This window comes from Streptopelia decaocto (assembly GCF_964273445.1).
Source record: "Streptopelia decaocto genome assembly, chromosome: 6".
NCBI lineage: Eukaryota > Metazoa > Chordata > Aves > Columbiformes > Columbidae > Streptopelia > Streptopelia decaocto.
In genome coordinates this window covers 2282233-2426411 of record NC_138660.1, presented here as the reverse complement: position 1 = coordinate 2426411, position 144179 = coordinate 2282233, and the positions used below count along the sequence as shown (strand labels likewise).

The 144179-nt window shown below is 40.5% G+C and overlaps 4 protein-coding genes across 9 annotated transcripts; 3 read left to right on the top strand and 1 right to left on the bottom strand.

The window, feature by feature from the left end:
• Positions 1-11406: 11406 nt before the first annotated feature.
• Positions 11407-34317, top strand: KPNA4 (karyopherin subunit alpha 4). Its single transcript, XM_082055517.1, has 17 exons — positions 11407-11761; positions 20164-20208; positions 21047-21136; positions 21227-21256; positions 21339-21391; positions 23214-23309; positions 23428-23513; positions 24984-25070; positions 25420-25589; positions 25680-25724; positions 27016-27147; positions 27371-27499; positions 28720-28824; positions 30060-30131; positions 30825-30987; positions 32126-32220; positions 33293-34317. Exons 1-17 carry the CDS (start codon positions 11693-11695, stop codon positions 33389-33391), a joined length of 1566 nt encoding a protein of 521 aa, XP_081911643.1. The 5' UTR covers positions 11407-11692; the 3' UTR covers positions 33392-34317.
• Positions 34318-41275: 6958 nt separating this feature from the next.
• On the top strand, positions 41276-49579 carry TRIM59 (tripartite motif containing 59). The gene is made up of 2 exons (XM_082055519.1): positions 41276-41426; positions 46788-49579. The coding sequence occupies exon 2, from the start codon at positions 46791-46793 to the stop codon at positions 48015-48017; it is 1227 nt and encodes a 408-aa protein (XP_081911645.1). The 5' UTR covers positions 41276-41426; positions 46788-46790; the 3' UTR covers positions 48018-49579.
• Positions 49580-50064: 485 nt separating this feature from the next.
• Positions 50065-84164, bottom strand: SMC4 (structural maintenance of chromosomes 4). 4 transcript variants are annotated; one of them, XM_082055513.1, is made up of 24 exons: positions 84033-84164; positions 81761-81959; positions 80435-80613; positions 79635-79826; positions 77727-77903; positions 66286-66450; positions 65175-65302; positions 63638-63778; positions 63257-63407; positions 62272-62436; positions 61331-61564; positions 60559-60744; positions 59008-59169; positions 58267-58492; positions 58094-58173; positions 56393-56545; positions 56120-56246; positions 54874-55063; positions 54230-54374; positions 53272-53445; positions 52325-52507; positions 51947-52179; positions 51081-51264; positions 50065-50346 (listed from the first exon to the last, which is right to left on the bottom strand). In XM_082055513.1, exons 2-24 carry the CDS (start codon positions 81918-81920, stop codon positions 50149-50151), a joined length of 3933 nt encoding a protein of 1310 aa, XP_081911639.1. In that variant the 5' UTR covers positions 81921-81959; positions 84033-84164; the 3' UTR covers positions 50065-50148. The 4 variants fall into 4 exon arrangements, with proteins under 4 accessions (XP_081911639.1, XP_081911641.1, XP_081911640.1 ...); XM_082055515.1 differs by having other exon boundaries at positions 80435-80610; XM_082055514.1 differs by having other exon boundaries at positions 81761-81954; positions 84033-84141.
• A 200-nt stretch (positions 84165-84364) lies between these two features.
• IFT80 (intraflagellar transport 80) lies at positions 84365-131978 on the top strand. 3 transcript variants are annotated; one of them, XM_082055321.1, is made up of 21 exons: positions 84370-84809; positions 87486-87565; positions 88311-88529; positions 96983-97093; positions 99304-99372; positions 104506-104615; positions 105164-105253; positions 105910-106047; positions 113107-113286; positions 115545-115663; positions 116274-116348; positions 118120-118283; positions 121447-121511; positions 121801-121936; positions 123420-123567; positions 124290-124461; positions 125464-125553; positions 125651-125823; positions 126937-127060; positions 129825-129985; positions 131054-131978. In XM_082055321.1, exons 2-20 carry the CDS (start codon positions 87526-87528, stop codon positions 129936-129938), a joined length of 2337 nt encoding a protein of 778 aa, XP_081911447.1. In that variant the 5' UTR covers positions 84370-84809; positions 87486-87525; the 3' UTR covers positions 129939-129985; positions 131054-131978. The 3 variants fall into 3 exon arrangements, with proteins under 3 accessions (XP_081911448.1, XP_081911447.1, XP_081911446.1); XM_082055320.1 differs by lacking the exon at positions 131054-131978 and having other exon boundaries at positions 84377-84809; positions 129825-131052; XM_082055322.1 differs by lacking the exons at positions 113107-113286; positions 131054-131978 and having other exon boundaries at positions 84365-84809; positions 129825-131052.
• The last annotated feature ends 12201 nt before the right edge of the window (positions 131979-144179 follow it).

Sequence of the window (144179 nt, the reverse complement as noted above, 5' to 3'; positions counted from 1 at the left end):
GTGGAACTGCTGCTTCTTTGAAGTGCGTCAAAGAAATGCATTTGCTTTAGTACTGCATTTATCTGATTTTTTAAATGCTAGTTTGAGTCACTTAAAAAATAAACATTCCAATTCAACTTGAACCTCTATGCAATTAAATATTTTCTAAAAAAAATCAGAAGATTTCTCTAAAGATAAATTATTTTGAAAAAATTGACAGATTACTCTGATGAATACATCCTTCTTATTATTCTGTTAATTTGTACTTCAGTCTTTGGTTTTTGAAAAAAAGACAAAATATTTCTAGATGACCCATAGTTAAATGAGTACCTGTGGCTCCTCTGCTAAAATTGTTTAGCTACTAAATCCAGTCAGTATCGCGCACTGAAGGAGTCCCTCACTGTGAAGAAGGTACCACAGCGGTACAGCCTCTGACCTTAACTTTTTCTTCTTTTTTTTGGATCATTTCATCCTTTCACAGCATTTCCAACCCACTGGGTTGACTGTACTATCAGAGAGGAAAAGGGGCTGACACAACTGCCTCTGAACAGGGAGACCTTCCATATGCAATTATTTACATCAGGACCTCACTCTCCGTGCTTTTTCTCCTGCTTTGGAGGTCTTGGTATTACCAACCTCACTACGTGTAATTAAAACCCCATTAAATATGTTAGCAATGTAATTCAAATATACAACAAGTTGTATTAAGTTTTTCTACTTACTTCACAGGGTTCTGGTTTATTTACAGCACGTAAATGCTGAGAGGATTAAAAACTGTGTTTGTATCTCCTGGGAATCACTCTGCAATTTGCTCTTTAGAGGGAATAGAGATTTTCATATCATGGGTAGCTTAAGATGAATAATGAGCCACAGTTAACAAAACAACAAGCCTGACATTTACTCAAAACATCTTTTGAAGTTAATGAGAACTGAACATAACTTTGGAGAAAGCTGGGAATAATGTTGGACTGTTAAGCCAGTGGTGCATGGTACCATTTCATGTTAGTGACTTCAAGATCAATTCTGTAATGACACCACTGTGACCCATGACCCCCTCTGACAGCAGCCAAACTTACCTCCCCAGTGCAAGAATCCTCGTGCTGTCACGCTCAAGCCCCAGACGGCTGTTATGGTGGGTTCTCAAGGGTGGGTTATCATTGCCACCAGCGTGGGAAACACCCATTCTTTCCTTCTTTTTCCTGCCTCTTGCTTGCAGCCGTTGGTTTATACTAGGGGAAAAAAACAGGCAGACAACAGTCATTTCAACATTTGATAAGCATAACCCAATAATATAGGTGTCCAAAGCTTAACAACCTGTTAGTGTGCAACAAATGCCCCTGATTAAAGTGTGCTCTGGTCAGCACTGAGAGCACCATAAGCTGGAACGATCCATAGTTGGTTGAGAGGATCCTAACAAAAACCACCTCGATCCTATGGGAAAGGTTCTATGGAGGAACACACACTGCACTGGAAAGGAGGCCAGGGGAGGTAAACTGGGGTAACTTGTCTTGCTTCTCCTCTCGGTTGGCCATGAGGAGAGTTTTCCCTTTCCCTTCTCCCTCTTTTTCTGTCCTTTCACTTTTATTTTTACGAAAAAGCAATTTTTACCATTCAACTGAAATGTACACTATCAGCTATAGCTCAAGAGTATATCTATAGGTAGGTAAGTCTGTCTCAACACCTTCTGTGCAACAGATGGGAGTGCAAGCCACCTTTACACCTGTTTTCTACTTCCTAAGTTGCAGGGGAGTGTTACTCGTAGTCTACTCAAATGTATTATACTGCAAAAAACAGCCTGTCAATCCTTACAGCATCAAGGATCACCAGGCTGCCATTCTCCTACATTCTCCTCCTTCAGGAACACTACAAAATTCCATCATATCTATCTCACAGGCTCAGACTACCACAATGGAGAAAGGACAAAAATTACCCCATAGATTATTAGATTATAATTATGCATTCCTAAACTGGAATTGCCATTAGCCTTAAAATGTGTTGCTTTTCACATTAGGTTGGTAGTGATTTATAACAGCCCTGAATACCAGTTCAGAACCAAAAGGAGATTGTAACATAACAAGAAGTAATTGACATTAAAAGAAAGGGTTGATGTGGGTGATCTGACAGAGGCATAGAGTTCCTGATCCTACAATGATACTATATATTTCAGGAAAATTATGTGGCCATTATCCTTCCCCAAAAAAGAAAAGCTGAAACAGAAATATTATCCTTTATCAGACATCAGAAAATCAAGGAGAGCTCAGTCAGAAATCCTTATGAGAATGGGCCTCGTTAGCGCTGCTGCTCAGAAGTGCTCATTTTCTTCATTACAGTGTAACAAAGAGATATGCATACTTAGGGTATTTTCACATCTCTACTCAATATCAATCCTTCAGCCTTTCTAAATTTCTTATTCAGTCATGTATTCCAGTTTCCCTGCAAAATTAGCCTGAAACACAGCATTCACAATAGCAATCTGCATCTGGACATTTACATTTTTGTTGCATAAAAGATGCATCTTGGATTTGATGCCATTTTAGATGCTAAATTCTGCTCACTGGCAGTGTTAACAGCCAGAAATAAGGCAGCTTAAATTTTAGATGCTCCTGTAAATATCTCTGGCTTTGTGATCCTATTAGTGTTTCTATGTACAAAGTGAAACACGTATTACCTAACACCTCATACTAGTATTTAATTATCTAAGCATATTGTATATATTAATCGTTAAAATACAGTTCTGAGGATCTTCCTTTCATTTGAAAGCCTGAGGAACTAAGGATATGAGGGCAAGTGACTTTTCCTTCTGCAGACAGTCAATTGGAACAGAATCCAGAATATTGGAGTTCCCGGGCCTGTCACAAGACGTTAAGTTTTCCTTTCCTTTTAGAAACATTGTGGAACTTACCCAAAACAAACAGCTGTGAAAGACAAGTTTTCTGTCACTGTCTTACCATCAGTGGTGCTACCAGAGGATGACTTTGTCCTAGGGGCTTCTTAGGAAGATTTTTTTTTTTAGCATGGAAACAATATATTCCTGAATCTCGCGGGGAACACCGAAATGGGTCATTTTACTACGCATTTCCTCACTTTTTTATCTCAAAAGAAATTTTCTTCCCTTGCCTTTAGTAGGAAATTGTTCTGTTTGGAAGGTAGAGCAGCTAGGACAAAGGCAGGAAAGCGCAGCTCCACAATCTGCTGATTCATGATGGATTCATATCCTTGAGCTGTTTGCAGCTGATGGATTTTGTGCTCAACTCCAGCTCCAGTATCAAGAAATGGTTTTGGCAATGGTCTTTTCATTATATATAAATTTGTCTGCAAAAGGCCTGATCTAGTACATTAGAAACTGAACGTATGCAGGCTCAACTGCAGAAAATGTCACCAATGTAAATTAAAAGCAATCCCATAATCAAAGGTTGTATTAAATAAAAAGCCATATTAAATCAGAATAACTGAGATCAGAAATAGGCTCATGTACTATTTCAGAGAGAGCTTTAAAACTGATCATAAATTTTAACAGCACTGCCTCCTGCTTAGTGTTTGCAGTCATGTGGGAGCCCTCCGTTTATTTTCTAATCACAGGAGCAGATGTTCAGCTGATGTGAATCAGCAAACGGCCGCTGAAGCCAGAGGAACTACCTTTAATTTGCACCATCTGGGGATCTGTTTTGCAGTCTCTACTTTTGAAGAAACAGAATACCGTGCATTATCTTATAATTAATCATACAGTAGCGTCCAAAAAACGAAAAAGAAAAATATCTAGAGCTCTTTAAGTAGAAAAAAAAGTGCTTGTTATGTGGTGTTTCAAATTCCAACAGGGCTTGTGGGAGGAGATCCTCAAGGCATCTCTAATACTCAGGCCGTACGTAAGCACAGTCTGGTGAGGGACAGTGTGAAACAAGTGAGAGCACTAAAACTAAATTGGCCTAGTGACATCAACAGGCCTTTGGCTTCATTAACATCTGATCCAGGCTGGCCCTGAAACCAAGATCAAGAACATCTCTCAGTAATTTTAGTGTCTTGTACAACATGATTACAGTGCTATAAATGGAAAGGCATTGAATCCTACTGTTTTGGACACTTAGAGATATTTTAGGCTGATTTTCAATTCTGTGCAGGTCGTTACTCTGTGAAACTCTGTTGCTATAAAGTACCACTCCAACTACAATGTATTTTTTTTCTGAATACAAAAAAGCTAAAATACAGTGTAACCAGGGGTTCTGAATGGACACAATAAAATAAAGGAGACACATGCACTGGAACTCTACAGCATTTGAACGCAACAGCAGTGTCTCACTGCACAAGAGAACGACCCGAGTGAGACTGAAGGCAGCCAAAACATAACTGACCTGTTCAAGTGTTTGTGGTCCAAATAATTTTTCCTACTGTCAGCCAAAAGATTTGAGCAAACTTCCATCAAAAAGCAACTTTAAATCAGTAGGTTAGGGTAACAATTTGAAAAACAAGTTAAAAAATAAGCTGAAATTATTGCATATAATTTTTTTTTTTCCAAGTTGGAAGGGAAGCGGGGTAGAAGGCTGGATGTAATTTATGAGTTAATAATTTATCCAAGAAGACAGCAGTATTAATATGTCTTTCTGGCTCAAAAGGGATGACATGCATCCACGCCAGATGTATCATCAATGAATAGTCCATCATACGGCTGTTTTTACCTGCCTCTTGACACAGAAACGGTCAAGGAAATGCCAGCAAGAGCACAATTTGTTGTAGATGCTGCACATCCTCACTGTACAGGCTCTCACTACAAAATGGCATACAACTGGAGCAAAGCATATTTGAGCAACTAATTAAGAATTGGCTAACAAAGCAATTGCTCAGGAAGGAATTTTAACTTTGTGGGAACATTCTCTGAGAGCAAAAAAATTACTGTTTGGCTCAAGAAGTTCAAACAGGTAACATAAGAATACAATTGAAGAGAATATAGAGGCTCGGGCAAAATCAATGCTGTACTAAAAGGTGACATCCTAGAGGCAGTAGCTGCTTAATGACGCATCTAAAAATTATTCTAACACCCTGACATAAGACTAAATGCAGAAATAGTGTTCAGATTTAACCTCAAAAAAATGTGCTGTCTTCTGCAAAAGTATGTCTTTGAGTTGTCTCCCCTGAAAGCAGCCTGTGGTTGTAGTTACTTCAGCAGGGGAATTCTGAAAGGCAAGTGTGGCATCAGGACCCACTACCATGCGGTGTGGGGTTTGCTGAGCTCCTGCGAAGGGTTCTGTGCTGACTTTCCTCTGTTATTGTTGTGCCTACACCTGCCCGCTCACTGAGAAGAAAACCTCGATCAGCACGTTGAGCTCTTCCTAGAAAAGGCTTTTCATGCTACGGAGCTACAGCAGAGAACTTGGGGGAAAAGTGAAAACAAGTGCAAAAGAACTTGAGTTACTTAATGGAGCCCAAGAAAACCACGGTGCTTTACTTGGATTGGTCCTGTTCAATCTTTTGTAGGTTACCTTTTGTAATAACGTCCCTTTTAAATCAAAGTCCCTGTTATGTGAAGCTCCGTTTTGTATATTTACTATTTGTGTGTGATGATTTTTTATGTCTTTTTCACCTGACACAATATTCACAGCTGACCCCAGTTTAAGTTTAGGTATTATTTGATACGGCTGTTCCAATGTCCAGCAAGTGCAGCTGGATTCCAGACTTGGAGACGTTCTGTGTAAAATGAAAACAAATAGCTGTGTTTGCATACCAGATGAAAGATTATCATAAAATATCCTACCAGCAGTCTACTTTTTTGTTAATACTAGCTATTTCATTTTGAGTCTGAAAAAGCAGATAAACCCCAGGATTAATGAGAATTTTTCTATGCGCAACACAAATCTTCTCAGCTTTACATAATATTCTGTTTCTTATAATAGGGAGATAGGTTTACTGGCTAGGAAAAGCCATTTGCAGTAACTCATTTTACCTAAATGTATGTTCAGGACAAAATATATTAGCAAAATATTTCAGATCAGTCTTCATTATTATTTGAAAGAGGTTTTCAAGATAACTTGACAATTACACATTTTCTAATTGCATAATCAAGCACAAAGTTCACAAATTATGAACATGTTACCTGTTTGTATATAACTATTTGTAACACAAAACTATCAAGCTGCGTGTGTGTATATGGGAGGAAAAACAGAGGCTAAAATCATTTCAAATTTACATATTCTGCGTTTGTTCTTTTTTTCTTTTGTAGAGATCTAAATGGTCCTTGAAATAAGAATGGCCTCTCTATGATGTAGCTGCTTGGCAAGCCACAATTTTTATATGCCTAAGCACAGTGCCCATGCAGCATATCCTCTGTGTCCGAAATTTTGAAAAATTACAAAATTGGCTTCTTACACCAACTGGAAACTTATATTGTGGAGAGAAATTCCTCCTTGCCAACTGTATCTCCTTTCTAGTACCTACACATGGCCAGACAGCTCAAATCCTACATGAATTATAACTACCTCAAGCTACTCTAACTTTAGGTTCAGGAGCAAATATAATTTAGAGCCACTCCTTAATGAGAGGTTAAGACATCTCTGAGTATCTTTCCTGTTACTGCTTGAAGGATCGGAAGGTGAGCAGAACCTAATTCACATCTTTCTATTTGCATCACTATTATTTTCCAATCTGATAAATATGCAAAACTATGAAAAGATACAGAGATTTGTACTGCAATAGCATGTGAAGTTTGAACATTATCATACCAAGAGAATTTGCATTATATGCATAATTTATTACGTTGTAGGCACCTACAATTAGACAAAACATCCTTCTAGGAGAAACTACTTTAGAATAAAAAATATCTGGTTGTTTTGTTGTTGTTGTTGTTTTTTGTGTTTTTGTTTTTTTTTTTTAAGACAGCCCAGTGGCACAAAATCATGAATTCAGAAGGGAACTGGTCTGTGCTTCAAAATTGGTCTTCCGAGCGTCGGCAGGTAAAATCAAACCAGTACAAAAATAACATGGTAATTGTTCCTCTGAGAGCTAAACAGATTAGACTATGGTTAAACAAAATGCACTTGATTAATCCCTGATTATGTCTTGTCTGAAGTCACACTCTAAATTATTCTTCAGATGCTACCAGATGAGAAAGACAGATCAAAGACCACTGAAGGATAGTCTTCCTCTGAAAATACATAATTAAATAAGAGTGAAGCATGTTCTTGTATTTCATATGAAGCTACAGAGTAAGAAAACGGTGCCTGCCAGAACGGTATATTAAAAATCTGATGATGCGGCAATGTGATTTTAAGTAAAGTCTGGATTTGAAGGAAGATTCTCCACGGAACACAACCGTGGTGATTTTCAGTTATTTTCAAATGGTTACTCATAAAATGACATCACTAATGCTCAGGCCCTTGTCTCTGTCAATCGTTTTCCAAGAACACGGAGGGAAGGTCAATGGAGAAATGATTTCATTGAAAGGTCATTGTTACTTGTTAGGGCATTGAGTCAGTTCTGGTCGCTGAAGAATGTGCTGGCTTTCCGATTCCATCCTTCCCAAACCGCACGCTACATAGTCAGTACTACAGGGGCCACAGGGGGAGGTGACAGAGGTGGGATGAGCACATATATGTTTAGGTTAGCAAAGATATGGAAAAAGTAGCTATGAAAAGTGCAGTGATGAAACAAAATGTTGTTTGTTTTTGGTTTTTTATTTCCTTTCATAAACTTCTGGGTTGAGACACCATATAGTTTTTTACCTTTGTAGCCTGACTAGTTATAATCTCAAGATACAGTGAGGAATGTAACACGCTAGTACCAATGTACTAGAGTCCAATTTCATTATTAAAAACAATGTTCTGCTGAGGCAGAGCTTCAGTTGTGCTTTAACCAGACTGACTCACAATGAAACTTTTTTTGGGGCCACAAAATTCTAAAACTCACTCTGAAAAAATGTTTCTCAGGGACACTAAAATTGTTTTTCAAAGGAAGTGATACTACAACTAACCAGCAAATTATTGATAGAGCTATAAAATACCTTTTAATTTTGAGACCAATGACTTTATGTCATTATGGAATAGTAACTTTTCAATACTTTTATTTGTATTTGTACATAAGATTGCAAAGCAATTTTACTCATTAAAATTCTCATCTTTCCTCGAATTGGTACGCAACGTCCTCAGAAGGAGCGGGACTTTAAATGTACAACTAGGTGAGCCAGTCAGAATAACAGATTCATAGTGCCACATCCTGAATTTCCGCACCTCATGTAACAGTTATTTAGTTAAACCTTTGTTATTTTTAGGTATCTCTTTCTGGATTTCATACCCTCATTATGTAAAAAGCTGTGGTTCAGCAAAAAGTGTCAGAGCGTGGTTGGCAGTGTAATGCGATTTCCATCGTATCAACTATGTGATTACAATAGGTACGTTCAGCTAGGGCAATTTCAAAGATGACAGAGAACAAAAAATATGAAGGATTTTGCATTTCCCTGTGAATCAGACAACAGAATCTTTAATCAGAAAAGAAAGCAGCTTTAAAATATGCCGGAAAATTAAACCAAAGTAGGGAGTTTCACTTCAGTTAACTCAAACCATTCAGCTGTAAATACAGGGTTATAAAATAAACTCAATGTAACAAAAGCCATAGTAAATATAAGAGATTTCCAATTTGGTAATGCAAAATATTTTACCTGGTGATTATTTCCTTAAACAGCAAGTGCAGAAGCTAAAAGCAACAAGAATCTACCTGTCAATTATATTCAATTGATAAAAAATTGAACACACTGATAGAATTTCTTGTTTCCCAGACTTCACACACTTCCACTTTTTATATATTTTTTTTCTTGTTTCCCTACCAAAGACTTCCTTCTGAAATGACAGCATCAATTTTACATACATACAACGGTAGGATATTGGCATGGCTGTACGTTTATAATACCTGGTCTTCTTAAGGCAGCTGTGTTGTGAGACCAACCAAAAAGAATAAGAGCACTGGTGAGAGAGATGCTTTTTTTCCCTTTTTCTCTAAGTATCTTCTAAAATATTGTCAAATATTTTAGAAATACTGCCTTTTTTGTATATCCAGACTGCAATGTGAAGGGGTTTCTGTACCTACAGTAGCTCTGAACAAAACAGTTTACATATTGGTGCACCAGTAGCTATCCCTACATGGAATACCATCAGGACTAATTAACCCTGACTAATTTACCCTGTCCATATTGCTGTGACTTTGCTACTACACTTACGCAACAGATGTAGCTGTCGTGACTCGGATTTCTGCCACTTTTAGCTGTGGCGAGAAATCCTTCTATCTAGAATGGACTCTTGTCCTCTGAGAAACCTCCTGGAGATAAAACACATGGTAGCCCATAGTCTGAAAGATCATAATTTTCACAAAGAACTAAATTAAATTCTTCTTTCTGCTATTCATAAATCTCTGAGTGATTTAGTTTACACACTTGATAGACTGCACCTCCCATCATGACTTTTGACTTTTCTCAATAAATATAATGCAAAATTGTAACGCTGTTCATGAGACCCAAGCTCTGTCAACGCACAGGACTTAACAGAGAGGAATCTCTGCAACCCCTGACTTAATTTTCCAATAATTAAGAGTCAGTACAAACTACACACAGGATCAGGACAGTGTGCATTCCATTGAGTGCTTCTAGTTATGAGCAGCGGTCCTATTTTCTGGATTGAGCTACAAAAGTAGGAAAAAAATGTACCACCCCCTCTGCTCTACAAGTATATCTATCCGTTTCTTTCAATACTCTTTACCACATTTCAATAAAAATGAACCAGGTTAGCTTAAACACTTTGGGTAGCAGCTTTTTTTTCTCATATTCGAGAAGACTGGAAGGCACAGGTACTACTCTGAGCATATTTTCCCCACAAGTTGTGTCCCAAATGTCCCAGACGCTACCAAGGGAGCTTTGAGAAGAAAAAACACTGGATATTGTGTAAGCAAACTACTTTTTTTCCTGGAAAATTGATGATCTCTCTACCTTTCCAGAAGCTTTCTGTAATCTAATCACTAGAAAAGCTCTAGAAGTGGCAGGTTTGTCTGTCCGAAGAGTCACTGTCAAAAGGCAATAGTTCATTAGATGTGAGTTCCCAATAAACAATCTTTTGAAGTTAGGATTTACCTGAATTAAGACAGGCACATATTCCGATAGACACAGTGTTCGGTGTAAACAAAATGTCTCAGTCTACGTTCAAACAAAGCACATCTATGGAATCTCCATGGCATCACTCCCTTTACTGATGTGTTCAATGCCAATTCAGGAATGACTTTCTGCAGCTCACCACATTTTGTGTAACACACAGGTAATGTTGCTTGTAACAAGGAACTCAGTAGGAAGCTTTGAGTCCCAGAAGGGAGTTTATAATGTAGGTATTACTGATGACTGTCCTTAAATGTGAAAAGCTGGTGAAAGCTATAATTAGTTTGGAAACAGCATCCACCTACATCACCGGAGTTACAACAGTTATTACTGGACAAAATTCACTGCCACGAAACCTGACTGTCACTATCAAACTGGTAAGACATAAGCCTGTAAAAAAATTCTGAGATAGTGGAGTTTGAAAGATGACAGCAACCTATTTTGGACCCAAATAAGCCCCACTACAAAACTAGAAAGATCCATTAAATGTGATGTTACTGAAAGAGAATTTTGCTCCCCATGCTGATCATCCCTATCAGAAATATTCCCACTTAATCTTGTGGACTTGCTGTGCAGCATAAATGAGCCTATTGCCCAACACGGCGGAATCCTGCAGACACATCTGCGCACAATGTTAATTCTTGAGCTTACCATGTCCTTAAAAAGGCTGCCAAATACCTGCTGCTGTATCCCGTGCCCTACTTCCTTCTCTTTCCAAAACCAGCTGTGTTTAGGGCTGAAGTCTGGTAAGGAAAAGTGGTTTGGATTAAAATCTGGACTGTGCCAAATGTGACAGCTGGGTGGCTGACTGACCCGTTTCACTCAGTCTTTACTAAGGACTTTTCTTGAAAAAAACTTCACAGGTATGACACTGCTGGTGCCGGGATGTGGCTCTTCCCCTCTCCCCTCAGGTGGCCGGGCCGCAATTGGAACAGTTTTGTTTAAAAAAGAAAAAAAAAAGCATTTATTTTAAACTGGCATTAAAGTGGCGCGGGGAGAGGCGATGTCCTCTGAGGGGAGCGAATGCGAAGTCGAACGCGGTGAAGCATAACCCGTTGTCGACTTTCGGCTGAGGGGCCATCGGAGGGCGGGAACGGCCCGGCCGCTCCACCCCCGGCCCGGAACGAACCGCCACCCAAAATGGCGGCGGCGGCTGAGGGGAACGGCCCGAAACACCTCGAAGGGCCCGGCCCGCGCGCGTCACGTCCCCCGCGCAGCTCCCTCCCTCTACCCCCTCTCTCCTATTGGCCGCCGAGCTCGGGCTCCGCAGCCAATCGGCGGGCGCGGCCGGCCGGCCCAGAGCGAGGCTGCCCCTGTTTCCCCTCCCCTCCCCCGCTCGCGCCGCTCCTCGCTCCCGGCACGTTCGGCCGCCGGCAGCCGGGGGCAGCGGCAGCGCCGCCCCGAGCAGGCCGGGAACGCGGCGGCAGCGCCTCAGCTTCTCGGCGACTCGGGCCGCGGCCCAGCGGGCGTTGAAGCGTGAGCGGGCTCGGCGGCCGCAGCGGCGCCGGGAAGGGGGGGACCCCGGCGGGCTCGGGCAGGGGCACGGGAGGAGGCGGAGGAGCCGCGCTCCCTCCCACCTTCCCCCCCGCTCCTCCCGCCATGGCCGACAACGAGAAACTGGACAACCAGCGGCTGAAGAACTTCAAGAACAAAGGCCGCGACCTGGAGGTAACCGCGGCGGCGCCGCGCGGGAGGGGCCGGCCGGCCATGGCGGCGGGAGGGCGCCGCGGCCGCCGTGTGGCGTCGTTCCTAATCCGCCGGCGAGGGGCCCGCGGCGGGGCCGCGGCCTGCGCCGCCCGGGCCCGCTGAGAGGCGGGAGCGCCGCTCCCCGCCGCCCGGCGAGGGAAGGGAGGGAGGGAGGAAGGCGAGGGAGAAGGGGAAGGGAAGGCCGCGCTGTGGGGCCGGGCGCGGCCGGGCCGTTGGGCGCCGCGCGGAGGCGGGAGCGGCGCGGCTGAGGGGGCAACGGCCGCCCCGCCGGCCCGCCCGGCCCCGCAGCGCCGCCCCGGGGGCTCCCGCCGGCCCCGGGTGACAGGAGCGCCCGGGGGCGGCTCCTCCGCGGGCACCGGCCCCGCGGTTCGCGTAGTTCGGTCCGGCCGCCGGCTCGGTGGAGGTGTTGCCTCGGTGTTGGGCCGGCTGCGGCAGCAGTCGTGTTACCCTGTGGCTCCAGCTTAATTTTTTGAGGGTATTGAATAATCGCTGTTTGCGCTGGGTGGCCCCTAAAAGCTTGACTCAGGGATTAGGCCCCAGTTGGGTGTTCTGCTGTGTGTCTCCTAAAGATGCTCAAGTATATAAATGTATTAATTATTGCCTACACTTTTATAGTAAAGACTATTATTAAAACAAAGCATTTTCTTTTTTTTTTTTTAACAGGGCCAATGTTACTATTTTACTCTTCAGTTAGCTGAATGTAGAAACAGTGGTGGCTTGTAGCACAGAGCCTCTAAACTTTCTGGTGGCCGGATTGCTGCATACGTTATTTGAGTAGAGGTGCTTCCTCAACACAGCAGAAGAGATAATTAACTTAGGGTTTCCTTAGAAAATATTCAAATTGAAAAAGAGGTATCAGTCCTCATGCATAAACACTTGGCCAGGAGTGCTGGCTGGGGAAACCTGCGCATTGCAACATTGTCAGTGTAGGGTTCTGATCAAGACATGGCTTTGGCTTCTCATTCCTGTTTTTTCACTAACCTCAGTATGTGCCCCTATGATTACCATAATATTCTGCTTTTTGGGGTGTTTTTTGTGTGAAGGCAACTGTGCAGTATTTCCTTTTCAAAAGTAGAAGATGCATTTATGTTGCTGTCACTCATTAAAACATCTGAGTTTCCCTTTTGGGTAAATCAGAAGTCAGTAATGCCTCCATTTTTAACTTGTCCAAGTATATTGATAAAACAGTTTATTATTTGGTTATGTACAAATTTTGGTGATGCCAGAAATGTTGGAAGTGGGAATAATTACTGCAGTGATTGTTTTCTAATAGGGTTGTTAGCTTTGTTAGTAACTACTTGCCTTAAATGTTAGTTTGGTTTTGTATAAACTGTTATAATTGTATAGGCAACTGTACAAGAAGGGCATCTTTAGGAAGGTGCACAGTAAAGCCTATGCTGTTCTAGTAAGAATGAAATTAATGGGAAAATACAGATTGGAACTCATCTGCGTTTTCTCTCCTTTGGTGCCCACCTACTGAGTTGGAAGGTAAGTCAGCTAAAGTAGGGAACGTTCAACGTGAACACATGGGAGTAAAAAGAACACGTGTTTCTCAGGAAGCAGGTGATCTCTTCAGTACTTTTTGAGTTTGCTGATGCACTCTCATGGCCTTCCACATAGTGAAAAAAAACACCGCTAGCCCCTGTTAAATTTTAGATACTGACATCTATCCAACAAATCCTGGACCATATGCTTGGTACCTAAAATAACTACTGTGGATGGCTATTTTTCATACAATAGCTCAGGCTTATGCCTATCATTCTTGCTGATTAACTGCTTACACATCACATTTTTCATGAGTATAAGAGGTGTTGGTAATGTCACTTATAGCCAAGTATCCTGTGGTAGCAACAATTGCTAATGAGTATTCAGTAAATTTATCACACCTGTGTTTGGGTGCCGCTTTTTAGCAGAAAGATGTCTGTTTACTGCATGTAGGAAGTCAGCATTTGATCTTTATCTCCTTCACTCCTCCCTCTTTTTATCTCTGCTGAAATTGTGCATTTAGCCATCAGTTTATTTTCCAAAACTTTTTTTCTTTTCCATGACAGTTTACACTTATTCACTGACAGCAGACAAATAATTATTTAGTTTTGGTGAGTCCCAAATTAATAGATATCTCTAGAAGCTATGCAGGTTTGCTATGTAGCAAATTACAAACTTTTTAAAAAATGCTATCTATATGATTCCGTGTTGTTCACATCAGTCCATTGACAGTTACATTGCTAGCGGTTGCTGTCACATTGTACTTACATTCCGGGTCTCACACCTTCACAGAAGATTATTGTATATGTTAGAAAAGACAGGGAATTTCCTGCATTTTGTGCCAAGTGTATGTTTAGCTTTTTGGATGCTTAATGAGTTAAAGTTAGACTTTGATTTTTCCAGTCCTTATCGGTGTGCTTCTGAAAATACAAATTCTGGCCTTGAAAAAGGGAAGAAAAAGCAAAACAAACCACCTGTTTTATATAAGATGTTTAGCAAAATTCCTTCATATGCTCAAATATTGGGTAAACATGCATGCAAGGACATGTTGTGTTGTAAATGATTGCTGCCATGTGTTTCCAGATGACAGATTGGTGGTGACTCTGGGAATAGCGGGATTCATTGTGACTAGAAATATAAAATATTTCCCTGTCTTTTTTTCTTATTTATAGTGCTGCTCAAAGAAATACTGAGTGTAATAAACTTTTTAATACTGGAAGAGTTTGTGGCATGAGAGCAATAATTTGTAGCTAATACTAAGGCAGTATCTCTATGTAGTGTTTATGATTTCTAGTCTAGTATGTTCAATGTTCTGTTAAGGTCTTCCAAGATTTAAGAATTGTGAAGAACTGTGGGGGGAAAAAACAGTATAGTATTGTTAGAGCACTGCAGAAGTGGTCACAGGTTTGTTTTATTTTTAACATCCAAAACCTTACTTAAACAAGTGCTTATCTGGACTTGAAAGCTAGTCAAGGTAACTTTCATCTTGTCTCTTCAATGAGGAACAGGTTTTACTTGGGCTTTTTTTTTTTCATGAATAAGAAAGGATGAGCTGTTTTTTTTTTTTTTTTTTTTTCAATTTGTGAGTATGACTGTGATGATACCCAATTTTATTTCCAACATTTTTATGGTAGTAGCATAGACCTTGGAATCAAATACTAGATACAAATACTATGCAAAACCCAGGGTGAGTACATATTGTTCGTTGTCTCTGCAATAGACATAGTTTAATGAGCAGTTCTTGAGTTAATTGCTGTTTAGTCCTGCTGCATGTTAGGGGTCTTGAGTATAGCCATGCTTCTGGGAAGGTTTGAAAAGAAGATTTGGGGGTTGGAGCGGCTTTTTTTTCTTTGCTTCATTTTGTTTTACTAGGCGATTCAGCATCTCATTTTCTGTTGGTGATTGTTGCCTGCTGCAGCATTTGAATTTGACTGACATTTATGTTTGCTGAAATGAAATAAAAAATATTTCATGCATATGATTTCTCTGGAAATACTGGAAGAAATTGATGAATTTCTACTGGCCTTTTCTTCCTTGACTTGCCTGTGCGGTTGGGTGAGAAATTAACACTTGCTTTCATAGTGCCAGCACAGAAGTGTCAAATAGATATTTGTGCTCTGCATTTAAGACACATGATGTGAAATTATGATAATATTGTAATGCAGGGTACTTCAAAACTAATTTTGGAGCAGCCATTGAATCTAGATGTTTTAAGATCAGCAATGTCAAGATTTCCAGAGTTGCCAGGAGCATTCACTAGACTTGTAATACTGACAATATATTTGAGAACACCAAGGAAGCTTCAGGGGATTGAAGGAAGGGTAATATTATGAGATATACTGGCTATCTCAGGTAGGTAGAAGCTTTTAAACCTTTTCTGTATCCCTCACAGAGTAGTTTGCTTGTGGTTGAAATATGGAGGAACTCAAGGAGAACAGGAATTTTACTCACTGAGTTAGTTAAAAATAGGTTCCTTTAAGCTGACTTGTAGTTCTGTGGTGAAGCTCATCCATTTTGTCATTTAAAAATCATACTGAAGATATTTGTTTGCATAAGGCATTTTATTTGGCATGCACAGCTTCTCTAGGAAAAACTAGAATGACAGCATGTACTATGTCATATTGATTTTTATTTATTTGTAATCGAGAGTCCCATTACAATTCTGAAGGGGGAACAGTTGCTGAGATGTGTTTTCTGGTGGTATCTTGTGGAGATTGTGTTGGCTTTACAATCCCATGGCACTTTTATCAGCGATCTTGAGAGCAGACTTCATTGCTCCAGTCTGCAAATGAGCCAGAATTAGTATAAGAAGGAAATAATGGCTAGAGGTGGGCCTGAATAACTTGATTAAAGTGTATGTCAAGAGTATGGATCTTTACCAAATCCAAATATGAAATTACATGTGTCCGAGGGGTTTTTTCCTTGTGTTGTAGTTAGTGCCTTTTATACCTGTGAAGAGTAAGAGAAGGTTTGTTAGTCATCGCTGTGGTTGCTGCACTGGATGTTCTGGGTTACAGACCAGTCTCCTCCAACTGGGCTCTGCAGACTGGGTGCTCTCCCAGTAGCTTGTGGAGTGAGTAAGCAGTTTGTGCACAGGGCCACAGTAAGAAGTGTTTAAAAAGGCAAAAAAAAAAGTGCCATACAGTTCACAAAAGGTTTTGGAGGTAAAGAGTCTGTTTCTTCTTGCATGCACTCCCTCACACCCCATTTTTTTTGTTTGTATTTTGAATCACTAGCATAGTGACTTTTCTAGGAAGGAAGGAAGGATGGGCAAGCAGCTCTGCTTTAAAGTAACCATTGCCTTTGCAGTTCCACAACAGAAACAATGTGCCTTCAGAAACAGTTCACTGGAATGAGAGGAATTGGTAAAGTTCTACCATTATTTGCGAGCTATCAGACCTTCCTGTTGTAGATGCTTAAACAGAGCTACTTGAGTGAAATATTTTATAATAGAAAACAACAACAAAACAAATTAAAAAACCCCACTACCCTGCAAAACAGCAAAGATGGGCTGTGTGCATGATGGGGTCTGAGTTTGAGAAGCAGTGATTGAGAGGTGGAGGGGAGCTCAGGATACATGAGCTGAGCACAAGCTCCAGTTGTATGCTCATGTACTTAGAAAGGGCTCATAGATCTGAGCTGCTCCTGAATGTGGAGAGTAGAGCATTTCTTCTGTAGCTGATGGTGTGAAAAACACTAGATTTTCTCAGGATCCTGCTGGCATCAGCTAACACAAGATTTTAATGATAAGCTGAAGGGCTCAGGAATGACTAATGGTCAGAAAATAACCCATACGGTAAAACTTAAGCTAAATATAAGGGTGGAGGGTAGCAATCGTAGACTGACAGAAATAGATCAGATAATTTGATTTTTTCAATGTAGCAAACGAACAGGTTCCAATGACAGAGCCACATGAATTCATACTGATATGTGTTTTGAAATTGGAACACTTTGCAAGGACCATTCTGAATTCTGTTTCTAGAAACTTTTAAGTTGAGATTGGTTACCTACTCAGTTGTGTTAGTGCAAGCCGAGAACTGATTCAGAGAAGTCTAACAATCAAGTCAAATCTACAGAACAGAAGGGAGAATCTAGTTTTACCATTCCATCTGCCAAGGAGCCGTTATACCCGGTTTTCTGCCCTTCAGCCTGTTTTCCAAAAGAAAACACAAGTTAATCTTGAGTCTGCTTGTCATTTTAGTTTCTCCAAACTATCTGTTCCATTTCTAGGCCAGAGTAATGGTGCTGTGAAATTCTGTGACAGAGCTAACTTCAGTTCTTTCTTGTTGTGCTTTTTCTCTTCCTAGGAGGAAGAGCAGTGGCAGGTTGGCCAAGAATAAATATTTTGTCGACCAGCTACTGTTTACACAGAAAATTGTTTTAGTGGAGCCCTATTTTTGTAAATTGTTCTGAAGAGTGACTTCATTCGTTGATTGTATTTCATGTGGAGGCTTTTGAGAGTCCAAGGTTTGCGGGTCCTCTTCAGAAACAGGCAGAAATTGAAACCAAGTGCCTGTTAGCTTGTGTCTGGAGAGAGAATCTTCTTGTTCCAGCAGAGTGTTGGTGGAGTTTTAGGATTTTTTTGAGCCTGATCAACTGCATATATGATTTTTCAAGTCAAGAAACTTTGAAATGACACGTCTGAGGCTTTTGTTTGGGTCCCGCTCATCTCTCCCCGTATTTCTGTCACGCACACAAATGTGATTGTCCAGAAGGTGTGTTATCACATGAGTTGGAATACATCTCCTTTTGGGATCACTAGTAACTGTAACTATTGCTTTTAAATATCCTTTACAGCTTAATGTCCTCTTGTAGTTGGTGTTCCAGAAATTCGGTTTTCTACTCCTTGAAAATATACGTTGAGTCGTGCTTTTGGTTGGCAACAGCTTTTCTGGGACCAGTAATGTCATCATTGAAGTCTGGCAAGAAGAATCTTTCTTGCGCTAGAGCTTTTCTATGGGTATGCTTATTTTCTTAGGTTACGGTAACACTTGTGGATTGGTAAGGTGTTAATTGACGGTGTTGTGAGATCATCAGGGACTTGGTAAAATTCTGCAATCTTACTATCAGATATTTTCCTCATTTTATTTTCTTCCTGAATATGCCAGGTTAGACTTTGGAGCAACTACACTGAATGCTACATTACAGGCTGAGGGCAAGAGTCTGTAGTAGATCTGTCGGTTGTAAAGCTGCAGCATCGTTCCAAAGCCCTTAAATAGTGAATGGATCAGCTTCTCCAGGAAGGCAACAGCACTTTGAGCACAGAGTAATGACTGTTGAGTGCTTCTTGCCTTCAACTCTGTTCTTCAGTTACCACTCATCATTCAGGTGGGATGTGTATCCTCCTGGGTGAATCCTAGGCTGAGCTTTCCTAGGCTGAAGGCACGTGGAGCCAGCGTGCGTTGTTAGCATCCTGCCATGGAGGCAGGGGACTCTGCTCCCCAGCATTGCTGCGATGCACATTTTGGAAAGCTGAAGCACGAAGTACCAGGTGATGATGCCAGTAGTCTGTAATTGGGTGTTTAACAAATGCATCTGTAGGACAATAGCTGCTGGAGAAACTTTTCTGCTTGTTGTCAGTATAGAAACTTTGACTTGAATCTACTACAGAATACTGCAAGTGTATTTGTAAGACAGGTATTAATTCAGATAATACCTATTGGGCCAGAAAAGTGTTAATTAAAATTTATTACTAGTTAAGTATGTATTTTTTTTCTCTTTAGAGATTACACCTTTGAGATTCTCACTCTCATTTCAAATATTTCTCAGAATTCTTCAAAAGCTTATCTTGCTATGGAGAGTAGGTCTATAGCACTGAAATAAACTTTATCTCCATACTGTTGACCTCATGTAGCAGACATGACTTCTTACAGGTTTAAAACCAAAAAAGCCATGTATTAGACTCGGCTGTTAATTCTAATTTTGATTGACCAATTGAATTATCGTTCTTTAAAGATGCACATATTTCCTGGAAACTTACTTTGGTGCTTTTTAGTGTGGGACAGTTTGTACTTGCTTATTATGGCTCTTATCTAGTTGTTCCAGGTACTGCAGCTGCGTTAAATCATTAAATATACTTGCGTATTTGACGTTTTGTACAGTGGGAAGCTATAGTTGTGTGGGTGTGTTGGGTTTTTCCCTCCTGCCTGTTTTTCCCTTGATGAACTGCAGTTTTGGTCCTCAAGCGATGAAAAGTTCTACCTCCAAAGGAACCATCCCTTTTCCACTTGCCTCTTTTCCTGCCTGTTTCCATCTTAACTCCTTCCTTTGAGAACGTAAAGTCTTGTTCAGAGCTGGAAATTTGATTCTGATGAAGTCCACGTTCTTTTCTATAATAATTCTGAAAGTCAAGCTTTTAATCCTTATCTTCAGAGCTGCTGCTTATTGCTGTTCAGCAGCTCTCTCAACCGTTCCTTTCCTTGTGTGTTAACATGGTTCCTTATGCGCTGGAATTTCAAGTGTTCTCTGAGCTTGCGAATGGTTAAGTCACAATAAAAATGCAGTTGTTCTTAACTTTGTGCTCCTTCACTGTAAAGTTCAAAATATAGATTATTTTTTTGCTCTTGCCCTTTCTTAAAAGGCACTTGTTTATTCCCTGGTTCCATATACCCGTTTTTCTTTAACATGGATCATGGAATGGTTGGGGTTGAAAGGGACTTTTAAAGACCTAGGAGACTGTGTTTTACTGAAATAATACAGGTAGAAATAATATACTTATCTGTTTCCTGTTGGATTTCTACTTTTAAAATGAAAATTAAATCCTGTGTGCACAGGTACTGTTTGAAGTGCATGAACTTGAAAATAGTTGTGCAAGAACTTTTAAAAATTACTTGGTCTAGATCCAGATTATAATTCACTTCGATCTTGTCTCTTTTCAGACTATGAGAAGACAAAGAAATGAAGTTGTTGTGGAGTTGAGAAAGGTGAGCATGATTGTTATCAAATGGGATTCGGCTGGATTGATATTTCAGTAGAATTTAAGAGTTTTTGTTAAAGGCTTAGAAAAAAAGAAGATACTGTTGTGTGTTCTTTCTGTAGTCCACCAAGAACACTCTTCATAAGCTATTTACTAATTCTGTGAAGGTACTTTGGTTTAGAAAGAAGTTTTAAAGTTACTGTACCTGGTACAAGAAGTTCCATAGGTTTTGTCCTGAAAAACAGAATTTTGTTTGTAATCTATTGAAGGGGATAATTCTTGTTTCTGTAGCTAAGTTTTTAATTTTAAAAGCTTGGAAAAAATTGGTATTTTCTTTTGAAAATCATATGTTCCTGTTAATCTGTAGACAGAAAGCTGTTTCCTTTACCAAACCATTATTCAACACACGAGTACGAGTGGAAGAGCGTATGTGTGAACATAACACTATTTAGAATTGTTGGAAAAATAGCTCTTGAGAAAAGTAATCAAAACCTGAATGATTTTACTTCAGGGATGAGCAGGAAACCAGCCTCTGGAAATGGCCTTGTCTTGTTATAAATAATGAGAAATAGGTCGTAGTGTCAGTGTTGATGGATGTGTGCACAGGAAGCTTCCAGCAGAAGTAGTTACTGCTGTGGATAAAGTTGGCTGGAGGATTTTTCTAGGAAGAAGTGATTTCCAAAATGTGTGACCCTTTCCAACTTTTAGAATGTTGGAAATGTTAACAGTATCAGTGAAAGCATGTCTTTGATGTTTGTTTAAAACAGGAGTTTCTATTCCCTACTTAACACCCCCCACACCACCTAAATCAAAGTTTTAAAGGTTCTAAATTATTTTTCTTTAAGAACAAAAGAGATGAGCATCTTCTAAAGAGGAGAAATGTTCCTCATGAAGACATCTGTGAAGATTCTGATATAGATGGTGACTTTAGAGTGGTAAGAATGACATTAACTCTCAAGCATGTCAACTTTTTACATACTTAAAAGGCATTTAGCATTTCTAACTGCGTTTGTCTCTGTTTCTAGCAAAACACTTCCTTGGAGGCAATAGTACAGGTAAAAATAAAATCAATTGTTTGAACATTCTTCATGTCATGGTGACAAATATGTGAAACATCTAAATTCTCTTTTATTTTAGAATGCTTCAAGTGACAACCAGGGTATACAGTTAAGTGCTGTGCAGGCTGCAAGGTAAGAACACACTTTTCTCAAATACACTGCTTATATACTTATTTTATTGTGCTCTTAAGTTCAGAAAATGTGTTCTAGCTTAACTAGAAGTACGATGTCATTTACTGATTTTAAAAAAGATTGATAAATAGAAGTTTACCAAAAAATCAAAATACCTGTGTCCTTGAAGTAGTCAGGATTTTCAGTATGTATAAATAAATCCTAAGATTTATTTTAGTGCGATACGTTATGCTTCTCACAAGTAGAGTAAAAGGATAATTAGCAGGACTATAAAGTCTTTACCTTTAAATACAGAAAGAACTGCCATAATCCTTTTTCTAGTTTTGTCAGGGATTAGGCCACTAAGACCACTTTTGACTTTGAGAGGAATTTTGTGTAGTTGTATGTACTTGAGAAGTCATCCTAATGTAGTCTTATGAACTTTGCTTGCATAAATGTAGTATTTAACTGCTGTTTCATGAGCTGTTGGGTGTTGTTGTAGCAGAAAGCTGCAACTTTGTATTTGTTTTCCCTCTGTGGTGGAGGCTTTTGATTCAAGTGCAGTGGAAGAATTCCAGATGAAAGAGAAATCAGGGGAACTGCAAGTCACTTTAACTTTTGGGAGTTAATGTATTTAAAACTGATGGCAGAAAGAGTTTCTGTGCCCATTTTCATTGGGCATCTTGCCTTCATTAAAAAATTTCATCAACTCAGGGTAGCAGCATGTAGGACACACTTTACTATAGCTGATTTAAACCAGATTGGACTAAAATACGCCAGATGAAGCTTGATTTAGAATGAAATAGGCATCTCCATGTGGATTTCTTACCATTGTAACTATTTTTAAAAACTGAAAATTAATTTGGAATTAAAGCAGTGCGGTTTACGCTGTTGGAAAAGTATTAAAGTATATTTTAGAGATGAAAGCAACTGCTCTTCAGTCTTGATTGAATCTGTACCATCCTTTGGTCTGAAGCTGGAAGGAAAAATCTTGCCCAAGTCTTATTTTCAAAATATACAACTAGAATATGAGCAACAGAAAACTGATTGGAAGTGCTTAAGAAAGAGCAAGCCCAAAGCAAACAAAACAACCTCAAATCCCCCAAAACCTGAAGTTTTATTTGATTCTTGTAGTACAGTTCTCTGCCTGTTGAGCAGATGGTTTGTGAATAGGCTGCACTATGTTTGTTCTGTCACTGGACAAAAACCAGTATTAAGATAGTGGTTGTCCACTTTGGTTCCTTATTTTTTTATAAGCTTGTAGATGTAAATTGCTTTCACTTCTAAAAGCAATCGCCTTTACTTGGCAGTTGAAGATGCACATCTGATTTTTACAAGAGTCTTCAGATAATCTGTGTTCACATCCTCCCCATTGCTTAGTTTCCTGAAGTATCTTGTTTTGCAGCTCCAGCTTTTCATGTGTTGTGAATAGGCTGATATATGAAGAGATGACTCTCTATAATCTCTCTTCTCACTGCTAGTAAAGTTTGGTGCGGCAGCCCAAGTTGTCCCCTCCAAGAAGCTTCTTTTGTTTTTAATTCCTTCACTGAAGAAAAGTGAAGCTAAAGGGATTAATAATTCAAACAAATCTGTACCTTTTAGTTCATTGCACTAGTACTTTGTGAATCATTGCTCTCTGACATTATATCTTTAGTAAAGAAGAAACAAATTTCTGCTTTTCCTGTCAAAGCAGCTGAGATCTGTTTATCACCTGTGTTGGGTGGAGGAGGAAGAAGCTGCAGGAGGGTGGAACTGAATAACTCCAGTGATCTTTATTTTACTGACTGGTAATAAATGTGGAAAGTAGACTTCTCATCCTGTCTTTTCTCCTTTTCCTAAACAGAAAGCTGCTCTCCAGTGATCGCAATCCACCAATTGACGATCTAATAAAATCAGGAATATTACCTATTTTAGTGCACTGTCTTGAAAGAGATGACAAGTGAGTATTTCTAAAACTCCAAATGTTTAATTGTTACAAGAATTCTCAGTGCTTAGCTAATATGCCTATAGTGTCTGATTTGAAAACTCATGTTACAATCTTCCTTTTTTCTTTGCAGTCCTTCTTTACAGTTTGAAGCTGCGTGGGCTTTGACAAACATTGCCTCTGGAACCTCTGAACAAACACAGGCTGTAGTTCAATCCAGTAAGTCCAACAGTATTTGATCATTGATAATGCACTTGCTTTTGCTTCCACAAAAATAAGATCATGTGAATGAGACTGTAAAGAGCATCCACACTCCTGCTCCTCTGTCTCAAGCATGTTCACCAATCCACATGTTAGGGTTGGTCCTTTCCTGCAATAGCCAGGATGGTTGAAATCAAGTGGTCAGTCACAGGCCCGTCGCTGAATGAGCTGCCCAGGAAGTCTCCTGCCAGGTGTTCTACCTCTTCTCTGGCAAGCAGCACCAGTTGAAGTGCCCACCTGCTTTTGTTCTTCATTTTATCAGATTTTAAGTTCAGTTTCCTAACAGTGAGTAATCTCTCCTGGAAACTCACACAATTTTAGCAGAGTTGATATCTGCTGGTTTCCAGTTTTCAAACTGGAAAAAACAAAAACAACAAAAACAAAAAAACAAAAACAACAAAAAAAGACAAGAAAAAACTTGAAGCAAAACCAATTAAAAAAAATTTTAAAACCCACAAAACAAACAAACTAAAAAAAAAAACCTCCCATGGAAGGATTTCCTGTCTCTTTGTGAAGAGGGAGGAAAAGATGTGGACCAAGTCCAGAGAGTGCCTGACATCCAACTCTTCCAAAATCCAGTTGAAGAAAAAAACGCTGTCCTTCATATTTTGAGGAATCTGAAGCACGGAAAGGAATTCTTATCAGACTTGGAATCTCGGTTGCCAAGCAACTCTGAAACGCATCCTTAGTTGTAGTACTTCTGTTGGTAAAGCAGATGTCAGTAGGAGTGTCTGCAGGCTTTTTGAATCGGGTGAATAAAACAGCAGAGATTCTTGAGACATATTGAAGAATCAAACACATAGTAAACCAATTCTTTTGGCTAAAATTCAATAGGAAAAATCCACAGAAGTTATGTTACATGAGATACCAGTAGCTGCAATGGTTGGAATCAGTGTTGTAGTGCATGCTGCTTCTACCACTAAACATGCTGGGCTTCCAACAATGAAAAGACAGAATTATGCTTAATCTTTAGTGTCTTCCCCCACCATAGCTGTCGCATATTGACTTCTTTTAGAACTGCTTGGAATGAGCCAGCACTGGGCCCTTGTGGCCAGGAAGCCAATGGTACCTGGGGTGGGTTAGAAGGGGGTGGTCAGTAGGTCAGAGAGGTTCTCCTGCCCCTCTGCTCTGCCCTGGGGAGACCACACCTGGAATATTGTGTCCAGTTGTGGCCCCTCAGTTCCAGCAGGACAGGGAACTGCTGGAGAGAGTCCAGCGCAGGGCAACAAAGATGCTGAAGGGAGTGGAGCATCTCCCGTGTGAGGAAAGGCTGAGGGAGCTGGGGCTCTGGAGCTTGGAGATGAGGAGACTGAGGGGTGAAAATACCTCATGCAGTGCTGAAATTTTATTTAAGAGCTAATTATGTGAACTGTTTTGCATTTTCAAAGATGTATTTCTTAACAATTGCTTTGGGGTTTTGTCTTTCAGATGCTGTGCCACTTTTTCTGAGACTGCTGCATTCACCTCATCAAAACGTTTGTGAGCAAGCTGTGTGGGCTTTAGGAAATATCATAGGTGCGTGCCACTAAAAAGTTCCTTTTGGTATTGAACAAGTAAATGACGCAGGATTTTGTGTGTTAGAACTTGGACATGTTCAACTATGAGGCAAAAGGCAGCTGTTAGATGAACAATTACCTGTTTGTAACTTGTTCCTGTTTTCTCTGTTTTGTGTCGAAGCTGTGCACCCATCTTTATGATAAATGCATCTATGTAGATATCTCTCTCTCTAAATATATATATGCATGTTTCCAAGGCTCATGTTCTTTATATGCATTTTAAATAACTGAGGTTTTAAGTGTGCAGCAACCAGACTTTTTATGAATGCCATGGGATGACCGTTGTATTTTTTTGCTGTCTCCAACAGGTGATGGACCCCAGTGTAGAGATTACGTTATTAGTCTTGGAGTAGTGAAACCACTGCTGTCCTTCATCAGCCCATCTATTCCCATAACTTTCTTAAGAAACGTTACTTGGGTCATGGTCAACTTGTGCCGTCACAAAGATCCTCCTCCGCCAATGGAAACCATTCAGGAGGTGACTGAGTTACTCACTGATCAGTGTAACTGAACTTGAGTATCTGTCTGCCTTAAAAATTAACTGTCAGATGCCTCTTTTCCTCCTTAGATCCTTCCAGCGCTCTGTGTTTTAATTCACCACACAGATGTAAATGTAAGTAACACCAATTAAAGCCAGTTTTGTGTTTGGATATAGCTTTTAAGCTGAAATATAGAGCTTGTCATGATAAACTTTTTTCTTGAAAACAAACGAACAAAAAAATGGAACAAAACCCCAAATCAAACAAAAAACCACGAAGATCCATCTCTGTTTTCTTTCAGTATCAGTTATGATTTTTGCCTGTTGTTTTTCCTTTCTTTGCAAGTGCTTATTTGCCTGTACTTGCCCTACGCTTAAAATGCAGTTTCTGTTGTAGTTCTGTGAACATTCCTTTACAGATAAATACAGGATTTTTTTGATTAGCACTTAAGTTTGAAGCTGTAATAAAAATCAGTGTAAGTGAAGGGAAAAATTAGTGTCTGTGTATATGTAGAATGTTGGCATTAGAGTAACTTCTGAGGTGTTAAATCCGAACATTAGGTTATTTTAATAGTGAAGGAAATGAGACTTAACTGAAATTATGAAATAGGTTGGCTTTTTGCCTAAACATAAGTCAGAATTGTTTAATTCTCTGATTCTTAGTAAAGTTGTATCTCAGTTGCTTAAGTTAATGGCAACAGTGCTTTGCCTAGATATGTTTAAATGTATTAACTAAAGCTTGCATACTAATTGCACTATTTAATTTCTTGTATACAAGTAGCTGAAATTAAGCTTATTTGAATGTCTTGAAATGGCTGTATTTGTGGATCAGTTCAAGACTGTCAGCTGAAACAATGCTGACTCAATGTTTTTCGTAAGCTGTCATTTGAAACGTTCAGATTTAGTGCTATTTAAATTGGCTTTTCGGTGCATGGATGCACACATGTGCACACACACACAGGAAATTCAGCCTACGTGCTGCTGCACCAGATGTTGGAAAAAAATTCAGAGCTTTTCTTAAATTTTGTGGGAGAATGTCACGAAAAAAATAACTTGATGCCATGTAATAAACAGGTGGAAAGTGCCAAATGCCCCTAGTTTAATATTTGCTAGGGTATTATCTTCCTGCTGGGGGGGTGAGTCTTTCATATCTCACATAGTCCACCATTACTTCATGAAAAGAATACATGTAATTGAATTGCTTTTATTATACTTTTCAGAATTTAAGCTGTAGTTAGCAGTTTAGCTGTTGTTCTTCTCTGTGGAGTGGAATGTGTGAAGTTTGTAAAACAAAGTGGGGTTTTGCTGTATTGCATCAATCCTGGCTTCGCAATGAGAATTGGTTTACATTTTAATTTATGTTGGTTTTTTGGTGAGACTTGTGATATTTCTGTCCTATTTACAAATAAATGTTTTTTCCTGTTAGATATTGGTAGATACAGTCTGGGCGCTCTCATATCTAACGGATGCTGGCAATGAACAGATCCAGATGGTGATAGACTCTGGAATAGTCCCTCATTTGGTTCCTCTTCTCAGTCATCAAGAAGTTAAAGTTCAAGTAAGTTTGGATAATTTTAGGAAAGTGTTGCTCAAAATTTAATATTAGAGAAAGTAACTGGTTTCTTTTAATATTCATGTTGAAGTTAAAGCATACTTTTTCCTGTGTGGTACAGCACTTGAGTAAAACCTTTTGCTCTTTTTAACTTACTGTTTGAAAGTATGTGAGCAACTAGAAAAATTTTGATTAAATAGAGCTCTTTAAAGCAAGTGTTTTGTTGCAGACTGCTGCGCTGAGAGCTGTAGGAAACATTGTCACTGGTACTGATGAACAGACACAGGTAGTTCTGAATTGTGAAGCTCTTTCACATTTTCCAGCACTTCTGACACATCCCAAAGAAAAAATTAATAAGGTAAGTGACTGCAGAGACTGCAGCCAGCTGATAACTACTTAATATTTGGCTTAGCTGTTTGGGATCCCATGTAATGTAGTGTGATAGAGATTTGAGTAGCTGAATACTTATACCAGTTTATAGCAACAGCAGGCAGAGTGCTGAAACTTTTCTTGAAGCAAATGTGTAGACAAAGCTCTAAGAAGCAGCAAACTTGAACTTGACAAGAACGTTATTTTCTGATTCTAACTGAATTTTTATGAAGCTAAAGCTTTATCTTATAATTTTGGCTGTTGGCTTTGTTAGAGTTCTTAATATGTCAAATATCACTTTAATTAAACTGACTCTCTTGGAAGTGATGAAATAGAGATAATTGGATGTCTCTCTGAATAGAGTGTGTGTGATAAATGGAATTTAAGTCTTAACTGGGGGTGGGGCATAAGGGGGGGGTGTGTGTGTGCGCATGTATAGAAAAGGCTTGAATCGGGGGCACTGATAATGAGGTGCTGATTCCGGAGTGCATCTGAGGCATGTTGCTGAGTTCTGAGGTGCCACTTTACAACATTGCCAATGATTAAAGCCCAAAGCAAGCCCACCGAGACAAGCCCGGGCATCCTAAAATCTCGAGAGGGTCACTCGTGTAAGTGATCCTTTGATCTGATCTGAGAGACTCAGTTTATTGCTGGAAGGAGGGATAAAATGTCATAAAGGGTCACGTAATTTTACGGTATTCTTAAAAAGCAAACATTTAACTAATAGGTGTTGCATTTTCTTGATGACTTATGCTGAGAAATACTATGAAGTGCGTGAAGAACATGTCTTCTACTGCTCTTATGTCTGGAAAACAGGATGCTATAATGCACACTGGGGCTTATCCGACCATCACCTGAAAACTGCTACAGCGTTCACTCTCAGTAGTAGAATCAATTACAAGTGCTCACTGGTGACTTCTTTTGTCTCCAAATCATTTTTACTTTTAATCTGTGGATTTGGAGTATTTGGTTGTAACTTGGTAGTAATGAAAGAGTCTTGTGGAGTCTCCTAAGTGAGACTGTCCACTTTGTCTCGTCTACTAGAAATTCAGCTATGTACAGTCAAATTGATATGATACCTGACTGTATTGAAGATTGGCTAGGGTGTGAATTGCAGATTGTGTGTATAAAGTCTTGCTGGAGTGGAAATAAGTCACAATATAGAAGACCATGTGAATTACTAATTTTTCGCATCCTTTTATTTTGCAGGAGGCAGTGTGGTTCCTATCTAACATCACTGCAGGAAACCAGCAACAAGTTCAGGCAGTAATAGATGCAAACCTTGTTCCAATGATAATACATCTTCTAGATAAGGTGAGAGAACAAGAAGGATGTAAGAGTTTCTTTCCTTAATTGGAGAAAGCAACATTGAATTCCTTGCATTTTGTTTTATGTCATACTTTAAATGTGGGAGGTGGGGGTAAACTATACACTTGAGTATTTTTCTTGTGTTGCAAGATAAAATATGACTGATTTTCTTTTGTGCTGTGAGATAAATGCCAGATTTATTGGGGAAACAAAGCAGATCAGGGAATCTTGAATCTTTCCAAATCTCATTTCAATTAGTTTTCTCACTTGGTGAACGATGGGGATAGAATCCTTTCATCCATGGCATGAAGAGGTCTGGATGGGAACAGCACTGTCTTAGTTGTCAGCATTTTGCCAAAGCTTAAGGACTTCATCCTTTTTTCCCCGACATTATCTGGAAACATATGTAAGTGCTGGACAGTGGCATGTATTGACCTGTTCACGCTACCGCACTTACCTAGTCTGGGAGTATTCCAAGTAGTGATCCCTGACACTAGATATCTGTATTCCCTTCAGTTGTTGAGCATTAGTGTCTTTTCAAATACTAGTTTCCAAACCACATTGTGCTCCCAGGGATTTGGCTTGTGACAAAGAAGGGTAGCTAAGAGCATCTTTTTAAACGAGCACAACATTTCTATCTTTCAAACATTTCCTACTTTTTGCTTTATTCATTACTTGATTTTTCTTTCCTCAAGTGTGGAAGGAAGTCAGGAATACCAACCTCACGGTGTCTTTGGCCATTACAAAGATACTATATCTTGCATCAATGTAGGGGCTGGAGTTGAGACTGAATACTTGTCTTTTCCCCTAAGTAACATATAGCTGTCCACAAATAGTTCTGTTGACTGCCAATTTATTGATCAGCGAGAAAGCAGTTGGAGACCTTTCTCTTTGAGTTTAGTAAGGAGACTCAAATTGAGTAACTTCAGAGACAGGCACAGTTGTACTGTATATAGTGGTTTATCAAAATTGACACTTACTGCTTATCTCTCACTGTAGTATATGACAGCTTTTGATAAGGAATGCAAGAGAGTGGAGTACTACAGTTTTTATTTACTTTGATGGAAACGAATTTCCCTTCTTTTAAAAACATGGTTACAGCAAAGGGGTGGTAGTCACTTTCCCTGCTTACTGAAAACTGATGTGATACCATGCAGAATGGACTAAAATAAATACAGGCTTTTACTAGAATACTACATAAGAATGGGAATGATTATTTCTATTTATGGTTTTATTTCTAGGGGGACTTTGGTACTCAGAAGGAAGCTGCTTGGGCAATAAGCAACTTAACAATCAGCGGAAGAAAAGACCAGGTGAGTCAAACCTTAAGAAAAAAAGTCCATTATCTTGGGTGCATTTGAGCGGGTGCCTCAGCTGATGGGTTTAGACTTCTGTGCCAGGATGACGGATGCTTGGGTTCCTCCCCTGTTCAGTAACTCTTCCCTTTCCCAGAAGGGATTTAAGAGTGAACTTCAGTTGTCGTTTCTGGAGTGACCCGAGATGGAGCATCAATGGGATTTGGATGGAAGCTCCTCTGTTAGGATGGCGTAGGAGCTGGGAATGACTGCATTCCGGGCTCTGATGAGATTCCTGGTCATTCAACATCTTCCCCCCACTATAGATAAGAGTGTGATATAATTACAAGAATAGTAGCCATTGAGTAGAATTATATAGCTTCTTGTAGACTCAGAATATTAGATTTGTGGCAGGGTTTGGATGCTGGAGTCATTCTTCAAAGATGAGGTTGAAACTCCTTGCCTATTCCTGAAAAATTCACAGTATTTCCTACTTGTCTGTTCTAGACTTGAAATATATTTGTAACATAATACATAAATGTTACCTTTTAAAGCTCTGAAACAAGAATTTCTGAAAGTGGCTGCCACAGAATACTACTGGGTGACTTTGAGTAGTTTGACATGATTGGACTTGTTTGCCTGTGTGCTCGTGGTGCGTTGTTTGCTTCTGTCACACTACTGATTGCACTCTTTGCTTTTTTCCCCCCTTAGGTGGCATACTTAATTCAACAAAATGTAATTCCTCCCTTTTGCAATTTGCTGACAGTAAAAGATGCGCAAGTTGTGCAAGTGGTTCTGGATGGACTAAGTAATATATTAAAAATGGCTGAAGATGAAGCAGAAACCATAGCCAATCTTATAGAAGAGTGTGGAGGTACGATGGTTAATATTTTGGTGCTGTCATTTCAGAAATGAATGGTTTGGCTTCCTGTGAGGGGGGTATGCGTTGGCTTTATTGTGTGTTGGCACAAATGTTTTAAACAAACGTTTTTTTTGAAAGTGACCTTTTCATGCCTATCAGGTCAATATATTTTGCTTTTCCTAACTAAGTTAACAATCAAATAAAATGTGGATGAGCTGGATGATGGCAATAAAGTTTATTAGGTGCCAATTTTGTAGCAGTCTGGTGTACTTGACAAATCAGGTTCCGTTAATGTAGGGATGATATACTTACCTTTGTCATGCACAAGTCATGTCCAGATGAATGTGGAACTAAAGAACTTTACAACGGTTGCACAATTATGATAGCTTTAACTTCCTAATGGCTTTCAGACTTTCTATATATTGGTTGCTATTTGAGTTGACCGAAAATCTTCAAGGATGAAAGAGCAGTGATATTAAATTTCAGGTACAGGTAAAGAACTGTGGGATTTCAGTAACATGGAGTTGAATGGTCTTCAAAATACAAAATCTTGAGGGAGGGAGAAAGCTTAATTGATCGGTAATTGATAGGTGACGGCTGGTGGGGGAGAAAAGAGGTGTTTGTGCCTAAAGTTCTGCTTGTCAGAGCTTCCAAAATACTTATATGTAGCTCTACGCATGTCAGCAAACACTGTACTGGAGCTAGTGGTTATATAATGAAGCTACAACTGATGGCACATGTGCCACCGCCAGTATGTGCATTTGGAATGGCACACCAGGTGCTGAAAAGATGTTTTTGTGAAAAGGGAGTATGTCCTGGTGCTGGGCCCTCACCATATTTCCACAGATTAGCTTAACCACTCATAGCAAGAAGATGAGGAAAGAACTGTCGTTGCTGGAATGGACCTTTTGTACTTTTTTGGGTTTTTTGGTAGTGCTGTTTGTTCCCTGATCGCTAATTTATTTCCTCAAATCTCTAAGCTCCTGTGCTTTAAGTTCGTCAAATGAGTTTGACAGCATTTTATTCATAGTCATTCTAGTCCTAGATTTGCTTTTAATTACTTTGTATGATGAGCAGTTAAGGAGAGGGAGGTTGTTTTGCCTGAACTTAGTATTTTAACTCTATTACACTTCTTGTGTCTTTATTTTAGGCCTGGAGAAAATTGAACAGCTACAAAATCATGAAAATGAAGACATCTACAAACTGGCTTATGAGATCATTGACCAGTTCTTCTCCTCAGATGATGTAAGTGTGTAATAGCTCTGCAATCTGCTTTTGTAATTATTTATACTTACAATATGGTTTGAAATGAAGGCATAAACTCTAAAGCCTGCTCTGTGACATTCGTTTGGTTTTGCAGTGAAGAATGAGCCCTTATTTGAACCTGTTGTGTATTTTGCCATTCTTCATGCTGAAGTATCTAAAGATCTGACTCATAATTTAAGCCTCATCTCTAGGGATTACAGTACTAGACTTCAAATAGTTCCCTTATCTGTCAGCTGCTAAGCTTGACATTACATTTGATAAACTCCCATTTGACTTGAGTACCAAATCTGAGATTCTGCTTCTTAGGAAACAAACTATTTTGAATATTTTAGTAATTTCATTTTAGCAATGTAATATAAATCAAAGGAAATTTTGAGATTTGTATGCACTTTAAACTATGGAAGTTATTTGCTTATAAAGGAAATGCAGTTGCAGTCAGTTGTGAAGTGAGAGGGTTTTCTGCTTGGTTGAAGAACTTTGGGGAGCCAGATGACTGCAAAAATGGTAGAGCTCAGTTGCATTCGTGCCCTACCAGCTGCATGGAAGTTTATCTTCTGCTAGAGTTTCACCTTTATAGGAACAATGAGACGCAAGTCTTAGCAGATCACATTTTGCATATATAGCAGGACTTGGAATTTAATCTGGTGTCCATTTGGTAACCTGTATACTACCTATATAAATGGAAACTGCAGTTTCAGCTCAATCCTTACTTGATTTAGTGGTATTGCTGTTCTCTTAAGAGCTTTGATAGTTCATAAAGTGCCAATAAGGATGCTGCATGACCAACAGAATACTTTCCAGGAGTGAAAACTGCATGAACAAAAGGGACTATTGGGTGCTATGTAGCCCGCTTACTAAATGCAAGCTCAAACATTTTGGCCTGAATTATTTTGTTGTTGTAGTGCTTTGACTAAATTGGGGGAGGAGAATTGCAAGGCTTGATGAGAAGAAGTTGATTAGGGGGATAGATGCTTTTTAGGGTTGTCCGGCTCCGTTTTAGTGAGGCTTTTGTCTTTGTGTTCCTACTGACAACGTCCCTGTTCCGTTACAGATTGACGAAGATCCTAGCCTTGTTCCAGAAGCGATCCAAGGCGGAACATTTGGTTTCAATTCATCTGCCAATGTACCAGCAGAAGGGTTCCAGTTTTAGAGTGGTATTTTGGAAGTTAGGTACAATGCAGCACTGAATAAAAAAAAAAAGGTTTGATCCATCAATCTTGGCTCATGGGATCCGCTGCTGCATTAAATCGGGAAAGAAAATGTGAAGATTTCATTTGGAATCACAGAAAAGCCCAAATGAAGTCAAGATGGCGAGTGGGTGCGAGTGAGAATGAGTGGCAAAATGTAATGAAAAACTTCACACTGAATGCTTATTTAGATTGTTCAGAGAAAAAAACAAAGGGCTACAGGTCAAAGATCTTCGGTGCCTGAGAAGGAACAATGACTTACTAGAGCAATTGGGGGGAAATGCAGTACTATCATCATCAAGCCTCGTAAGCATAAGAGAATAGGATGCCCATATAAGTCCAAGGAGAATGAGCCCAGGCCTTGCTATGAAGCACCGTGTGAATGGACAACGTTGAGTGAGTGTCTGGACGCGATGCTGTGGAGCCAGGCTCGTGTTTCAAACGCCGGGGCTCTTCAGTCCCGAAGCAGGCTCCTCGGCCTGGAGTGGCGTGTGTACGAGAGTATGGTTGTGATGCTGTATGTGAACGCATGCAAGCTTGATTCGCCTTCAGGGGGCTGATAATAAACCTAGTAAATCATCTAAATGAGTTCATAAGTGTTAACTTACACTGGACACAAAAACAAAGACCGGTTTAGCAGCAGACTCTGGTTTACTCCTGCAGCCTGTGTTACTTTTTTTGGGTTTTTATTTTCTTTTTATTTTTTTTTTCCCCTCTTATTTTTCTTTTATTTTCTTTCCTGTATGGCTTATTAGTTGTTTGTAAAGTCAGAATTTCAGGAAGGCTTCCCTGTGCATTTGCACCAGATGAATGTTCGATGTTATGAAAAGCTTTCCATATCATCAAAACTAATTTGTAGATTTTTGCATGAAAAAAAACCCATACATTTCCCTTCAGATAGACTGTGTTGCAGTACACAAGTTGCCATAATAGTAGAAAGCAGTAAAATGTGGTAATAAAATCTCATCCTTTTCATTTTCAAAGATAACATGAAGACCTTTTGCATGTGGTAATCTACAGCATAGTTCATTTTTAGATTTTGTTGAGTCCTGTAACCAAATGTTTCTGTTGTGGTAGGATACCGTGCTGTGTTTCAATGTTACTTGTTTTCAAACTTTGTTTTCTATGAAAATGATATGGAAACTTCTAAAAATGAAATTTGGTGCATATGTACTGCCGAATAAAGACCGAAAAAGAGGTGTGAATAGATGTACAAATCAAGTCATGGTTTGAACACCTTTAATATGCCTAATCCAATTGTTTTAGACTCTTTTTATCTTAGATGTAGGCAGCCATGAACAATCTATTTTGAGCCACTTTAGAGAGAAAACTTTGTATTTTTAAAACTTGCACAAAAAGGATGCAAGTGTTTTTATAATTGGAGTAATGCCTCAGTTTTGAGGTTCTGCACACTAAATTCAAGGCAACGTTACAGATTTGTACAAACCGAACTCTTTATAAGGTGGCTCATTGTAGGAAATGCTGTGCCTTCCCCTTTGAGCACAAGTGTTGCATGAACAACAGTTTGCTATAATAAAACATACCAGATTAGCCACCATTAGCATCTATATCTACCTTGTGTTTAAAAAAATCAACTGGTAATTCTGAAACACTGTAGAATGGATAAAGATTATTTTGTGATCATAACTCTTTGTTGGACTAGAGTATTTTTGCAGCATTCCTTGTCATCAGAAACATGGTTAAAGTTTAAAACTAGAAGCAGCGGAAACTAGCTTGTGAAATTTATCCAGTAGAGTGCAGGCTAGGCTGTCTTGGGGAAATAAACGTTAAAACTTGCAACAGTTGCATTTGCTGTGTCTTTATATATACACTCCCCTCTCCATCCAAAGGTGCAGAAGGTCATTTGAAGTAAGTTACATTGACATGTCTCGATATTTTTGGTTTTAACCTGCCAAATGACAGTGTCTTGTGTGATATGTTCTGTAGGCTTGAGGTAAGTAACTATTTTGCTATGAATCTTACAAAATAATTTACCTAATTACATAGTATATATTCACTAAATAAATAAGGGCTGTTTCCATGTGAAATGTGGGGAACCCTCAGAGGAAGTAAAATACTTAAACTGGTGTTTTTAGGCAAGTTGCAATGCCGCAAGTAAAATTACACTTATTACTAACTTTACACTAAAATATCTTTGTGAACGTTGCACTGTAGAAAATGGGTTTATTGTTACAATCCTTTCTTGTTAGGTCTGAGAACAGATGTTTGTAGCAACTCTTATGTGTGAAAAACCAAAACAAACAAAACAACAAGGTCTGAATTTACTGTTAGTAAATGCCTCTTTCTAGCACTTCCTCTGATGTGAGATATATATATATATATATATATATGTATATAAATACAGAGAATTCCCTTGAGCCGTTCTGTGCCAGCTGCAGCCTGTACTTTCTTACACAGCTGTGGTGGTTGGTTTTTATTTCTCTAAGTGGAAAATTCACCCGCTTCACGGTGGATCTTGTCACTATCGCATTAGTTTAGCGAGATTGGGGAAGGTTAAACGTGTTGGCTTCCACTGGGCGGCAGCATTCGGAATTCTGCAGGAGCAAAACCAAAGCCGGTTTGTCCAATGCCTTTTTTCCCATAAGCTGCACTTTGAGGTAATGTGATTACATGGTTGGGGAAAGGGGAGTTGTTTGGGAGGCTTGGGATATGAACAAGAAATAACTTAAAGAATTACTTCAGGAATACGGATCGGATTGTTACGACTTCAAAAAGTAAGAAGTCAGAGTTACTTCCAGGTACAATTTTCACCTCTGAGTACTGAGAGGTGGAATTAGGTCGTCAACAGAAGCAACTCAGATGTTTCCCTTTTAAGCTGTGACCTCGAGTTTACTTCTCAAGCTGTTGGTGGCAGAACCCTGCTCTGATGTTTGGATTGTAATTGTGCAGATGGTCACTCTGGTCACTTCTTCAATTCCAATAAAAATAACCAAAGATGCAGAAGGGAGTTTGTATGTTAATCTACTTTTTCGCTATTTTTGAAGTAGAGAATTAACTTTTCAGCTGAGCTTAAGGTAGCAGAGAGATCTAGAAAAATACCTTTAAAATATTAAAAGGACAAAAGTTAACCCAGTAGTATAAACTACTCCAGGTAGGATTTTTATTCCAAGGAGCAGCTGCCCTGTATTTTAGGATGTCAGGGTTGGATGGGCTGACTTAGGAGTAGTTCTGTGGAGGGAAGAACAGTATTTGGAAACAAAAGGGAGAGCTTGGGAGAAGTTGAACCTGTTTCTTTCTCTCCCATTACTGGAAGTGGATTTGTGAGGCCTCTCAGCACAGGAGTGACGGTTGCTGGACGTGTGGAGCCTCGACCAGAGACGTACCTTGGTCTGTCTTCATGGAACCGTGTCTTCTGCTGGATCACGAGCATTCCAGTAAGTTGTTTACTTTGTTTTGGTAGCGGGACAGGCTAGTCTGCCTCAAAAATCGTTATTTCTGGATGGTGTGCTAAGATACCAATCAACTTAAAAGGGTTTCAGGTAAAACAAAGTGCTGGCTGAGACAATTCAGCCTTGAGCAAGAGAACCTGAGAAAGCAAAGAAATCTCTATATATTTAACAACTCCTATCATACGGTATGTTGCATAAATTACCAAATTACTTTTGAATGCCTTCATCTTGTAGACTCTTTGCCACTTGGAGCTATAAACGTTGCCTCAGCTCTGCATGGCACCGAATTCCTGGCAGGAGCGCTGGTCACAAGACTGGAAACAATTACCCAAGTCCTGCATCTGGATCAAATAGACTTTATGAAAGGAAACTTAGTAGCAGAAAATGTGTAAAGTTTACAAACTCTTCCTAGCAGTAAGTTTTGGCTACTGCCAAAGTAAACCTCAGAAGGCATGCAAAATTAATTGAAAGAGTTAATACTGCTTCCATACCTACAGAAAAATGACTGGAAACGTAATTTCCATGAAGAAATTCCCATGTTTTGCTTGTAAATCCCTTGAAGTGAGGGTGATGTGTTTATTCTGCTGTTTTAGTGTGCTCCAAAACAACACTGAAAGCTACTATTATAATACTAGAAAACAGCAAACGCGGGAAGCTTTGAACACCAGCTGTTGGTAAATGCGTCACACAAGTTTTCTAATTTGATGGGAAGTAGTCAGACTTCATATCGGCAATACCAGATCATGGTATGAAGCAGGTATGTCATTCCTAAAAGGGTAGTTTTTCAGGTTAAATATCACTTCATCTTGAATTCTTAGTTATGTACATAAAAATGATCTGGGTATAAACCAACATACGTTCTTACTCTGAACATTAGCTATTTATATTGTAAATTATTGTCCAAAGCTCCTGCGTTTGGTCTCCTGCCTCTGGAGCTTTTTCCTTAAATCTTGAGGGGAAAGGATTATAACTTTTTTAAAAAAAATCTGTGTTATGTAGTGCACGCACCACAGAAACAGAATTACTCCTAGTAGTGCCTGTGCCGTTTGGACTCTTTCAGACACTGTGCCGTACTAGGAGGTCTCCGTCGTTGCAGTGTACTTAGCATAGATCCTGGAGTAAACTATCAGTATGTTCCCATCCACCACCAGTCAAACTAGAGTATTGTTGAGCTGGAGAAGTGTCTTTCAAGAAACACCAGACAGATTTATAGGTTTATGATCTCGGCGCAGGGAAGGGAGGGCAGTGGTGCGATACCATGGGCAGCTACGGACTCGTCTGAAAAATACGGTTATCTCAAATATATTGAAAGGAGAAGAGGAATTGATAACTATAGTAATTGGTTCGGCGTTAAGGCAAAAATTTGGGTGCTCTGTCACTCTTAAGTGGCTGGCTGTGTATCCAGGGAACTGTGTGCATGGCTATCATGGGTAGAACTCTTGCCTGAGCAATATTGTAATAGTAAAATCTTACTGTGTCGTACTGTGTGATTCCTTTCTTAAAAGCTTTTTTCCCCCACCCTTAACTGTATGACAAATATACCTCTTTCTCATTTAAGGTGTTTGGAATCTGTCACAGATTCGGACTCTTTCACTCACAGCACACAATTCACCTTCATTTTTGCGTTACCTTTGACAAGGTGTTTATAAGGAACCAAAGGTGTGCAGCCAGCAATTACACTTTTGTGGGGGAGGCACAGCCTCAGTTAGCAGGTCGGTTGTATCGTGGATCTGAAGAAGGCTTTCCTCACCTAAAATACTGCGTTTTCTCTATCACTTGTTCTAATAATACATTCAGTTACAAACCTTGACCTGCTTACATGTTTATTTTGGCTGTATGATAGTTTCATTTTTTATCCACTGTGAGTTTGTGTGTTTTGCCACCTGATAGCTTTCTAGAATTGCGTAAAAAGAAATCTCCATTTCTATATTTAATGGGGTGAACCTCTGAAGTGGGTTCCAGGTTACCTGATTTTTACCGAGACACGAATTATATCCATGTTGCTATTTCTATGCTGTTAGACTTGTGGGATACCTATTTTGCACTAGCTAAGCATCTTCAAAATGTAGTTCTTGTCGTAATTTTCACATATTACCTGATTTAAATTACAGAAACATCTTTTAGCAGGTTATTATTCGACCAGACCCTACGAATGCAGTTCGGGGGTGTCTCTTAAGGCAATGTTTTCAGAATGGCTCTGGCACTGTGGACTGGCAGCTGTGCAGATGGAACACTGGCCCATTGTCTTGGCCATTGCAATTGCTGCCAGATGCAGAATTCTGCTACAAGATACTTATTCCCAGCATTTCATTTGCAAAGATTTGCCACTGTCATGCTGTTAGTGTAACACTAACAATGGAACATCCACGTGGTTGCGGCCTCTTCTGCAAATTGGGCGGAATAAACTGGATGAAAAGACCTGTATATCTGGCTTAATATTACCTTTTTCGTGTTCAAACAGTAAATAAAATGTTTGAGATTATATTTCTGTAATAGAAAGTGGATTAGTGCTCTGTCACTGAATGCACACGTTATGTCCATCTCTTTTTATGAAATGTGCTCTCATATCTTGACACACCCACAGCAGGTGGTTTAGTAATGACCCGTCAGGTATGTGACCCATTATGTGGCACAATCCTCCAGGCAGTGGATCTGCTCTCTGAAAAACAAGTGATTTTTGGGGTTAGTTTTCAGCTGGTTATTTGATAAGCCTGGTACGGGTAAGGTCTTGCTTTGAAGAAGGGTTTTGACAGAACAAACTACTTTTTAAAACCTGGTGAGTTCAACTAAAACACTCTTCTGGCTTGAAACAATTAAAGGTAGTAGAAAGTAAAGGGGTAATTACACCAGTTTACCCCAAATTCCTATAAAATTAACATTGTAAGATGTACTGATTATTTACATAGAAAATGTGTGTGTTTTTAATCTTTCTCCCGTGGCCAGCTTAGTAGCAAAAATAAGAATAAATTTATCCACTTACCCTCCATGGGGACTGTGTTAAAGTTAATATATGCAGAGGCATGATCATAAAGAACATGTATTAGAAACTGTAATTAGTTTCAGGTGGTAAAAGTAATCAACAGCCAACTTTTTTTTTTTTTTGTAACAAAAATCAGCAACCCAGGGAGTTGCAAAATGTACATTTTCTTAGAAAACGTGTTTGGTTTGAGCAGGTTGCACTTAGATTGAAGCATTTACTGCCACCAGTGGAACTACGGGGGTAGAAAGCACTATTATGTAAGTAATATGTATATATTACAATATATATATATTACAAAATATATATATGTAAGTATTATAACAACTTCACACTACATGGAGCTGGGATTGATCTCTTGTATTGTAAACTCTGTTCCTATCAGCTAAACAGTGATGGTTTATTTGTTAAAGCTTGCAAGTTGTTTATTATTTGAAACATAATTCCTAATGTTTCCCAGATATTTGCAAAAGCTCCTCTAAAACCACTCTTAAGGCAGATGTTTAGGTAGCTTTTGAATAATGATGTATTAAGATTTACATTGCAACATTAAATGAATTACTCTTTCAAATTCACTGTAAAAGTAACAGCTGAGAATAACTTTTATAGTTTTAGTTTATTGTAGTTTGATGAACTGTGAATAAATATAGAAAAATCTGGCATATGAGAAGAGTCTACACACCATTGGCTACTTTACTGCTAAAATACTGAGATTTACCGGTGTCATAGGTGTCACTGAACCACTGTCAGTTACCACCCATTAAATTTCTACTGTAATTAGGGTTTTTGCTTAGCAAGAAGGTCAGCTATTCTTCATTATAATCACGCAATTTTAATGGATGGCAGTAGCAATTCTGCTTCACTTCAAATAACTGTGTTCAGTAGCTAAAGCGGGTGAAATTGAACATTACCACTTACATTTATTTATTTTTATTTCTGTGGTTCGTTGGCACATGTCAGAAGTTTTTCTGTCTCTTGGTTTCTCCTCAGGCTCTGAATAAGAATCAGTTTGAGAGATTGGTTATGGTAATTGCAGAAAAGAAAACCCAGCTGTCTACCAAGGTGCTTCCACTTTAATTTCATTAATCCTTTGCATTTAATTACTGATGATGATGCCATCAGGTGTGTCATTTCTGATTAGCAAATTCCCTGTTTTGTGCCATGGGTCTGTCCTTACCTTGAAAAATCCAGTCGAGTGTATGATACGCAAACCCTCATTGCTTTAAGCTCCGCTGCAGGGAGCAGAAGGAGAAGCGCCGTCCGTCCGTCCGTCTGTCCGTCCGCGGAGTTGCGGGACTCGATCCGTCAGCGTCGCTCGGGTTGCACCGTTTCGGGAGCAGCCGGGACTCGAACCCGTGGACATGCCCTCCGAAGGGAAAGCGCCTCCCGGAGCGGCCGTTAACGGTTTGAACGCCCCGCCCCGCCGCCCGTTTACTTTCGAACGGCGCGGCCGTTGGTCCGCGCGCGCATGCGCGGGGTGCGGCGAGCGGCGGGGCGCGCGCCGGCGGTTTGAAGGTGGCGGCGGCCTCGGTGTGAGGAGCCACCCGCTCCCCGTGAGGAGAGCGGGGTAGCGGCCCCGGGAGACGCGGGGACGGCGGCCGGAGCGCCCAGGTAGGTGACGGGGTGGGTGGCTGTGCGAGCGGGGCGGCCGGTGTCCCGCCGGGAGGTGTTTTGTGTGAGGGCTCGGAGCTCGCAGGGCCCTTCTGAGGTGAAACCGGCCGGGCAGCGAGCGCGTTCCTCCAGTCAGCCCGGGGCTGCCGCAGCTCGCCCCGCTGCCACCGGGACACGTCTCGGTGCTGGGGTGGGGCTCAGGTGCCACATACCTGACCGCTTCCCTCACAGCGTCTGTCTGTAGTTTAACGAGCTGTTGGTGTTAGCGTCCATTCCTTCCTTTAGTTATTAATACAGGCGTGGTTCCTCGGTAGGAGTTGGCAAAGAGTCTGTGGGGCTGGGTGACAGGTAAAGTGGTTCTGTTCCTTTGAGCCTTAGACTGAGAGAAAAATAAACGCTCAAGACTACAAGTTTTGACAGAGTTTAAGAGATAAGGGATGGAGAGCGAGTCTCAGCGACAGAGTAAGAGTACGGAAAGGATAAAGCAGTGTAGCTGGGGTCTGGGAGTGTGGTAACTTGTGTAAATTTCTTGTGGTAAAAACGGAGAAATAAACTGAACAGCAGAGTCAATTCTTTATTTTATCAGCTCTGGGGATCGTCCTCCATCAGTGCTTCACAGACTGGATGAGCTTGTGTTGCTTATATTCACATATTATATATGCATTACAATATTTGAAAATGTTGATGTACATCTATACTAAGAAATAATTGATGATGTTAGTTATAACTGTTTAGTTTCTTACTTCTAATACATCTATTAATTGTTAGTTAAAGGTAAGCTAAGCACTCTGCTTCTAAACAATACTTTACTTAATCTTCCGTCTCCCTCTTGTCGCGCAGAAGGATCTAAAACTTGAGAAATATCCCCTGGTTTTGCAGGTGGTCAGAAAGATGTCGATTGGTTAAGGATGGGTACGTCTTTTGTAAATTAATCACAGCGTACATTAATTTAGCAGCTTCTCCTCATGGTAGCAGACAAGGAGCCAGGGGAGGGATATACAGGAGGGGACATGTCAGGTCAGCTTGACAGGGAGACCAGACAGACTTCACAGCTGTGTTCACGTCCTTTCAGGTCATCGAAAAAACAGTATAAAAGTCTGGGGTGGTGGTGGCAGGAATAGGGACTGGGGCAGAACTTCCCTGGCTGAGAATTGCTGTGACTGGGCATGGGATATTTGTGGCAGAACAGCTGAAACGGGCTGGAACAGAAAGGTTTAAGGTCGAGCTGTTTTCTGATTTTTGGTGCCAACCACCGAACCCAGCAGCTGTGTAGCAAGCTCCATTCCTTTTGATGCACTGACAAATCCCAAAGCTGCACCTCAGCCTTCTGGGTGGTTTTTTTGAGAAGTACTGTCACCCTTTACCATGGAGGTGTCTTATAAATGGAAAACACTGCCCGTAATATAATTTAATCTCTTATTTTTGTACAACATAAACTTGAGCTTCTGTGCTAGTGCTACAGGACTTCAGAGGCAACTGTGGGATGGGGAGACGGCATTTCTGATGTGATTTAGTGAAATGCGGTGTGGTATTGAAAAGGCGAGTGTTATAGTGTCCTTCAGGAGAGGGCAGATCTCATTTTCCTCCCTGGCAGCCCTTCGGAACTCTCTGGTTAGGCTGTCACAGCCATTATCCCGCGCCAAATTCACCTTTTAAAATCCTTCAGAATAGAATGGGGTGTTTGAGCTTGCCACAGCTGCCTTTTGCTATAAAGCAGTTAGTTATCTACCTAAACAGGCAGTATTCCAGATATAACTGTTTCTAAACAACATCTTGCTAATTAGCTGCCTGAGCAGTGTCCTGATTGCTAGGTGAGGAATGCAGCGTTATCAAGGGGTATTCGACTTTGATCTGCCTAACGGAAAGCTCTGGCAGATAAACTGTAATCCAGATGTGCTGTATTACATGTTTTCACCTTGTCTACAGTATCACTGATTAGAAGAGGATAAAATCACAGCTGCTTAGTGCACTTTCACTGCTAGATTTCTGAAGCTCACTGTTACTGGCACAATTACCCTTTTGAATTTTAAAATACCCTCTAGTTTGTAATTTGCTTATACTGAGTGACTCACGATAAATATGTCTATACACACACGTATTTGCTACCACAGTTGTTTGAAACATTTAAGGAAAAGCGTCTGCAGGAAAAGCATTTACCACCTTCCTTTTTTTTCAGCTCCCTCCCCACCGGAAAACTTTTTGCTTAACTCTGTGACGTTGGGCTTGGGGTTTTTTTTTGGTGGTGTTCCCGGCTTCTCTGTTTCTGATTTATTTCCACTGTTGTTCACATGGAGACTATTGCTGGATGAAACTGAATTTTAGGATTCCTACTTTTTGCTTCCGTGGCGCAACTCTGGAGTAGTTATTGCTCAGCGGGCCTATAGCGAACATCAACATCAGTGTTCCAAATACTGTTTGGAAATTGGTGGATAATAAATTAAGTGCTGTTTCTCCTGGAGGTGTCTGGGAAGCTGCTGCTGGAGCAGGGACCCCCTCCTGCCCCGGCCCGGCTTTCCAGAGCTGCTTGCTACCCGAAAACCCCCGTCCCTTTATGAATTCTTCAGCTGCATGGGAAACAGAACGATACGTTTCTGTGACAGTTGGAATTTCTGTCCCTCTGCTTGGCGGCTATGTGGGTTACGACATGAGCCAGGCCTCTGGGCTCGGACCTGGGCAGGCCCTGCCTGCCTAGGCCGGGGTTACTCCTGCACAGTTTAAGGTGATCCATAACAGACCTAAGAGAAGTTTTATAAAGTTGGTCCTTTGTTTTTGGGGTAGCAGCAACTACTTTGCAGTTAAAACAAATTTTTGAAGATAAATTTTATCTTTACGTAGCTCAAATAAGCCAGACATGTGTCCTTTATAAAGAAAATTTCCCTCCTGAAAGAGTTGTTTTGAAGAAAACTGCAGCCCTAGTTTCAGGGAAAAATAGTGACTTTAAACAGGGTTTTTTTAAACTATATTAATTCCATATATATATATACAAAATAAAACATTGAATGAGGTTACTTATTAAGGATTCTTTCTTTTCTAACCATGAGCAAAACCAACTTTTTTAAGTAGAAGTGACATTCCCCAAATTCATAATAACTTGATATATATATGCTTGTGTATATATATAAAACTTTCAAATGTATTTCCTATGAGAATTAATTTAATTCTCAAAAAAAAAAATTATCTAGATAGTGGAGTAGATTTGTTGTTCTGCTTCTTTTCATTGCTGGCACATTTCTGTAGGTTCAGTGTCTGGAACATCACTTACAAATGTGATTATTAACACATAGACCTAAAGATTATAGATTATAGACCTAAAGAACCTGCTGTTGCCACAGTGGCTGATCGGAAAAGCTGGAAACTAAAGGTCCGTGGCTTCACAGTAAAAAGAGAAATACCTCATGGTCTTCAGTAAGAGCAGTGCAGTACAGAAGCAAATTTAGTGTCAGAGTGTTGTGAATGTCTTTTGCTAAATGTCTGTAGTACTTGGTATTAATTCTCTTTGACTAGGAGAATACATTAGTTAATTATCAGTGCTAACACACTTTATCATTCTTCTTTTAAAGGGTTGTTCTTAAGAGTTATGTCTCCCTTTAGTAGATTTTTTTTCAACGGTTGTTAAGGTCTATTGAAAAAGTGGAGTTCAAATAAGCGAACCAATGTTGTGTATTAATTAACTGAAAAAAACGACCTAAAGTGTGTTTGTGAGAATTTTTTTTTAAAACTGAATTAATTGCAATATGTTTTCAATATAAAGTTGACTTAATAACATACAAATACCTGCTTGAATTGAACTGGACGTTTTGGGTGACAGTCATTAGTTTGATTGTTTGTTTGGCATCTTTTGGTTGGTTTTGGGTTGGTTTGTTTTATTATTATTATTTGTCAGTCTGGTTTTATAAGGCAGAAGAGTCTGATCAGACTTGCAGAGTCAAACACTTTCGCTTTAGGGTGTAGCAGCCCAGCTCAATAAAGTGAGATAAGCCGCACTGATTTCTGGACCAGAACAGGTTTCCCTGGTCAGAGCTGATTTAACTCTCGAAGAACCAGGGTCGGAGTTATTTCCCTCCTGACATCCCTCAGCTCAGCTCTGTGCCTTTTGCAACAATACTGCTTCATTTATTTATTGTAAATTGTTTATTAGTTAGTGAGGAATTTAAGCCTTTGTGGTTTTCATGATTTCAAATGCAATTAATTTTTTTGGTTTTCAAAGTAAAGTGTCTTTAACAATTCGGTTCCTTTTAGGTAAATTAACTTAATCAAAATGTGTTAATGTCGGTGTCAATGAGAATGCTGATGGATGGATGCAAAAATGTGTCACTTCATTAAAAAGATGAGGAGGGCACATCTGACTAAAATAACCTCCTTAAACGCATCAGAGCTTGTTATTGTCCTGGCTGGATCAGAGGAAGGTTCAGTCGCACTTTGTGCAGCTGCGTTAGCCCGGCTGTGTGTTCTTGGTTTCAGATTTAGACCCTAAACTGAGAGTCTTTGCTACTAAATGCTTGGCCAATTTCTTTTTGCAGGGTAGCAAAGTCTACGGGGTCGACTAGAATGGGGGGACAGGAAAAATGTAACACAAAGACAGGGAAAGTTCATACTCATTTCCCTATTTTCTTACCAAAAGGAAAATCAGAATTAGGATTTATTATGCAATCTGACATAAGGCTTATTGTTACTTGTGACTTTACAGCGTGATTTCACTAAGCTGGCAAAAAAACCCAAGGCAACGTTACAAAGAATGGAAAACGAAAGGTTTTTAGTTATGTGCTTAAAGTAACCCAGGAATAGCCCCACAAGTCTAAATAGTGTTAGTGGTGGCATATTTAGGGGCCATTGAGTCAGACTCTCGTTTGTGCCAGAACCTAGAGACAGCTTTTAGGAAATGTGGCTGCCTGATACTCTAACGACCATTTATATTACGAAAGTAACATTTCAGAAGAGTTAGGAGAGCGGAGAAAAGTTTCTGTACTTATTGTTGGGAGAAAGTGGGAGAAAGATGGTAATTCTTAGGTTATTTAGAAACTTTAGTTCTAACTTTTATCCCTCTCTTCTACAGTTTCCCACTGTAAAAAATATCCAGTAGCAGATTGCTGTTTTCCCTCGCTTTTGAAGGCAGACGTTGGATATATCTAGTCAACGTTAATCATAAATACAGGTCATAATTTGCTGAAATCTTTGAACTGTTGCTCACTTTCATTCCTTTTTTGTCTTTTTCTTTTTCCCCTTAGCAATGAACCGCCAATGTAGGTTAGTTTACCGGTCATTAAATGTCATGTTGAGGCGCTTAGGTTAATAAAATGATTTAAAATGTGTTGATTGTACAAAGAGATTAAACTGTTTTTTGTTTTTGTTCTTCTTTTGTAGGACATGCATCACTTTGAGGAAGAATTAACGTGTTCCATTTGCTATAGCATATTTGAAGATCCCCGCGTTCTGCCCTGTTCCCACACGTTCTGTAGGAATTGTCTGGAAGGCGTTATTCAGCTCTCGAGCAACTTTTCCATTTGGAGACCCCTGAGAGTTCCTCTCAAGTGTCCTACATGTAGGAGTATTGTTGAAATTCCCACCTCTGGTATCGAATCGTTGCCTATTAACTTTGCGTTGAAAGCGATTATTGAAAAATACCAACAGGAGGATCCCTCTGATGTTGTGACCTGCAGTGAACACTACAGGCAACCGCTGAACGTTTACTGTGTTTTGGATAAAAAGCTGGTGTGTGGCCATTGCCTGACCATAGGAAAACACAACGGGCACCCCATAGATGACCTGCAAAGCGCCTTCCTAAAGGAAAAGGCGACTTCTGGAAAACTTGTGGAGCAGCTGACGGATAAACACTGGACTGATGTGTGTCTGCTTATGGAAAAGCTGAAAGAACAGAAGTCCCAGTGTGAAAACGTCGTTCAGGATGATAAAAAAGCAGTGGTACAGTATTTTAAGAAGCTTAGTGACACCTTGGAGCACAAAAAACAAGCTCTGCTGACCACGCTAGATGAAGTTAATGCTCACATTTTGGAAGAATATGAACCTCTCATTGAGAAGTTGAAAAAAATAAGGGAACAACAGCTGGAATTAATGTCACTGAATACATGTATTCAAAAAGAAGAGTCCCCGCTTGCTTTTCTCGAGAAGGTGGATGATCTGCGTCAACGTATAAAAGCTTTGAAACAGCAGCAACTGCCGGATGTTAAACCTATGGAGGTTTATCCGAGGATTGAGCACCTGTTGAAAGATGTGTGGTCTAAAACTGAAATCAGGCAGATCAACAAGATCCTCACTCCAAAAATAAAACTGATTCCAAAAAGGAAGTTACACAACCAAGGCAGCAGAATGGAAGGGAGAAAATCTCAAGAACAACACCAGGATGTATATGCTTTCACAGTCCCGCTTCTTTTTTTTATCATCATAGTGGTAACTGTGTTTTCCTTTCACAAACCAGTATTTGCACTTGATATAAAAGCTACTTCCACTTACTTTTCAGAGTTCTTGCTGCTTATTTATCAAGACTTCTGCACCTATTTGCAGAATATGGAGGATGTGCTGTCCCATAAATTTAATTTACTGATCGAGTTTTTCAGGAGAATTGTTTCTCGTTGACTGTATCAACAATTGGATTAAAAGCTAGTGTAGGAATCCCCAGGATTTTTTGTTTCATTTTCTACTTCAAAGCTGGACTGCTAAAGTTCAACCCTTTTCCTTCCTATTTCCATATCCTTCTATTTTCTGTATTGTATAGATTTGCTCTTATATAACTCTTAGTTAACTGGGAAGATTAACAGAAGATTCTGCTCAATGTGGTATGGTAGGTGTGTTTGTTTAAACTGGAGCTACTCAGAAATGTCTGCACACAAAGAGTGTAATCCGTTTATTAATTGTAATTTGGAACCCTATTTGTCAAAACACCTCAAATATCAACTGACTTTCTTTGTCTTTTTGGTATTTTGTGTTTTATTGACCTCTCTCTCAATGTATTTTAACCAATACACCTGTGGCCTTTAAATCATATATTCATGGCCCTGTGTTTTTGTTTGTTCCTGGTTAGTAGCGGATGACATCACTTCATTTTTTGAATGAAGTTGTGTTTCAAATGGTTCTCTCCTGTTACAGAGCAGTAGCTGTAGGGTTTCTGGTGCAGTATTGCATAATTTTTTTAGCAGCAGCTGTGCACAAATCAGGTGTTTGTTTAGTCTGGCTGGGAGCTCTCACTGCTGACTACAACGAGCCCTGACTATTTGCTGAATTATTTAATGTGTAGTGAAAATAGATACATACTGTAGTAAGTGGCAAAACTCACACTGAAGTCAGTGGTATAAGGATTTCCAATGGCAAGAGCTGTTAAAACAACTTGATGCTGAATGTAAATTTATACTTACCTTTTCAGCACAGAGATCTTGACCTTGTTACAGATCACTAACACTGTTCACTACTGGTGTGATGCTCCAGTCTGAACTGCGCTGGGGAGTGAAATCCCCACTGAAAGCTGGTTTTGTTCCCCAGTTACTAACAGGCTGGTTGCAGCAAGTACTGGGACAGCCTTGGGAGCTGCAGGTACGATAGCAGAACACAGGTGAGCTTACAATTCAATAAAGCACCAAATATGACTATTTGCTATATCTAATTGTACTTGATAAAAACAATAGCATATTTAGCAGAGCAGCATTTCCTGGCTGGTTTTATTTTTTTATTTGTATGTAGTATTGTTTTATTTTTAACTAAGATTAAATAATGATGAATTCTGAGGCCAGCGTTTAGCTACTCGGTATTTTAAACCCTTGTGTGAACCAAAACATGCCCGTTACTACCAGCAGGCACTAGCGGGGCCCTGCAAAATACCTTTTGCTGCCAGACTGCAGTGAGAGCTGAGAGTAAGGGCAGGCCTCAGATGTGATGCTTCCTAAATAAAGAAATTAATAACATTATTGATATCTTAATATTGCCATATTGATAAAACACCGGGCAGTGTCTTAAGCCCTCTTAGAAGGCCATCACTTGGCACGTAAGGCTCTCCAAACCTGGTGCCGGTGTCTATCCGCTACCACGCGAGACTCTTTTGTTTTTACTTTCCTTTTTATTTTCCTGACTTTTAAAAACTGTTACAGTTTATATATACATGTAGTCTTGAAAAATAAAATGGCATTATAAAATGTCTTTACCACTGATTGAAACGTTTAGTACCTGTACTTATGATGCACTCTATACTTTAATAAACTTGCATACAAATAAAATATATTCTTACAGTAGGCTTGGCTAACACCTTGGTTTCTTTACGGCACAGAACCTTCCCTGTGATGCTGCACAGCGCTGACCCGGGGCTGAACCGCTGCGAGCACACGGAGCAGCATGTCTCCCAAAAGCAGGCACTGCACTCCCTTACCTTGCTGCTTCATTTTCTTCCAAGTGCCCCATTGTTTTGCAGCAGGAACTTCAGGAAGATTCTCTGAAGTGACACAGCATGAGGTGGGTCACTGTGGATTGTGGTTTCTCACACTGCCCACCACAGGCCTGGTTGATTTTTCTGTGCATTTTTTTAGCTACTTTTTTACTCGGTCCATATAAGATTTATATAGACTGCATAATGAGAAAGACTAATTCATTGAAGCTGATTTTAACAAGAACAAATATACACAAACCAAAAAGAAAAATCTCAAGTAAAAAAATATATTAAAAGAAGGTAAACCGCAACGAGAATGAGAATTGAGAATGAATGAATGAGAATGGAATGAGAAGTTCATTCCACTGTATTTTTGAGCGGTACGACATCCAGAGTGTTTTGCTCAGCCAGTCCTTTAGCTGCAATAACTTTGGGGTTTATTGCCACACTTTTTGAGGTATTGTGAGTCTTAAAAATTCCAATTAATCTGTCCGCCATCTCAAACATGTTGTTTCGCAGGGAGATGATGATAAACTGTGCGTTTTTTGTTTGCTCCTGAAAGAAAAGTTTTTTGTGTTAGCACACGGTATTTCAGAAAACGCTGCAATGTACTGTATACTAAGCCATAATTTGCATTTAAGAGCTGAACTATACTAAGTTTTAAAATTAAGCATTAGTCTACGCTACAGTCAAAAATCAAACACATCTGGGGACTGGATCCTCCTTGGGGAAAACACAGGCAGATTTGGAGCAAAGTTCAAAACTACAGTTGCAGGCAGGGATTTTCAAAGCCTTTCCCTAATTTTAAGTAGTTAATCATAATTTTGGCCCTTCTAGGATTATTATACTTGGGATCATTCTGAAAATTCTAAGTTTAAATTAGCAAGCAGAACTGCAGCAATGTAAATGTTTGCTTGACTTCAATATGGTGATGAGGGAATTTTTAAAGGCATGACATTAAAAAAACCACCACACTGCTAAAGCCACAGCTCAAAGCAGCCTACGTGAAACAGCTCGTGCTGCTGAAATGGAAGAATAAAACCAAGGAATCTCGGTTACCTCATTTCTGAAAAGCATCAAATTTAGCAGCTTAAAAACTACGCAGAAAGCAACATAAGCACCTTTCTGGAAATCTGCTTAGTATATAGTTACCACTTAATTATTTGAAAATACTCTGTCACTGCAGATTTTCAAATCTGGCCATAATTGTGTTACTGCTTTGTCTCTTCTGGCAAAGGAGAAAATATCTTGGAAATATTTCACTCTGGTAGGTACCATGCAATACTTACATATATGTAAAATGCCACAATAGAGACATTTTTGAAGTCAAGTGCTGCATCAATCTCATCCATAAAATAAAGTGGCGTTGGCTTGTAATGGTGAAGAGCAAAAACTAGAGCCAGCGAACTAAGAGTCTTCTCTCCTCCTGATAAGTTAAATATCTTCTTCCAACTTTTCTTTGGAGGCCGAACACTGAAAGAAATTGGAGTTTGTAACTTATTTCTGTTTGCGATGAAAATAAGTTTGTTGTGCAAAGCAAGTCACACGACTGGAGGGAATTCTTGGAAGGCACAGACACAAAGAAGCTCAACTAAAACCATGGCTGAGCTGCTTTGAGACTCTGAGTCCTGCACAGCTGAGACGGAGCAAAGGGGATTATTTCTGTTCACCAAGGAGTAACTCCCTGCGTGCAGCAGTGACCTGGGCAGCTGAGGTTTGCCTGAACTCAAACACTCTGCTGTTTTCTGTAGGAACTACTACACTTTAGAACAGCTATTTAATTATCTCTCCAAAGTGCTATTCTGCTCTTCAATAACAAATATACTCTTAGGACCATTTATGGCTGAGTGGTCTCCAGTTCCCAGTGTGATTGACACAATTCCCCAGGCAAAGTGAAATGATCTGGGAATGAAGAAACCCTGAGAAATCACTTCAGCAAAGTCCAACTGCTCTTAGTTAATTCATTCTCTAGGAGAAACAAATCATTGTTACCCAATGCTAAAGAAGTCGTGGCTTCTGTCAGTATCTTGCCAATTTTTGCCAAGGGGGCTTGGCTTGGTTTGCTGATAATCAACTAAAAATTACTTAAGAAGCAGGTTAAATAAAGAAATACAATAAAGAAGAATTACAGCAATAAGAAAGTGTTTTGACAAACCTAAACATAATTCCCTCCGAGAAGGGATCCAGACTGTCCACGAGTTCCAGTTCCGCATCGCCTCCCAAAGTCAGCATCTGGTAGTTTTCCTTCAGTTTATTTGTTATGGTGTTAAATCCTGCCATGAATTCATTCAGCCTTTGTTTCCTCAGATCTTCAAAAGCTTGTCGGAACTTGTCTCTCTCATTGGTAACTTCATCCAGTTCAGCCACACGTTTCAAGTACAGCTCTTCCTGTAGGAAAAATAATCAAATATAAGCTCCTAGAAGAAAGATTTTCTTTGTCCCCTAGACGAGGGGTGTACTGTGTTATTGCACCAACAGGCAATACAATGTCTGAAAAAGAGGAATCCTACTAACGTAAGATAATTAAACTTACCTTCTTCTTGTATTCTGCAATGGCCCCAAGGTTGGGTCTCTGCTCGTGGCACTGGGCTTCCAGCAGCGCAATCCGTTTGGTGATAGCGTCAGGATCCTCGATGGCCTCCAGCTCTGCTGGACTCAGCACTGGAAGCTCTTCAGGTGGTTTGTCTTCTATGGAGTGCAGCGATAATTTGGACATCTGAAATTCAAAAGCAGTTAATAACGAGGAAATCGCCCCTCCTGATGTCATAGAGCATTAACAACTATATACTTGATACTTTGGGTGTTCAAGATTGAGGAGACTCTGGCAGCAGCTTTGCTGGTGGGGTGGCTGCCCTCCTTATCCTCATATTAACGGGGCTATAAAGGACACCGTGCGCTGCGAGATCATCTGCTGGTCTATTCAAGATTCAAATACAAAGTAGAAAGGACGTAGAATAAAAGGTTAATGTAAGTTTAGGAGCTCCACGCACCCAACCGGCCTTTTCTCCGAGTGGGCCTCCCTGAGTTTTAGTTACCAACGTCCTACTCCTCTCCACTTCTCTCACCTCTGAGGGTGCCAGCCCTTTAAAAGCATTTGTAACAAGTACAAAGGGGATACTCAGGCACAAGAAGTCTCCTGGTTGCCATTTGTGACCTACATATTTTTCCCTCATTGCTCTTAATTACTTATAGTGTTATATCAGCGATGGTTATCCTACCTACCGTTCTTTCATAAATAAAATATAAACTTGAAAAGCTAGAAGCTAAATAATTCATAATTCATCCATAACCTTGTTTGCAAACGAGGAATTAAAAGACTGCAAGCTCATCTTTTTTAGGGTTGATTTTTATAGAATAAACAACAATAAACTGTGAGCTCACTATGAATTTTCTCCCAGATTTTCCGTTTTCTAACTTGTTAACATATGAACCTTTTACGACATTACAGTTGAAGTTTTAGGAACTAAACAATTTCCTTACCTCTTTTTGCCAGTATTTAATCTTTGACTGGTGTGTAGAAATATGACTATCAAGTTGATCAATTTTAAGCTTAATATTAAGAGCTTCCTTCTGAAGCGCGTGTTCATCTTCTTTAAGAGTTTTAATCTCCTGGAGTAAACTGCGCTGCTCGTCCTGAATGGCCGGCAACTTTTCCTGAACACGAGTGACAAAGACAGTGCATTAATCTACAAAAATGTTACCACTTGTTTGGGTTCTAAAAAAGAACTTGCTCTCCGCCATCCCAAGCACTGATGAAAACAAATACATCTTGTTGTATTTAGATGAACTTGGTCCCAGAATTCTGGAATGACTAAAAATACGCTGCAGTTTCTATTTTCATTCCAGATGTGATGAAAAGCATCCTACACGGGGATGTTTTTAGCTAAAAGGCAGTTTTGGAGAAGGACAGTTTCAAAGAAACAGCTTTATGTTAAAGAATTTCAGCCGTCCTGGTTGTTTCCACACTCATATATAAATCTAGATGGCAAACTAAAGTCCCACATAACTGAGTAAAGTTTATTTTTAAACAAGAGTTTTAAAACTAATAATTTATTTGGGGAAACTTGAAGTTTTTTCTTAGCTTCAGAAAATTAGCTCAAGATATATGTTCAGGTAATATTAAAAAAAAACCCGCACCATTCCCCTTCCCAACCATCGTGGAACATCCTCTGCAGATGTACGACAATATTTGCGTAAGAATAGAAGGATATAATTAGGATATTATAAGGCTATAAATAATCATCCTGGTTTTACCTGGAGACCAAACCACAATACTTTAGACCAGCGTTGTCAAGTGTGAGGCTTAAATGGCAAGGCAGCCTTTTCTTTTTAAATAAATGAAGGTACTATCAGTTAACGCAAACCACAATTTATCTACAATGTATTTCACAGACTGCGTCCTCTATGAAGAAATCCACTGAATGAACAGGACACTCACTTCAGCTTGCTTGCAGTCCTTCATAACCTCGGTGGCTTTGTCTTCCAGCGTCGTCAGCTCTTCTGTTAAGTCTTTAATTTCTTCCTCGTTACTCTTAATATCCTTCTCCGTGCGCAGAACAGCATCTTGAGATTTCTTCAGGTTTCTGAAGGGGTACAGAGATGTTTGCACAGCTCACGTGGCGGCAAATGGGACATAAAATAATCCAGAAACACAATCTTATTTTAAAGATGGTTCAACAGCTGTTGACGACCAAAGAGGAAATGCTGATTTATGAATGAACTCTCACACCCCTGAGCTATCCAAATCAAACAAAGTTGGCTTAAACACTTAGCAGACAGGCCACGTTAAACAACTCAAATTGTTCTTTCAGAAACAGTTTTGACATTTGTTCTAAGTATTCGCAACATATTGTTAAGCCAACATAAAAGACATAGCACGTTTTATTTCCTGACGTGCTCCGTAATGAGTCTCTTCAAATCAGAACTGCTCCACTGTGTGACAATTAAGGGCTGCTTTGAGTCTTTATCCTGAAATATTGTATTTTAGTGACAGGCAAATACCGTTATAGCAGAAAAATACCGATTACTAGTGACTGTTAAACTGCACATTATAAATTGTGCAGACCCCGCGCTGTGCCGCACCTGCTCGCTGTCTTGATCGCCACCTGCGCTTTAGTGACAGCCGAACAACATTCGTCTATTTCCTTGGTGATCTTGTGCAGTTTGTCCTGTTGCGTTTTCAGTTTCTGATTATTGATCTCCATTATGAGGTTATGCAATCGTTTCACTTCATTTTCTATTTTCCCAGCTTTCTCGGCAGCGCTGTCATAATCTGTTGATAAAATCGAGTTAATGTCGTCATGCTGTCCCCAGGGCCACTGGACTGCCGCAATACATTAAGATTTAAGTGATAAAAGCTCTGCTGTATTAATATATTGAGAATTGCACACATTTCTTTATACTGTGAATTTTTGATTTATTTATTTATTTTTACTGTTGCAAAAAGAAAAATACCACCCACATCGTTCTGACAGTGTTATACTACCAAAGCTTTTTTTGGTGTAAACCAAACATATATAGAGCACTTAAATTCATGAGATAGCTTCTTATATACTGTGCCAAACTGATTCTTTGCATTTATTTAAAGGGAAAAGGCTCAAAAGGGTTAAGTTGTAAGAACTGGCCACTAAGTGTTGTTCGGTAGCTGGTGTTACTGCACAGAGCCCACTCCACCCCCAGGGTAGTTTAGTTTTCTTGTTTAGCTCATCCTGAAAACTCAACAAAACCATCTTAATATTAGTGTGAGCAAGGAATTAAAGCATCCATACTGTTCAAAAAAAGAGAATTGTGGGGGAAGGGAATGATGTTTTCCTGTGCTTATTTCATTCACTGAGCAACAAATACAAAGAAGCACCCAGGGTTTACTTTACTATGCTACCAGTTACTTCAGAGAAACTGTTATTCAAGTTTCCAAACAGCTTTCACAAGAGAACTGGGGTCCGGAGTGTCCGCACCAGAACACAGGGTATTTGTTTTCCAGAGTCACCTAGCAGCCCAGTTAGAGCACAGCAAAAGCTGTTACTTGATTTTAATATCATTACCCTCCACATTAACAATTCTTACAGCCACAAAAGTCTACCTGAACATAAAAAAACACTAAATGAATGTTTTACTTAGGTTGACTGAAACATGAACTTGAACAATCGCAAAAAAATAGGGGGTTTTCACTCTCTAATCTCTTGAAGCACCTTTTATCCCCCCTGGCAGAAAAGAGGTTCCATCCCAAGATACGGAACCGCGTTGGAAGCTGAAAGAACAAAGCCGTCACCGTTCATTCTGGTATTAGTACTACAGTTTTTATCTAGAATCCCCTCTCCACAAAACATACCTTTTTTATAACCAGCAAGGGTTTTTTCCAGTTCCTTCTGTTTGTTTTTGTCCGGAGCGGTAGCAATTACGTTTGCTTCAAGTTCCTTAATTTGGGTTTGGAGATTCATTTCTTGTTCAGACAAACTCTACAGAAAACACACTTGTGTTAGAATCCTGCACTTCAGAAAGATCATTGTTATTAACAAGGACGACGCTAAGCTGAGACTAAGGAATTATCCCCCTGCGTGTTCACAGAAAAGCCAGATATCGCGTCAATAATCAACTTGTTCACCTGGATACTCGCTGTGTACTTCTCCAGAGTATTTCTCATCTCCCGAACACCTTGTTGCAGGGTTCTTATGGCTTCTTCAAGTTCGGATTTCTCCTCTTCATACTGCACTACTCTCTTAGAATCCTTCTGCAGCTGCGATTCCATTTTATTGACCTGCACAAAAATGAGACACGATCATTTGTTTAGTGTCGCCGCTACAAGCCAAAGCAAGATCTCATTCATGTGCTCGACAGTGACCTCTAAAAACACGGGAAGAAAGTGGAGTGAAAACTTGAACACTTGCTATAGCTGGACAGAACGTGGAAGCTGACTGCTGGAAATATCAACTGTAACGGTGAAAAACAAGAGGAGCACACATAAGAAAAAGTAAGCTGAAGAATTCCTGTCAAAATAGCTCTTAATGGAGAAGTTTTTTGAAGGAAATAAAATAGTTCAAGCTTGAATGGCTTAAGTCAGAGTAGTGAAGGCAGAAGGCATTTTTACTATAGTGAAGATTTGATACATGTTGGTTTTTTTGTGGTAACGGTGTTAGGAAGAGAAGCTTTTCCTTGTAGCATCTGGTCAAGCGACCAAGCCTTGCAGTTCACCTTCAAGCGCAGAAGGAATTTTCACCTAAACAACACTAATCTACTGTTCCTGTGTCCTCAGTGCTCAGCAAATATCCAACCCTTGCGTTGGCTCAGAGCTCTCAAGTTTGTTGTCCTGTTGGAGAGTACTGATGTCGGGAGCTGTGGTTTACTACACAGTTACACAGAGGAGCTTGTCTTGAAGTGGTATTAACACTTTGAGAGTTGATCAGCAGATACCAGGCAAAAAGGACACAGGCTACACCTGCACTCAATATAATTACAGGCTACAGAATTCAGGAAAAAAAGCAAGCTGTATCTGGATATTCCAAAGTATTCTTGAACTTTGAATTTGAAGGAAAGCTGCCACTTTTCCAAGGACATCAAACAAAAGAGCACACCTGTCCCTGTTTGTGTGTACTGCTTGTGAGAACAGCGGTTCCAGCTAAAGGGCCTTGGACAGATGGTACAGAAGTGTGGGGTTTATGAGTGTGAGAAGTGACAGCCCAGTGAGAATATCTCAGGTCAGAAAACCACCCCATATGTATGATGTGTGAATGTCCTTGGGCCTGGTCTGTGAATGAACGGGAACATAACTGAAACAAAGAGAACTTTAGTGTGGTGTGTTTTTAATAACAATTATCGGAAAAACATCTTATGTAACATCTTAGTCCAGGTCCATATCTGTAAATCCTATAAATTGTCACTGACTAAGAAGGCCTCAGCCCAGCTTAGTGTCCGCTCTGCTTGGCTCGGCCCTCCTTCCTGAACAAGGTCTGTCTGCAGCCCACCGTGCGTCATTTCCAATCGCCGCTCTGCAGCTCAGCGGCTCCTTACGATCCGTGTCTTCCACATTCTCAGCCCTACCTGGAATCTGTTCCCAAGCTATCAAAGGCAGCACTAGGAGACTAAAAATTAAATAATATGATAGCTGGGCTGTGACCCGATGCATTTAAAAGCAATAGACCCAAGCTAACGCAGGGAACTTTAGCTTTATAGATCATTGTTAATGTATCCTGCATCACAGACTGTTAACTAGTCACGCTGACTTAAAAGGACATAGCACATGTGTATGAACTCCCAAACATAAGGAACTTTGATGAAATTCTACTTTTCATTAAGATTATGTACTAACCTCTTCTTCCGAAATATCCATTACGACTGAGGAACCCATTCTGCCCTTCATTATTTTACCCCCACCACCAGTCATTGTTCCTAAAGGAAGAGAAATGAAGTCAGCGAGCTAATTGTGCTTAGGTATTATCTATAAAGCGCTTAAAATATAACGGTAAGTTTGCATTCCAATACCTGACTGTTCAATGATTTGTCCCTTCAGTGTTACCACCCTCCACCTCTGATCGTATTGGAATGCTACTCTGGTGGCTTCTTCCAAGTCATTGGCTACCAGCGTGTCCCGCAAGGCGAAGTAGAACGCCAGGCGAACCTTCTCGTCTTCTACTTTCACCAGATCAAACAACCGAGGAATATTTTCAGGAGTTTGGATTTTTTGAATTTTTTGTTCCCATACAGTCATCTGCATTAAAAAAAAAAAAAATATATATATATGCATGAGAGATTCCTTAGGATAAATTACAAGGTCATTTATTTTTTCTAAAGTGTGTTAAGGCTTTAAAGCAAATGCAATCATACTGCAATTAACAGTAAAGCTTCCTTGGGGATCCTACTTACTTCAGTATAATTAAAATCTCACTGTTCCCCTTCATAGTTTACTTGGATTATTAAATTTGCAAATATAAAAATACCAAAGACACACCAAACCTTTGTTGTACACATACAGATATCTAACAAGCCTTGTAATTTGCTGTAAGTAAACATTATCATTTGCTAGTAGAATATTCTAAGGTACCATCAGCCTGTTAAAACGTTTTAGATTTTAGCTTTACCTGTATTAATACGTATACAGTGTAATTATTAATGAAAAATGCACATTCAGACACACGCATATTATTATGTTATACATCTACAGTATTAATACTGTGGACATTAGGGCAAATCAACAATTTGTTTTGCGGACGTGCTCGTACGTACTTTGTCCAGGGCTATAAACGTGGCAGCTCCGACTCCTCCCGCCTTCAAGAAGTTCACGCATTTCTGCGCAGTATCGATGGTATCAACGACGATGTTGTCCAGGGCCCCGCAACAGGACGAAATAGCAGCATCGTACTTCTCGCTGATGGCTCCCAAATCTCCCTAAGGATTCAGGAAGGGGGGGAGGCAGAAGTGCACCCGTTAGCTTGGTGTCAATGCTTTGTCTTGGTATTAAGAAATAAATAACAAAATCTTTACACAAAGTGAAATAGGATGAAAGCAAGTTATAAACCAATTTTCTGTGAAAGAGCTTAATCAGTTTGTAAAATACCAAACCTGTCCTCCCCTGCACTGCTAGCTCTGTATTTCTAACATGTTTTTACAGTAGAAGAGCTTCAAAAACGCTGCTTCTGGTAGAACAGCATGGTAGAATTGGTTTATTTTCTGCAGACAAATGCTCTATGTTACATGCCAGCATTTTAGCGAGGCCTGACAAAACCATTTAAGTGTTCAGCGTGTGGTTTTACCACAGGTCAGCCAAGCAGGACCCTGCAAGTCCCGTACTTGTGTGTGTCATCCTGCACTGAGCTGAGAAACGGGAACAGGACAACAGGCGTACTCGTCACCTTTGCAAAGCTGTGTGTCTCGGCAGATAAAGCAGCGTGTGGGTTATCCCCAACAGACGAACCTCGCGCTCCTCTCTGCGGCGAGTGATAACGGAGCATGAGGTGAAACACACACCAGCCGTACTAGACAGTGGTCTGCTGCTCTTTGAACTGCATCCTTTCTTAATAAATCTATACAAACATCTATTTTGAATAAGTGTACATTAAATAAACTGAGTTTTCTGAGGCAGAGATACTTCTTGGATGAGCAGGTGAGGAAAAAAGGGAAAACTGCAGAATGCAAAAGGAGCACTTTTACATTTACACTGATGTGCATGTACTGTCCTGTGCTAGTGAAAGAAAAGCAATGTAGAAGTCGACCTCAGCTGCAAGATTTTAGAACTTTAAATCACCACTGCTTGGCAAGAACTGAAAACCCTCAACATTTTGCTATGACACAGCTTTCCTTGGTCTTCTGAACCAACCATCTTGCTCTTTTTGATTGGACATGTTTGCAAGTAAAACAAGAGGAAACAAACAGCAGAGATCACCCAATTTCATACATTTTGAAGCAAAAATGTGTACAGCTGCGCATTGTTTCAAACAGGTTGTAAGATGTTTGAAGCAGTTTCATGGCAGCTCTCCCAAGCGTGCGGTCACCGATTGATTGTAAACTCTACTCCGTGGTACTTGTCCAGCATATATTAATATACGTTCCTAACGTCCAAGGGAATCCGAATCCCTTTCTCACAGCCATTGCCTTTCCTTAGCGCTGAGCAGAGGAACCTCAGTCTCTTTTCAATTTATAGCTACTCCTTGGGATGTGCAGCCCCGCTGTCCAAATTCCCAGGGAAGTGCAGAACTCCACCTTTCACTCCGTTACAGAAACACCACTCGGTTCCCATAAAGTTTAAGACTAAAGGTATAATAGGCTTTTAAAGTTTACCAGTCTCCCATAGAGTCCAGGAATATTTCCGGATTTCTTCTGCTGCAGCAGAGCCTGAAGCACTTTCCCCCGACTGCGATTCAGCGCTAACGAGCTTTTGGCTTCTTCTACTTTTCGACGCAGATTTTGAACAAGATTCTTAGCGTTTGATTCTTCTCTTCCCAGCTTCTCAAGCGCCTTCTCTTTCTAACGGTGGAAAGACAGACATCGTCTTAGCCTCTCGAAAACTACAGTATTCAGGGAGCCTCAGGTCCATGATTGTGTAGACACTGAAACCAGCCACTGAAAAGCAGATTTAGCAAATGTTCACCAGAAGAAAGGTGGATGTTTGGATACTTTGGCTTGTATTTAGTCCACTCTGATGCGAATAGACAGCTTATGAATTCACAAATCAGGCTTTGAACAACATAGCAGGATATTTTTTCTTTGATGAATGAGAGAGGAGCAGGAGGTGAAGTGCAAAGAAGGCTCAGAAACACAGCTATTTATTTATTTTAACGTGTCTCGTTATGATAATTAAACCACCTCCCTTGCAGGGATACAAAGGATTTAATTTCAGTGCTTAATGTTAACATCTGCTTAACCTCAAATAAGTTTGAAAGCAAACACTTTGCCAATTAACTGAGTATTAGGATATAGGTTTTAAATGTTACTTTGCTCGAGACAGCTTTTCATTTATTTTCACCACGATTATTGCCAATAGAAGAGTGGTTTGTGTGCTGCAACGGTGTGTTGTAACTCAAGGAAATCATACACAAAAATCAAGTCTCACCTCCTTCAATTCCTGTTCAGCTTGGGGTAGTTTTGTCCCTATGTCTTTGATGGCAGCTTTCCTTTCCCTCAGGGTTTCGGAAGTCGTCCTCAGCGCCTCCTTGGCCTGGTTGAGCTGCGCCACGGCAGCGTTGTGCCGGCTGAGGTAGATATCGAGCTCCGACTGCGCCACGTCCATCCTGGAACGCGCTTCGTTCACCATTTTACTCAACTCCATGAGCTCAAGCTCTTTGCTCTGCAAAAATGGACAACGTTCCAACTCAAACCAGACAGCTGGGGGGGGTTATTACATCAACTGCACTGGGTGAAATACAAAGTGGAAATGGGCACGGGCCTTTAGCGGCTCTCCTGTCAACAGAAAACAGTTCTGTTGTCTAGAAAAACACGCATTTCTTCATTTATTAACATATTCTGTATGGAAATAAGGCATTTTTCATAATTATTAAAAAAATAATTATGGGGAATTATCATAGAACATATCCATCCAAGCTTTGTATCCTTTTCTCAACTTCAAGTTGGGAGGAGCTGAAAATAACCCCCCAAATTTTCAGGATAAATTTCCGGCCTCCGGGTACTCAGAGATGGGTCAGGAACCAAGTGTTACCGGAGTTAGTGCACAGGCACATACAGCTCTGTGAAAGCCTTGGGACACAACAGTTCAAAATCTGGTTATTTACTTCAGCAACAGGTTGACTCAAACATTTGGACCGAAGAAAATGAAAGCGTGTTCAAATAAAGGAAGCGTAGTGAACGATATACTTGATGACACATGATTTAGCTTGGATTATAAATGCAAAATTAATTTCCCAGTTGGGTTCCGTTGCAGTAACACATGAAACAGTGTATTTGTCATATCGAACAGCATTTTGTGACTGTTTCATTCCTAAGGGTAAAGTTACACATCAGTTACACAGAAGTATACTGAGTCAAAACAGTTCAAACCTGTTTTTCTCCCTGAAGTCCTTGTGTTTCCTCCTTAAGGCTCTCCATAACCTGCTTGAGTTTCTCTTCTTCTTTCTCTTTGGTCTTTTCAAGCAGCTCTTTCTTAGATGTCGCTTCGCTGATGGCTTTTTCACTAGCGGAAGGGACGTTTTTCAATTCTTCTACCTACACGAGGAAAAGACTTTTAACTTTCCCACTGAAACAGACCAGTTTGGCCTTATTTTTAAACCCTGCTTTTCAAGCACTGTGTGGAAGTCAAATGAAGCGTAAGCACTAATGAAGCTCATGCGTTTTTGTAGAATTAGCTGCACTGTGGCTCTAGCAAGAGGCCGGGGATTTATTATATTGGCAAGGCTTGTTCAGTTCCAGAGAGAAACAAGCCCGAGCAGCGAAGGAACGTAGCTTTACGTGTAAGAACTCAAGTCTTTGAATCAAATAAGGTTTAATTCTTCAATACCTACTTCCAGAAGGCCACTCTTGATCCAAAGAGTGATTTAAGATCTACAACAGCCGGCGACAACCAGCTTGGTAAAATAGATCCATTAAATTAACTAGGGAAATAGGAAAGAAAACTGGTTTGCAAAGGTAGTAACTGTGAGAACAGGCGATATTCCTGTAATCTCAACAAACAGGAGAAAAAGGTGCTTTCCAAGCCACGAGAGCCCCAGCAGAGCCGAGGAGCGACAGGAAAGCTCCTGACTTGGCCTTTAGGTGCTGCTGCCCCGTCCCCACAGCCAGGAGTGCGAGGAGTTCAAGGGAGAATAACGCGTTTCTTCACTAAAAGATGTGCAAACGAAACCCCTATTTGATTTAAATGACATCAAATATCTGATTAAAAAAAATTCAAAGCGTATTTTTCCCTCTTCTTTGTGGCACAAAGTGCAACTGGTGTCCTTTGCAATTTTATCCCAGCTCCGCAAAGACCTTCTCACCCAGAGCAACCAACTACATTTCTGACAGTAAATCAAGCTGCAGCTCACGCTACCTTTTCTTTGTCCTTTTGAAGCTGCTTCTCCAGTTTTTTCGCTTTGCTTTTGGCATTTTTGAGATTTTCCCTCACTTTAATGTCCTGCAAATCCAACTGAGTAAATTTCTCTTTATTTTCCTCTATGAACTTGGTGATTTTAGTGATTTTCCTAAAGGGAAAAAAGAAAGAATAATGTATTCCATACCCTATAAAAATACCGTCAGTAGATCTTGGCTTAATAAGCATTAGAAATTTAAACCAATACTACTCAGTTTTTGTGAAAAACAACATCCAATACTTACTATATTCAAAGCTTTTTCTGCAAATCCTAATACCACGTATGCAGCATACAGAAACCACAGTACTCTCAGCTCACGAGTCTATACCTAAAGTACTTACTTTTCAAGTTCTTTTAAAGCTTTATTCTTGGTTGTCACGTCCTCTGCAAGTTTACCGCTCTTCTCATTAACATCTTTTGTTTCCTCGTTAATTTTTTCTTTCTGCATTTCCAAATCATTAATTCGTTTCTTGAGGTCATGGCTAGAAAACAAAAAACCCAAACCTGCACGTTTTTCCACAGAACTAATAATCATTATGAATATATATTTTCCATCTTAAGTGTCACAAAGTGATTAAGTATTAAATCCTAATACCCATTATTGAGCGACCTGTCCATTTTAATAGAAAACAGCAGAGAAATCGAACTATTTAGACACTTCAGATGAAAATAGTCTTCAAGTGATCTGCTTTCTCAGTTGAAGTATAAAGCTGGAAGGGATTAATTTGCCAGAGTGCTTTGTAACAAGCCGGCAAGCAGGTTGTGTTAGTTGTTTTTTTGGCGGTGGTGGTGATTTGTTGTTGTTTTTAAGGTTTTTATGGAAATGGTCTCCATTGTAAAAGATTTAACTTCATCATTTGAAAAAATCCCCAGCCACGTGTTATTTAACTACTTTGGAAGGACTGATACAACTGATAAGGAAAGCAAAATATTTCCAGCTAGAGCAAGTTTGCTGATGACACCAAGCTGGGAGGAGCGGTGACACGCCAGAGGCTGCACTGCCATCAGAGACCTGGACAGGCTGGAGAGCTGGGCGGGGAATAACCTGATGAAATTTAACAAGGGAAAGTGTAGAGTCCTGCATCTGGGCAGGAACAACCCCAGGTTCCAGTATCAGTTGGGGAATGACCTATTAGAGAGCAGCATAGGGGAAAGGGACCTGGGGGTCCTGGGGACAGCAGGGTGACCATGAGCCAGCACTGGGCCCTTGTGGCCAGGAAGCCAATGGCATCCTGAGCTGTATTACAAGGGGGATGGTTAGTAGATTGAGAGAGGTTCTCCTGCCCCTCTACTCCGCCCTGGTGAGACCACACCTGGAATATTGTGTCCAGTTGTGGCCCCTCAGTTCCAGCAGGACAGGGAACTGCTGGAGAGAGTCCAGCGCAGGGCAACAAAGATCCTGCAGGGAGTGGAGCATCTCCCGTGTGAGGAAAGGCTGAGGGAGCTGGGGCTCTTTAGTTTGGAGGAGAGGAGACTGCGGGGTGACCTTATTAATGCTTATAAATATATAAAGAACGAGGACGGAGCCAGGCTCTTCTCAGTGGCAAACAATGATAGGACAAGGGGTAATGGGATCAAGCTGGAACACAAGAGGTTCTACTTAAATTTGAGAAAAAACTTCTTCTCAGTGAGGGTGACAGACACTGGAACAGGCTGCCCAGGGGGGTTGTGGAGTCTCCTTCTGTGCAGACATTCCAACCCGCCTGGACACCTTCCTGTGTAACCTCACCCAGGCGTTCCTGCTCCATGGGGGGATTGGCCTAGATGATCTCTTGAGGTCCCTTCCAATCCCAAACATGCTGTGATACTGTGATGAAACCAGTTGAACACCATAACTCCCACATTAAGGCCAAACCCAACCCTTGGAGTAGTACTTACATGTAGTATTGACAGATACAATTCTTTTCTTTAAACATCTTGTTTTCCAAACAGAGAAATTCGATGGCCGCGTTCTTGTCCGCTTCCAAGGCATCCTTTTCTTTTTCCACCATTTTCACTCTATTTAACTGGACAAATCAGAGTCAGATCTGACTTTACCGCCAGTAGCACATGAGGAGAAAAACCCCAGACCCTTTGCAGCCAGTGCCCTCCGTGTTCGACAATTAACCCTCCAAGGCAATGTAGTGCTCTGAGCTTTCTGAATTTACACATCACCATTTCCACAGCAGAGACTGGAATTTCAGGGCAATTCAAACAGTAATTTAAAACTAAACCAGGATCCTACAGATACTGGGAACAGCTCAGGCAAATCAAGGAAAATGCAGGCGAGAAATAGAGGAGTTAGGTACGGACAGTCTATATATGTTCTTTTCTATATTTCAACCCTTAGACTAAGCCTTTTTAAGTTAATTCCTGCAGCTACGTGTCTTCTGCTTTCCTTCCCAGCCTTTAAAAGAAGTCTGCAAAATATTAGGATTTGCCAAGTAAAAAGAACTTGGATATTATTTAGTACTTTTGAAACTTAGTGCATAAATAAAATGGTATGAAACCAAGGGCTGGAGTAGATCTACATGGCTGAAGTATCTGATTTTCTACATTTTGAAGGCTCCTCATCCAGCCATGTGAACATCACCAATACTCTCTCCTTTTCTTCACTTAGGAAAGCTCTCCCTGCTGCTTCTCCTATTTGCAGATAACAAGTCCTACGTGACGTATTCCGATAACCTGTTTCTCTGTTCAGCCTGAGAAGCTTTTAACGCACGTGGATACAATCAGTGTTCCGCAGGCAAAATCCCGTGTTCCAACTCAGGCATCCGAACATTTGGGAATCAAAAGCCAACCGCATTGTGTTTAAAGAAGGGCAAGTGCTGACTGCGCATTGCTTTTCAAATCCAAACAGCAGATGCAATAAACAGAACTCAACGTTTCACTGTAGCTGTAGACTGCCAACTTTTAACCAAGTCTTTACGTTAACAGTTTTTCTAAGAAATCCAATAACGAAACATTGCATATTTCATATTTATAATTCAAACAAGCTCTCCCCGCTCACCTTTTCTCCCCTCTGCTCGTTTAACAGCTCAGTTCTGCGGCACAGAGTCTGGATGGGCTCTTTGAGTCGTGCGGATCCTATTAAGTCTTCCAAGTACTCCAGCATCCCTTCGTCGTGCTCCGTCTGCCCCTTCGGCTTCATCATCGAGATCTGTTCAACTTCCCCCTTGGAAAAGAACGGTTTGTTTAGATATACATATCATTTCTTTTTTGGAGGGGTGGGAAAAGCTGTAAAAAGGAACAAAATAATGCAGTAATCAAAATTGACTATTCAAAGTACCGATATATTTGGGAAAACAAAGATCAAAATGAACATAATTTCCTGCCAGGAGTGTGTGGCTGTGATGGCCGTGAGCAACAGCACCTCTTCTGAAGCCAATATTCAGGTCTAAACATTTTTTCATTTCGCTAAAGATTCAAAATTTACTCCCCCAGCCTAAAAAAAAAAGCAGAAGAGAACAAAGCATCCTCTCCGGGTTGTGCAGCAGGCGACAGGCTTAGGGCAGCTCCGTCAGGATTGCAGTCGCTGGAGGGTTCTCTTTAGAAAACAGAAGGTCCATAAAATCATATCTGATGGGTGAAATGGACTCGTAATGCATACAACTGAGAAATACTTTTTTTGAAACATAAAAACATTATTTCGGCGTTTGGCTTCCTTCATCTTCCTTCATTGATTGGGGAATGGCCTATTAGAGAGCAGAGTAGGGGAAAGGGACCTGGGGGTCCTGGGGACAGCAGGGTGACCATGAGCCAGCACTGGGCCCTTGTGGCCAGGAAGCCAATGGTACCTGGGGTGGGTTAGAAGGGGGTGGTCAGTAGGTCAGAGAGGTTCTCCTGCCCCTCTGCTCTGCCCTGGGGAGACCACACCTGGAATATTGTGTCCAGTGGTGGCCCCTCAGTTCCAGCAGGACAGGGAACTGCTGGAGAGAGTCCAGCGCAGGGCAACAAAGATGCTGGAGGGAGTGGAGCATCTCCCGTGTGAGGAAAGGCTGAGGGAGCTGGGGCTCTGGAGCTGGAGGAGACTGAGGGGTGACCTCATTAATGTTTACAGATATCTAAAGGGTGAGTGTCAGGAGGATGGAGCCAGGCTCTTCTCGGTGACAACCAATGACAGGACAAGGGGTAATGGGATCAAACTGGAATACAAGAGGTTCCACTTATATTTGAGAAGACACTTCTTCCCGGTGAGGGTGGCAAAGCCTGGCCCAGGCTGCCCATGGAGGTTGTGGAGTCTCCTTCTGTGCAGACATTCCAACCCGCCTGGACACCTTCCTGTGTAACCTCAGCTGGGTGTTCCTGCTCCATGGGGGGATTGCACTGGATGAGCTTTCCAGGGCCCTTCAACCCCTGACATTCTGGGATTTGGTGATCTACAGCATTAACTTTAGATTATCATGCTGAATAATAACAATAATTTGATTTTTTTCTTTTAATAAGAAAGATTAAACGGAGACAACGACAAGGACTGTTTATTTTACAGATACTATCATTGGACCCTATCAACTTTTTATGCTTAGGACAGAGTCACAGAAAACCTATCAAAACACAGATTATATTTTGTAAATTACACAGTCATGTATCATAAGGTGAAGACATGAAACTGAATATACACGTTTTAAAATGGTCTCTGGAGCAAGAACGGATGCTGCAAAAATTAAATAAAGAGAACAATGAGTAAAAACTACTCATCCCACAAAAACCTGGGTAGTTAGGTACACAACAAGAGACACTTATTTGTAAACCGGTCCTGCCCAGTACCAGCCATGGCCTTTGGGACCCATTTTTTAATGCATCAGTGTTTTGCCCGGTGACTGGGTGTGCAATGACACCTAGTGGCCCTGAAAATGCAAGATTTTGCAAAATAAGAATTAGAATTTATGAAGAGAAGTCTTTCTTGCACGTGATTCCCTTGTTAGGCTGAAACACACAGGCAGAGGTTTTGGAAAAAATTCAAATTCGACAAGTTAAATGCATCTTAACTTTTATTTTCTGATTATTGCTCCTAAAAAGCAGCAGCATGTTCGACAAGATCAAAATAAAATTCAATCCAACTCTATTTTTACTTCTTTACACATATTAAAAAAACCCCTATTAGTTCCCTAATAATTGTAGTTGTTTCCATACAATTGCAATTACACGTTTGTTCCATCACCACAAAATCATGATTTCTCCACCAAGAACCACCTGCTCATGGGCAGGAAACTCTGTCACCTCAACTTCTGTACAATTGTCTTAAGTCTCTATTTTGTTTCTTCTCGCATTAAAGCGTTTCCTCAGTTTACATGCAAAACAGTCACAGAAAAGATATTTCATTCAGATGCTGAGCATCGAATCCAAGAGTTGTCTACACTGCACATACGTCCCTCAGCCGGGTGCTGCTGTAAACCACAAAGCCACCCTGGATTTAATAGAAGCACAGAAATGATGGACAAGCAAGGAACGTCAATCAATTTTTTAATGATCTGGGCAAGTATAATTAACCATTTAAGAAGAGTGATTATGTAGCTGGGAGGGTTCTCCATAGCTCACTATGTAATGGAATACAACTACAAGACACTTAATGATATAGTAATTAACTAACAAAATTTAATCCAATTATATCTAATCCTATATCCTCATAAATTAAGGAACCAGGGGTTTGGTTATCTACATAGTAAATAAATACATCACCATATGATCAGGAATTATTAGTGACTTCAGTTCAGGCCATACATACAATAACATTTTGGAAAGCTGAAGTGAATGGAGAGCTCTTGAGATAAAGCACATGAACAATTCTGCTTCACCACAGGCGCCTTATCTAAGGAGATGTAGATGAACTACTTCAACTCTTCAGTTCTTTTCTTAACAAGGGTAAAAATGAAAATATTTAGAATATATAAAAAATAACTGAATGAGTGCTATTTAATATATTATTTTCCAAGCTAATATATTATGAAATCTGTTTAGCCCATCCCTATAGTTAACATACTAGAGAAACAAAGAGATTTCCAGCTATTTTAATGTATAAAGGAGACTCAAAAGGTTTTACCTGCTCTTCCTCCAAGTAGCCATGACAATGATTAACAGGGGAAACCCACATTTTACAACTCTGCATTCTGTTAAAACTTGACAGTCAGTTTAACTGGTTCCTGACTTTTTAACTGTGCTTATTACTTGACCCATTATTCAAATTATATTAAAAAAAAAAAAAGCAACCACGCTCATTGAACTAGTAAAAGACCTTTCGAAATACAGACAGCATTTTTGAAAGTGAAACTAAGGCGGCAGCAGGCAGACATTTGTTGGAAAGCAAACATGTTTAACATAACTGTCACACCTACATTTTAACAGTCTCAGAACTGACCACCAAGAAATCTCTTTAATTATTCACCTCTGTTCTCTGTCTTACAGGCAGGAATTCACCAGAGAGAACAACATGCAAAGAAAAGAGTAAATCCTCTATTTAGTTGTGAAGACAATCGAAATGGATGTCAACAGTAAGGCACGGGTGACACTGAAATAGCCACTAAATTAAGAAATCACTGTACGAAAAGCATCAGGTATCCACTGAGGATTTTGGGAAGGCTCCATGGTTTGAACACCAAAGGGAATTACAAACCAGTTTCATTTCCTGCGTTGTGGGAAAGTCTCCTGTGTCAGGATGACACAACATTGAGATGTGACAGAGGTGATCAGCTCACGTGCCGGATAACGAACGTATTTCTATTAGAAATGACCGTTTCTACAGAAACTCAGCGGAGTTACCAGAAAACAGTTATTGGTACATTCTAATAGAGAACACAAGTTTATCTGTGGAGAAATTTTTAAGTAATTAAGTTAACTGACAGCTGTGGCAAATCATGAGAAAGCCAGTTTGACAGCAGGCTGCAAAGTTCTAAACAGGGCAAGAGCCACTCTGAGCTGAGCCACCTCCTCTAGGGACAAATCCGAGGAGGAACTCCAAGGGACTGGGAATGTGGAGATTCCGCCTCCCTGTGCACAGCCGAGCTCCTCAGGAGGTGAATTGCTTCAGGGCCATGGTCAGGAGACTTTCTCAGTTTAAATTTCCATCGTGCATAAGAGTAAAAACTTAAATGTAAATAATGACCTATTGCTAGTTTAATGTTACGAGGCAGCCAAGTCAGGGGTCCAGCTACTCTGAGTCTGTGTTTCAGCAGAAGTTACACTTGCATCCCAGGAGTGTTCTCAGAAGTCTTACACTACATGTACACCAATCTATCATAGAACAAGTTCATCTATTTTCAGTCTCTATGGTGCACACACACTCTTCTGTATTTGCGTCAGACTAAAATTCTCCTCAGGACTCGCACAGCTCTAACAACGCAGGAAAATATCTGCACTCCACTGCTGTAACTGCCTGGAGCAAATGTGTGCAGGGCAAGAATTTTGCCTGCCATGTAGCCCTCAAAAGGTGGGACAATAAAACACCTGAACCCTTCATTACCTCCTTTCTTAGAAGCACTATTCCTGTTTTCTCTAAAATTACACATGCACTTGTTGAAACTGCTGATCCCCTTAGAACACAAAGGTTTTAATCTGAGTTTATCCAATGTTTTCTGGCATGTAAGCATTTGCATTTTAGACGTGTACATTGAGAGTGGGGTCTGTGGACTGCAGCACTAATTCCAACGCTAACAAGTCTGAACAGCATAACACGCTAATCCCAACACTGACATTATGCAGCCTCAAATAATGAGAAACTGTAGTTGTTGGTAATCTGTGCACAACTCTAGTTCAGTCTGGGGTGGTGCCGGAATTGGAATGATGGAGATTCAGAATACACCTGACAGCCTCCATTGGAATATTCTGGTACTAAATGAGATCGGGCTGGCAAAAAGCCTTTGACACTGAAAGATCCCCGAGAGCAACCTGAGAACTCTTTCCCAAGAAACAGACAACACTTTCCTCTTTGGTTGCAAAAACTTGTTTGCGTTATGACCAGTTGTTTCTGGAGAACCTAATGAGAAAGGTGTTTGCTTACCAATTACTGCCTCCTCTTCTCACCCCTGAAAATTTGGGGAAAAAAAATAACTTTTGAACATGTTGTCTTGCCACACAATGAGTTTTATCATCTAAAGTGATGATTCAACAGTTGCAGATTTACTTTGTTAGCATTCCACGGAAAAATCACGACAGCAAGATTTACAATAAAGTGCTGAAAACAATAGGATTTTCATTATATACAACAGGTGAACAGCAGAACTTGTCCTTTAAACACAAAACTGAAGCGAACAGTCAAGTTGTAGCCAGGATCTCCAGAATGCTGAGAAAAGAGGGTTTGCAGTTATAACGGCCACCACTAACTCCAAGTTTTGGGGAGGATTATAGTAGCCATAGGCAAAATCTGTTCTTGTTTGTTCTAGTGAAGAAAATCAATCTAAATTATAACCCCATTTAAATTCTTTTCTTCACTTTTTAATACAGACAGCAAGACAGAACTGACTCAGCGTAAGGCAGACTGCTCTTATTACTAGTAAAGTTAAGAATTTTTCATCTTGTTTCATAGAGCACAGCTACATCTCAATTTCAAACAGTGAAGCATTTCTGCCAGCAGCAGGGGGATGAGGACAGGAGGTTTTGCAAGTATTCCCCCAGCAGCTCCACACAGTGTCTGGGCATCAGCAGCCTCAGGAAGAGCAATGGCTTGTGCAGCCCGTAGGATGAAACCAGTGGCTCCACAGATTTGCTTGAAGGAGAAACCGCATTAGAGCACTTCGAACATTTACTATAGATCTATTTTTCTATGGAGATCAAAAAGATAGAAAATCCAAGCCTAATTCTGGGAAATTCCAATTACCATTTCTGACTCACTTTTGACCATTGTTTTTAGAACTAGCACTGATACTAAATCACTGCTGATAAGGCTGAGGCTCTTTGCTGCTGCAGCTCCAGTTCTACATGTCTGTTCAATAGAAAGTGTAACTGCTACAAAAGCCAAACAGGAGTAAAATTAGAAGTAGTAACTCATGTCAACCTGTTGTATCACTTGGTAAGTACTAGCTTAGAAGTTGTTCTCAGTTTCTGCATCTGACCCTAGCTGCTTCACTGTTTATTTTTTTCTTGGATATTTTGTGTGACCAGTTTTTCTTGATAATATAAAGGCATCCAAACTGCTTTTTTAATCTTCTATAAGCCATTAGGCAGCAGTGTAAGAAAGACGAGTCCTGCCATTTCCCCATATGCTACTTGCGCTGTTTCCAACTCCTCTCCCACTTCTTATTTTTCCTCTATCGGATAAGCACGATACTCCTCGCACTTGGCTGCTTTCTTTTTTTAACGTCACAAAAAAGATACCTCTTGCTTTTTAAGCAGGAGTACAAGTAAAGAATGGCAAAAATAAGTGCAAAATATATCTTCAATTTTCCATAATGGTAGTTTCAAGTTGACTTTATTCAGTCAGAGTGTCCATACTCCTCCTCTTCAGGTAAACTTTTGACTGTGAATTCTAATTCTACATACATGGGCCTTGGGAGCTGTATAGGCAGATAACCAATATTCCTGTAATCTTATTCTTCTTCTCCTGGAAATGTGACTGTAACACAGCTCTTGTAGTAAGCCACAACAGGTTGGGTTTTTTCCAATTCCATGTTATTGCTGCTATTACTTAATCCTTGCAGTCATATCTCATTTCTACCCTTCAGTTTTACCAGATGGCAAATATACAGGAGGGGAGAAAGTATCAAATACTCAACCTCATGCTTTGCCTTCCAAGAAAGGTGTTATAAGCTAGGTGGGAAATCAAGAAAGTCAGGAACTAAACGCACATACACGAATCTACAAGGCCACTACTGTCCAATGACGAGAAAAAACTTAGAGTTAGCCTGTTATACAACATGCAGTTGTTTGCACAAAACTCCTCTTCTGCATTCTGGAAATAATTTAAAAGTAGCCTTTGTCAAGCTGTTTGCACATCTGTCTAATTTTAGAAGCTTTCTTAAGGACATTCTTGTATTTAATACAAGCACACAAATTGAGTGCAAATCTAGAGCCACTTTGAAATCTCAGTCAGTTATTGTCAGACTCAACCTACAACGTTTGACTTAAGATTCCTGGCATGTTCTAATGAAACTATTTAATTGATCCCTGTCAATTACATATTGCCCCTGGAAAAGTGCTTTTCTTCGCTTTCCATATTTCCCTATTTTTCTGCAGAAAGCTTAATAAACATTGGTCATAATGATATGTTGCAATTTGCAAAATAAAAATCACACGAATTGCCAGCCTAAGTTTTGTGGTACCGTAAGAGAATTCATTTTGAAACTGCATATAGACATATTAGCATATTTTATGCTGCTCTGCATTCACTTCAGCATAAAGCACAATATTTAAGCAGTCAGCGAAATTGATTCTGTAGTATATGAAATCAGTGTGAGGCTTCTATTTTTACATAAGACTCTGGTTTTACTTAATTGTATTCTCACCCTTGCTTTAACTCTTCCTACCACTTCAGCTCAGCTGTCCTTGACCTTTCCAGTACAAACCTCTCCCCCACCAGTGCTGGCAGCACAGGTCTCCAGTTATAATCCCAGTAGAGCTTTTCAGCTCGTGCTCTGCTTGGTGCTTTAGCTCAGATGTTGGTGCTTCATTAGGAAAGCAGATCTCAACAATTGGGAACTCCTGGCTTATCTCAAAGCGAGAAGAAAATCTGCTCTCCCTCATTTCCTCTCCAATACACCGAAAGAGCGACTCCTACATTATTTCCACAAAGCAGCAGGTGAAAAACTTGACTAAACTTCCTTTCTGGCAACATAATCTTGCCATAGGATAAGACTTAGCACATTACAAAATGCCACTTGAGTTACAAAAATACACACGTATAAAATCACTGCAAACATGTATACTTAAGATTACATGAGAATATTTTAATTAAGTGTATCTAATACATTTAAGTGAAATACTACTGTAATCAGTACAAAATTTACTTTAAAAACTTTCAATTTGTTTGAAAGAAAGGTTCTAAGGTAGGTTGAAATCAACTGATAGTTTGCTCCCATTATACTACTTGAAAGTCTCAAGCCATTTATTACCATTTCTGTAACATTCATTTGCAAAGTCACCGAATGTGAGTTACCCATGAAATTCCAATTTTCCTTTTAACAAGTTTCTATCGGGGCTACTTCTCTTACCTTGAAAGCCTGCAAAAGCCACCTTGAGCAGGCGTTACTGGTTGCCATCCACAGCCAGTTTGCTTTGCCTACCCTCCGATGTCCAAAACTGACCTTCCTTCAAGTGCTCCCCATTTATTTCATCATTTCTTACAGGCAAACCACCCAGGATAGAGAGGCTGAGATTTTTTTCTGGCCTCAAGGTTAAACCTGTTCAGAGCAGTCACTATTGAGCAACAGCAAACATACTTACCTGCCCAGTTTTGGCTGGTCAGAGCACAGAACCCACACAAGTTTTCTGTATATGTCCCCCTGACATTCCAAGTAAGTCTTCTGAGAACACCTAAGTCATTTTATTTGTTGTTCTTTACAGATATCAAAGTTATTGAAGCTGGGGCATTAGGTGTGGAAGATAGAAAAATAGCGAGATCCTAGATTTTACCACAGTGCTTCACATGTTGGTTTTTTTAAGTGACAAGATGTGGTTTTTCCTGTTGCAGTTTCAGGCTGTGGCAAGCTCATTAACAATGCACTGAGCAGTTGTCTGTTCCTAAAGTACTAAAAGCATATAGCAATTTATTAAAGACATGAAATACGTAGCGTTAGAACTTAAGGATCACAAAAGTGACAGACTCCTCCTGTTAAATGTTGGCAATATCCCATTGTAAAAAGAACCATTTTTAAACAAGATTTTTTTCAATTAGCTAATTCAGGCACAGTATTTGTAATAGTTCTAGAACTACTTGATTAGAGTTACATATTCTGTTTGTCCATGGGTGTTTTTTTGAAATGCTACTCACAGAAGTCATCAGTAGTTTAATATTTACAGTACCCAACTTAAAAATTCAGTCTGGCCTAAGCTTTGAAATTTTACCCTGAAAGGGACCAAAATTTGCTATGTCAGAAAAAATACTGCAAAATAAGGGGTGAAGTGGGAAGAAGAAACAAACAAACAAAAATATAGGAGTCTTCTAAAAAGCAAATATTTCCATTGAGTAATGCTAAATATGCTAGCAAGATACAATCAAGTATCTAAAGGCTTTGTTACTACATGTAGGACATATTGTCTTACAACATTTTCTGTAGTACTAACTAGTGAATGTTCTGTCACACAAAACAAAAACCAGCATTTGATAATACTTAATTAACATTTTTGCCCAAAAATCTACATTGTAAGTGAAATATTTTAATTACACCCTATTGACACAGTCAAAATCAAATAGATTTATAACAAAGTAAGAAATTACTCTGACTTGATATCGAGTTAAACTTAGCTTAGCTATAACAAGAGCAGAACAAAAGCTAAATAAACCTGTTACTTGCCCCTCCAATTTTAAATAACTTAATTTGAAAACCATTAAGGAAAAAAGGGCAATCCTTGTGATAGTGATTCACAGCTTGGGCCTAATTTACTTCTAACTATAACTTTTAATATTTGGTTTTGAAGTTCTGTTATTCGGAGGAAAATATTACTATGCCTCTCAACTGGAAAGTACTCAACTTTGAATCACCAAATCAGTAGATCTCACTTTAAAAAGGTACAAAACCTTATTTGCAAAGAAAAAGGACTTTGCCTCGGCCAGAAAGGCTAAAGAAAACCAGACAATTTCAGTAGTTTCCTCTGCCGTTAACAACAATACGTTAGCCAGAAAGAGTCCAGTGGAATGAAAGCAAAAAATAATGGTGGAAACCATTGCTTTGTGCCTTAATATTGGTTACATCTCCCCCTTCCTTCCCCTTGTACAGGTGGGAAGCATGAAACTCAAGCTTCTAGGAAAAGGTACGTTGTCCTCCTTGATAACTTCATAGGAAACAATTAATGGGAGAAGGAAACAAATCACATTTGAGGGGAAAAAAAATAAAATCAATTTTAAAAGCTTAGCATTACTCCCACCCAAATATTCCCTTCCTCTCGTCGCAGGGGTAAAAGGGCATCCACTCTCCAACACCAAGTTTTAGATAGATCTGCACCATAATTTCTACCCGGCTTAATCTCTGACTCTGCATTCTTACCCTTTTAGAAATTTTTACTAAAAGGACACAAGAACAACTGTACAGAAAAAAGAGGGTATTTACTGCAGTTGTTTTGTTGGAGGTGCTTCTCACTCCATCTTGAAACAGAATCCAGGAATAAAGCGTTGGAGGGAATAATTAATTGGCACGGAGACTTCTAAACAGATATATCCTCTTTTTGTGGGTGTAACTGTAAAAAGGACCGCACGAAAAGGCTGGAGGAAGTGAAGCAAGCACAGCGACCCATCTACAATTTTTTTTTAAGAGGGGAACTGGAAGCTCCTTTGACAAAACAGGCCTAAAATAAACTCTAGTGAAACATTTCAGAGCTTGGGAGGCTCCCACTGCTCACTAATTTTCTAGGCCACGATTCCTCAGAGTAGATTTGAGACCTGTTAGTAATAGTAGCTAAATGATTACAGGTAATTGCAGATCTAGCTATGCCATTGAATCAGTATTTAAATATTCCATCAAGTACTTTCACCTAATTTACATTTTAAGTGATTGTTTGGCACACAGCAAAATGCTCCACTATTATTTAAAAACTAAGAAAACAAAAAAAAAGTGTGGTTGTCTTCAGCCTGTCTTTTAAACAGCAAACAGATGCCAGCAAGCCTTACAATTTTTAAGGTGAAATGTGAATATGAATGATACTATACTGACAAATTCTATTATTATTTTTTACAGATTGGGTTGTAAACTGTAGCTTTTAAAAACATAGCTTGAATTGGTCATAAACCTGCCATTCTTTGAGTGCTCTGCAGTTGCTGAACAAGTGTAAACAAAAACTACACTTCATGTGTTTTTTCTTGCACTCCATCTTTATGCACAGTTAATTTTTATATACATACTTCTCCAGTAAAACCACAGCAGTATATGCGAGCCATATAACTTCACAGTAGAGTCATTAAGATTTAAGTTAATATCGATGTACTTTTATCTAAAGCATAAAGGAGTTGCTGAATCTCTGCCACGCTTAAGCAGCACAATAATATTGGGGTTTAAGGTTTATTTTACTACACCAATATTTACGTGCTGCTAGGGCGGAACAAGTATGACAACTCTTCTATTCATCCACATGTCAGGAACATAAATTGATTAATAAAAAAAAAATATTCTATTAGTATCTTCAACTGTTTCTCTTCCTTAAATTTCTAAAGCAGCAAATAATGATTCGCATCTTTATTAGAGCATGCAAACCATGATGTGCTGCTAGAGTACTTTAAGGCCTCAAATACAAGACTTAAAACCTAGACAGTATTTTTTTTATTACTATAACTGGAAATACTTTACTTAAAATTGTTTTTATTCATACACCAACCTGTAAAATTAAGAACCTATTATGGTCCAGATCAATTCCATGGCTTCGAAGAAGAATACCAACTTCTTTGAATGTAGTTTTCTTTCCATTGATGGAGTAGACAGAAGAATTATCTCTATAGGCAGTTCTAGATACACAAAAATTGCTGTTAGGAACGACTTCGTAATCATCTCCTTCCTGTTTTGAGGAAAAACAAAGCCAGAAAAACAATTACTATGTCACAGGTTTACCTCATATTTCACAATTAAGCCCAAAAGTTTGATCATGTTCAGGTTTTAAGTCTAGAAGAAGTGAAAACTGTCTTAAAGCTGCATATCTCAAAAAAAGAGAGGAAAAAAATTTTAAAAAATCCTGGAGAATTGGACAAAAATTAGCCCAAATCATTTAAACAGAATAGCCTTCATATTATGCCTTTCCAACCTCTAATATAAGCTATTGCTTTGAAAATACTTAATTTATTCTCTTTACACACTGCTTCAAATCACAAAGGGAAAGGCCCATTTCAAATTTAAAGTGGCTGTGCTATTCCACCCTTTACATTTTAGATTAGGAAATCTGGAATCACCCAACTACTGCCTGCAGTTTAAACTCCTCTTTTATAGTGCTAGGAAAAGGAGTTACTTTGAGCTGAGTAGTTCTAAAGAGAAACTGTACAAGATAAAAAACCCCAAACATTAAAGATGTGACAAATGTGACATCACCAGCTTCAAAAGATATCTTAGGCTTACCTACAGAGCAACAACTAAAATAAAGCCTGGCCTATACTTTAAAAAGTTAAAATTGATGCCTGCTTCTTGTAAAAACTCACACTGGCCTGCCACTTTTCCAGATTAACCCCCCAAAGCATCATCAAATTGGCATGTGGTGTATGCAGAACTTTTTGAGATCAGAGTTAGCTCCTAGATGGTAACACAAAGTGAAAAGAAAATATTCTGAATCTGGTTATTAGAAATACAAGCAAAAGTTATGTGTGTATGTACATCAAACCAAAGTGCGGGGGGGCGGGGGGAGTCTTTTAAAACAATTCCTTCAGAGGCTGGATATTTTGCCACTTTATTATCATAATTTTTGAAATTTCAATGTACACTTCCCACTATTTTAACTGACCCCAGACTCAGTAGTTCATACTTCAGCTCGAATGTGTGCACAAAAAAAATCAATTTAAATAAAGAAAAATAAATTCCTTGCACTGTAACTGACATAAATCAACCAAACTTCCCAGAGGTTTTTAATTGACACAAGAAGTGGCAGTCAATTTATTTTTTTTAAATTTACCAACACTTTATTTCATTCAAGTAAAATATCAGGTTCAAAAATGTTTAGTGGTAGGACTCAAGTTCCAGAATTCTTGATGAAAAATCTGTTTTAAAATTGCAGGCATATTTACAGTATATAAAGTGTAAATAAGAAAGTTTCAGATTCATTATATATTTTTCTAAATTTACATAACCTAAAATAGTTTCTAATTGGTTTGAAAAGTTTTGTTTAAATAGGTTTTCTTTCTTGATATATACACTGATATTATAAATTTAAGAATATACAGCATGTGCAAATGAAGACTTAACTTCTTAAGGATCCAATTAATTTAAGAAATAAGTTTTATTTACTTGAGGTAAAAGAGATGACAACTCTAAAATGACTTCTTAAAATTATTACATTTTCTGAATAGTTTAAAAATGGACATGTAAAAGAAAATTAAAAAAATAATCCCTACTAATATTTTAAGAACAACACTACTCAGAGGAATTTTTAAGCTAATTAACTTTGAATTGATGTTTTACATCCCAAAGATAAACTAGTCATGCTATGAAGTTTTCCCCAGCTCAAACGAAAATAACCAATATTAAAAGTTTTCAAATCCTTAAAGAAAAAGAAAGTCACCACTGTTCTGAATAGAAGCATACATACCTTGTCAATGATCTTTTGGAAGTGAACTTCCACAGAACAACTCTGGATGTCCGTATGTTTGTCAGAGTTATGGATCAGCACAGAGAGTTTTTTGGATCTGATTTTTTGTGCTCGATACCCGAACACAAAAAGCATTGCATCAATGATATTGGATTTTCCACTGCCATTTGGCCCAATAATACATGAAAAACGCTGCATAATAGAAGGAAAAAAGTGACAAAGGGAAATAGATCCTGGCCTGTGTACATCACCCATTTCATTTGTGAACAGTTTAAAACACAATTATTTCTACTGCATGAAACTGCAGACTATCTGATAGCTTAGTTTTTACTGCCAAAGGTAAAGCAGCACAACTTATTTGAGAAAAACAAAAACACACCTCAACTCAGCTCAGCTTTCTAAATTTTAACTTGTTAACTCAAAGCGATACTGCACTGAGCAAGCATGTTCGCAAGGAAAGTTTCATGATTAGCTACGTAAGTCTCTCGTGGGCACTAAAACATATTCTCATTCTTCAAACACACCCCTAAAAGTTTCCCAGCAAACGAAATAAAGAGAAAAGTGTGTTTTTTTAAGGTTTACTGATAAGTTAAAATTGTTCAGCATCAGAAAGTTGCACTTCACTGTTTTTTCTGCTGCCCAATAATGAAAATTTTGAAAAGCACTATGTAAGTAACTCTAAAACTTAAATATTTTTCAGTTACTTTGAGGCAAGCTTACATGAAAATACAGGAAGGAATACTAACACACAGCAAAGTCTTACCTCCGTTTAAAAAATGCTTAAGGTAAAAGAAAGATACCTTATGAAAAGGTCCCAAAGTTCGCTCCCCTGCATAGGATTTGAAGTTCTGGTTTACAATATGAGTTATCATGAGACGAGGAGCACCAGCTTCATTGGCCATTGCTGGAGGTGGGGGAGGAGGGATGCTACCCAAAATCTCTTCCACACTCCGATTATCAAGCACCTCATCTGAGACTGCTAAAAACCATCCAAAATAAACAGAAAGGAAAAAAAAAAAAAAGACTATAAGCTCTCAATGACTAGACACCTTTTAAAATGTTCAACTGGAAAAGCAAACACCTTTTCTATAAGAACAAAACCTATACTTTCGTCTGTAATTATTAAAATAAGCTCAGCGGAATTAAAATTCTTCTTTCCATGAACTGAATTCTCTAAAAAGAGATACTTACGATGTCCCATCGATTCACTAGTGGGCTTGTTCTTTCATTATGTAATTCTTATTCTAACACACTTTAATAGGCACTCTGCAATTACAATAGCTACAACCGTCACAATAAGCCTCCAAATCCGAAACAGGCAAAGTCTTTCTAATTAATAAGTGCAAAGCCACATTTCAAGCGTGCTCACAAGTCACTCTGCAAGATTTGGGGATCGCTGCACAATGCTCTGAAAGCTGTAATGACAGCACAACTACTCTGCAAAGACAGGAAGTTTGTTACGAAAACAAACTGGCCCCCTGGATATCAGCTAGTTGTAAGCAAAGCAGCTTTTCAATAGTTACTAGCAAGTTCTTCTCCAAATAGACAGTAGTTTTTGCCACCAATTTCAATATTTTAATCTATTTGTCAAATACCTTGCTTTAATAACTGCATCTCTGGCTACCTAAAAAGACACACACTGCTGTTTTTCCAGGCATTTTCAGCAAAAACTCAACTCAAGAAACTCAACAAAATACACTGCTTCATGAAAAAAAAGCCAAATCATTTTAAGAGTTAAGTACATAAACTTGACATTTATTCCATTCCAAGAAATCCCATACCATTGGCTGCACATAAATGTGAAAAATCTTGCTGTTGTACCACAATCCTAAGTACAATGTTACAGATTAGGAATATGAAATAGGCTTTATTAGGAGAAAGTCTACAAATTGCTTTTGCACTTGCACTAAATCACTGGTCCAAACACTTTAACTCTTTGCAAGCTCTCTTTTACCATTTTAAAAGCAGTTTAAACTTGCCAGGAGCCAAGGGTTTCAATATTCCTTTCTAGAAGAGAAAAGAGCAAATCCTATCTGGAACAGCTGACAAATTCTATTGAATGTTGTTGCTAAACAGGCTCTATTATCAAGTTTACACACCATCAGCACAACAATCTTCAGACGTACCTTGTGGGGGTACTTTGGCAGGCTCTCTGTCACCTTCATTTTCCACTTCCATGTCACTGGAGGACTCCTCGGAGGGCTCCCTGCCTTTCCGCCGACGGGCTGCTGTTGAGGTTTTGGTCCTCTTGCTTGGCATGCTCCCTGTTGGCTGTTCCCCTTCCATTCCAAGCAATCAAACTACTGAAGGGATCTATCTCCTTTGCTAACACAAACAAGAAAACCCTGTGATCTAAGCATTGAACTACAGCCCCCTAAGGAATATACCTACACCTTTGCCCAGAGGCTTGGCTAATTTAGAAACTAGAGACCGGAGATATTTTGAAGACAAAAATCCAAATTTGAAACAAAACTTCAAGCTTAGTCTCATCATTATATATTTAACATACATCACCCCCCAAAAAAACAACCGCCCGACCCTAATCTGTAGAAACAGCATGAATCTCCCTACTGAGAACTCCCACAGCCATGTTCAACACAGGGACTATGCTCAGAGAACGCAACCGTGATGCTGGGGGCAAAAGAGTTAAACACACATTCGCAATAACAAACTGAGTAGCCATATGTCTTCTGCAAGCACTTTTTACATACACGGTTCAGACCTGACACGCATTTTTTTTTCCAACACTCCACACTGACTATATATTTTATATGGATAAACAAAAAGACCTGCATAATTATAGCAAAGACTTGACCCTTAAACAGTTTAAATCAACACATGCATTTCACAAAATATAACACGACCAATATAGCCAGCATTCAACATTTAACGGAGAAAGCAAACCAAAATACCTTAATCTAGTTGTGAAGTTAAAGTTAACTGATCAAGAGCAAAACGTTACAAAAGTCCATCAGCTGGCACTTGAGCACAGCTCCCAAAATTATAAATAGAAAGCAACCGATGAGAAGAAAGACGAGTGCAGGAGCGAAACTCTCTCCAAAGAGTTTAAATTGCAGCAAGTGGCGAAGTTAGTTCGCAGAAAAACAGACATGAGAAAGTTTACTTCTCACCAGATAAAAAAACTGACGTGGTTAGAAAGTCATCTTACAATTGGTGCCAATCATTTGACGTTTTCAGACCTACCCCCAACCCACACTCTCATGAGAGTCCTTCATTTGGGACAATGGGGGAGGGGGGGGGGAAATGAGAGAAAGAACTCATTTTAAGGCAATTTGAGTCTATGCCCCTGTTAAGAAGTGTTCCGCAATGGCTGTCTCAGACAATTACAGCCTCTCAAAGTACCAGATCTATTTTTTTTTCCAAAACTGCTCCACTCCAACAGAATTGTGCAATATAGACCTATTTACCTTACCAACCCTTCCCCCCGCAGATACTTCAACAGAATGAACACGCATAACTACTTGACCTCTGCTTTTAAATCGCGAGAAATCAGCTGCCACATAACCCTCTAACAAATTGCCGAAATTCGTGCCCAGCCCCTCCCCCGACTCAGCTTAAGGTGTTTGTTAAAAGCATCTCCCGACGATCTCCTGCCAAGTGCCGGTTTTGTTACGGGCAGGGCGAAAAAGACAGTCAGAGAGGCACAGAAAAGCTTCCTTTTTATCAGCCGATTTCATTTGATAGCGATAACTTAACTCAGTGAAAAATTCTCGGCGTTTTTTTCAATCCATCCGTTAACCTAAGGAGACCGACTGCGCCCTTGTCACAGTATTTCCAAGTCGTTATGGTCTTTCTTATTATTTCACTCTCACATTTCAAGCATAAAAGGAGCAGGCAGAGCGAGTTACGAAGGGGTCTCTGCTTTGTGAGCAGATTAAAACCGGGCCCTGTCCTACCCAAACGTCTCCCTGTGCTTCCCCATCCCAGGTGGGTCTCCGATTCACGGTCCCCAAAGGGCACAGCAGGAAACATGGGGCTGCAGAGGACCCTCCTCTGCTCCCCCCTCCTCAAACGCACCCACCGACACCGCCAGGCCGGACACACCGGGCGCTGCGCCCCGTCGGAGCGGCACCGAGCGGCCGCCGGGCAGCCCGGACCCCTCGGGAAGGGCCCTCGGCGGGGCAGCCCCCGCCCGGCCTCCGCGCCCGGGGAGAAGGGGCTGCTGCCGCCTTTCGTTCCCTCATAGCGGAGAGAAAAAGTGAAGCACAAGGCGCAAGGCAGAGCCCGCCGCTCCCCCTCAGCGCCCCGTGCCCAGGGAATCGCCCTCAGGGCTCTTGGGCCGCCCCGCTCGCCAGCGGGGGAAACCCCCCAACTCCACCTGCCCTCCGGCGAACCGCCGCCCGCTCTGCCCGCCGAGCTCCCCCGCGGGGCTGGTACCTCCTGGGACTGACGACGTCCGGCCCCGGCAACGCTCCAGGTGGCGGCAGCGCGGGCAGCTCCGGCTCCCACCGCAACTCGGCGGCTTCTACACTCGAAAATGGCGCCCAAACGGCGAACTCGAACCGAAATTCGTTAGAAAAGCGCGGGGCATGCTGGGAAGGGAGGGGGGCGGGCTCCCGCGGGTTTGAAAGCAAGGGGGAAAAAAAAATAGCCCCGCTCCGCGCCATCTTGTTTTCGGTTACTGCGCGGACGGGCTGGGCGGGAGAGGAAAAGAAGTGAAATAAACCCCCTCGCTGCGGAGAGCGGCTGTTTTTTGGGGGGGAGAGACTCGCGGTTGAAGGTGACAATGGTCCCCCGCCCCGAGGGGAAAGGATTTATTTTAATTTTAGAAGTAGGTCAGTGGGCGGTGCTTGGTTGCTCGGCAACGGGCGGTGAGGTGGTGGGGGCCGGAGCGGCGGCGTGAACATGCGCCGTTATTAAAGTTAAAAAAAACCAAAAAAATAAATTGCGGGGACACGGCGGTTTTTTAAAGAATTATTAATTAGCGGGTGGCGCGGTGACGCCACCGGGCCGTGTCACCTGGGCGGGGAGGGCCCGTGAGGTGGCGGTGGGACGAGCAGGAGGAAGAAGCGGAAGTCTCGCGGGAAGTCGCCATAGAGACGGAGCCGCTTGGCCGCGGGGAGGGCGCGCGCCGCCGCCTCGGGGAGCCGCCGGGACCGGGAGCCGGCGCTGAGGCAGCGGCGCTCCCGCCGCTCCGCGTTCTCCCCGGCGCAGGTAAAGACGGGCTGGGGTAGGCGGTGAAGCCATCCCCCTCCCCTAGCCGCCGGGGGAGGCTGTCGGGCGGCCGATCTGACTCACCGCCGGCGGTGGGCGAGAGGGGCGGGAGCCGTGACCCGCGGCGCGGTGTGGGAAGCGGGGCTGGCGGAGCCGGGGAGTCCCGACCCCCGGCAGCCCTGAGGGGGACGCGGGCGCTGGTGCAGGGAGGCGGCTTTTGAAACGAAGAAATAAACTGAACAGCAGAGTCAATTCTTTATTTTATCAGCGCTGGGGAGCATCCTCCATCAGTGCTCCACAGACTGGATGCTCATACTTTGCTTATATTCACATAATTATTACATATGCATTACAATTTTTGCTAATTTTGACATCTATGCTAAGAAATAGTTGATTATGTTAGTTGTAATTGTTTAGTTTCTTGCATCTATTAATTATTAGTTAAATATAAACTAAGCACTCTGCTTCTGAACAGTGTATCACTTAATCTTCTGTCTCTCATCGTGCAGAAGAATCTAAAACTTGAGAAATATGCCCTGTTTTTGCAGGTGGTCAGCATTTGTCATGTCGATTGGTTAGTGATGGGTACGTCTTTTGTAAATTAATCACAGTATACATGAATCTAGCAGCTTCTCTTCACTTTCTCGGAGGGGGGTGGATAACCTGCCGTTTGGGAAGCTGGAAACTTTGTGTGGAAAACACGGAGCTGGCGCTGCCGGAGAGCGGGTTCTGCCGGTACGTGGTGCCCGAGGCTCCGGGGAGGAGACGCGGACGGGGCGGGAAGAGCCGCGGTTCCCTGGGGGCAGCCGGGGCTGTGCGGAGCCGGCCCGGGACAGCCGCCATCTGCGCCCCTTCCTCCCCTCCGTCCCCCACCCCCGGCTCTTGCTCAGTCTCCTGCCGCTGTCTCTGATGCCCGTCCCCTAGTTCAGCAGCTCTGGAAGGGGACAGAGCGGGGCTCGGAGCCCGGGGTGAGGCTGTGGGACGCGGGGGGAGCTGAGCCAAGCTCTCGGTGCCCGAACAACTCGGTATTGCCGCATCTTTTTTTTAAAAACTCCTAGTAATGCTTTCGGCTAACCTGCGTGTGATTCGGGGTGCGTGTACTGGGAGGAGTGAGGATGTACCTGTTGGTGACAACAGGTGTGCGACATATAGGGGACGTTCTACCAAGGGGTAATGGGATCAAGCTGGAACACAAGAGGTTCCACTTAAATTTGAGAAGAAACTTCTTCTCAGTGAGGGTGACAGAGCACTGGAACAGGCTGCCCAGGGAGGTTGTGGAGTCTCCTTCTCTGGAGACATTCAAAACCCGCCTGGACATGTTCCTGTGCGACCTCACCCAGGCGTTCCTGCTCCAGCAGGGGGATTGGACTGGATGAGCTTTTGAGGTCCCTTCCAATCCCAAACATACTGTGATACTGTGATTTAGGTGCACATAAAGAGTGTTTAAGCCGTTTTCAAATATTATAATAAAGTTCTGGCCCTGTCTTTCAAAGTAAAATAATGTAATTCTGCGATAACTTTTTAAGGATTTTGGGTGCCTGTGTAGTGGGAGCGGGGAGGGATGGCGGGCTGGAAGGTGACAATAGTGACATGCCTGCTGAAAGCTTAAGAAATAAACCATTAAAAACTACCAAGGGGCAACTGAAAAGGTGGGTTTAGCAAGCTGTGTGTGCAGAAAATAGCAGCAGATGAGATCTGTGCATCCAAATAAACATGAGGTGTTCTGTTAAGCAGGAGAGATGCTTACGTTAAAGTGGAGAAGAAATCGTTAACGTTCTTCTACTCCCTGCTGTTTCTTTGCTGTATACAAGTTGTAAGGTTAATGTTTAAGGATTTAGCTTTAGAATTTATGGCACAGAGACAAACCCTGCAACTGATCAGCAGAAAACTTCGCAGCATATCCTGAACAGATACATGTAGGTGCTGAATGAAGGCATTGCCACCACACACAAGTGAAGGACATGATTCCTTGGAAAGTACTTGGAAAGTTTAGTGTATAACCATCGGCCCCTTTTAAATACCTTGATGACCAGGTTCCTTGTGTGGTTTTGAGATTAGAAGGAAATCAGGCATTCAAATATGAGACATATAGTTATTTTAAAATAATTTAACTATTGTTTGTGTCCAAGGGTTGAAAATAACTTATACTTCTGGCACACAAAATTACATGTTTTAAGACTGTTATCCTTTTAATACTTCTGAAGTTCTGCGTAGTAGCTGTTTGACACAGTTGTTTTCATGGTGAATAAATTCCAGAAGGTTAGAAGGCCACGCCGTGCATTGTCATGCTCTTCTCAGAGTGTATTATCTGCTCACACCCACTTGCTCTTGCTTTTTTCCATCCTGGAATACGCAAAAGCTTTAACCTGGACCAGTGCCCTGTCCAGGCACAGAAACAGAAATGTTTTTGCTGTTGCAAGAAGGAAGGGGATTAAATGATGGGACCCTGTTAAACTGCTTTTGGAGTTACTGTTTTGCAGTAAAGTATCATGGACATTACACATAGGGATGGGTGAAAGGCTAGCTTTCCCTTAAAGCTCAGCTCTGTTCTGGTGCTTATTTTGCCACAGTACTAATGTAACGCTACTTATTTCAAAGCTTTTTGATTTTGATGTTACTGCCTTCGTTTTTAGTTTTGGCTACTTATATATATGGGGTTTTTTTGTTTTATTACAGTTATACCTACGTATGTTAATGCTCCATCTGGACAACTGAAATGAGACTGAAGACTTCACTTCTAAAGGAACCAAAACATATCCTTTGTTTCAGAACAAACTGTAGAGCAGCATGTTAATTCTTAATAGCTTCTTTTCCAGATGGGATTTCTTTATCATACATGTCATAGTAAAATACTTGTAAATTTACAGGTGGCTTTTTGTTCTTTTCTTCATCTTGCCACTCAGTGCAGCCTTTAAGGGCAATGTTTGAAGAGATGTTGAGCACTCTTAGAGCAACACCTTCCCTTCAGAAGCCATCACTGTTTTGCTAGAAAGATTCGAGTTTTCCTTCTCACTTGTGGTGATAAGATAAAAGCTTTCCCAGGCCGTAAATACGAGTAGTGTTATATCTGCTTGTTTGTAATAAGACACACGTGTCACAGATGTAAACAAAATTGTAATCTTCCTGCTAATAAATTAGGTATGTCAACAATTTATGTATGATGTGTTAATAAACTGGTGTTTTGCCCTTGTACTGTGCACTCAGACCCTTCTAGAGGTGTAACCCAGTATTTCAGCTATATTTTAGTAAGTGTGTATCATAATAACTGTATTTTTACATCCTAGTTGGCTTTATTTTTTGCTGAATTTATACCAGCTCTTTTCTTGAAACAAAAGAGCAAAGAATGAAGATTCGTATTTCTTTATATAAAACATTCTACATAATCATATCAAAATGATCTCCCTGTTATGTTCCTTTAGTTTTGTATAACCTAGATGAGATATTTTGTAAGCTTGTTTTTCATATTTGAATTTTCAGTATTCCTTAATTGAATTAAACATAAAGAATTAGTTAGCTGTGTGGGATGGACCACAGCTGACGAACTATATTCCTGCAGTGATGATCACCAAATTATGAAATGGAACCTTTTAACTAGTGAGACTACCCGAGTAGTGAAACTTCCAGATGATATTTATCCCATAGATCTCCACTGGTTTCCCAGAAGTATAGGTGGGAAGAAGCAGTCCCATGCTGAGAGCTTTGTTCTAACAAGTTCTGATGGTAAGTCAATTTAAAATATTTATAATTTCATACCACTTTGTGCTTATGTCACTTAAGTACATGAGAAATGCAATACCGAACACCTGTAATCTAGCTGCACTGGTGTAAAATTAATAGCTGTTTCAGATTTAATGTCCTGTAATGCAATAATCTTCTCTGATACAATGTTATCGAACATACCTCTGACAGAAGATATTTAATTTTTTTTATGTAATGTCAATTTCTACCACCTTTGCTCAGTTTCATAAACCACTGACTTTAAATACAACTGCACCACATGCCTACATAGACACTGTATCGCTTATCGTTATGAAAACTGAAGATGACCAAGTTCCCGAAATTGCTTAATATCAATGTAGCCCATTTCTTGGACATGTCACAAGAGCATCTTTTATATCTGGCTTCTGTGGAATCTTGAATATCCCTCAGAAGCATCAAATTCTGACTCTTGTCAGAGGTGTAAGGCCAGTATATATGTTCACTGTGCTGTCAGATGTATATATACAGATGTATATCCAGTATACTGCTATTTGTCCATTACAGTAGTGTACTAATAGTGGACTATATGATCCAATGTTGTAGCTGTTGTATTCCAGTGTACGAATTCTGTTTTGTGAAAGGGAGGTGGGAGCAAGAAGGTTTGGTTGCCTGCTTTGGTTTTTCTCTTCTCCTCGCCAAAGAGATGAGGATTTGATTTTGGTAACTAATTCTGCATGATTTGCCTGCTTTGGCAGGTAACTAATTCCTTTAATATTTTACATTTATTATGAAGCAGTCCATACAGTTCAGGACAGACTTATCTCCTTTCTTCTCAGAACTGTAACGGGGATTACGTTCCACACCATCAACAATTTTTTGCGCATGTTTCCCTTCTCTCATCCTTTTTCTTTAAGGAAAAACATTATGGCTCTCTTCTTGATCTACTACTTTCTTTGGACAAAATACAAAAAATAGCAGTAAAATGAAATTTTCTTAACAGCCCACCTACTTTATTTCCATTACAAAAAACCTACAGTGTGGAAACCTGGTAGTTCAGATGATAGAGTTTCTTCCTAAACCTACAGGTTTTTGAAAGGGGTTGATCCTTGACGAAATCTGCTGGTTTACATTGACCTTGTGATAAAAAGTGCCAACATTAGTGAGTTCTTACATTCTTTCATGCTAAGGCCTAAGCACTGGAGAGTTACTGGAATAAAACATTAACTCCATCCCAGGGTGCTATCTTACTATTCACAAACTACATTCAAAACAAAGGACTGTGCTAACTATCAACGTTAATTAACCTCTGTTGTGGTTGAGATGGACAAACGACATGGACCAAGTTCTTCCAGGATGAAAGTAGTAGATGCCATTTATTGCCACAAGTGCGTTTTTATACAGTTTTACCAATTCATGTCTCTTCACTCTTGGTTACAAGTTACAGCAGTAACATCTCATTGGCTATTTTTGCTGTCATCAATGTTACTCTTTCACTCCCTTCTCTCTCACTGGTACATCCTTAACATCTCCGGATACTCCTTTACTCCCATCTTTCTCACAGGTGAGCCTTACTATCTTCAAGGCTAATTTCTGTTCCCATGCCCTTCGTCAGGAATCCAAGGACCCACCGTAGTCCCACAAACCCCATGGAAAATTACCTTGGTTTGGCCAAACCAGTACATATACCTTTGTGTTTTACTCACCTCCTAATGCTGTTGAAGTTTCCAGAGCAAGTCAATGTGCCACAAAGAATCCGATTGCATCAACATCCTAAACTTGGTTTGTGTTTTGTCAGTGGTCAAAGATCTTGGTGGTAAAGCTGTATTTCTACACAAATAGTAGTGCTGGGAGTTTCTCAACACTGAATGCAATGTGCTGCTCTAAATCTCTACCAGCTTTCCACACAGAACAGATTATGATCAATTGGTGCTGAGAGTTTCCATCAGGATAATAACAATACTACTACTACTACTACTAATGGTCATCTGCCCATCACCCTGTTGATATAACAGCTTTCACAGGGACCTAGCGATAGTTTTAATGGGTAACTTCTGCCCCTGTTTTGGCTAGAACTTTGAATTTGTGGGTCTAGTATGTTTCCTTTGATAGGGGGAACTTATTTTGGCGAGGTTCACGGTGACTGGAACAGAGGTTTGTTCCTGGGCATTAGCGGTCTGGAGCTGCTGTGTCCAGCATGGCTTTCTGTACGGATGGAGAGAAATACTATGTATTTGAAAATGGCAGAGGAAATTAATTCCTTGCATGAAATTTTGATGATTTCTCTTGACTTTTGGCAGTAGTTGCACTGAAAAATTAGGAGGGCTGAGAGTTCAGTTTACAGAGTGGAGGCCGAGATTTTCTCAAGGTACTTAGTGCTTCCCAAGGAATATTATAGAACAAAAGCAGGACATCTTTGGGTCAGTATTTGAAGGTTGGCTCCCTCTTGTTTCTCAGGTATAGATGTGGAGGGACAATGAGAAGTTCAACCAAGCTGTAATTTTCGCAATATTTGAGGCTGAATTTTTAATGACTTTTAGGCAGCTGGATCTAATATAGTATTGCCTGTAGAGCTCTGAAGGTGGAAATGGAAGCTTTTGTGAAACATTAAAGGAAGATTCATTTGTATCAATCAATATTTGCATGCCGAATAGTTTTGTGCTGGAGGACGAGGTTTGCGTAGACAGAGATGTTCTTCAGAACATCAGTCAACCATCAATATTAAGTGAGCTGCTTTCTATGGTTTTCTGTTCTTTTTCTTTCAGTGATAAACATGGGATGGAGGGATTTTGGTAGGTCAGCCAGTGCTCTTAATTTCTGGCTTTTTTATCCTTTATCTTTCTCCATTTCCACATTTATATTTCTAACATCCTGCTTCTGTAAAGTTCGAAATCGCGTGTGTAGATAGTGAGCAAAAGTACAACTGCACTGAGTCAGACCTTCTGTTAATTGATTTAGTCGGTTTTCCAATATTATTAAAATAATATGGTAATAGTAATATTTCCTGTTCTGCTTGGATAATGCTTTGACAGTTGATTGAAAAAATACATAAGGGCCATTACTACCGTCATGAAGAAGATGACTTCTAAAACTCTGCTATGCAATTTTTCTCTCTCTTTTGTTTTTCTGATTTATGTAACACTATGGTATGTAAGAAAAAAACGAATCATATTTAGAGAGGTTGAAGGGTTTTTTTCCACAAGCATTAAAAAACCAGCATGATGCAGGAGCAGTACATTCGGAAATACTTTATATGTGAAACTGATGCAGATTTAGTTAAGATCTCTGTTCTTAAGTGTAATGCCTTGGAGGTATGAATGCTCGCCCTTCTCCTCTAAGTGGATTATGTGAAAGTGCAACAAAGAGCTACAGTTTAGGAATAAAGATTCCTGAATAACACCATATAGAGGTGGGCCCCAGCATCTTTTCCAGGGTGCATTAGGACCTTTGCAGGCCTATCAGTTTACTACTAGAAGTTGGATTACTCCAAGTGACATCAGTCAGTGGCAGAGATTTAAAGTGAGGAGTTCTTGTGGCTTAGCAGATGGTTTCTCTTGCTGCTCAAGATTTTAGTTGTGTGTGACCAAGAAATTCTAAACCAGTCCCTTACTGTTGATTTGCATTTTCCTTGGTAAGGCTTTTGTGTTCATTTGCTTATAGGTTTTACCAGACTCTTTTTGTCTAACCTAAAATTGCCATCCTAGGATTCTGGCCAATGTTGAAGTGTTTCATAAAGATGTCACAGTCAGAGGAAGGTCAGGAAAATGGTGTCTCCTCCATATCTGAAAAAAATGTCAAGAAAGATTACTGCATGAGAAAAAAATTCTGTGAACCATGTCAAGTTATATCTCTGTTAGAATTCGTATGCAGTTGACAGTCTATCAGTTCTATCATTGTCCAGCTTTTGGAGATCAGCTTGATTAACTTTCACTTTCTCTTAATGCAGCTGTTTCTTGCTTGCATGGAGCTTAAGCTGTTTTGACAGTCTTTGCCAACTTTATTGCAATGTGGAGGTTTTTTGGTTGGTTTGTTTCCTTTTCTTTTTACAAATGTGTAGGCCCTCCAAATTGTCCAGTGTTCAGCACAACCCTGATTATCTTAACAGCGTTGTAGCTGGGGTGGTATTTTCTGATCGAAGCCTTCCCCTGCTTCCCAAGACGACACATCCTTCAGATCTTCAAGCCAGCCCAGCGATCGCTCGTTAGTGAATTTTGTATTGTTCAAGTTTGTATTCAGCCCTTGCATTCCTTCTGGACATCTGGGACCTTTATTGCGATTCCTGTCATTAATTTGATGGCTACTGTTTTGCTAGCGGAGCACAGTGCAAAGCAGAACTGAGCTTTGCCGAATTAATTACTATTGAAATAAAGCACTTTCTGGCTGTCACGGAGCAGCAGGTACCCTGCAGCGGGAAGATAACATGATATTGTGGAAGGAAGGTAGGGTGTAATTTCTGTTTAAATGAACAGAGCAAATCTCAATTTGTTTATGCAGTTACTTGTGCTGTAGTTCACAGATCACGAAGGATCTTCAGGTTTTGTCTTGTGTAAGTTAGTACTTTATCTTCAGGGTTTTTTACCTAGTAAACTGTTGTTGGCACTGAAGGATAAGCTCTTAGCATTGATCCATAAACTCAACCTGAACATTCAGCTTCTGGAAAACTGTTCATGAGATGTATTTGCCAAAAAATCATAGTTTCTTTTATTGTTTATTTCCTTAGTGAAATCAAAATAGAAAGCAGTGCTAATCTAATTTGTGAAAGAATAAATTGAGATACAAACTTAATGTAGCCAATTTCCAAGTTTTTCTCTCTTAGTGTAATTTTGCACTTTCAATAAAGATAATTTAACTTATAAAGTTGGGGTTTTTTGCCTATGCAAATGTATTATTGCATTGTAAAAGAGCATAAGCAAGCCTTGTTGCTTAATTGCTATTTTCTAAAAGACTTACCTTTATAGTTCTGTTTAACTGTTAGTTATGTAGCATGCCTTAAGTGTCAAGTCTGCAATTCTCCTGCAGCAGCAAATTCATCTCTGCGATAAGGATTCCTGGAAATTTGCTCGATCCAATGGAAATAGAGTCTAATGTCTTTACAGGGTTGCTTTAATTCCTGGTTAACTCCAGATGGTTGGGAAATTAGAGTAAATGTAAATTTAATCCTCCTGGGTTTTCTTCTGAGTTGCATCTCTTGGGGGATGTTGTTCTTTTACTTCCTCCTTGCATTGATCTTTTTGCTGCTTTTTTATAAAAATAAAGCATATATTCAGCTTTAAACTGCTCATTAAGCACAAATCATAAGTGAAAAGACCTACTTTTTTCATCTTTTTGTGTTATTGATAATTTTATATTAGGTCAGCATTTGAGAGTCTATGAAAAGTAATGAACAAAACATACACATTTTATATTCTGTATCTGAATAGGCTGCTAATGTCCCGCTTGAAATTCCTCCAAAACTGCAGAGTCACTTTGAGATTTGAGGACAGCTTCTGGCTTCAGTATGGCATCAAAAGGAGGGAGATGTAAAGTAAGATTCAGTTGAATCACCTCTATCTAGTCCAAGCATACAGCTAAAATTTTCCCTTTCTTAATTGTGTATAAGGCAGTAAGTCCCTATTTGGAAGCCTTTGCTACCCCCGTGTTAAGCTGAAGAACAGAAGGCAGAGAAATCCATCGAAACGCCGCGTTTGGAGCAACCCCTGCGTGTGAACGCAGCGCAAAAAGCTCCGTCTAATGAATCACATCGTTTGACTGTCATCAGCTGGAAGTTCACATGTTGGAAAAGTAAAGGAATGGCAGAAGTCAAGATGATATCCATGAAAACATGATTTGGCCCTGTTCTGCATGAGTGTTATGATACAGTTTTGAAATGCGTGATCACATATTTTCCAGATGAATTCTATTTTAGTGCCTGAGGTAGACCCGCTTTTATAGGGAACTGTATTCTGTCCTGCTAGGCTACAATTTGCTGTTTCACTATTTGAAAGATGCCTTGTGGAAGAAGTAGGGGCTTGTGAAGTGGGAAAGTACAAAAGATTAGTAAATGAGTTGAATGTTACCCTGTGTAACAGGATTTTATCCCGTACTCCCTGACATGGCCCATTGTTTTCCTGATAATCTGACCTAACCGAAGGATTTGGTTGCTTGCCAACTGTCTGTTCTTTCATTTTAATTTGTTTTTTCTCTTGCGTGTTCAGGGGTTTGCTTACAGAAGTATTGAGGTCTCACAGATTCTACCTGGCTCAGGGGAAACTATTGTTTCACTATATAAAACACCATAGAATTTGCTCTATCCTTCAAAAAGTGATTCTGAATGTTTCAGGTCGGATACCAAAAATTGATGGATACCATTGGGTTAGATGTGAGCTCCAATTTGCAAAGCCCTTTCCTTTTTTTGTTTTTAAATTTTTTAAGAGAAATGAGTGGAATATGTTCCTAATGGCCATGAAGAGCTCAGCCACTTGATAAATACTGTGGGTGATGGCATGAGAATATTCATAGGCCAATGATCAAATTAGGTTTAAGTACTGGGAAAGGTCTTGGCTACAGATTGAACAAGTACACTGGCATTGAATTAGGTGATCAGAAAATAAAACATGGTTTTTAAGGTGTTATTTTAAAACCAGAAAAGGCCACTTAGACAAATCAGAGAAAATAGTGTTTAGCTGTGGAATTCCTATGAATCCAGTTATTGCTTAAACACAAAAAATGAGAATTTCAGACCTGAGACATGTACCATAAAATCACTGATGCATTAATTTTATAAAATACTTTTTATGGTTTTGAAAGAACCATAAGATAACATAATGCATTCAATGTAGAACACCAGTCCTGAAAATGTTAGGAAATAAAAAATTATCTGAATGAGGAAGAAGTGGTCTTAGTAATAATATTAGTTCTGTGAATTCAGGAAGAAAAATCAGATTAAATAGTTGTTCAGAGTGTTGTGGTAGATATGAATATAAGTGATAAAGAAAAGCAAAAATGTACAGTTGTGTGTGATATTTTAAGTGGTCTGTTCAAACAAACTCATTTACACAAACCATTCTTTTTCTTCAGATTTTTTTTGCTTGGAAATCTTGCATTAGCAGAGATTTGCCTGCATGATTGTGCCTTTTCGTTTATACGCTTGCAAGTGAATTGAAGACAAATTATAATTGCACTCATTTGAATAATACTATGGAGATGGTTATTTACTGACAGACCTACCAGAATGTGTTTTCTTTGGTTTTAGTCTGGCTTTGTTTTCAAGGCTTTTGCTGTTGGGATTTGGGGGTGGGAAGGCAGTGTTTGGTTGTGGTTTTTTTAATTGAAATGCAATATAAAACATAGGAAACCGGAACACAATAAAAGTGATTTCAAGCTTTTGGCGATGCAGGCCACCTACATTTTGCCATCTTGGCTCCTGAATGTGCATTTAGTGCAGTGACGTTACATGTTTTACCTTCCCAGTTTGTAGTTATCTCTGTTGTCACCTGAATACACATATTGGGCTTGATAATCTGGTCCTTGACTGAAATAATCAGGTTTTCAGTTTCCGGTTCTGGCTCATCAGGTATGGTCTGGTTTGGAATTCGTATTCCCAAGCAGGATGTTTTTAATGGAAAAATCATTGCACGGTGAGCGATGGAGCATTTGCACACACAGGGTGTGAGGTGTCTGTGCTGTTATCCCAACAAATTCTGCTCACTCTGGACATTGTAGGGACTTATTGTCTGGCAGATTAGACAAAAGAATTTGGGAAGAGTTTTGGTTTTCAAGTAGTTAATTTGAATCCCCAAACTATTCTAAGCCGTGCGTTTGTTCTGCCACATGTTTCCAAGTCCTCCTTTGTCTGCTCTTTGGTCCAGTTTAAATTTGATCTTCCTGGATTTGAGCAACATCCCTCATTTGGAAAGAAAGACTTCCTCATGCTTCTGGTGAAATCATTAATGGCTTTGTTTTTGGCTTCTGTGAATTTCCATAACAGTTCCATAATGCAAGCAGTAATACTTCCTCAGAGCAGCGCGCTCGCCGATGCTCAGATTGTTCTACCTTTTCCCTTATCCTTTTGAGTGATTTTTCAGACCTTAAAAACACAAAACCAAAACCCACAAGGACTCTCCTGGGCTGCCGTATTTACCTCCATTGGCTTTCAGACAATGAAATCACTGCGGGCAGTTGCGTCCCCAGAGAAACATGCAAACTTTAGAAGGACATAAGAAAAATCTATAGGCAAAACAAAGATTATACATACCAACAGGAAAAAAAAAAAACATTAAAACCCTCAACATTGTAGCTGGTTTACTAATAGCTCTTCTGCAAGAGCTCATTTGTTTGGGCTAATCACAGTTGTGAACAACATAATTGCATGTTTTGTCCCTTTGTTGTTAGTTTCTTCATCATGTTCTGCGTGTGTATTTTTAACAGAATCCCGTTACGGTCAGAAATACCGATTCATAAAATTAGTTGTATCATTTGGATCTTGACCTTTTGTTTAGGGAAGTTCCACTTGATTTCGAAATCGGGAAGAGTGGAGAAGAGCGTGGAGGCGCATTGTGGAGCCGTGCTCGCGGGACGCTGGAACGCCGAAGGAACGGCCCTGGTGACAGGTGAGCATTCTGAAATAACGAAGTGTTCGGAAAATTCAAGTCCCAGAAGAACTCTCTCAAAATGAAGCCTTTTGGTTTTCTACTACACAAAGTTGCACCCTTGCAGAAAAGCAAGGGTACAAAAATATAATACTAAACAAAATAAATTGAAAGTAGGTGCTTTCAATAGAATGTAAGTACTTTATTCTATGGGATAAATACAATAGAATGTGATTGAAAAATAATTTAATCCTTAACCTGGGTTTAATCGCAAGTTTCCTAGTTTATATTGTAGTTACATTGAATGTGAATGAATAAAACGGAGACTGTTAAGCGTTCACACACTGATGTGGCTTGAAATTCTCATGGGAAGCAGGAAATGGAAACAAAAAATCACTAATATAAATAAAATTAACTATAAGAAGTCTGTATCACTGGGGTTATTATCACCTTTTTTAATAGAAATTGATTTTGCATTATTTGATTTAGAAGAATGTTGTCTATTTTAATTAATAGAAGAGCTAGTAAAAAATCTCTCTTTTTTAGTGACCCTGTTAGATGTTATCCTATTTACTTGAAAGTAAATGTTGAATATTAGTTAATATCAGAGTGCTCAGATGTTTCTGTAGATCTATATTTCATAAAGGAGAATATATGATTAATCTCTGTTTTTCTTATCTGTAACAAAAAAGGTTGCTAAGTCAGTACATTTATATCTCTACACATGACATTTTGAATCTTTTTAGCCAGCAAAGTTTACTGAGGCCTCCTGAGCACCTTGGGTGTTCCTGTCCTGCTATTTCTTCATTATTAGGAGCGGTGTAGAGTGATCTCCCAGTGTCTACATCTCTGTGTGTTTTTTTTGTCCTAAATCTTTTGGCATATTTGTCCAAAACTTCTATCTTGATGTGAAGGGGAAGCTAATGAAATTTGCTGTGATGGGCTTCTCCTGTATGGGATTTCTGTCGGTGTCAGGGTTGTCTGCATCTCCGCTGCTGATGTAGCACAGCTGATTCCTTTGGACAAACTCCAACTCAGTCCACAAGTACTGAAGATAATTTTGGATCCGCTTGTTTCCAGACTCAGTCTGACTCTAAAACGCTGCTTCAAGGAACTCTGGCGTGTTCCTCTGAAATCTCAAAGGGATAGAAATATTGTTCTTTTTCAAGACAGATTTGCCTCAGGAACTTCTCCAAAGCAAAAGTCAAAGTTGCTTTTTCAATCTTGGGGTTTTTTGTTGTTATTTTGAGTTGGTTTTTTTTTGGAAAGACTGTGTGACACTAAGTAGGGGGATGGGAATTCATCAGCACATCCAGACACTGTGCTCTGAGAAAATCAACTGCTCTTGTACCACATCTGTACTTTGAGGAACAGTGAATCCTTGATGATACTATATCAGTTAAAAATTATTTATGGTTCTATTGTAACAGTATCATGTGTGCACAATTAAGATTTTTTTTTTTTAAATCACACTTTTTAAACACTTAAAAGCTACATCAGCCAGATATAAAAGCCTGAAATCTGGAAAGTAAATTACCTTTGAAGGGAAGAACGGCAGTAAGTGTCCAAGTGCACCTTTTTCCTCATTAATTGAATCTGGGAGGCCTAAACGAAGGCCCAGAGCTGTACATTTTAAATATGATAGCACACTAGGAAGCCTGCATTCTTAATTCATACATAACTGTGCTGTACAGTATATAAGAACTTAATCTTTAATAAATAAACTAAGTTTCTTGGTAGCATGCGGTTATGTTATAAAATCTAAGCCTTCCAAGCGGAGCCTTCAGTTATCTTCAGTTTCACCATTTATCAGCTGCGAAGCCGCCGGTTTAATACATAAAATCTGCTCCTGCTCTCTTCAGACTCCTCAGAGACTCATTTAATCAGCCTCTATTCTGGTGAACTGTGAAGAGATGAAAAGTACGAGCAGTGCTGGGTAGAAAATACAGAATTTAGGCTACTTTGGTAGTGATGGGCTTTCTCATCCCAGGAGCAGCTTCAGATACTACAGTGGTTTCCAGGAGGGGAAGAGACTTGTTGAGAACAGCAGAACAGTCTGAAATATGTTTTCCTCAATGTACCATCTATGTGCACATTAGGAAACTACATAAACAATACTTACCTGTAAGAAAACCTGGACTTATTTTAACTCTAGTGTTGCCTAGATAAATACAGGTGCCGTGTTGTTAGACTTATTCTTGCATTTGATGGTTTCTATGATAACTTTTCAGTTGGTGAAGATGGCCAAGTGAAAATCTGGTCTAAAAGTGGAATGCTGAGATCCACTTTAGCTCAGCAAGGTAAGTTAATTTGCTTAAAGTTCCATTAGAACTTTTTAATTTGGAGTATTATGAAATATGCTTAAATAAGAGCCTAAATCTGGCTGTAATGGTTTGTGTAAGTATCTTAAGGCCTAGATAAACTTAACTAAAATTAAACATAAATCAGAGTTGAATAGAGGGGAAACTGGATTTTTAATAAGATGATTATCTTAAAAAAATATTCTTCAAATTAGAAGTGTTATTGCAACACTTCTAGACAATAGTTTCAGTTCCACCCTAAGGATTCGGAAGAGACTAAAGAATTAAAGATTTAAAAATCCGGTTTTTAATACGAAGCCACAGACACTTATGGTGAAACTGAAAAATAAATCTCTCAAAGCATTTCAAGAATGCTCGAAAGATGCAAAGTGCATGTAGGTGAGCTCCTCTGAACTTTACAACTCTTAACAGCCCTGGGTTCTTCTGTTTAACCCAGTAACTAATTTAGTGTATGCAAATAGTCCTACTGAAGTGAAACGATCCCTGTGCTTAAGTTCTTTGTTGAACTGAGGCCATGGAGACCGAACCTTGATCTTGGCTTTGTAGCTGCACTTTTATGCACACTGGAGCATTTCAGTTATCCTTATTTAAACCAATTTAAAATATCATTATTGTAACGTGCAGCAGTGTAAGCTGCAAATACATATTTATACAAATGATGTTTGAGATTTTTAAAGTGCTATTTTTGATAATCCTTATTTCAAATATTTTTGTATCATTTCAGTGAAGATACTGAGCTGGATTTTGTTTTTCAGGCTTCATACATTGAGATCATGTGACCTTTTGACATTTTTTAAGAAACCACATACACCTGGGGTTGGGTTAAATGTCAGACCCTTATCTCTTTCTAAAACAAATTATCTAAATTCTTTCAACCTGTTGAAGGCATTTTAACCACAGGAGTGAATGTAAAATGTATTTCAATTCTGTTAAGGAAGTTCATATTCAGATGTCATGTTTTTTCATGTTTACAAGGTAGAAAGATAAGCCAACTGAGCTATATTTTTGTTTTAATGTTGAAGCACACACTTCACTGTGTCTCAGTTGACATGTTTCAGGCTTTTTTATGTTTAACTGCTTATCTGAGGTTCGTTGAAGCTCATAAAGTAAGAGATGTTCTAGTTTGAAATATGCAAGCTGAATTTTCATTGATTTCGTAAGGTTTCTGTACAGTATAAATGTACGGCTGAGTCCCCAAGGGATAATTGTCTTCTTGCATTTGTGTTTTAAGATACAAGATCCCGTGAGGTTCAGAAACCCTTTAAACTTTAATTTACGGGATCAGATTCCCACAGACCGCTTTGTAAGCTACTGATGTACCCGGGATCAGGATAGGATTCTGCTCAAATCACGACGTTGTTTAAGGGAGGTATATCATGTTTGAGCTAGTTTTTCCACTTCCTTTATCATCTTGAGAAATGAAAGGATTCCCGTCACTAACATTCTTTCTACTCATTCCACTTTTTGTATGAGAAAGATTTTCAGGCTCCTGTCTTTGGATGATGGTCCACGTGCCTGTTCTATCTTTGGATTTTGATTCACTACAAAAACACGAACGTACGTTTTTCCCTTTTTTAACTTTTTTGGTGCTTATATGGAGCACTCTGGCTGCGGGTCCTTCCATCCTGTCATTGCATGGAATAAAGATAGAGCCTCTTGCTGTAACATTACTGTTATGGCTGCATTGTTCTCTGAGCCTGATCGCACTTCTTCATCCTTCAGTTATCTTAATATTCTTCCTTTTGCTTCTCCTTTTCCTTAAACTGAAAACTTTTTAAAAAATGCTAAATTTGCAGTTCTTTGGGCTTCCAGCTGAGAATTGTGAAGAGCAGGATGTATAAAGTATTGAAGGTCCACATGTGATAGCAAAGATGGCTCTACCAGCACAACTTTTTACGGTGCTTTGTCAACGCTGGGATTGTTTGAGGTGGAATCTGTCGTGTCAGTGGTGCCACCTGCCCTGACCGAGTCCTTCCCAGGCCGAACATCTGGTTAGTAGGAGCAGCGCTGAGTCCACAGCTGCATCTCTGGAAGTGTCCATCTGAAATTGCTCCTCCTGAGGATCATAAATCACCATCTCTCTCCAAGTCCTCTACAGAGTCAAAGCAGAAAATTAAGTAGAATGCAGGTGTGTCTTGCTCACTACAATAAAGATTATTCTGCGGCGCCATTTCTTTAGCTTATCCCACTAGTGAAGCCCACAGCTTTGCGGATAACTTTACTCCAAGATCTGAGGATCTCCAGAGCAAACAAGCCTCATGGATCCATCCTTCGTATTTCATTGCTAGAGCAGCTGCTGTGATCCTCGTAATTATCCCAGTGTCCCTAATTCCAGTCAAGACAGGAGTAATTCCTTGTGGAAAAGTCATGTTTTAAATGCACTGGATGACTTTATTTCTTGTGCCATGAGAACTGCCTTTCTTTAAGAGCATTTGATGAAGGATGTCACCATAACCTTTGTGAAAATACACATCCATTGCGCAGACCAAGCCAGTGCTTTTTCGTTCTCGATCAAGCCTTGACTTTCCATTATAAAAGAATATGACACTTATTTATCATTCAGACATCATTATTCACAGATATATTGTTTACGTGCCACACATTCTACCCGTTTACCTCGGATGAATTTCTAATTCTTCAGGTGATTTCTGTCACCTTTCTTTCAAATTGCGTTTGTCATCTAGCACTCCTAAGACCATAGTTTCCTTATCTTTTCGCCCTGTGGACTTTCTGATGGTCTTCCAGTGACTCACATGCCAAGTGAGCACTAAGGAGTAAGATGAATAATTGATATATCGATTACCTTTTTGGTTAATGGAAGCAAAATCACAACAGTCGCCATGGAAACAGTTTCATTACAACGTGATTACTGTGAAGTGGAACTTTGAAAGGGACAACTATTCCAAACGCAGCTCCGATGCTTTGTGTTGCCACAGAGAGATGTAAAATTGTCCGCATTAATGTTTCTACTCCTGTGAAGGTAAAACGACTCGTATAGACTGAGATGTGAAACCCCACCCTGCTTAATCCTGTTGTTTCTTTCTCCAGTCTTCTCTCAGCCCATCTATTCTCACTTCTTTTCCCGGAGAGTGTATTTCCTGGAGCTGTTTGTCACCGATGCGACTCGCTGCAGCTCGGCTGTTCTGAATTCCCATTCCGCAGCGATGCGATGTGTTGGCAGCCTTTTCTCAAGCAAGCTCTTGTTAAGTGCAGAAGGAAATGAGTTAACTCAGCTCCTGCTGTTAAGCCCTGGAAATTGTGGTTAAGTAGTCAGCCGTCATAAAAAAGTCAAACATTTGGTTTAAATATAAAAGTCTTCTGATTGTTAAATCAGCATTAGAGCAGGGCAAAAATTAGTTTATTTGGAATTTCTGTACAGCTGGTGACAGAATTTATGTCATTTTCAACATAAATTGTTGCCAGTAGGAAAATAGCTAGTGCCAGATTTACTTAATATATGTTGCTTGTTTCTGTGAGTTGTCTCCTATAATGGTTGACGGGTTAAAAAATAAATTACATCATTCTATATTTCTAAGTAACATAAAATAAATGCCTTCCTAAAAGAAAATATACAAAGTGCAAAAATATTCAGGAGCAATGACACCAGGTCTCACTTTAGAGTTGGAATATTTGGAAGCTCAAATCAAGTTTAATGTGCTGAATTGACGTGGCCATAATAAAATCAGGTTTTTTTCAGAGAAAAAATCCGAAGGCTCAAGTGAGCTATTAGGTGATGTTAGGACAGGTGATAGAGAAGTTCAATCACTTGAGTATCTAAATCTCATCAAGATATTCTCATTAAAAGATGTTCCTGAGTCATTTTTTGAAATGGAACTTGATAGGCCAAAAGTGTCTCTGAAGAGACGTTTGATCAACTTGATACTTTATTATCATCTGAAATATGCACAACTCCCTATGAAATGAATAAATGAGAGTTCAGGAGAATTTCTTTCGAGTTTCCTCTTCTAAAATCGTGACATTGTCAAATAGCAACATTTGGGTTGTAAGAGCTGCTCTTTCGGAGGTTTCTTATTTCTCGTTCAGGTCCGTGTTGTAGCTGCAAGTTCCACGTGGGTGTCATAGACTTATACTTTGGTTCTTATTCTTCGGGGGGGTTAATCCTGACAAGTACCATGGAAAATATTTGCATAGTTGGCAAGTTTGATTTTTGTTTTTTCATGTTATTTTGTGCTTTATTTTCAAAAAAGGTCATTGGAAAACTGCAACAGAACATGATTTTAAACCGGAACAGTTAGCTTTATTCTAGATATATCATTCTGGCATTCTTAATCTGCAAAAAAAGTGTTTTCAGTTAATTGGGAAAAACCTGTCAAGTTGCAGGCCACTCGTTAGAGTTTTATTTATGATCATTTGGGTTGTGAGTTGCTTGTGTAGGGGATGTTTGGGTTTTTATATGTGTTTTGTTAGAGGCTTAATTATGGAGTCTACATATCTTATGAATAATAACTTAGGTGCAATACAAAGCTTTTTCTGCCCGCATTTGTCTTCAATGTCAATGACAACATTGTCTTATTTTGCTCAACTATATATTAGAATAAATTGGTCAGATTGGGAGCATATAAGTGAGGTTCAGTGAAGCTGAAGAAACAAAATTGTCTGCTTATAAAGATGGTTTGACTGAAGAAATCTTAAAATAGAGAAGAAATTGGGTGATTTTAATTCTTCCGGTGTGGTTTTAGAGACCATTAAATGAAGAAGTGAGTGGTAAATGTAGTTGGAGTCTGCTGGGAACGGACCTTGCAATAAAATCAGCAGGTCTTAAAAGTGAAGTGATGCATTGAGAAAATCGATAGGTACGATATGAGGAAAGACCTGTAGCAGTAGTAAAGTCATACACAGTTTTATTAATAGTAACCCAGATGTAATATTGGACAAACCATCAACTCGTTTCTTGTTTTGCACAGAGCTGATTTGTTCAAAGTTAAATTGAGAGTGGCCTCACTCAAAGTGGTAGGAGTTGGATGGTTCACTCAAATGAATTTACCAGGACTACACCCCATATCTATTTCCTTGAGGAGTGTTGGAAGGGTACAGAGCATGAGCAGAAGTCTTCAGAGTTGTATTTCTGTCTGTCTGTCTGTCTGTCTGCAGGAACACCGGTGTACTCAGTAGCCTGGGGACCCGATTCTGAGAAAGTTCTTTATACATCAGGGAAGCAGCTGATTATTAAACCTCTTCAGCCCAACGCTAAAGTTTTGCAGGTATCGTTGATACATTAGGGTTGTCTCACACTTCCGTGTGAATTTTTGTCAGTTATTTAGAGTTTAGCCAAACGTGAAATGTTTCTGCTAAAATTTTCCATGCAACCAACCACTCATTTCTCCCCCCACGACGTTTTAGGTTTTTTGAGAATAAGGAAATTGTTCATTTTTCCAAACTGAAAAATCAAATGGACACTTTCTTCTGTGGATGTTCTTCAGACAGGTGATTTGGCATTTCCCTTTTTGTTAACGAAGAAAAAGCAAAATGATACAGAAGGTTTTCCCTTTTAATTGTTACAAAAAGGCAGAAAATGCAGAAGCAATTGTTTAGAACACGTTTTTAGTGCAGATTGTTACACTTTCATTCTTGTTCAGGCTGTATTTCGTTTATTTTTCTGCAAGAAGAGATGACATCTGTGCATTTCTACTGTTGGAAACCCTGATCTACGTTGGAGCGTATGAACGCTGTTAAAGATGAAGGATAAAGATTAAAAATAAAGTTGTCAGACTTGTTGCATGTATGTTTAATTTCTTCTTTTCCATTTCAGTGGAAAGCCCATGATGGACTTATTTTAAAAACTGACTGGAACTCAGTTAATGATCTTATTCTTTCTGCAGGTGAAGATTGTAAATATAAGGTGAGTACTGGTTAAATTCTTAAGGGAAACTAAACGACTGAAAAATATATCAGGCATTCTGACATTTTCTAATTTTATTAATACATGGAAGCTTAAAATTAAATGACAAGTCTTTCAGTTTTTGAGAAAAACTTGTTACCCTGAGTTGTATTATTTGTAAATACATCTTCTGTCTAGTAACATTAAATTAGACACATCTAGAAAAAAATATGTCAGAATAAACATAGGTAAAATGCAAGTGAAACAAACTCTGGAAGGAAAATATGTAGAAATATAGACATTATTACTTGAAATAGTATAAACTATGACATATACTGAAAAAGGTAATGACATAAAATTAGAGGAGGTAAAGCTACTGTTTTCTATTACAGGAGCATTAGTGAATCCCTTAGGAAATATTTTGGTTAGAATATTCTGTATCCAAAATGGAAAGCACATATTGTATTTCTTCCTTTAAGCAGAAACCTATTTTTAAGTGTATCGTATGTTGGTTCTATCATTCCCTAAGTGTATAATAGCTGTGATAAAAAACATTCACAATTAACAAAAATTAAAAATAGTAGTGTCCAAGTTTTACAATCAAATGACTTCATTCTAGAATAAGCAAAGGTATGCCCGAACTACGTTCATATAGATATATATTTAATTTTTTAAAGGTTTGGGACAGTTATGGCCGTCTCCTGTACAGCTCACAGCCCCATGAGTATCCTATAACCTCTGTTGCCTGGGCTGGGGATGGAGAGTTATTTGCCGTGGGGTCCTTTCATACTTTGCGTCTATGCGATAAAACTGGGGTAAGTAACAACTCAGAAACAGCAGATGTGGAATCGCACAAATGTATTGATAATACAGAAAATATTCCTGAGGGTATACATGTACGGTGTTTTTATTAGCCAAAACTAGTCATGTCATCCATCACCTTTCTACTGGGTGCCTCTGACTAAGATACTGTCTTCTTGATCTGCTTAGCTGAACTTCTAGATATCTTTTGGGTTTGATAAATTTTAATAATAATGCAATTAGTAACCATAAAAAGCAAGCAGTGTATAAAATTAACCTATCTTAAAAAGGAGGTAGAAGAATGATGTCCTTTTTCCTTAAAAAATACTAAATGCTGACAAGCACATCCAATGAGGAGATCACAAGATGTGATTGTCAGGCATTAGATTTTGTTTTATTTTTTACACCCAGTTTGTTGTTGTTGAGCCAGGGTTTTGTTTGTCAACTTGCTCTCCAATTAAAATTAATTTACCACAGCTTCATCGACCTTCAGGTTCTGCAGCTTTTTGTTGAGACTCGCGTTGCATCGAACCTTCCTGCTTTGGGACTTTTACCGTCCCATTCTCCACCTCTTTTCTCGTTGTGTTTGTTGCTCTTTTGCTCAGGTTCAAAAAACATCATTTGCTGTGCTGGTTTTGGGCATCTTCCCTAGAGCGTGGTTCTCCTTACCATGAGCTTGGCCTGTGCGTTTCAAGTATTTTTAAATTTTTGAAGAAAAGTAATTAAAAAGTAGAGTCAGGCTACCTCATCTGGATGTTCCTGCTCCAACAGGGGGATTGGACTGGATGAGCTTTCGAGGTCCCTTCCAATCCCTGACATTCTGGGATTCTGTGATTCTGTGATTTCCTGTCTCTCTGGTTTAAGGCTGCGGTGCAGATTGCACTTGTCATCATTTAATGTTTTTCGTCATCAAAATTATTCTTTTAAAAGCCTATATTTCTTTTTCTGCTGTCATGTATGCCGATTTGTAGCATGTAGCTTTTGTTTCTGATCCCCAGGGCCTTGCTGGTTTTCCTGCCAGTTATTATGCAATATAATTTACTGTAAATATGGTTCCAACTCCTGGTGCAGAAACCCAGTAATTTCTTAATCAGCATTTAATGCTGAATGGGCTCATGGACTTTGTTTGAAATATTAGGTTTATTTTTCCATAAAATTAAGGGTTCTTTTACCTGGTTTGTTACTCAACTCTTAAAGGAACTACATGTACAGTAGCTCGTGCCAGATGCTTTTGTCTGTTTAGCAGCTAGCAAGGATAATTTATGATCTTCAAAAGTCACGATTTTTCATGCAAATTTCTTTCCTGACACTAAATGTAAATAGTTACTAAAGAACGAGCTTTGCTGGTATTGAGGGAAAAGGAAGAATGGTTCACATACCACCAGAGTGATGGAGTTTGAAGAGAACCAGACCTGGCTTTTACTGGTCAACATAGACATTTTTATTATGTCTGATGTAATGGAGCTGTATTGGCAAATTGTTCCTCAGGGAGCCATCAGGCGATATATATATATCATTAACTCTTTTCTAGCATATGTCTTCAGTTTGGGGGCATAATTAAATTAAACGCTGTTAGTGTATGTTCTTTTCTCCTATTCTTTTCTTTCTACCTGGGCACTTTGTTCTAGCAGCTTCGTGTTAAGAAAGAAAACTACAAATATAATAGTAACTTTGAAAAGTTTTATTTCTTCATTTACAAAGCACTTTTGCTCTGAGAGCATTACATGCCTAAAAGGAATTATTGTGGCTAGCCTATAGAATACCAAGCAAAACATATTTAGTGTTGAAATTCGTTGCCTGTGATCATTAATCCTGCAGAGAGTGCTGAGAGTAATTTTAAAGTTATATATATTGAAAAGCTGGATATATTGATGGACAGACTTCAGCCTTCCTGGTGCTCACAGCTTTGCAGAATCCGACCCCTCGAATGGAGGGCGGCGCTTGCAAAGTTCATTTGTGTCAGCTATTTCCTGCGGCTCCACACGCTTCCCTTGACATTACTGAGCAGGGCAAAATATTTTCACAGTCGGAGATGGTAAGAATGACTGAAATTCACTGATTTCTTCCTTCCCTCACTCCACTCCCACATAAGTCTCTTGGAAAATGGACCATCCCCATCTGCTCCGGGACAGGTTGTTTTCCCAACGCCTTGGAGAGTGTAGAAGGATAATTGAGAAAAAAACCCATGAAACGCAGCGGTCAGGTGAATCCTTTTAGAACTGCCCACAAAAGCTGGCAAAGCTGGACAGCAAATTTAGCTTTTACTTACACTGAATGTATTTATGCACTTGTTTGGGGGGAGACCTTTTAGATTTTCCTCCATTAATGGTTCATTTACCCTTAATGGGGATTGATCGGCTTGATTTGATTTTTGGTGGTTGTTCTCCAAATTAATTGTGCCCCTTTTGTTAAACATTATTTCTGGTGGCGTTTAGCTACAATCTGTTTTCATAAATAACTTGATGTTTGACTGCTGAATCTTGCCTTTTTACTTTTCTCTTGATTCCATCATTGTGCTTAGTAACGAAAGCAATTCTCTGCATAAGTCTGTAAGTTCATGCTTTTAAATTCTGATGTGCATTCTACAAACTCTTTTATTAGAGTGAATCGTGGCCATTTGACTCAAGCAGTACTTTGCATGTTTGATTCTGTTACACATGGCGTTTTATATTCCATAGCTTGCTCCTTGGAATGTCTAATTTTGCTAGGAATTCTATAAAAAACATTTGGAAAACTTAATGAAATGTAGGGAATCTTGCCTAATTCTATAGAAAATAAAGAACATCATTCTGCAAGAGTAATAGCTGCCTCAGACCTGCCACCCCATTTAAAACAAGTGTGAATAGGGTGAGGTGGCTAAAATAATATTGAGCTCTGTGATACCATGTTTCTCTTCAACTTTTTTCAGAAAGAAATAGACTTGAACTTCAAGAAAGTTCATTACATTAATTGATGTCCAGGGTTCTTCGTATGTTAAATGGTTAGCAGCGTTGGTTCTTATTTCCTTATTTTTTAAACCGTTGACAAAGAGAAGTTTTGAAAATAATTTAAACACCGACAGAGAAGCTTAAAAAATAACTTAGGTGTTTAGTATTAAACCCATTCATTTCATTCAGGGCAGTAAATTGTGTGACTATTGTAAAATTAACATAATTTATCCTTTAAATTGACATTAGGTATTAGACAACTATAAAAGATATAACAAGAGTTCGAAAGGGACTGCATACAGCACATGTATTTTCCTTTTATTCTGATAGTGCTGAATTGTCCTATACTGGAGCACCACGAAAACCCAAGCAAATCTGTTTTCTATAGAGTTCCAATGAGCTTTGAACCCATTACGTTTAGTTTTAGTCTTGTTTCACAGTGATATGCATTTGGCAGTGTAACAAAAAGAAGGAGTTTTTTCTCTGCTGTCTCTATTTCATCCACCTTTATTAACAGTCATGAGCTTGAATTCTTTGTAGCTCAATAAAAGGGAAAAATATTATAGATAAGTTTCGCAGGGAGTTATGTTGTTGACCAATTCTTTCCAAGTTGGCATATTTTCATTTATTAGAATTGGCCTAATGTAACTTCTGGAAGAAAATGAAAACATATGGATCATCTATGGAAGTAATAATCTGTTTAAAGAACTACATCAATGTTTCATTTTCTACGTTGAAGAGTTTATATGGGACAGTTTGTCATCCTATTTTTAGTTCTTGGGTCTAATAATTATGAGAATGTGCTTGATTCCAGGAGAATTTTAGATATCCTCTGCTTGGCTTTGTTCGTCTAATACGCAGCTTAATGCGTCACCTGGAGGTCGTGACTTAGTTCTTGATAATTTACATTAATTACTGGGGTCAATTCCAACACATGGTCAAGAGAGCAGCAAGAATCCTTCACTGTTCTGTACTTCAATAGTCATGTCAAGGGTGGTTTCTCCTCCTGGGGTAAATTGCTGTGTATTCACATGCAGCGCTGAGTTTCCTTATCTCTAGTTGCACATATTGTCTCTGGTTTGTAGAATCTTTGTGAGTTCTGCTGTGGGAGGAGTTGAAAGCCTAATGTTTTATACTGAGTAAAATGTCTAGGGGGTGTATATAGACATATATACATATATATTTCCCATGAGCTAATTCCACATATGTGTGCATACACAGGTGTTTCTAGTAGGTTTCAGTATAGATTTGCTTTGGATAATTGATTTTTATAATCTTGTAAGGTCCTGTTTGTCTTCCATTACATTGGATAATTAATGGTCATTTTCTGATGAGCAGCTCCTGTGCGGTTTGCACTGAAGCGTCGGTTCACCACTCAGCAGTAGGAGCTGGTTGCAGCTTTTAATGGATTTTCAGATGTCAGCTGCCTCCGTGGTGTGAAATGCCCTAAGGGGCACAAGGGAAACTGAGCCTTCACTTCGAAAAAATTAATAAATAGAGATTCTCGGTTATTAGGACCTGAAACTTTCTTTACACACACTCGTCTTGGTTATATCGGTTGGGGCGTAAAGGGACGAGAGCGTGTATTTGCTGTTAGTCCGTTCTGCGCTGCGATTCGGGAGTGGATTGGGGGGGAGATCGCCCATTTTCTTTTCATAAACAAAGGCGAAATAATAGGCAAAGACTATTAAAGTCGGTGGATTCGGGATGCTGTGTAGATTCTGACATCAAGGGGAGGTTCAGCAGTGTCAGCTTTAGTTCAGCTTAAATTTAAAAGTTAAGAAAATACTCTTTCTTCACTACTTTTTTCCAGAATGTTTATGCCGTGATATTAGGTGGATAATAATTCTTAATTTATTGCATTCAGTCCAGGAATAATAACTAATTGGATCCTTCATACTGAGTTTTAGATCATCAATATTATACATGTGAAACACTGTCCTTGTTCCTGAGACACCAAGTTCCCCGAAGCTGCTCATTGAAATCATTTCACCAACATCTCAAGAGCCTCCTCAGTTTCCATTGACACAAGTCAAACTCTAGCACTTCATCTTCTTTACTACATTGTGCGATCAGAAAAGAGAAGCTCAAGTTATCGCTTTTACGTATTTATTTAATGTAATTAAACTTCTGTAACTAGTCTTTTTGTTCTTGAGAGAGTTCATTGAATTCAGGAAAAGTATAAGCCCAACAGTAATACCAAAGTATAGTATTGCAGCTAATGTTAGAACCACGTTCATAGAGTCATTCATCTAGTCATATTCATACCTTTTTTTTTAAACTCAGTATATCTAGGCAATACATAACAGCCATTTCAGTTTTTAAAAATTGTTCCTATCTTACAAATGGAGAGCTAAATGATTCCTATTATAACATTTTGTGTACATGATAAATGTACCAGACATCTGCAGGGAGTATGAATCATTGAAGTGGTCTGAATTATACTGAGAGCTTTCAAAAATAGCTGGAAAAATAAAACTTTGTAATTGCTTTATGTATTAAAGAAAAAAAAAAGGTTGTAATCTGGAAATATTTTACTGAGTATTTCAACTACATGAGAAAAACAAGAGACTTTTGGTTTAAGAAATAAAAAAGTGGTTTTGGAAATGTATCCTCTCAGAGGTGCAGTGTATCTGCTGGGTATACAAAAAGTACATTAAAATAATAGTAGCACCAAAGCCACATTCTTCAAGCTCCTTAAACTGGTTCTCAGTTGATGGCTTGATGCCCCTTTATTATTCACTCTGACTGATGGGTAGATTCTTGATCTGAGGGAAATGACCTTAGAAACAGCCTCGTCTGCTTGGGAGGATCCCAACATTCAGTTATGAAATAGTATTTTACTTCTTCAAACTGTTGTCAGATAGATCACATCTGGCCAGCTGTGAAAAATCGCTCTCAGATGTAGGACATGGAGAGCGTTCTGAGCATGCTCATTATCATCATTTGTCCTACAGCCTCAAGATCTTAGTCATTTGCTATATAAGGATGTCAGACATAGTTAAATATTGTGCTCTTAATTACTGGAGAGTGTTTCATACAGAATTCAGCCCGTTGAGACAGAAAGCAGGTTATGGACTTCTCTCTAAAAGTGTCAATTACCGTCCCAACTGCAGATCGTATAGGCAGTAAATGGTGTGTCTGTGAGCCAAGAGACCTGGAAGCCGAAGCCTTAAAATTGAGTGCTTGAAATTGGAAATTTGGTCGGCGCTGACTTGGTCTGTCGCTCACCCTCATACGCGTGGGCAGCACAAGAGCCCCGACTCCACAGGTCAATTTACATCGTATTCTGTAAATCGTTAGCACAACCGAGAGGTTGAATTTCATCCCTTTCTGCTTTCTTCCTATTGAACGTTTAAGTCTGACACCTTCTTTTTCCTGTAATTTTTGTGATTCCATTTTGTATAAATTAGATGAAGACTTTGTGTGAAGGACTTTGTATTTCTTGGGTATTAAGTGTACTGCAAAAGAAATCAGAATATTAAATGTGTTAGAAACATTAGGTGAGTATTTTCTTCCAACTGTCTCCCCTTTCATATAACACTGTGTATCCAAAAGCCATGAGAATCCACTGTCTACATTTAACTTCAATCACATGTTTTTTCTTACTGATTTGATACTGAAGATTTCAAATGTATTTGAATGCTCAGGTAGTTCTTCAACTGCTAAATGCTTTTTAAAAAATCTCTGGGAAAGCAGGTACTGTACTTATTTTGTTAAGATTTGACTTGTGCCCCTGTGACATTAAACTGTCATAGTCATTTGCAAGCACTTCTTAATTAGTAGATAGATGTAGATGTAGATATAGATATTAAAAAAAAAAATATATATATATATATATGGGATTTTGCCCAGGCCAGTTTAATTGTTTCTAAGTACATTCACTTAATTTCTCTGTAGCGATTGTTTAGATTTATGAATGGCCAGGTACACTTTAAGTGTGTTGTGACTAGATGACTTTTACCTAATGTACTTCAGGGAATCGAACTTCAATCTCATCTCTCTGCTTTGCTTATTCAAGTTGTAATTAAAAGTTAGTTCATTGGTGTTTCTTAAGAAAATTTAACACTGTGGTATTGTTTTTTACAATATATCGTTTCCAAACAGTACAAAAATATTAAGAATTCATTTCTCTTTTTCTGCAAGTGGTCTTATGCTTTAGAGAAGCCGAACACGGGCAGCATATTTAATATTGCTTGGTCTATTGATGGCACTCAACTGGCCGGAGCGTGTGGGAATGGCCACGTCATCTTTGCCCATGTGGTGGAACAACGCTGGGAGTGGAAAAACCTTGAAATAACATTAATTAAGAGGAGAACCATGGAGGTAACGTTCACAGTTCAGAGCTGTGCATTCTGATTATTAGCTTTCTAAGGTGATTTTTAATACAAAATATGGATACAAAATATGTCCCTTTTTTTTTTCCCCATGTATATATGACTGAAGATGTTTTAAATCATATAATGGCCAGGGTTAGCAAATGGTGTAAATAATTATCAGTTGTACCACCAGATGGACCAGAATTATGTAACTCGGAAGTACTTTACCCTCCAGAAAAATGCAAAGCTCATTTGAAGGGCATGTGAAATGAGCTGTGGGAGGCCACGAACAAGACAGAGAGAATTTCAAGTGTAATTAAAATGCTTATGCAGAAAACAATACAAATTCATTGGCCAAAACCAAAGCATCATATGCAGTAGTATTACAGGAATAAGTATCTATACATATAAAATAGATATATAAAAAGATATATAAATAGATATATAAAAATAATATTACCTGAGTGCTGTGATGAATGTTGCAATCTTAGGGCATTGCCAGCTCAATTTGCTTGCTGATTATAACTATAAAGAGTCATAATGTGCTTTTCCTCACTGCATATTGCGTTACAGCCTAGACTCAGATCTTCCAAAGCTACAGAACGTTGTCAGATATTGGATAATCTACAGCAGGTACCCATGTGGTGCTTCCAGCCGCGCGGAGCACCCGGCATCGACCTCGGCGGAGCTGCCAAGTCCCAGCGCTGCTGGAAATGAAACAGGCCCCTACATGTGGTTTCTGGAGCTTAACTTCAGGATCCTTCTTTTGAAAACATCTTGGCCTAAAGCCACATTTAGGTTACCAAATATCTGGGAATTAATACAGAAATATGATTTTTTACCTTGTAATTTGTCCTCTGTGTTCCCAGACACTGACTCACAATGTTCGTTCTCTGAACGCTGGGATAATAGATGATTTCCATTCTCACAAATTTTCCAAATTACACATTCGATATTGGACACCAGGCCAATATTTTCAATATCAAGGTCAAGTCCCTAAATTCCTAATTAGGCCCTTAAACATTTTTTTGGTCTTGCTTCTGTTAATGTTGAATATGTAATTGGGCAAAGTTGTAACAACAGAAATGCTGTATTATGGGTTGGTCCAGTGGGTGGGATAACATGAGTCAGTGTCTGGGAACACAGATGACAAATTACCAGGTAAAAATTCATATTTCTTCTTTCATTCCCAGACATCGACTCGTAACAGATGGCTCTGCGAATAATCTCCAGGGTGTTTGAATATGCAAACAATGGAGGAAGTATAACTAATTGATTGAGGACTCATTTGTTATTTTATTATAGTGATTTTATTTATTCCCCTATATTTATGTAGGAAAATATTGCTGACAGAAAAGTCCTAGATGCATTCTTTGTTTTGAGTACTACAATAGCTTAGTTAATTACAGACATATCACTGCGGTAGACACAGCAATTAATATGTCTTTGGAAATGGTTTCTAGGCTTTCATAATAATTGAGTTCAGTCCTTGTTTTGCAATTGGTTGCGCAATGGAGGAAATCAAAGAGGAGTTACCACCCTCAGAATGGTGACATCTTAAAGAAAGAAGAAAAAAACCAACCAAACAAACAAGAAAACAAACTCTGAACAACACACATACGCAGAGTCATAAGATATCGCCTTAGATTTCAGCTGCCTAAAGTCTTTAAGCTCAAAAATCTGTGTTGATTACAGGCAAACTGTGATTTTCTTGCAGCATTGTCATTGGAGCAAATTTTCTCAGCAATGGCAAAGGCACAACCTTATCTCCCTTATTTCGGAGTTTGGGAGAGCTCTTCATCATCTAGACAACACATCTTTACCCAAATCTTGGATATTGCTGCATTATTTTGATGGGATCATGATGGGATTGGTGAAACGTTAGATTTTAAATGTTCAAATAATCAGCAACTCAACACCAAGTCTTAAAACAGGAACTTTCAGGCATCCTTCATCTCAGATTATTTTATCAACCTCATGTATAATGTTGTGCTCATACCTTATGCATTCCGATTACTCATTATTTACTCCTTTTTTTAAGGAATTCCATGCAGCTCTTCAGTAATTATTCATTGTTTATTCAGAGTTTGCAGAACCTTTAAGTTCTCACTAGTGCTGTGAAAATGCCTGTTCCCACATAGATAATGTTCTTCTGCTAATGGCATCATAGTATCAGCATGTGCTTATAATGAGAAAGAATATGATACTTCACTAGTTAGTTTTCATTTCAGTTATTGTTGTTTTCTTCAATTCTCTTTTGATTAGGTGCACAACGTTATTAACGATGCGGTGGATTTGCTGGAATTCCGTGACAGGGTTATTAAGGCCTCTTTGAACTATGGGCATTTGGTTGTTTCAACTTCTCTTCAGTGTTACGTGTTCTCGTAAGTAATACCAATTCCTGAAGTTTTCTCCATTTTATCTTATCAGTTTTAAGAGAGTAGCAGGAACTATATTTGAAGTCCAGTGCTTAATTTTGTTTTTAACGAATTGAAATAGTCCATGGAACCTAAAATCATCTACAAGAAATGGTATTGGAGTATTATTGCCCTCCACCTGATGTCTTTTCTTTCGTTTTTTTGCTAGTGCCTTGACTGCCTGTTCATTTTCCTACAAAAATGTGGCTTTTTGATCATGTAGAGGCAGCAGGAACTGGTGGCTGGATGCATCTGTATTTGTCCCAGTTCTGTGCCTCCATCTGGGGACTCTTTTTCTTTTGGATGCTGCTTCTGGCACACCATTATTTTGGAATAGAATAAGAATGATTCAATCCCGCATCATGTTTTAAGAACATGATATTCTGTTTCATATGCTGAAATTTAAAGTTGACTCCTAAAGGCACCGTATCAGTTCAGTGAGGTGACTAATGCCGAACCATAGTTGCAGCCTGTAAGAGGGAACACAAGCGAGTGGCTCTGTCCCACCTCTGCATCACTGGGAAAGGTTCGAACCACAATGCAGGAATATTTCAATAATTTATTTTATTTATTTCAGTACAAAGAACTGGAACACACCGCTGATCTTTGACCTGAAGGAAGGAACAGTGAGTTTGATTCTCCAAGCGGAAAGGTAGTTTACTTCTTGCAATGCTCACTGTTAGATGTGAACGTGCATTACCTCAAACTTTGTTATTTAACGTAAGCACACATTGAAATATTAGAAATAGGCAAAAAGAGTATTAGTAAGCAGCATGTAAAGGCTCAGCTGGTATATTTGCCATAGATCTTGTATGGTGGTAATGAATCTTTTCATATATTACATGTATATGTTTATACTCTTATTTATGGAAGAAAGTATATCTTCTGACATGACACTAACATCTGGGTTTTTTGATGTTTTATGTTGCTTTTTTGAACTGGCATATATTTTATATAAATGAGCTTTGGTCTCCAATTTTTATTAAATACATTGCCAGATATGCCAAATAAAAAGAAATAGTTTCATTTTTCTTACATATTTGTATTAATATTTGCAAGAAATTACTATTTTTTTTGTGCCAGTGATTTGTAACATGTACAATAGCTGAGAGCCTAACAACTGGCTTTTTGCTTATGGATGCATTTTGTGTCTATGAACTATAGATTACTTACCAAACACTTATTGTTTTGTGGAACTATTTTTGTGCTGCGTAAAACTTTGCAATGTATTCCTGCAAATAAGTTATTTTTCACCAAAGCCGTGCATTGGAATAGATGGTGATCGGTCCATTAGAAGTGTCTTCTCTTTGCTCTATGCTGTGATCTAGTCATATTGAAGGACACGATACAGGTATTATAATAGTATTTCAAAGCCAGCTGTAAAGGTAGCAAGGGGGGGTTGGTCGCTTCTCCCAAGTAACAAGTGATGGAATGAGGGGAAACAGCCTCAAGTTGTGCCAAGGGAGGTTAAAATTGGATATTTGGAAAAATTTATGCACGAAAAGGGCTGTGGGGCATTGGAACAGGCTGCCCAGGGCAGTGCTGGAGTCACCATCCCTGAAGGGTTGAACAGACGGAGATGAGGTTCTCAGGGACATGGGGCAGGGCCAGGGGTGGGGGAATGATTGGACTCGATGAGCTTGAGGGGCTTTTCCAACCAAAATAATCCTCTGATTGAAGCTGTTTCTCACATACGCACACAGAGCGATGTCTCGTGGGGTGATGGGGGGCACCCTCTGCAGCTGTACGCTTCATCGGCGGCAGTTGCAAGATTTAAGTCTTGTAATACCTAGAACATTTAAAATCGTAGTGATTCCAGATAATAAATATTTTTCATGAAAAAAAGTTTAACATCCACGTTACAACTGAAATCTTTCAGAATATCAACTTTGAATCCCAGAATGTCAGGGGTTGGAAGAGCCCTGGAAAGCTCATCCAGTGCAATCCCCCCATGGAGCAGGAACACCCAGCTGAGGTTACACAGGAAGGTGTCCAGGCGGGTTGGAATGTCTGCACAGAAGGAGACTCCACAGCGTCCCTGGGCAGCCTGGGCCAGGCTCTGCCACCCTCACTGGGAAGAAGTTTCTTCTCATATTTAAATGGAACCTCTTGTGTTCCAGTTTGAACCCATTACCCCTTGTCCTATCATTGTTTGCCACCGAGAAGAGCCTGGCTCCATCCTCCTGACACTCACCCTTTATATATTAGTAAACATGACATCAATGAGGTCACCCCTCAGTCTCCTCTTCTCCAAGCTAGAGAGCCCCAGCTCCCTCAGCCTTTCCTCATAAGGGAGATGCTTAGAAATGATGTAGTTTAACTGCAAACAATTGCAGGATATTAGACAATTACCTTCCAATTGTTGAAACTGTCGCTGTGTTTTTCTATGTTATTTAGTGATTGACCTTTTTTTTTTATTTTAGGCATTTTCTTCTTGTAGATGGTGGAGGACTTTATTTATATTCATATGAAGGAAGATTAATTTCCTCTCCAAAATTTCCAGGAATGAGAACAGATGTTTTAAATGCCCAGACAGTATCTCTGAGTAATGACACTCTAGCGGTAAAAGACAAAGCTGATGAAAAGGGTGAGTTCTCTGTTCTAATAGTTCCACATTTGCTAATAATTCATTAGGGGGTTTTCAACATCTTCTCATTTAACTTTACTTAGCATAGTTATGGTTAAAAAGGAAGTATAAAGCATAAACAATTTATCCATGAAATAAATTAAAGATAATATTTATTATAAAAATGAATTAAAATGATGGGTCTTGCATAACTTTGATTAATAAAAGAGAATGAGATATGTCTCTGAACTTCCAGTTGTATGTGATGCATCAGAGAACCATGGAACATTTGCAATAAATATTTGAATAGGAGGTTTTTAGTCTCCAACGTGATTTTCTGAAGTCCCTCAGCAACGTTTTTCTGCTTGACTGCTGCTCGTAGAAGCTACCAGAACATTGACTGTGATTAATTGTAGTTCTCAGGTGTTCTTTGATTTAGGGTTTTTTGGGGTTTGTATCATTACAGCATGTACATTTTATATGCAGCTGGTGTGACCACAGTTTTGAGGCTGTGATGTGGGTCAGTGGCGTGTTCCTGAAGATTTCGATGCTATTACATTTTGTGTTTTGGCATCAGAAGTCCTATAATTCTGAAACACAACACGGCCAAATGAGCTTCAGGTAAATTTTTGCAGTAATGGATGGTAGGGGAATATCTTCTTGTCAGTCAGCTTTTTAATTTCCTTCTGTTCTGTGTTACAATTGCGTAAATTTCAGTTTTAATTGTCACTTGCACTGCTGGAAAACTTCCATGGTTCCAACTGACACCAACTCCATCTATTATCTATAACTCTCTCCATTATCCTAGACTTAATGATCAGATTTTAAACATTTTCAGAATTTTAAAATGATTTGTCTTGCAGCAAAGAAGAATCGCATTTATCTTTTTCCATAGAAAAAGAAAAGTTTCAGTGTGAAGTACAAAAGACAAAAGAAGATCCTGATTATTACAGGCAGGGAGTTAGTCCTTTAGTACTGATTGCATGGTAGTTTTCTCAGCATGTAACCCACAACTTAAATTCACTCGATCACTGAAAACAACCCTTGTAATAATCCTTTAAAATATCCCTCCCCAAGCAAAAGAAAAATCAGGTGAGATTTTTCTCCCTTCCTTGTAACAAAGACATTTTACTACTCTGTACAACTTATATGTATAGTTTTTTTCTTGTACATCCTTATCTTTTATGTGAAAACAAATACTTTAATTATCACACAGCTGTATCAGAGATACAGAGATCCCACCAGTAGTGCTAAAAAGCCTTATATAATATGCCAGCACATGGGAAAACACATTCCTGGCCCAGGGAACCGCAGCTTATCCAGACCTGTTTGTTCTTCTCAACTCATCCCAGCAGAAGCGTCTTTTTTCCTTTGCCTTCCTTTGAGGGCAGATCTGTTTTCCATAATGCACTGCCGTATAGAAATAGAAAATATAGAAATATCTGAGCTTGGTTTGCTACAGGAAGCCGTTTACACGTCGTGTTCAAAGTAGGAGAATGCCCTTTGTACCTTACATTGTTCATTACTGAAAAGTCAACCAATTTTTCTTATCTGTTAGGTACAGTGTTTTTCTTCAAAACTTCCTTAATCTCACTTCTTATATCTGGTATAGTAGCAGTAAAATTGGCCTGTATAGCTAGATCAAAATGCGTTTCATGCAGGGAGCCGTGCGTAAAAGTGAGAAAAATAGCACTTCTCAGGAACAACTCGTTTTCTTGTGCATATTTAGGCAGCTGCCAAGGGCAACACTTGTGCAAAGCCCTTTCTTTCCCTCCTCTGCAACCTCAAGCGCTGCTTTCTGAACACCTGCTTTTACAGTTTGGGTTTGTTGGTTTATTTTTTTGAAATCTGCCTGTTTAACCATTGACCTCAAACCAACATCCTGTGTCCTGGAGAAAAAATGCGTAGCGGGATTAACATGTTAACATCGCCATCCTTTGGAACGAACGTGTATGTTCATTTTATATGCTATACTTACAGGTAAAGCGTAGGTGGGATGTGCCCTTGAACACCCAAAATGTTTGTGTCCTGTTTGTGTTTTCCATGAACAAACATGGAATCGTGTGCTTTAAATTCCAGCTGGTGTTCCTTACAATGTTACTTTTTTTCTCTAGGTTTGAATACTCGACCCACATCTGTCTGAATTTGTGTGTATATTCACAGCCTATAGATAAAGTGTGTATGCGTAGGTGGATGTATGTGCATCACACGCATGTGTGCGTTTATGCAGAGATGGAAAGAAACAGAAACTTTATTTTTAGGCAGGTTGCAAATTGGAGTCTTCACTGGATATCCTGGAAATACAGACAATGTAGGTGGAGGATTTTTGGAGAGGTTTCTTTTGTTGTCTATTTTTTTGAGGGTAAGACAGGGAGAGAATGAAATAGATGGACTTTTGGTAAAGATTGCAAGAAATACATATGAAATTCAAGTATATCTGGATAAAACAGATAGGTTTTGAGGAAGCCAGCTGTTAATGTATTATCATCAACCATATCATCACAGCAAGCAGAAATCCTAAACTGCCCTGGAAGAAAATGTGCCTAGGGACCACCATATGAAAAATTCAAACTAGAGCAGGTTATTAACAAAATAGAGAATGCTTCTGAAGACTCTTCTACCCCATAGTTCAGAGGACAGCTTTCTATATACCTGATACTAATTACTTTAGGGAAATATATCAGTTAATTGTGCCACTTTCTATAAATTTTCAGATTCATCAAAATTGTGGGTTAAGACTGAGTAAATCTTATCAGATAGCCCTAGTAATATTATTTTCAGAATGCAGGGTGCTAACTTTTATTGGGTAGAACTCAGTGTCAGCTCTGCAAATAACCATTTGAGCTGGGATGGGAAGTAAAACATCGGTTTTCTCAATTCTGTATCAGTCCGTAATATCATGGTTCAATGGCTCTGAAAATAACAATATTTGAGAATTTTTCACCCATCGCTTCAATTGCAAAATGAGACTATTCTGAAGCTCAGCAGACTAAGACAGTTACATTGTCCCAACTACAAGATTCTTATTTGACCAGAGTGTGAAAGTCACTGGTAAATCTGTCACACAGTAATAAGTATCCACTTGTAGTTAAATTATACGCTGAAAATTAATGGAGCTGCTTGGAAAGTCTGTAAAGAACTGTTGCTTTTAGCTAATAAACCATGTACTTTTTTTTTACTTCAGTTATCTACATATTTGAAGCTTTATCTGGAAAGCCGCTGGGTGACGGAAAGCCTCTAACCCATAAGGTAACCTGAAGGATGTGTCTCTTTTCTTATTACACTTTGAAATTAAGAATCAATGATGGATTTCTTCAACAATGGCTCTAATAACCTATTAAATTATTTACAGAGGAGTTTGACAACTCTAGATGACTCTTAAAATCAGATTCTTTATGCATAAAGTGTCTTCACAATCCAGTGTTTCAAGAATTTTGTGCCTTGTTTTTAGGAAAGCCTTCATTTGTTTGAATATCACATGCTTTCTGTGATATGAATCTCCAGAATAAAAATCAGATACTTTCTTTTTCCTTTTCAGACGGAAATTGTGGAGATCGCTTTGGACCAGAAGGGACTTACAATTGAAAGGAAAATAGCTTTTATTGATAAGAACAGAGATCTCTATATTACTTCAGTTAAACGGTTCGGAAAAGAACAGAAGATTGTCAAAATAGGTAAGAAAAATTGAAAATAATGTTTAACTGAATGCTAGCAGGCAAATAGATTTTTCTCTAGTACAAGAGACAAAGTACTGCCCCCTGAGGCACTGCACTAGATCCAGGCCTCCAACTGGACTCCGCCCCATTGACCTGGGGCTTCTCTCTGGCTTCTTCCCTTCAGCCAGTTCGCAGTCCACCTCACTACCCGCTCATCCAGACCGCACTCCCTCAGTTCAGCTGTGAGGATGCTGTGGGAGACTGTGTCACATGCCTCACTCAAGTCAAGGGAGATCACGTCCACTGCTCCGCCATCATCCATCCATCTTGTTATGTCCTCATAAAAGTCAATGAGGTTGGTCAAGCACGACTTCCCCTTGTTGAAGCCATGTTGACTGCCCCTGATGACCCTCTTATCCCTGATATGCCTTGAGATGGCACCAAGGAGAAGTCGTTCCACCAGTTTCCCAGGGATGGAGGTGAGGCTGACCGGTCTAGAGTTACCCAGGTCCTCCTTCTTGCCCTTTTTGAAGACTGCAGTGACATTTGCTTTCCTCCAGTCCTCAGGCACCTCTCCCGTTTCCCAAGACTTGGCAAAGATGATGGAGAGCGGCCCAGCAATGACCTCAGCCAGCTCCTTCAGCGCCCGCGGGTGCATCCCATCCGGACCCATGGATTTATGGGTGTCCAGATTGCCTAACTGCTCCCTAGCCCAGTCCTCATCAACCCAGGCAAACTCCTCCATTGTCCTGCCTTCCTCTGGGGCCTCAGCAGTACGGGGCTCCTCAGGACAGCCTCCCACAGAGTAGACAGAGACAAAGAAGGCATTCAGTAACTCTGCCTTCTCTGTATCTTCTGTCACCAGGGCAACCACCTCGTCCGTCAGTGGGCCTACATTGCCTCTGGTGCTAGTTTTATCTGCCACGTCCTGGTGATGTCCCTGATCCGGGATCCAGGTGGACTGCACACTTCCCTACGATGACGTCAACTCTGCATATTGGGCCCTCTGTCCCCCTCAGAAGGGAATTGCCTACTACGATTACCCTTCTTTCTTTCTTACCTGAGGTGGTCTTGAGGTGCAGGGTCAACTGCTTTTTTCTATGTGACCTCATAGGTGGGCCTTGCACCACAATCTTTCAGACAGGATCTTTCAGACATCTTTCTTGCAAGAGTTCATAACATGTTTAATTAAAACTTTAAATGCTGTAGACAGATGCATGATCTGGTAAGTACGAAAGTGCAGTCTGGCCATTGTTTTAGTTTTGATCTTCGATCTCAAAACTACGTCCAAAAACCATGAATCTGAAAAGAACTTATTTCAGAAAGAGAGAACTGCATTTGGCTGAGAGTCTCTAAGATGTTACCTTACAAACTAGGGGCTTAAAACCAGTCCATAGTAAGAATGACTAATAATTACCTTTTTCCTACAGTTTTGAGAAGTGTAGCTTTATTTTGAAGTTTCCTATGGAAATGCATTTCATTCTGTTATCTTTAAATTAAGGCACAATGGTTCAAACCTTGGCTTGGAATGACACGTCGAACATTCTTTGTGGGATTCAAGACGCCCGTTTCACAGTCTGGTACTACCCCAACACCGTCTACGTAGACAAAGACCTTTTACCAAAAACTCTGTATGAAAAAGATGCAAGGTAATATATCTTTTTTGATCAAAATAGTATTATTATGTATTTTAACTGGTTTACTCATGCCTTAAATTATGTTAATTTTGGCAGTTGAAGTAGAAGCCAGGGTTGCAACTCTTCAAATTCTTTTCATGTTACTACTTCTTGATTAGGAAATGAGGAAAATGTGTTTTATAAGATGAAATGACGATGTGCAGTTAAACAGTAGAGTAGCATTTTGATTTAAAAGCCAAATTTTAATAATATCTCTTGAAATACTGTTGTTCATAAAAAAAAAAAAAACAGCCAAACAAAAAAGATCTGTTGGAAATTAAAAGTATTGAGATATTAAGTCATAGATAATATGATTTCTAGCTCAGCTTTACATGTTGACTTCAGCCTGTATACTTTGCAATATGAAATTCGTCATAAAGAAAACCTGAATTCATTATTTTGTTCTAAGAGTTATGGGAGCCCGAAGGTTTTTCACTGGAAAATGTATTTGACATTTTTTGTACAAATACCCAGTTTGCATTTGCTAGATGTGCATAACTATAATTTTATTTTTAGAAAATGTTACAACTACCTGTTGGATAGAACTGTTGAATAAGTAGGTGCTTAGATTTGTATATGCTCTGAAAATGAAGTATAATCATATTGTAATTTTAAAACAAAGATTTCTTTAAATTCCTAATGTTCTTTTCCATAAGAAGTAAGTAATGTTAACTTACCTTTCTTTCTCTGCCCAGTGAATTTAGCAAAAATCCCCAGATTGTACATTTTGTAGGAAATCAAATAACAATTAGAAGAGCAGATGGTTCACTCATCCACCTTAATATTTCACCTTATCCTGCGATTCTTCACGAGTACGTTAGCAGTTCCAAATGGGAAGATGCTGTCAGGTTGTGTCGCTTTGTCAAGGTAAATGCCAGTTATCAGGAAACTTTAGATATAATTTTGCTGTAATATTTATGTTTTCAAGTGTTATTTTAATAATGGTAATTGCCTATCAGATGTTGCATCTCATTTCCATTCTTCTGCTTTGTTGCTGATTATTTTGGGGCTGGTCCAGAAAAAATACACTTTTTTTTCATAGTTACATAATATTAATAACTTCATGATTGTCATGATACATAATAAAAACAGTAAATCTTTGTAATAATAAAGTAAATCTTTGAAAAGGGAAAATAGCAAAACGTCAGGATTTTCCTAAATGTTTTTGAGTTAGTGGAGTTTCCTTAAGGTTGTGTAAGAAAAAAAAAGGTAAAATCATGAAAATAGAAACCAAAGGGTGTAATGTTATTATTATTATTATTATTATTATTATTATTATTACTACTACTAAGTTTTTCTAATTCTTAATTCTCAACATACAATGTACTGAAAAGATCACAAAGGAGACAGAACTTCTGAAGCTCCTATTTACTTTTCAGCATGTTCATAGTCCATATTACAGTCAAGTGATTTTTTTCCTTTCATTGGTAGCATGTTTATGATAAATGTACAATTATTATTATTATTATCAACATTGTGGTTCCAATACAGTTATTTGTAAAGACAGGTTTTTAAAATAAGGTTTATAAGCACAAGCAGGGCTTTGGTGTCCAGCACAGTTCCACAACCAGTGACGGGGACACGGGTGACATTGTCATTGATACTATGGCAGGAGCTCATTAATAGCCAAGATGCTGAAAACGAATGATTCATTCAACTCCATGGTCTCAATTGATCACAACATCAATGTTTTTATAATGGAGTTCTGAGAAATAATTAAGTAGTGAGTTTCTAATAAGAGATGTAGAGCACGAGGCCATGAATGGTATAGATTATTTTCAGGACTTGTATATTTCCTTTGAGAAGTCATTTTTAGCATTTTAATAAGTATTTGGGATTTTAGGAGTTGATTTTCCTTTTTCATTTCAGGATCAAACGCTGTGGGCGTGTTTAGCTGCCATGGCGGTTGCCAACAAGGACATGGCTACAGCAGAAATTGCCTACGCGGCCATTGGCGAGGTACGAAAATTGAGCTCGCTATTTCCAGTTAAATTGCCACAAGACTGATTTGACAAATTAATTCCCATTACTAAACTACTGTCCATTTCATTTACAGATTGACAAAGTTCAGTATATCAATTCCATCAAAGATCTTCCATCGAAAGAGTCGAGGATGGCTCATATCCTGCTGTTCAGTGGGAACACCCAAGAAGCTGAAACCCTCCTGCTTCAAACAGGCCTCATTTATCAAGCGATTCAAGTCAACATTAATCTTTACAATTGGGACAGGTAGTATTTCTTCAAACACAATATGTTCATAGCGGTTTTATCGAGGTAGCTGTAAATGATTTAAATCAGTTGTTTCATTGCATATACTGAGATGACTAATTTCCTATCTGTAATTGCCCTGAGCTGTAAAAAGACGAGATAAATCACATCCTGACAATAACCAAAAAAGGGGTTTTTTAGAAGATACAAGTATTCTGTGGTAAAAGTCCAAAGCATGCTTGGAAGCATTTTTAAATAACATTTTGCCTTTTCATCATTGTCCTTAGCGATACCTCAAACTCTATGTGACCCTCAAAGAATTAAGGCTGTTTCGAAACGTCTTGTTGCTAAAAATAGATAAGTGGCTATTCAGACTCCCAGCACTGTGTAGGTGGATGAAATAGGAATTAAGCCTGAGAAAACAAAGTAGGAATTTCTCCTTTAAACAAAAACCCACGTTTTCTAACAGAATCTTCTGAGGCCGTTTACTACTAATTCCTCTCTGCTGTTATATTCATATCACTGTGGGCAAAAAGTTGATTTTCCCCCACGTATCTGTGGGATTTTATTATGTTGCCTAATATGTATAATCTAAAAGCTGTGTATATCAAACATAAGTATTCCTTGAGAAGAAAACAGATACAAGAGTAATCAATTATATTAATACTACTCTGGTGAGTAATCTTTCCCACCTATAGAATATTCGTAAATGCTGTGTAGCAAACACCATAAATGTGTATTTATGACACTGTTCAGAAGCGATTCCTGACTACAGTAATTAAAAATTATTACATTTTCCCCTTTATATTGAGAATACTAAACTCTAACCATTCTGTCTTATGTCCTTGAAGTAAAGACTCCTATTGTCAAACTCCAGTGATGTGATGAGGTTGTCAACAGAAATAATTGTTGGATATTTTGCATCGTATGCATCATAAAGCAGACGGTCTTCTTCGCTGGCTACTTTTAACCTCCTGTGACTGATACTAATACAAACCTGCTTGGCACTACAGATTAGGAATCTTTGCCTGCAGCCCAAACACTTTCCAGCGTATCGTTTTGCAAAACCATGGTGATTGTAGTTGTGCCAGAGCATTTATATAGCCTGACAAGCCCATTTCTGTTTTATTCCAGGGCCCTAGAACTAGCAGTAAAGCACAAGACACATGTTGACACAGTCCTGGCTTATCGACAAAAGTTCCTAGAGGACTTTGGTAAAAAAGAAACGAACAAAAGATTTTTGCAATATGCAGAAGGTGTAAGTATTTCTCAGAATTATTCCTACAGCTTTAGGTCAGGCTGCTTTTGTAGCCAGTTTGGCGGGGGGAGGTGGAAAGTTGCTCTTACATTTTCGTTCTTTGGCTCAAATGTGGACAAAAATATGAAGATTTTATATCTGAGTACAAGTTCATAGCTTGATGTGTGGCTACTTGGCTAGTAATAGTTGTGTATGTGTTTTATTTGAAGGCACAGATACAGAATATATAAATATTCAGTATCTGGCAAGGAGTTTACAAATGAAGGCACAGTTGTTTTCTATAAACAGGGAGCCAGATCTTAGTATGGTTGAATGGGTACCTCTTAAATGTCTTCAACATCTTCATGTAATTTTATGGATAGCAACAATACCAAACTTTGAAGGTATCCAGATTGTACTGAGTGAACTATGAACCATTCTGATAAACAGCTAAATACACAATTTCATCAAACCTCTGGAAACTCTCTCCATCATCAGGAGGTCATTTCGATTTATTAGCATTTCACAAAACCTAAAAACTGAGGGCAGATCTTACAGTTTATAAGCCAAGAGTATCTTGGATTCCACTGGAGGAGTTCTGCACGTTTCCTTCGTGAGCAGCACCCACACGTGCACCTTCGGGAGCAATTTCATTGAGCAGCTCTCACGTCCTTTCTGCTCTTCCCCTCACTGCTCCTAAGAATTCTGAGGCAGAAACTGTAAAACAAGACATGTGCTTGGACTGTGTCAGATCCTTTCATCTGCTGTAGCTAATGGGTCAAGAAATACATGCAAACAGTTAGCTCAGTTCCTTTAATTTGAAAGTGTAATGGGCACTGTCCATAAAGATCATTCTAATGTAAGTCATTAGCTTTTAGCACTTTTAATGATGCTTCATTTCCTAAACAAGAATAAAAATCTGCGCAATATCTAGCCCCCAATGAACTATTCTGTAGTACTTTACCTAGAAAATATAGAAAAATAACAAAACAGATTCCAAGCACTTGTATCATGCAGCAATTTTGGCTGATATGCTGGAAGTGTCTTCTACACACTTTAAATCTATTCTTGAGCAAAAATTATGATGCTTCTGAAAGAGACCTTTTAGATAATACTGTCTTGTCTTTAAATCATCAAGAAAGCCGCAGCTTCTGGAAGGGTTCCAGTGCAGTGACACCTGGTCAGTGAGCAGAGTGACGGGAGTGGAGCCTGTTTCATTTACACGCAGTCTTGAAACTTCGGTCTCAGACTGCAGATGGCTCCTGAAGTAAAGAAGTTCCTTCTCCACATCCATGTTCTGGAGGTCTCGTCTGCTGGATCTGAAACTAAGAGGGAACCTACTTGATCAAGTGGATTTTAAGCTCTTGGCTACGATAGTGACCAAATTCTTAATGGAGCTTGTTAGACTTGAATAGCAAGTTAGAAGGAAACGTTAAGGGCATTGAAGGGAAAAGCAAGATTTTGTGCTGCTCTTCCTTCTCAGAAAAGAAAAACAAGTCTCACTTTCCTTCTCAGCACCTAAATTTCCTTCAGGCTTAAGTAGGAAGTTCTTCTGTCTTTTCTGTACTGCAGCTGAGACCACTGATCTGTGATCAGATACGGAATCTAAACAACGTGCTCCGTTGTTATATCTCACCTCTTTATCTATAAGGTATTACAAACCTGTGTGGACGCTGAGAAGCCGTCTCTTGGCAGGTCCGAGGTGTTACTGGCAAGGGCTGGTGGCTTCGCTGGCGAGGAGCTCTCGGGGCTGGGTGGCAGAACTAGCCCTGTCCGTGAGATGTTTCGCATCTGCGTGACATCTGTTCAAGCAAACACATTCTTTCGTAGAGCTCCATAAAGATTTCAGTCATCAGATCCAAAGCACCTGGACTCCGCAAATGCATCTCGAATGGTGGGATTAACCTTTTCACATGAGAATGTGGGTATTGCAGTTACATCTCCCCTCCTAGAGAATCTTCCTTGTAATTTCGTGACTTAGTGAACAGAGTAGCAGCTACTCTGAAAATTCCCTGTGCAGCAGTTCAGATATTTTCCCATCTCATCTTTGACAGTCTTAATTCTCTAGCAATGAAACTGAACTTCGCAATTATATTTTTGGACATGTTTTGTAGTCATCGAGTCCAGCTTGATCCATTCCTTCTTGTCAAGCATTTTGGAAAGAAAGATCACTATTTCACCCCACTGTGCCATGAATATTGTACTATACTATTGTCTGAAGTTTCACTGAAATAGAATACGGCCAGAAGACAATGTTTCTCTGCAGATGGAGAAATGCCAAGATAAAGCTAAAACATTTATTGATGCAGAAGACAAATTTCAGGCAGAAATCTGATTTCTGTTCTATCAGATAACCGGTGTAATATGCTATCAGTTTACTCAGAGGACTTTAGGTGCAGTCAAAAGACATCACTGCATGTATTATTGACATAATATATTCTCCGTAATAGGACACAGATGTCATTACATTTAAATTAGATGCAAGTTGATCCAAGTTATTTTCCTGTTTTAATGTTGGCTTTTTTTGCCAGACACAATGAGATATATTAGTATTTGTTAAAATACATCAAGCTTGTTTTATTTTAAAGGTGGAAAGCTCAGTTTGTTAGAACTCAGCTGTGCCTTCATACATTCCGTTAGCGTAAGTTGTCGCTTATACATGGAGAATTATATAATAACTGATATGGTCGCTTTGTAATTGTAACTTCAAATTGTCCTGTTATTGAATAGCTATCTCTGTATAATGTTAGTTGACCTCTGCATATTTGCTTTTCTGTTCTTGCAGCTGGAAGTTGATTGGAATAAAATCAAAGCCAAAATAGAGATGGAAATTGCCAAAGAGAGAGAGCGAGCAGCAGCCAGTCCCTCCGTGAGAGCCAGCGTGACCGTGCAGCAGTGACTGTCCTTTGGTCACCTGAAGAAGTGCTTCTGGAATATTCTGTACTGGTATATTTTGATAAACATAAATAAATAGATTAAAAAAACACAGCAAACATTTTGCAGAGAACAGGAGTGGGACTTGGTGTAGTTCTTGTTAATTGTTGGATGACAGGCAAAATTCTTTATTTACTACAATCTCATTTTGAGCTGGGTTTAGGTTGTGATGCCCCAGTGAGCAGCTACATTGTAATCCCTAATAAATCTATGAGGAAAAAAAGGGAAATTAACTGTCTTTCTCTTAGTGGCTTTTAAACTTTCATTGCCATTAAAATGATTTAACTTTGCTTGCCTCTAAGTAAATAATCGTTTCCCTGTTTAAGCACCTGGTTAAGTAGTTTGGTTATTTCTGCAGCCTCAGGGATCTCTGAAAAGACTCATTTAAATTGTCTGAAAACAAACTGAGTAAACTGTAAGTGTTGAAAATGTAAAAAGGAGCTTGCACTTTTCTCTCAAATGACAGTAATACATATTTCTGCTCCTACACATGTACTAGCAAGTTGTTCAATAGGTGATTTCAGATTACTTCAGCAACTCAGGTTTGTCACTGTAGCAAATTATTTAGCAATAAAGGGTATTTTCTGAGAATAATGTCAGTTGTTTAAAATACTATGGAATGCACTTTGAATGTAGTTTGAAATAACCAAAAGCGTTGTTGGTTGGTTTTGTAGCATCTAACGCATAAAACTGACAATGATATTCAAAGCTTCCTTAATGTTAAAATGTCATATTAATTTAAAATAGGAGCTTTCCACATATTTTTTTCTGCCCAAAGCACTTGATTTGAAAATATTGTTTTTACATTTGTGATATTTCATCAAGACACATCTTCCTTTGTTTTACATATAGACGTGGCTGCGTATGTTACATGTCCTTTGCAGAAGCCCTTTGCGTTATAAATACGTGAGCAGGTTATTCATAACTGACACTGTATATAATACGTATCTTTCAAATATTACCATCAAAATATTAAATATCTGTATTTTTTGAAACATTGCTATATGACACTTTTTTGCATAGTTCCTGAATTTTTTAATAAAAACAGATAAAAGAGGGCGTTTTTAATGTATCCAACAGATGATGCATTAGATGATCTCCATTGATTTACCAGACTGCTAAATAAACCAAGAACGTTGATGTAGCTCGGCCATGGACTGACGTGCCAAAGCGAACACCTTCCCCTTCCATCGACTGGCAGAAAGCACTTCCTACCTCCAGAACCAACCCCAAAATAGCTTTAATGGCAAGTGTTTAATGTTAAATTGATGAAGCCTGGCGCGGATTTGTCATGCGACGTAAGCGGTTTTTGAAGCCCTGTCTAGTGGGGATACAAAGTTCGGGGCTTCAACTCTATTTTGTTCTTTTATTCTTGGGCCAGGTGGAAATGCAGCAGATGCAGCAAATTCAGCTTCTTAAAAGTGCCCGATGCAAGAATTAACCATTGCTAAGGTGACAGAAAACAGGAACTTCTAGGAGAAGTTTCTGATGGGTGCCCACTGTGATCGCAGTGAAAAGCAGGGAACAGAGCATTTAGGAGCATCCTCTGGGATTTGGCAAAAAAATAATTGGAAATACTGCTTTAATCTTGCTTTATACCACGTTTTAAGTGTCATTTGGGCTCCAATTATTCCAGGTAATGTGAATGGTTAAAGAAACCTTCATTTTTACCTCTAGCTTAAATTTTGGTATGGTTTGCATATTTTTAATGGTTCAGAAGAAAAAGGAAAGAAATACTTTTTGTGTTCTGGTATTAAAGCAAATGAGCCTTTGAGACCTGTGCTTGGCTGCGGGTTTGATTCTCTTTGTGGCCTCTCTCTCCTTTACTTTTGCCGTCTGCAGATGGGAATGATGTATTTAGCCCCGTTGCAGGGCTGGAGTTTGAATTCTAGGATAATGTTCGTAATGCACTCGGACAGCGGAAGGGCTGGCGAATTATCGCTTTAAAGGTTTTCAAGCCCCAAACTCACAAACATCACTAAACGTCGTGGCACTGGATGAAGTTGGCCACGGATTATACAGCATTATCCTTCTTTTCGTGTTGCTATTTAAGATGCAGAGTTACCCTTTTATGTAGCTTATTTTATTCAACAGCACTGATTTTTAAAAAGGTCCTAATGTCGCTCCACGTATATTGACGTATATCCAAAGCCCTGGTTCTGCAGCATGAGGAACGTGGCTCTTGCACCTAAAATCATTTACTGTGAGGGAAGGATGAGCATCTCACACTCGATCTTGTTGGGAGCCCCTTAGCTGGGACCCACAGACCGAGGTAACCGGGTTTTTGGAGGGTTTGTGGGCAGGAATCCTGGCAGTGCCCAGCACCGAGGTCTGGCATAGCCTGGGCTGGGTTGGGCCATTAATTTCCCTTAGAGCTGAAGTGAGCCCAGGTCACCTCAATGAAATAAAAAGCACAGTACCAGAAGGTGCTAAGATTTTATTAGCAGGCTTTGGAGGTTGTTCTCCTCCATTTGCCTTGCTGACAAAGGTAAGGTCATGTACAACCGCGGCATGATGCCGAAGGGACAGGTCTGATCCCGCTTTCCCCCACGCTTGGGGGTGCAGGAGGTGCCAGGATCGCTCTGTCAGGACAACTTGGTGCAGTCGTGTCCACGCAGACCCTGCGCACGGTCTCCTGCTGCTTCCACGGACGAGCGAACTGGCTGTTCCTGAGCATGTGCCCAGGAGAGGGGAGCCGGGGATGCTGTACCAAAGCACAACCTGCTTTCTGTCACCCTGTGAAGACCATGTCATTGTACTGGAGGTGATGTCATTGTATCAGAGGTGATGTCATCATATCGGAGGCAATGTCCCCAAGTCGGCTTCCTCCTGGATGACTTATTCCTCTTCGTAACAAGGCCCGGTTGGGGCTTGGGGGCTCAGCAGCTCTCTGGCCACGGCGCTGCCCAGGCTGTGTCCCCTGGGGAGGTGAGCAGGAGCTCCCCAGGCTGCAGATCCCTTCTCTGGGGAGCCCAGGTGTCCTGTCCCCCTGGGAACACCAGCATCTGCTTCCCAGGCACAGCCACATGCTCATCCATGGGCCTTGGCAAGCCTGTCCCTCCTGGGAGCCCTGCACGTCCCTTTGGCAGAGACCAGCGCCCAACAAACCATCCCGCTCTGGGCGCCGCTGGACAAGCTTCCCAGGGGACAGCGTCTCCCTCGGGGTCTGCAATGTCCCTCCAGTGCCCCCCGGTGTGTCCCTGCCAGAGACCTCCGTGTCGGGCACCGCATCCCCCGTGGGGACCGCTACCTGTCCCTTGGGGAGGTCCGGGATCCCCATCCGGCGACCCTCGCTGTCCCCCCGCCGCGCTGTCCGCGGGTGCGCAGCGGGGCGAGGGCTCAGCCCCAGCCGCCCCCGTCCCCCTGCCCGTCCCCGGGGGGGCGGCAGGGGCCGCGCTGCGCCTCCTCGTAGCTGGGCAGGTGCTTCACCTCCTCGTAGCGCGGCAGCGGCGGCAGCTCCAGCTCCGCTCCCGGCTCCGCGGCGGGACCCCCGAGCTCCCGCAGCGCGTCCGGCCGGGCGGCGGGGCCGGGGCCGGGCGGGGGGCGGCGGGGGGCGGGCGGGGGGCGGCGGCGGGGCGGGGGGCAGGCGCGGCGGTGCAGAACGCAGCCGGCGGCCACCAGCGCCAGGAGGACGAGCAGCGCCGCCAGCCTCCGCGCCAGCCATCGCGCCTGCGGAAGCCAAGGGCGTCCGGCCCCGATCCCGACTCCGATCTCGGCCGCGGACCCAGCCCCGAGCCCTGTCCCGGCGCCCCCGCAGCCATCCCGGCCGCACGGCGCGGGTCCCCGCCCGCCCGCCATCCTCCGCGCCCCGCGCAACTCGCCCCGGTCCCGGCGCGCACCTTCCGCGGAGCCGGCGGCGCTCCCCGAGGCCGCGGGTGCGGGCCGAGCCCCGCGCCCCTCCCGCCGGCAGCGCTGGGTTTTATCCGCGCCGGGCTGGGTTTTATCCCTGATGAAAAATTGATGGGGCCATTTGGCAGCGGTTCACGGGCTAATGGGGCGGCGGCGGTGGGGAAAGGGGCACCGGGCCAGGCTTGGCCTCTGCGCCGGGGCAGCGTGGGGCTGGGCAGCCCCACACCTCAACCCGGCCTCTCCCAGCCGGGTCACTGGTGGGGTGTCTCTGCCAGCCGAGATTTGTGCTAAAAGTGTCCCAAAAGTTACCACTGAGTCAAAACGTCCCTTCCCTTAGTGGGGACAGGAGCCCTGACTAGGGATCATATGTACTTGGGATGAGTGGTATCCAAGGATGCAGGGATGAGCAATACCTGAGGATGTGGGGATGAGGATGAGTGGTACCCAAGGATGCAAGGATGACCGGTACCCAAGGATGCAGGGATGAGTGGTACCAGAGGACATGGAGATGAAATGGAGGATGTGGGGATAAGCAGTACCTAAGGACACAGGGGTGAGTGGTACCCAAGGATGCAGGGATGAACAATACCCAGGGTCACAGGGATGAATGGTACCCAAGGGTGTGGTGATGAGCGGTACCCAAGGATGCAGGGATAAACAGTATCCGGGGTCACAGGGATGAATGGTACCCAGGAGTGTGGTGATGAGCGGTACCCAAGAATGCAGGGATAAACAGTACCCAAGGACGTGGCGATGAGTGGTACCCAAGGACATGAGGATAAGTGACACCTGAGCCCTGAGTGACCCATGCAAGGGGAAATGTAAGGTGCAGAGCCCGCCAGTGACTGTGCCACTTAAAAAGGACAAGGGCAGTGTTGGAGCAGGCAGCGACAGCAGGCTCCCTGGCACTTCTGCAAGGCACGGATGAGGATAAGCTTTTCATTCTTCCTTTCTCTTGGGTTTTATTCCCACCATTAAGGTTTCACAGCTTTTTACCTATTGGCAAGGCCAAGAGGGTCCCAGTGTCACCCAGCAGTGACTATTGTCTGCACGTCTGGGGAGCAAATCCATCACTTTATTCAGTCCCCATAGCTGCAGACCCTCAGCTATGTCGTTTGCTGATTACCCTCTGATACCCTTGGTTCAATTGCAAAACTCCTCAGGCAACCAGCAGGGGAGAGGTCTAATCTAGTAATGGAAAAACTTACTAAGATGAAACATGGCAAAAAATGGCCAGTGCTTTTCTGCTTGGTTTCCTTTTAGGTCACCATGCCAAATCTGATAAACAGCAGCTAAACCACCTACATGACCATCACGTGTAATGTGTTTGTTTCCTTTGTCCTGTTTACTCGACCTGTGATGATTTCATTGCTGATATCTGTAAGCAACATCCCTACATTTGGGTAATTCATGCTTATCATCTCTGTTACAGATTTTGTGGCACTCAGGAGGAAAGAGGGGAAGAAAAGGCTCCCAGCAGCAATACAGCTTTGGGCAGAGCTTGCCTAAAAATAATCTGAAAGGAAGGAGGGGATCAATGACGCTGGGCTTCCAGCAAACACCGAGAAACCACGGCCTCTTTCTGTCATCATCAGGGGTTTATTCTGCATACGTTTCCCCACTTTCTGGGCATTTTTCCCTGCAGACGGGCCCTGGAATAGGCAGAAAGGGCTTCAGGTATGGATGCTGCTTTAGGAGGGGGTGCCCATGGGGACGCTGTCCCTGTGCCTTGGGGACATGTCCCAGCCCATGGCTGGCAGGGTTGGCTCTGGCAGCAGCTCCCGGCCATGCCTGGGGCTGCATTCTCTCCAGACTCTTGACAATAACCCATGTGAGTGTTTTAAGGCACACACGATGGTGAGTAAACAGTAGGGTGCCTGGCGAAGCCTACATATCCATTAATAAAGCGCTGCATTTTAACAACATTTCTGATAAGCTGTAACTCCGCAATCAGAGCGCTATGAAATATTAAAGCCTGTTGATAGCTCATTAAAGCGAACGGTTGGGCCATCCAGTGTGCGCTGCAGGTTGGGCTTTGGTGCTCAGCCTGGAGAAGCGGCTGAGTGACTCTGCACCGTCAGATGGGGAAAACTGTGGCTGGAGGGAGCGCGGTGCTGCAATAGCAAGAAGAAATAACAATTAAAATCCTGGTACGTAGCTACGCTCCCTCCAGCAGCCCCAGCTCCCACAGCCCCGTGCCCAGCTTGGGAAAATGAAGAAATAGCAGCACCAAGGGGAGCCAGGGGACTTGTCCCTGCTGGCTCGGTGGCTGTGTGGGGACACCTGGGACAGCCATGGGTAGAGATGCTGCTGGGTTTTGGGGATGTGGGACGGTGCTGATTGGGCCCTTGGAAACATATGGGGAGTGTTTTCTGCCTGGTTGTGGGTTCCTGTGTGGGTTCGGGTGGCAGGCAGGGCTAATTGGTTCCATCAGGAGTAATTGGTGTCACAGATGTGAGTAATGAAGCCATAAGCTGCTGGTGGGGGTGTGGATAGGTGGATTTTGGAAGCGTGGTGGTTGTGCTGGTGGTCAGGATGGTGTAAGGACTGCTTGCCAGCTCCCTGGGGTGGGAATGGGTGAGGGAAGGGGCAGGGGGGCTGCAGGGACCACTGAGCTGGCCTGACTTAAGACCCTTATGATCATTGAGTCCAACCATAACCCACCCCTGTCCCTCATCTCCATCTGTCCAACCCTCCAGGGGTGGTGACTCCAGCACCACCCTGGGCAGCCCGTTCCAATGCACTGAAGCAGTCAGGAGAGTCTGGGGTTCAAACTTTTGTAGTTTGTCTTGTAATCCTCCTAAACAAACCTACAACCAGTTAATTACATCTATATTAACTCTCAACTTCAACAGTTTGAACCTTCATACTCATCCATAGCACCGAAAGCTTCTGGCAAATCAATGCCATCGGCTACTGAAGAAAAGAAATTACGGGTGAAAAGACCCAGATGTTCATTAGAATTAGTCTTGAAAATCATCAGGTAATTATTTTAGTTACACATCCACGAATGCCTCTATCACTGAACCGTTTGAAGCCGTGGCTGCTTTAGATCTCATAAAACAACTAAGACCCTGGTTTCTGCACTTGGGATCGAGACCTGCAGATCGGGCACAGGCACCACAGCATCTCTGCGGCTCCTCGTCCCAACACCCACACCAGGGTCCTCCCATCCCCATCCTCTGCCACCACCAGCCATGGCCGGGATGGGACCGCAAGGACCCGTCTGGTTGTGACCGGGGGAAAAACCCACTGACAATGCTGGAAAAAGAGAAGCAGTTTTCTGGGAAACTACCTGAAAATGGGGAACCAAAGAGCCACGGCGTGTTGTCACAGGTATTAATTTCCCCACAAAAACGTTTGGTGTGTTTAGTTGTGAGAACTCCTGCGTGCATTTTATTTTAATATATATATGTTTAATAGATAATATTTTGCTACTTTATTTTCACTTTAAAATCCTAAAGCAGAATATGGGGAAAAGAGAAGCTTTTCACCTCCTATACCAGCCCAAACACGGGCAAAGATGGGAAGGTTTTGCCCATCCAAACCACTCTCCTATTTCACGCTTCCTTCTCCTCCTCCTCTGGAAGGAAAACCCACTTTGTGGTGGCTCGGAGCCTCAGGTAAACTCTGGGGCTGCCGAGCGGTTTCTGGGAAGGAGCTTTAGAAGTTGCTTTTCTCCAGTTTTGCAGGGGATGTACCATTATCGATCCCGCAAATGACCCCTGCAGAAATACATCGATCCCTTTGGAGCAGCAGATCATTAAATATTTGACTTCCAGATCTTTCAGATGATGCCAAAGAGCTGACCTGGCAAAATAATTATTTTATAGTGCGTGTAATTGTCCCTGCAAACATTAGCATTTGTGTAACTCGGAGCTTTCCTTTGTGTAACTAACTCCTCCCTTCAGGGCAGCCCGCTACCCAAAATGCTCATTGTAGAATGATGCTTCACTTCTGCCTTTCCTTTTCTCTTATGTATTTTCCTCCAAATACAAGAAAACTAATCAGAAAAACATATTGAAGCTGAGGTTTCTCTTTTGGGGCAAGACTGAAAGCCTCACATGCGCTGAGCAGTATTTTATAGCAGGAATAATCCCACGGGTTGATGGAGGGAAGCACAGCTTTGGAGGATGATCTGGACTGCAGATAGAAAAAAGCTCAGTCCTAACAGCTTTAATGATATTATAACATCTAGTAGACCCAAACCTTGCAATAGTTGAGCAAATAATTCTTAATATCTCTGTAAAGAATGCTAAAGAAGCCCTCACAGAATCACAGAATGGACTGGGTTGGAAAAGCCCTCAGAGATCATCCAGTCCAACCCTTGGTCCAGCTCCAGCCCATTGACTAGATCATGGCACTAAGTGCCATGTCCAGTCTCAGTTTAAAAACCTCCATGGCCGGTGAGTCCAGCACCTCCCTGGGCAGCCATTCCAATCCTGACCACTCTCTCTGCACAGAATTGCTTTCTAATCTCCAGCCTAAATGTCCCCTGGCAGAGTTGAAGCCCATGGCCCCTTGTCCTATTGCTGATGCCTGGGAGAAGAGCCCAATCCCCCCCTGGCTAGAACTGCCCTTCAGGTAGTTCTAGAGAGTGCTGAGCTCAGCTCTAAGCCTCCTCTTCTCCAGACTAAACAAGCCCAGCTCCCTCAGCCTCTCCCCATAGGGCTTGTGTTCAAGTCCCTTCCCCAGTCTTGTTGCTCTTCTCTGGACCCGCTCCAGCACTTCAATCTCTTTCCTGAGCTGAGGGGCCCAGAACTGAACACAATACTCCAGGTGTGGCCTCCCCAATGCAGAGCACAGGGGAAGGATCACTGCCCTTGTCCTGCTGACCATGCTGGTTTGGATACAGGACAGGCTACCATTGGCCTTCTTGGCCACCTGGGCACACTGTTGGCTCATGTTGAGCTTCCTGTCCGTTAGTCCCCCCAGGTCCCTTTCTGCCTTAAGGATGCCCATCAGCAGCGAGCTTGGGGCATTTGCTCAGGGAAAGCTCAACGTTGCTTAAATGAAACACTCAAGGCTGAGATCTATTGCCTCACATTTTTCAAGCACATCTGTAACTGTAATAAGGCTTAAGAAACAAGAAGATGACTCTGCATATGTTAAAAAAAAAGAAGCCATTACCTCAGAGCTCAGAAATCTCGACTGCAGCAAATATTTGCTGTTAGACTGTTAAAAACAGAGAAAGTGAGAGAGGCCGAAACACTCCTGCATGACTCCGATTCCTTCCCAGGCTGGGTCAGGTCTTCTGGTGAGGAGTTTGGGTGCTCTCTAGAAACTAGAAGTATTTTCTTCAAATAAATAAAAGGTGGAAACATCTAAATATCTCAGAGTAACAACATCAATATCAGGCTTCCCAGACTCCATGTCGCAGTTAATGTATTTTACTCCTTCTACTAAAATTAAGCATTAGAAAGACCGAATCATGCTAGTCCTCCCCTTGCAATAATTCCTTGCAATTAGGACTTGAAACCTTTGACTTGGTGGAAAGGCTCAAGTTCATGCAGTGATTTTTGGCTGAGCCTTTTAGTGTTACAAATCATGAGCATCTCTTCATGTAACACTCATGTAGTAGGCTGTTTTTCTTCTGAAATGGCTGTTTTTCTTCTGAATCAAATTATATTAATTAATAAAAATGATTCCCGGATTATAAGATCAATCCAATGTCGTCCTTAAGCGCAGGTTGAATTTCAAGCCCCCCAATGGCAGTCGGATCCCCTGGGAGACCAGAGGAGGCTGCGGACGGATGGATGGATTAGCAGCTGGACACATAAATGCTGAAATGTATTAAAATGCAGTAACAACCCAAAGGCAATAAAGGACAATTTGTCGCAGTTGGAAGGATCGCTGCAGTGGTCTGGAATAACCAAAACCCAATCTTTTTCATTTTTTTACAGGGGGCAACATTTTTCCAAGCCGCGGTCCTCATTAGTCATGCTGTTTCTCAAGAGGCTGCCACGATCCAGTCATGAATTTCTGCGATGATTTCATCTCACTGTTATTTACAACTCAGCCCAAAAGCTCAGCATCTTCCTATTATGAGTGGTTAAATATAGCAACGGATTCTTTCCCATTCCTTTTGCTCTCGGAGCCGTTCTTTTTCTGCCACCCACACGAATCGCATGAGTCAGAAGGCGCCCGGAGGAGCGGTTCCCAGCTGGCCGGACCCTCGCCGAGCATCCCCAGCTCACCCCGAGCACCGGGAGCTGAAATAATGTCTGTCTGCTCACACCTGGGGGGCAGCCAGGGCTGCTCCCCCCCACCACCCAGGGATGCGCAGGGATGCTCCTTCTCTCCGTCAGCTCCCGCATCCCGCGCGGGGTCACCCCGGCTGCATCCCGGCTGCTCTTCTGCCATCCCACATGGGAATTGCAAGTGGTACCAATTTTTATGGACGTGGGGGTCACTGAGAGCGGGGAGCAAGCACCATCCTGCTGAAAAACCTTCTTATTATCTGAAGATTCTTTACTTTTACTGAACTAAACATTTCCCATCCCGTTTTTGCCAGCACCAGCCGGAACCCCCTGGAGCCCCCGTGCACGGGCAACACGCTGCAGCCGGAGGGATTGCGCTGGGAATAAATCCAACATAATAAATAAATTATCCAACATCATAAATAATAAACCCAAATGAGGATGGCCCACGCATTGCCTGAGCAGCAGGTTAGTAGCTTGTTAAAAAATAAAATTAAAAAAGAGAAACCCCTGCCAGCTGTTTTCCTGGGAGGGGGGCGATAATGGGGCAGCATCCTGCACCGAGCGCTGCAGCCCTGTGAGCATCTCTTGGGACAAGCGGGAGGGGGATGAGGATGCTGAGGGTGGGGGCAGGAGCCGCGGGGGGAGGATGAAGGGCAGGGGAGGTTTGACCCCGCTATTTTTAACTGCGGTGTTTATGTGACATAAATAACCGCGCCGACCTCGGAGGTGGCGCGAAAAACAGGAAAGGCCCCAGCGTGACCACCCCCGTGTCCCCCACTTGGGCCTGGGGGGTCCCGCTGGCCACTGTGCAGCTGGGCTTGGGGGGTCCCCATCCGGCAACCCCCGTGCTGGTGGGCTGGCTGTAAAAGGGCAAATATTCCGCGTTGGGAAATGAGGTCCATGGGTCCCAAAATAGCAGATTTGTCGTGTCCTCCTCACCCTGCTTTTGGCACAGGCTGGAGTGAGTAGCTCGGTCACATCTGGAGGAGCTGGTATCTAAATTCAGACAGTCAGGATAAAAATATGGAAAATGTAATCATGGTTTTGCCGTTGAGAGAAGAAAACGCTGCCACGGCGTGTACCAAGGGGGCTGCTGCGATGCTCAGCCCCACCAAGGTTGGGGGGCACAGGGGGGCAGCGTGCGGGATGCTGAGCTCAGGCTGGGCTGGGGAGCTGGGCTGGGGGTGGGAAACAGCCTTGTACCCCCCCGCAGTTCCACAGAAATCAACCAAAAATAAAAGCATCTGAAGTGGCTCTTGGTGGAGCTGGGGACTGTGGGTACCTGTGCTGCCGGGAAGAGATACCAGAGCTGGTACTGGGCAGATGAGGTTGCTGGCTAACTCTCCGAAGACTGAATTAGTGAAATTGCTTTTTTCTTCTTTCATCACTTCCAGAATAATAAAACAGCACTAATGAATTAGTCCCACCAGCAGCTGGGTTGCTACGGATAAAGGACTTGGATGATTTTTACTGTTTGCGGTGCCAACCTACCCTCTACCCACCCGGAGCTGCAGATCCAGGTGCTCCTTGTCAGCCCCTATGTGATGGGATTTACTGGTTTTGGTGGGGTTGTCACTCTATTTGCTCTATAATTAATTAATTGCCTTTTAGAGCCATCATTTAGTGTCTCTCCTATTGATTTCCTATCTAGCTGGTAACACCTTTTTCAGCGCTGTCTTCCCTGGTGATGCTGATGGGTGCCTCACCAGTCTGGACATGCTGGATGGCGCTGGTGACCCCAGTTCTCATCTGCACAAACATTTCCAAGGCAGCTCAAACCATTGGTGTGCCCAGCAACTGCAAAGCTGAAGCCGTATTAGTGCGGGACCTGCTCAGGGCATCTCCAAGGGGTTCCTGGGCTGCTTCTGATTCGGGTTGTGGTGTAAGAAAATACAAGCAGGTAAAGTCTTTGTGTCCCAGGTTGCCTTGCTGAGGGCTTGGGGTGGAAAATTGACCAACGGGGAGCAAGCAGTGAGTGTCCCCCCATGCCACGTCATCTTTAGACAGCACAACAGATGTATTTTTTCATAAATAGATGTAAGGAAAAAGATTTTCAGTGAGTACTTGAGTTTAGCATAAAATGTGCTTGATGGTCTCAACACAGGAATTTCTCTCATTATTTTGGTATGGAAGAAGGAGTTTTCTGGCGCTGCTGTGTAAGTTTGGGCCTTGGTTGGTGAAGCCGCTTATTTTGGATTCCTCCCGTGCCAACAGCTTTGCAGCATTGAGACCTGAATTGTCACCTGCTCTGGTGATGGCACATGGGAAACTCTTAATTCCGACCACACTGGGTAACTTTCTGAAATGACACTCTTGGCAATTGAATGGCATTGATTTAATTTTGAGAAAATAAGCTGATTTGATGGTGGAGGAGAACGGATTACACGAGAGTGATGGGGTATCATTTGGGAGATGGAGATCATCATGCACCACTCCCAAACAGTTTTTTCTGAGCAGACATAAAGCTCAAAGCATACAGTTCATGTGCAGGGTGCATCTGTCCATGCAGGACTTGCTGTAAGTGAATATGATTTTAAAAAGAGATTCAAAACGTGAGATTCTGAGCCCAGAGCATCCTCCTCCCTCCCTGTGTCGTGCGCCACATCTCAGCAAGTGCTTCAACGCAGAAACTCGGAGGCCTCCTGCAATCTTTCTCATCTCTTGTGGATCCCCGACATTGAGCAGGATGGAGTAAACACAGCGAGTATCCAATAAATACATGTGGTGTAATGATGAGACACAGGTGTTCACCGATTTCTGTGTAGCAGGAGCTTTAACAACATATTTCTTGCCTTTTTGACTCAAAGAAGATCGCTGCTTGCAATTACTTCTCTAAGTGACGACACGGCATCTCAAGTGGTGATATATGTGTGATGCTTTCATTTACAGCTTCCAGACAAAAGCCTGTCTGCAGAGAAGTCAGTGGAAATTAAAACCAGCTAATGCCTCTATATTAGACAGAGGCCTGTACACAATTATGGAATCAGAAATAAAGCAGGACACAGATGGAGGCGTTGGGATGCATCCCCTGGTGATTACGGTTGTACTTTTTGAGGTGAAAACCAGGAATTGTGATGGGCCACCTCTCCCGGGGGTCCCCGCATGTCATTTTGAGGGAAAACATTGATTTTCTGACCACCGCCTCCTCAAAGCACAGAGTGCCTGCCCCTTTATATCTGAGCAGGCTGCTGTGCGTCTGAGGCTAAAACTCCATTATTTTTCCTGTTTTAATTTAATTTCCCCCCTGTGCTCAGTTGACCTGCCTTCCCGCCGCGTTTCCCCTCTGTCACCAGCTGTGGCCAGAGGTTTTGTCCGTCCTTTCTGCCACATCCAGCAATTCCCTCTCGCTTCCTTCCTCTCCTTTCCCAGCTCACACTCTTCCTCTCTCCTAACTCCCTCTTTTACCACAAGGAGCAGCCAGTCCCTACCTTTTATTTAAGAAATAAAACCAAACCCCACACACTAAAAGTAGCAAAAAATCGAAAAGCCTCGTAACGTACCTGGGTTTATTTCCATTTATCTGCTGCACGGGGAGATGGTGCGGAGACCCAAGTGCTGCAGTTACACGGCACCGTGATGCTTTCAGGGCCAGGTCACCAGGAATTGTGCTTTTTAACTTAAATATTTTTAAACTGAAAAAAAAATTAAGCTTCCCAAAGGTCCAGCTGTCAAAAAAGCAAGTGTGAGATTGATTTATCAAATGCTAGGGCATATATAGGGTTGGGTATATATGTATTATGCATGCTGTATGAGGTCTGGCCAAGACAATCTACTGTAATAGAAAAATTAAGTGTTGGGAACTGAGTAAAAACTGTATCTGCAAACCCCCATATTTCTGCTTTGCAATATGATGTGATTGGCATCGCCTGAGAGACAACGTAGGAGTTCAGGGGGGTTTTCAACCAGCCCATTCGTACCTTTGGGAGGTGATTAAACAGCCAAAATCCCCAGTTTAGAAGCAGCTGGACACTGCTTTCTCCTTTAATGTAATTAATTTAATTAATTTAATTAATTAATAGGGTCTGTTTGGTTGGTTGGTTGGTTTTGTGTTTTGTTTTGAGGAAATGAGCCTTTCTCCCCTTGGTGCGGAGCGGAGCGGCTGAGCTGGGCTGAGCTGGGTTGAGCTGAGCTGAGCTGCCGGGGCGCTGTTGCCA

Excerpts from the sequence above, each read along its gene's own strand:
- KPNA4 (XM_082055517.1), top strand. The coding sequence starts at position 11,693 with ATGGCCGACAACGAGAAACTGGACAACCAGCGGCTGAAGAACTTCAAG. Across the intron at positions 27,500-28,719 it reads CCAAAGAAAAAATTAATAAG|GAGGCAGTGTGGTTCCTATC; the intron begins GTAAGTGACTGC and ends TTTATTTTGCAG. Across the intron at positions 30,988-32,125 it reads TCTTATAGAAGAGTGTGGAG|GCCTGGAGAAAATTGAACAG; the intron begins GTACGATGGTTA and ends TCTTTATTTTAG.
- TRIM59 (XM_082055519.1), top strand. The coding sequence starts at position 46,791 with ATGCATCACTTTGAGGAAGAATTAACGTGTTCCATTTGCTATAGCATA.
- IFT80 (XM_082055321.1), top strand. The coding sequence starts at position 87,526 with ATGAGACTGAAGACTTCACTTCTAAAGGAACCAAAACATA. Across the intron at positions 106,048-113,106 it reads GTCTATGCGATAAAACTGGG|TGGTCTTATGCTTTAGAGAA; the intron begins GTAAGTAACAAC and ends TTTTTCTGCAAG. Across the intron at positions 115,664-116,273 it reads CTTCAGTGTTACGTGTTCTC|TACAAAGAACTGGAACACAC; the intron begins GTAAGTAATACC and ends TATTTATTTCAG.
- SMC4 (XM_082055513.1), bottom strand. The coding sequence starts at position 81,920 with ATGGAAGGGGAACAGCCAACAGGGAGCATGCCAAGCAAGAGGACCAAA. Across the intron at positions 56,546-58,093 it reads TGGATATTTCGGAAGAAGAG|GTCAATAAAATGGAATCGCA; the intron begins GTTAGTACATAA and ends ATTTTTGTGCAG. Across the intron at positions 54,375-54,873 it reads GCGATCAAGACAGCGAGCAG|AAACCTGAAGAAATCTCAAG; the intron begins GTGCGGCACAGC and ends GTACCCCTTCAG.